The following is a 144,179-nucleotide window of genomic DNA, read 5'->3' as shown; positions in this document are numbered from 1 at the left end:
TAAACTGGCTTTGCCCAGGCTTTGGCTTTGACAAGTGCATACCTTAAAAGGGTGGTAAGAGAAGAAAGTTTGAGGGTGCTGGCAAGAGCACACTAACTGGGGTTTATGAAATAAAACTAGGAAAAGGCCCAAATCTCTGGGAAACATGGAGGAATCAGGAGCTCCTGTTGAAACCTTCGAGTAGGTGGTGGAGGTGAATCTCATGATGCCCCACCTGCAGGTCACCTGCTGCCTGCAGCATTCTTGCTTTGAACTCTGGGCTCCCTATAGATGCAAACAGATACAGACTCTTTCAAGGCAGAGCTTCTCCAATGCAATTCAGAGAAAACTGCCCTTCTGCTCTGGCCCCGGACTTCTAGAAAAGTCACTGATGATCTGTTGCTTCCTCTAGTAAAAGTAAATAACACCATTCTGCATTCTGCAGAAATCATGTCCAAAACATGGTATCTCGTTATGTCAAAAGAATAAAAATTACCTCACTGGCAAAGCAGGTTATTCATTAAAATATCCCGCTGCTCTGGGTGCAAATTTTTGCCACCCCCTCGACCCCCAGCCCTTTCAACTATTGCTCATGTTCTGTGACCTTGTCTCACTGCTGGGTTCTTGGTTTTCTTTTCTCGGTGGCTGTGGGATGTTCTTATTGTTGATAGCATGGCGTTATTTGCAAATCATCACACTCACCTTGTCAGGATGAATTAACTAACTTTTAAGGCAGCACAGATGTCCCCCCACTGTTATCATCATTACAGTTCCAGAACTGGGTCCAGTGAACCCAAACACTGAGAATGCTTGTTTTACTGAAGAATCCAACTACACAAAATTAGCAAGATCAGCGCTTGGAGAGTCGGCCCCGCCAAATAAGCATTCAGGACACTGTCTGTGTATATATTATTACATTGCGCATGAGGGTGGTGTGTGCCTAGAAAATGACTTCCCTGGACGACAGCATCTTTATCTCGCAGCCCATGACAGCTTGTTTGAACCAACGAGCACATTTTGATTTTTCTTCCCCATTTGTCACAGTGTGTTCAGTGCACGCACGGAGTGTAAGGGGACTGATGGTCGTACGCATGTCAGCCTCGTAATTCCCTTCATTGTCTAAGTTGCTTCTGTGTGTCTCATTTGACTTGGCAGCCAATCAAACCCTCCCTGTTTGAGATCTTGCACATACACCAAATTAAGGGCCTTTCTACCTTTATGTGACCTGATTAAGTCATGCAATGTAGTCTAGGTAAATTAATGACTCAGAGAAGGACAGGAAGTAGACACATTTTATGGCCAAAAGAGAAAGGGTTGAAGGCAACTGGAAATTTTGTGGGTACCTGTTAAGTGTCAGGTCCTGGGATAGGTGCTTCCCCACGAACTCTCATTTAATTCTCTAAACAGCAGTACATTGTAGGTGTGATTAGACCATATTTCAAATCTAGAAACCGAGACTTGGAGACCAGTGCAAGACTTACCAAGGTCATGTTACTATGAAAGTGGTAGAGTCTGGAGTCAAATTCGTATTCATGCCCCATCTCAAAGCCCCTGCTCTTCCAAGAACACCTCTCTGGAAAGGATGGAGGGGGAGACCCAAAGAGAAAGGTGAGAAAAGGCCCATATCCCGAGGAAAGTAAAAAGCAGAAGAACTGGCAGAAATAAGGGACTGTCTAGACAAGGAATTCATGGTGGCAGAAGGAAAAGGTCTCATCTGGAAAAAAAAAACCCTAAAAAGTGACAGAAAAAAAAAGTATGAACAGAAGCCTATAAACACTTGAACACAAGGAGTAAGATTTCCCAAGAGATGTTGCAGAAAGAAATCGAAGTAAAAGATGAGCGCTAGAGGGCTGTGTGGGGGGAAATATTAGATGTAGAGAATTCGTTTTCTGTTATTTCACAGAAAGTTCCTTGTAGATTATTTGAGTGGAGAATCGAGAAAAGACCCTTTGAGAAAATCACGAGTCAGCTCTGACATTGATGTTATCTAATCTTTGGGGAAGTGGATTTAAAATTTATTTAAAACTTTGACACTCTCTCGTCTCTCAGCGTGATTCCTAAAATCCAAAGGTGAGCCTGGGGAGGGAAAACATTTACTTAGGAGCAAGAGATGTCCTTCCTGTGAGGTAAACTACATCTTCCCGGACACTGAGTGCTATCAATCGTCGTCCCAGCAAATCATTGCCACTGACTGCTCTGAACCCCAACTGGAAGTCAGTGGCTTAAAGAGGCTGTGGATCATGATATCCCAGAACTGCAGACCCCTGTAGGGTAGAAATCGTGTCCTGGGGCTCCTGGCTGGCTCCGCCCATCCATCTGGGACCACCCCGAGGAGGGATTCTTGAGGCTTTAAGTGATTTCTCACTGCAGTGAAAGGAAACAAACTGAACAGCCGAAACCCTCTCCTACTGGGATTACTCCTGTGGCTTCAGCTGTGCAAGTGTGCATGTGTGTGTGTGTGTGTGTACCTGCACGTATGCAAGTGTGTACCTGCATGCATCCATGTGTGCGTCTGTGTGATGTGCGTCCGTGTGATGTTATGTCCCGTGCATGTGTGGGTGAATGCAGACGTGGGCGTGTACGTGTGCCCACATGTGCATAACTCCCCTCCTCCCCACACACAAAGAGCAACAAAGTGTAGACGTGGCTCTAGAGAGGCAACCTTGAGTAGGAAAAGCACTGAACTTGGAGTCAGAAAACCTCACCTAGAGCGCATTTGGAGTAAATTCTTCCTCTTACCCACTTTGCTACCATGTACAAGTTATGAAACATTTCCTAACCTCAGTTTGCTCCTCTACAAAATGGGGGTAACAATTCCTGCCTCATCGTTGTGAAGCTCTAAGGAGAAAACATGTGGGAGGACACTTTGTAAGCCCAAACACGTCGCAAAAACCCATGCGTTCTCCCTTGTTTAGGGGAAAATGGAAGGTAGTAGGTGAGGATAAATTACTCAGGTTTCACCTTCGGTCTATTTTTCAACTTGTTTGTCTCCTTGACATCGAAGGGCTGGCAGATTCGGGACAGTTTCCCAATATCCTGGTGCTTCTTCCTTCCTGGCAGGAGTGAGGGGTCCTCCACTGGCCTTGGGGGAAGCCCACCAGAAAGCTGGGGTACAAACCTCTGCACCCTCCCGGGCCCACTGGGTCTCACGGACGTAATTTGATGCAAAGGGAGAAGCTAGAAAAAGGCAGCAGAGCAAGGCTCTCAAGATACTCAGGTTCCCTGCTTCCCGGGTCCTGGTGTCTCCACTGTGGTGGCACAGGTCATCCTCTCGCCAACTCTTCCTCGGAGCCGAGGGCGCACCAAATCCTCCATCTTCTGCCATCTCCACGGCCCCCAGCTCAAGGGAGACGCCAGGTTAACCTTCCTGACACTACAGCAATGTTAAGAGCCTGCCTTGCCCGTCATAATGCCAATCCAGACACCAGTCATTCACCGTCTGTTAGAAACACAGAGACTATATGTCAAAACTCAGCCACACATGCCGAATCGGAAAAGAATCGTTATTACTGCAAACTCCATAGCCATTATTTATCAAATGAACTCTCTGCAGTAGGAATACAATTCATTTCTACTCTCCCTCTTGTTCTTTCATTTCAATAGGAGATGAAAGAAACCATTTATAGAATCTTTCTGGGCATTACTCATGCAGCAGTATCCCTGGCTAGGGTTTAAAGTCAAGGCTGTCTATCGCCTGAAGGGAATGGGCTGCTTCGAAGGGGAGAGAAACAGCCCCTGTCTGCCAGGTTTGCTCAGTCTCCCCTCTCCACGGCCCCACCTCCTGGATCTGGATATGGCTTCAGCTCTCCAGGCGCACTTGAAAGAGTGGGGACCTTGGCTCAGCGTAAGGCAAGTACCTTTTAAATGCATTTTCTTTGTAACATCAGCTTTAACAAATTATCATAAAGTGGGAAAGATGTTCCCAATAGATCATTTGGGGTCAAGACCAGCACCCAGTTGGCCGCCCATTAAAGAACAGAAAAAGTAAAGCGCTTCCTCAGTTTAAACCAGTGTAGCCCTTAAAAGGAAGTGCACTCATTTTCATAATCATCTTGGCTGAAAGTTAGGAGTTTTGCCTGATAGGGGTGGTAATGGTAGTGGTGGTGGTAGTTATAGTGGAGGTAATGGGAGTAATAATGGTGGTGATATTAGTCGTGATAGTAGAGGTGATAACGGTGGTTGTGGTGATGCTGCAGGTGATAAAAAATGGTGTTGATGATGGTGGTGGGTGGTGACGGGAGGATATGGTAGTGCTGTTAATGTGGTGGTGATGGAGGTGATGGAGGTAATGATGGTGGTGATGGTGGTGATGGTGGTGGTGATGGTGGTGATGGAGGTAATGATGGTGATGATGGAGGTGATGGTGGTGGTGATGGTGGTGATGGAGGCAATGATGGTGGTGATGGTGGTGATGGAGGTAATGATGGTGGTGATGGAGGTAATGATGATGGTGATGGTGGTGATGGAGGTGATGGTGGTGGTGATGGTGGTGATGGAGGGGATGGTGGTGGTGATGGTGGTGATGGAGGTAATGATGGTGGTGATGGTGGTGATGGAGGTAATGATGGTGGTGATGGAGGTGATGATGGCGGTAATGGAGGTGATGGTGGTGGTGATGGTGGTGATGGAGGTGATGGTGGTGGTGATGGTGGTGATGGAGGTAATGATGGTGGTGATGGAGGTAATGATGGTGGTGATGGAGGTAATGATGGTGGTGATGGTGGTGATGGAGGTAATGATGGTGGTGATGGAGGTGATGATGGCGGTAATGGAGGTGATGGTGGTGGTGATGGTGGTGATGGAGGTGATGGTGGTGGTGATGGTGGTGATGGAGGTAATGATGGTGGTGATGGAGGTAATGATGGTGGTGATGGAGGTGATGGATATGATGACAGTGCTGATGGTGGTGGTGATGCTGGTCATGGAAGTGATGTTGGTATTGGTGGAAATGATGACGGTGGTAGAGATGATGATAATAGCGGGGCACAGTGGAGGTGGTGAAGATCTTGATAATGGGGATGCTCCGTGTACTATGGTAGAGCGTGACAATATAATCTTTGCATTCAAAGCAATTTCCATTAAGGAATGGAATACTTCTTTTGAAAGAAGGCACTTTGTTCCTCTTTCAGATCAGACCTTCATAAAACCCCTTATCTGAATCCCATCCAATTTTGTGTATCTCAGAGTAGAGATTGCAGAATCAAAGTTCCATTTCTGAGAGACTGATTGCCTGCTGGTGCCCAAAATACTACCTTGACTTTGGGACTAGATGTCCTGACCACCTGATTGCTTTAGGGCCCAGCTCAAGCTCAGCTCCATACCTCTGGCCCATGCGGCTCCCTTCCTTATTTGGCCATTTATTAGCTTTCATTATTTTATCTCATGTGTAAGCTTGTCCATCTCAACCAGATTGCAAGCTTCTTGAAGACAAGGTCACATTTCTTGTCTTTCTTAAATCTCATACCCTTTAAATAAACATATATTGAACACATGAGTGAAAGGACTGATGAATGAATCTACAGTATTATCATTTTCTCCCAAAACTACATAGCACAGTGGTGCATACAATAGTCAAGAAATTAATTTGAGCATAAAGATCTTCTCTGTCATTGTAAGAAAGAGGGAATTTGATTAATAATACTACAGTAATCCCTGACATTTATTGAACTCTGTGCCAGGCTCAGTGCTAAGCACTTCACACACATTATCTCCTTTAATATTCCCAATAAGTTTACGAAGTGGTTACTGTTTCCTGATTTTACAGAGGGAAAACTGAAGATCAGAGAGTTTCAATAATTTGCGTTAAAGCCTCATGGGTTAAAAGTACTATCTTAGGATTCAGATGAACTTGGTTTCAAATGACAGCTCTGTCATTTACCAGTTGCATGGCTTTGATTAAGTCAATTGTTATCCCTGAATCTTGGTTTCCTCATCTGAAAAAAGGGGGAATAATACTTTATTGTACTAGGGAGAATTGATTGAGATGACTTATATATTTATAAATATATAAATAGTTAATATATTATTACAGATTTTACACATACCCACATATGCATACATACTCCTTTGCTCAGTGCCCAAGACAAAGTAATTGTTCAATAAATAGTTGCTCTTGTTTTTCCTTCTCTATTTTCTGCTTAAGGTCTTATAGCCTTTGAATGATGAAACTAGGGCTTCAACTATGTATCTAGTTGTAAAGGCTGTGCTGTCACACACTATATGTTCAGCCTCCAAAATGAACTACTTCTGTGGGCAGCGAGGGTGAGTCACAGGGCGTCTCCAGGAGTGATGGTGCCACACCACCCAATCAATGAAAACCCAGACGGGCCGGTTTGTGTGGCCATCCCTATGGTCTAACACCAGTCTACAAAGTCAATGCCTTGCTTAGTAATCCACCTGCATACGGCCGTCAACCTTAGCCTGGGACCCGGCCAACATCAATTATACTGCCAGCCAGCGCTGCCTATGCAAATATAGCTCCACCTCCATATCCAAATGGTGCTGGGGGGCAGCTTGTACAGGGATTGGGCCGGTGTGGCAACTCCGGGGGCACATTTCTCTTCTGCTGCTTTACCCAAGTGTTAAAAATTAATTTAACTCTGATCGTACTGACGGGAAAAGTTAATAGAAGTTTTATTTTTAATATATGAGGGACCTTAACAGGATTTAAACTAAATGCCTCAGAAATGGGAAGGACTGCTGACAATTTATCTACCAGAATCTGCAGACTTTAGTGGGGAGCTAAAGAAATGGAAGAAGTATTATTTCAGCAGCTGGAGGCAGGATTGAAATACCCCCCACAGCCACTGGGAGAAATCCCAATAGTCTGCCAACCCAAGGAAATTGACTCATAAATTGCCCAAATCCTCAGTTTCCCCTTATTACCCTGACCTCCAGTTTTCTTTACTGTCCAGAAAAAATATATATCACTTCGGTTTTTTTAAAGACATAACAGAGCTAGCTTTTCACTTAGAATCTTAGAATTTTAGAGCTGATTTCTTCCAGCTATAATAATTTATGGTACTAAGAGATGTGGAGGGAAAGTTTATAACAGAAAATTGTGCTGAACATGGGCCATCCATTTTGTCGTAGACATGGCTCTTGGCTATTTTCAAAAGCTACAAACTTAAAAAAAATCTGTCATGCAAAACATTCTTCAGTACCCTTACACTGACCTGCCCCAGACTGTTCATTGTTAGACTGTATTTCACCGAGGAGACCAGTCGACTACTTTGGCTTAGGATTTCTTTCACTGGGTATTTATCGTGTGCCTACTAAGTGTCAGGTGCTGTTCTGGACAGTTAGGGGTGCGGCAGCTCATGCAACAGCCCAACTTCCCTGCCTTTCTGGAATTCACATTCTAGCAAGGGAAGACAACAATAGGGACAAAATAAAGAGTAAGCTATATAGTCCATTAGAAAGTGATGAGTAAATAAAGACGTGAAAAAGACAAGGCTTTTGAGAGAGTCCATTTTAAGCAGGGTAGGCAGGAAGGGACTTCCAAAGAAATGACATTTGAGCAAAGACTTGAAGAAAGTGAGGGCATGAGCCGTGTCACTATCCAGGGGAAGGACATCCCAGGCAGAGGCCAGAAGGTGCAGTGAGGCTGAGGCAGGAACTTACATCGTATGATCAGGAGTCATCAGGAAAACTAGCGTGGCTGGCCTGGGGTGGGCAAGGTAGATGTTGAGAAGCAGGAGGGTTGGCCAAGGGCCTTCAAGGTGGCCTGTAGGGATCGACCTTAGAAAGCCTAGAGGTGTGCTGACCAGACATCCCAACTGCCTAGAGCAATCTTGAATTACATCGTCGTCCTGGCAGAATTATTAATAGTGGCCCTGTTCATTGTCAAAGTGCCCAGTTTGGATGAGGCGTTACTGCGGGAGGAGGTCACTGAGAGATGTGGCTGCTGGTTGACCATGGAGCTAGACCGGGTCACTCGGAGGCTCCCTTCCCTGTCCTTGGAATGTACATTCTGCCCTCTGTTCCCATAGCTAGAGTCGTGTCAAGGTCAACAACACCTTGAGAGTAAGGTGTTGTTGAGACCACCTATACTGAGTACATGACTGAACCCCATGGAGGGCTCTGTAAAAACTCTAAGCTTCTGGCAGGTGGGCACAGAGATCTATCTGCTCACCTAGCAGCTGCCCTAAACAAGCCTCGTACGTAAGTCCCCTTCTTGTCACACATGCCACCTACTGATCTGGGGTGACCTGCTTCTTTCTTCGGTCTCTCCTGCCCTCTGTACAGTGGGCCCGTTTAGAATTTCACCCAGGGAACTCCCGAGGGTGCAAACCAACAATTATATGAGCTACTGTTCTGTCCTCATGGGCTACCATTAGGACTTTGGCTTTTACTCTGAGCCAAATAGGAGCTGATGGATTAGAACAGAGAGACTGGCCCTGACTTATATCATCAAGGACTCACTCCGGCTGCTCTGTTTAGAAGGGCCTGAGAGGCCGAGATGGGAGTAGGAAAGTGACCTCAGAGGCCTTTGCCAAACTCACGCTGTTGCCTGTCTCCCTAGAGAGGGCCATCTCCCACTTTGTCTGGTCGGTGGCCAAACAACCTTGCTAGTCTTTCGGGCCTGATTTACATGTCTCCTTTCTCTAAAGTTTTCCCTGACACAGACCCACAGCCCCCAATCCCTACATATACATAATATTTCGTAGTTCCTTGATTGATTCTTTTTTTTTTTTTTTTTTTGCCCTTTGTCTTCATATCTATTACAAGGCTTACACATCGTACTTAGTAATTAGTTTCCATACGCACTTCTATTGCTAGACAGGGAGGAGCTTCCTTTTGAAAGGGGAAATTCCTATTTATTGGGGCCCTAATGCTATGATCGAAATGTTTGTGTCCCCCCACTAAGTTCATATGTTGAATCCTAACCCCCAAAGGTGATGCTATTAGGAGGTGTGGTCTTTGGGAGAGGATTGGGTCATGAGCTTGGCGCCCTCAGAAATGGGCCCTTTGTGCTCTTATATGAGCCCTTCGTGCTCTTTATAATGGGCCCTTTGTGCTCTTATAAAAGAGTCCCCACCGGGCTCCCTAGCCCCTTCCACCACGGGAAGACACAGTGAGAAGTCTGCTCCCCAGAAGAGGGCCCTCACCTCACCATGCTGCCACTGTGATCTAAGGCTTCCAGCCATCAGAGCTGTGAGAACTACAAAGCCGATGGCTTCCATAGTAACACGCCCAAGCTCATCTTTCTTTCCCTGTAAGGATGCTGTCCGCCTGAGAGCAGGGGGACAGAGTCCGTCTCTGAGAAACCAACCCTGCCCACCGCCCTCAGTAACAGCCTGACCTATTCGTAAAGGTGAAATGTGGCTAAAATGAAAGCAGCTTCACCCTTGATCAAAGACCGCACACCAGAGACCCGAGCTCACATCCTGGCCCAGCCATGCATTGGCTGCGTGTCCCGGAAGAGCTCACCTCACCTCCGGGCCTCAGCTGTGTTAGCTGGAATTTCGTGGTCTGCAGCCTGATCGCTGCCCTTCCACCTCTAACGTTCTGTAGTGCCAGGGAATAAACTACCAATGTCTCTCCTTCCCTCAGCACTCACGCCTAAAATATGCATACGTAATATACAATTTACCATTTTAACCATTTTTAAGTGTGCAATGCAGTAACATTAAGTACATTCACACTGTTGGGCAACCACCATCTCCAGCACGTTTTCATCATTTTAGGCTGAAACTCTGTCCCCATTGGACACTAACTCCCCACGCTCCCCTCCCCCAGCCCCTGGCAGCCACCATTCTGCTGTCTGTCTCCATGGATTGGGAGCTCTCTGGGGACAGAGGTACCTCTCTCCAGGTACCTCATATAAGTGGAACCATACAATATTTGTCTGGCTGATTTCTTCTGACTGGCTTATTTCCCTCAGCACAGTGTCATCTAGGTTTTTATCCACGTTGTAGCATGTGTCAGGATGTCCTTCTGTTTAACACTAATAGTCTGTTGTACAGAAATACCGCACTTGGCTTCTCTATTCACCAGTTCATGGACATTTGGGTTGTTTCCGCTTTTGGCTATTGAATAATAGCGGCTGTGAGCATTGATGTACTGAGTCATCTTTTTAAAAATACAAGTCAGTTCCTGTCACTCTCCACTCCTGTAAAGTGCTCCAAAGCTTCATGCTAACAATCAAATCCAAATGCCTTTCCTTGTCCCCTAGCCCTCCAGGTCCCCTCTCTCTGTCTTTTCTCTCACCTGAACTTACCCGGCTCCAGTCACATCAGCCTTCTCTCTGTTTCTGAGACACACCCACCACTTCCTCATGAGGGCCTTTGCACATGCTGTTCCCCCTGCCCGAAATGTTTTCCCCAGACCTGAGCATGGTCTGCTCTGCCTCTTGACTCAGATCTGGGCTCAAATAACCCCTCCTTGGAGAGGCCTTTCCCGTGCAGGAGCCCAGGCACCCATCCAGGCACAGGGCCTGTTCCCAGGTTTCTTTGCACCCCTGACGTGACATAACATCCCTGTCAGGTGCCGTCAGACTCTCCCACCAGACTGAAGAGCAGGCTGCCTTGTTCACTGCTGAGTCTCAGAGCCCAGACAACGCCTGGCACCCAGGGGCACTCTGTGTGTGCAGAATGAATGAAGGCTGAATATCTGAATTGACAGCCCACAGAGGGAGTGCAGCAGAATAAAGGAGTCACAGGACCCCAAGACGAGCTGACAGAAGGGAGTGCAGGGCACACAGTGCGGACCCCCATTACCGTCTCGCTGTGACCTCTTCCTTTAGGCGTCTGGGGCAGACAGACGTATGACATGTCAGGGTACAGGTGGTACAGTCCTACCCAAGGCACGTGTCCACGCACACGGTGCCAGGCTTTGTGTCCAGAGAGCTCAGGGATGGCCGGGGAGACCTGGCTGGGCCCGGCCAGAGCCATTCTTCATAGACAAGCCCTTAAGTCACTGTACGACATAATATATGTCAGGAGAGAACGCATTAGTCTGTGTCCCTCCAACGTTCAAAATGCTAAGTCATTTTTCAGGCTTGGCTTGATTTCTCTTTCATCAATAAGAGCTACAATGCTGCCAAGCTGGGGACAGACCGCTCTGACTGCCCCTGAGATGGCTGGTGGCTCCATAAAAGGTGGAGGGAGTGCCAGTTGCATCCTGTGCTCAGTGGGGGGTTCCACTGTCTGTTCTTTGGGGGGCTGTTAGGGGGTGGGGAGCACAGCAGGATGGCCTATCTTGGTGCCACAGTGATAGTATCCCCCAATGGCGAGCACAACCGAGATTTCCGCGGTGGGAAACAATGTGGCACGGTGGACGCAGCAGCAGCTCGAAGGCCTGGAGGCCTGGCTCCCAGATTTACTAACCCTTTACTAACTAGATGGCATCGAGAAGTCTTCTAACCTCTTTGGACCTCAGTTTCCTCAAGTGAAAAGGCAAGGAATTGGGCCAGAGGGTCCATCAGACCTCTTGGAACTCAAAAATTCTAACCCTTTAGTGCAGTGAAAGGGTACAGAGAGACATGTGGGGGAGACGGAAGACACAAACGCTGCTTTAATCCCCTTTCTGCTCTGCCTGCCTTGCGCCAGCTGTGGTCAGAGGGGCACTTTAGGACTCTAAGCCAAGGGTCAATTTATCTGGGTGGGAAAAAAGAAATTACTCTTCCTCCCCGCGAAATGAGTAATTGAAAATCTGCGGATGCCAGCTGATGAAGCAGCTTTCTCATTGTTATAAGGATGCAACTGGCTGTGCTTCCAGGCCACTGTGCTGCAGATGGCTTCTCAGGACCCCTTAGATTTGCCTGGGTCCCTTCAGGGACAGCCCCTGGCCCTGACTACTCTGTCCCATACAGTCTACCTGGTCAGGGTTCACGTTTCCATGAAGGATAGGCTTCATTCATTCATTCATTCATTCATCAAACAAAAATATGCTGAGCAGTTACTTTGTGACAGACACTCTAAATAGAGATAAAGGATATCGGCCTTGTTCTCTAGGAACTCCCAATCCAGAAAACCCAGTACACAGAGTGAACAAGCCACAGCAGTCTGCTCAGAAGTCGGGACTCAACAGACACGTAATCCTCTTAGATTGGGGCCAGCCCCAAGGAAAGGGCTCAAGTGTGCCCAAGCGGCTTCAACATTCCCTGGACACCCCCACGCTCCTCATGTGGGGCCCAGTGACAGACCTAGGCTGCTGTCAGCATGGAGGGACACAGGGCAGCTCAAAGCCACAACCTGCTCCCTCGCCAGGCTGCCCTGCCTGCCACAGGGGCAGGGACAGCTCCCAGCTCAGTCCTGGACTTCTATATGTCGCCAAAATGCGCGTCAGGAGCCTTGAACCAGGAAGCACCTGCTTCCCACCCAGGAGGGCATGTGTCTGGTCAGCTTCCCCCCACAGCTTCTGGTGGCCTCTGCTGAGCCCACACAGCCAGGCCTCTTCACGTCCCAGGTGACCACCCACCTTGGCCTGGTCAGAGGTGGACAAGGGGAGCACAGTGGGCCGTGCCCACCAGACTGAGAAGCTAGCCAAGCCCCCGACCACTCCTGAGAGCAGAATGTGGGAAGTAGAGCTAGAGCGTTGGTGCCCAGGCTCAGTTGCCCAACTGGGGTGGGGCGGCCAGTGATGGGAGAATGGCACCCAAGCAAGTCACTGGGGCTCTGATGTGGCTTCAAACTACCTGTGTGCACTCCCAGTGAAGGCACATCCAGGCGTCTGTTGTCTTCTCCCTGTGGAAAGTAACAAGCAGCACGAGAGTAATAGTCATAAGAGGTAATGCTATTGAGCCTTTACGCAATAGTCAGCATGTAAATGGTTCTCATGGATTAGCTCATTAAATCGTCATAACAGCCTGAAGAGACAGGTACATAATTGGTCTCATCTTACATGAGTTAGAATAAAATTTGATGTTAGTAACTGAGAAATTTTTTCCATGCCAAGCACCACACACCTCCCTCCCCATGTGGAGCCAAAGCCTTCATTGCCTCAGAAGTCACTCCTTGCCCTCGAGTGGGGCGGATACAAGATCAAGAACACAAAACAACCAATAACGAAAAACAGAAAACACGGACATTGACTGCGTCTCCAAACAGACATTGTAAAGTCACCGCAGAGACTACCGTTTGGAAGGAAGTACAACGCCTTCTTGCAAGATGCTCTGGGTTGGAAACCCTCCTCTCAGGATCAGGGGAGAAGGAGAGGCAGACATGGGTTCGAAAGTGACAGCCACAGCTCTGCAGACCTGGGCAAGCATGAAGCCCCCATCCAGCCAGAGTCTTAGCGATAAGTATGAAGAGATTTAAACAGCCGGACACACAGGAACCGCATGTTTCCCAGAATGATTCAGATGAAATTATATTGTCCAGCACATTTTAAACGCGAGGAGCTTATTTCAAACAGGGCCACACAGAGGCTACAATATACACTGTGACAGCTCAGTAAAGGAGGGCATCTATGAAAACAGGTCATGCATGAATTATTAACCTCGAGGAGTTTTCTGTCAGTTCTGGGAACGGTGGATTGCATCTCAGGTATACAATTTGGGAGATAGTCGTTCTCCATTTCATAATAAAGAGCTTGAAGCAGGAAATGTAGTTATTTCTTCTTTAAATATGTACTGTAATTATCAGTCGGCAATGACTAAATGTTATTACCCATCTGTTGGCTCTTCAGGGACCTGTAATAAATAACCCTTAGCAGGTTCATACTGCTTTCTGCAGCATAGTGGCTGGGGCATGTACACACCTGTAATGTATTAAGAATTTGTTTGGGGAAATTTTTATAGAGACCAAGAAATGAAAAAAAAAAAGAAAAGAAAGAAAGAAAGAAAATCCTTGAACAATTTAAAACTTCTGTTCAAAATCTTTTGATAAACTTTCATTACAGTCAGAATAGAATCTAAGCTCCTTTGTTTGGCTTATAAGGCCTTATATGATCTGATCCATGTCGCTCCTCAACTCTGCATCTTGCCTCTTGTCTCTTTACTATGTGTCAGCCACCCTGGTCTTTAAGAGTTTTCAAAGGGGTCAGTTCTTTCCCAACTCAGGGCTTTTGCACATGCTTTTACCTCTCCCTGAGCCATTCCTCTCTACTGCACGCTCTCTGCCTGACTCTCTCTTTCTCACTTTTCAGGTCCCAATTTAAATATCACCAATGTCTGAACACCTTTCCTTTTTCTTTTTAAGTAAAAAAAAAAAAAAAATGTTTTTCAATTATAATTGACATACACTATTTATGTTAGTTTTGGGTGTACAGCATAGAGACTAGACGTTTATATAACTTACAAAGTGATCACCCCAATAAGTCTAGTACACACCTGGCACCATATATACTTATTGCAATATTAGTGACTATATTCCCTATGCTGTACATCTCTGTAACAGTTTTTATATCTGGCAATTTGTACTTCTTAATCCCCTCCCGTTTTTCACCCATTCCCCAAATCCCATCCCATCTGGCAAACATCAATCTGTTTTCTGTATCTATAAGTTTGTTTCCATTCTGGTTGTTTAATTTATTTTGTTTTTTAGATTCCACGTATAAGTATTTGTCTTTCGCTGTCTGACTTATTTCACTTAGCGTAATACCCTCTAGGTTGCAAATGGCAAGATTTCATTCTTTTTATTGCTGAGAAATATTCAGTTGTATAAATGTACTACATCCTCTTTATCCATTCCTCTATCAATGGACACTTAGGTTGCTTCCATATCTTGGCTATTATTCATAATACTGCAATGAATATAAGGTGCATATGTCTGTTTGAATTAGTGTTTTTGTCTTCTGTGGATAGATACCTAGAAGTGGAATTGCTGGGTCATAAGGTAGTTCTATTTTTATTTTTCTAAGGAATCTCCACACTGTTTTCCATAGTGGCTGTACCAATTTGCAATCCCACCAACAGCACATGAGGGTTCCCTTTTCTCCACATTCACTCCAACACTTTTTGTTTGTTGATTCATTGATGATGGCCATTCTGACAGGTATAAGATGATATCTCATTGTGATTTTAATTTGCATTTCTCTGATGATTAGTGACATTGAACATCTTTTCATAAGTCTGTTGGCCATCTGTATGTCCTCTTTGGAGAAATGTCTATTCAGGTCCTCTGCCCATTTTTTAATTGGATTGTTTGTATTTTTGGTGTTAAGTTGTATGAGTTCTTCCTAAATTTTGGAAATTAACCCCTATCAGATGTAACATTGGCAAATATCTTCTCCCATTCAGTAGGTTGTGTTTTAATTTTGTTACTGGTTTCCCTTACTGTGCAAAAACTTTTTAGTTTGATGTAGCCTCATTTGTTTATTTTTTCTTTTGTTTCCCTTGCCAGAGGAGATATATCAAAAAAATGTCTTACTAAGAATATATCAGAGAGTTTACTGTTTATGTTTTTTTCTAGTTTATGGTTTCAGATCTTATATTTAAGTCTTTAATCCATTTTGAGTTAATTTTTGTATATGGTATAAGAAGGTGGTCTAGTTTCATTTTTTTGTGTGTGTGCATGTATCTGTCCAGTTCTCCCAATTGAATAGACTGTCTTTATCCCATTGTATATTCTGTTTCCTTTGTCGTAGATTACTTGACCATATAGGCATGGGTTTATTCCTGGGCTCTCTATTCTGTTCCATTGATCGATGTGTGTTTTTATGCTAGTACCTGCTGTTTTGATTACTTATAGCCGTGTAGTATAGTTTGATATCAGGTAGCGTGATGCCTCCAACTTTGTTCTTTTTTTCTCAGGATTGCTGTGGCTATTTGGGGTCTTTTGTGCTTCCATATAAATTTTAGAATTATTTGTTCTAGTCCTGTGAAAAATGCCATTGGCATTTTGACAGGAATGCATTGAATCTGTAGATTGCTATGGACATTGTAACAATGTTAATTCTTCCTATCCATGAGCACAGTATATGCTTCCATTTACTTGAATCTTCTTCAATTTCTTTCTTCAATGTCTTATAATTTTCTGAGAACAGGTCTTTTCCCTCCTCAGTTAAATTTATTCCTACATATTTTTTTGACGCAATTATAAATGAGATTGTTTTAATTTCTCTTTTTGATAGTTTTTTTATTGGTGTATTCCAAAAAATTCAAGAGGAGGGAAGGCTCCCAAGCTCATTTTACGAGGCCACCATTACCCTGATTCCAAAAACAGACAAAGATGTTACAAAAACAGAAAATTATAGGCTAATATCCCTGATGAACATAGATGCAAAAGTCCTCAGCAAAATATTAGCAAACCAAATTCAGCAATAGATTAAATAGATCATACACCATGATCAAAGTGGGATTTATTCCTGCGATGCAAGGTTGGTTCAATATCCGCAAGTCAATTAACATGAGACACCACATAAGGAAAATGAAGGATAAAAATTATATGATCATATCAATAAGTGCAGAAAAAGCATATGACAAAATCCAGCATTCATTTATGATAAAAACTCCTTACAAAGTGTGAATGGAAGGAACATACTTCAACATAATAAAGGCCATGTATGACAAACCCACAGCTGACATCATTCAGTATAGTATTGGATGCCTATCCACAGCAACCAGACAAGAAAAAGAAATAAAAGGTATCCAGATTGGAAAGGAAGAAGTAAAACTGTCATTTGCAGATAACATCATACTATATAGAGAAAGCACTAAGGATCCTACCAAAAACTATGAGAACTGATAAATGAATTCAGTAAAGTAGCAGGATACAAAAATTAATATTCTGAACTCCTCTTCTTAAATAGCTTCTGCCTGCCGAGCATTATTCTCCCTCTCAGCATCCTGTTGGTTTCCTCCAGGTCACTGATTGCAATTTAGGGTTATTCAGTTGTGGGTTCACAATGTTAGTCGTCTGTGTCTCCCAAGGGACGGAATGGCAGAGACTGTGTCTGTATTATTTACCACTGTAATTCTAGCAATAGAAAAGCTCCTGCTAGTTATTGAATGGATAAATGGATGAACCACGCCATTTGTTATTTCTCGTATGTGGTGTGTGAGGGACAGATCTGAGTCCGGACCTATTAACACGTTCATGTGGATCAGGGCCCAGGAAGCTCTGCCCATAGACCAGTGGGGAAGGCACCCCATGGTGTGCCAGCTGCACTTCACATCCCCCGTATTGCATCTCTGTGTGCCTCTCTTTTGGCATGCACCCAAGTTCCCCTTGGCTGACCCAAATCCCTGAACCTCCTAAGGACTCTGTTAAGTCTCACTTCCTCCTTTGAAAAGGTCTTAGATAGCTTGGTCAGAAAATGAAGAGACTCCTTAAAACCCTCATCTTGCAGGGCTCCTTTCTCTCCCTCTGACCCACCACAGTCCTAACTCTCAATTCACCACTTAATTATATGCCGTCTCGATCACCCACCTTGGCAATGTATGCTAGTTTTGATTTTTCTGTCAGACTGCAAGTATTTTGATTCGAGTCTCTGATTCTGGTGCCTCCCTATCCCAAGAGACCTAGATTTAATGGATGGAGACCCCCAAGTCCATGGCCAGATGAAGCTAAAGCTCTCCTAGGGGCTATGGTTTCACGAACCCCTCTGCCTCATGTCCGTGTCAACTAGAAATTCAGTCCTCTATTAGATTTCTCTGAAGAGACTCTTCCCCTATCCCCCCAAAAAAATCAACACCCAAACCGAACATTTGTAGGGGCAGTGAAATTTCCTGAAGATTTTGGAAGGTGCAAAGAAGGAAATTACATGTCAAATTATGAAGCAACCAATCTCAGAGTCGACCTTGTTGCGTTCCTTTCATCTCAAATCCTTCCCAACGACTCCATCCAGACTCTACCATTCTTTCTCACAATCCTCCCTCCTTTTTTGTTTCCATATCTCCTTTCCCCCTCTTCCTCACAGCCAAAGCAGTGTTCCTTGGCTCTGGCAGAGAAATGTAATGATCAGCGATGGAAGCTGAAACATGCATGCACTGGAGGGTCTTAGGCTCCATCCCTGACTCAACTTGGCAAAGCTTTTTTTAAAATTTCTTACCGCAGAGTATGATCTTGCTTCATTATTTCCCCTCTGTCCCTGTTGCAGTGCCAGGCACATAGTAAGTGATCAGGAAACACTTGCTAAGCGTTGGCTAGATGACCTGGGTGTGTGGCTTAAATATCATGAGCACTTGGTAGCGATAGTACATTCTAGATGGACTTCATGGCCCCAGTCCTGTTGTGTGGAATTAGAGTTCCCTTCTCCAAACCTATAAGGAAACTCTGCCATCCCAAGAAAGGAAATCCATAGCTCAATTTAAAATAAGATGGCAATAAAGTGACATGCAAATATCTAGTTGTAAACGCTGAAGGGACTTAACTTAATCAAGCAAAAGGGCACAGCTTTTTCTATTACAGCATTATGTAAAGGCATTTTATTACTCTGGCAATTGGCAAAAAAGTCAAATGACTTTATGGGGCTCTTTCTAAATGACCTTTATTAATGCACGTAATATTGTTGAAAAATTATACTACAGAGTAAATGTTCCACTGAGCTACAAGTTGCCTGCAGGAATGTGTTGTAAATATACTGGGTGACTATGTCGCTATCTTTGCAACTCATTTTGCACTTAATTATAGCCTTCCGAAATGCAAGTCGCACTGAGTACTTGGAAAACTGTGGGTATGTTACAATAGCATGGGTAATATACAGACGCATGGGTAAACTTGTGGAGCCTGGAAATACACTAGTAGTTTTAGAGTGTGGTAACCTATTTGGGAGTTGTTTTAAGCCATCTTTTTTCCAGATCCCTCGCATCTTTCTGCTTTGTTGACATTTACTTTTAGAAACCTTTTCTGGCTGATTTGAATAACTACGGTCTTGGCACTTGACAGGACTTCTCATATTTATTGTACTTTAATGCTTGGAAACAGAAGAGCTAATGGCTGAGAAGGATGCCAGGAAGGATGAGGGTAAAAGCTTTCGCCTCTTCCCTCCGGTCATTCTGTATGCATCTATCTTGATAGACGATGCATCTAGTTATGGTCCAGGGATTCCAAACACAATCTCTCTTTGACTGTCTAGTCAGCTCTGAGACTCCCCTCTCCCTCTCAATGTTCTAATAATCCAGCCAATATCATTTCAGAGCCCTAGGATTCAACACCAATGTTTCAATCCATCCCTCTCCCATCTCACAGCCTCTCCTCAGGCGTGACCCCAGGGCCACTCTATCTTTATTCGCTCTCATCTTGTTTCTGCTTAAGTCTCCTACCACTTTCAAAGCTCTAAGTCAAACTGAAGAGAGTCGTCTTGTCCTAAATCGTGAGGCTCATTTACGTGTCCTGCTGTCTGCTCTTCACAGTAAATTCCACACACTAGTTGAAGAAAGAGAATGGCGGGGGGGGGGGGGGGGGGATCCAAGAGAAAAATAAGGTGTAAAAAAAGATAGGTGAGTGAGGCAATTGACCGCACTGCTTACTTCATAGATTCCTCCAGAGGTCCCATTTTGGAGAAACGTGCCACCCCTTCTGCAGACTGAAGCCACAGCGGTCCCCGAGGACCCAACATCATCCCACAGATGTCAGGCTTTGCCCCCTCTGTTTCCACTGCAGATAGTTCCAGCTGAGAAGACTTACGAATCCAAAATATGTCACACTGAGACATAACTTTTAAATTCTGTTTTGTAGTAATCCACATTCCCTTTCTTTGCCTATCTAACCCCCATCTTGTTGGTCTTTTATTTTTTTGGAAAAGCCCGTCTTTATGTTTTTCTCTCAGCAATATGATAGAGTATTAGAAGTGTTTGAACCAAGTCACTGAGAAGTAGGTGCTTAGAATCATCAGCTGGGAAGGGAGAACAGGACACAATCCTACCCATTCCAGAGTTAGGAGAGTGTGGATGAGATATAGCAATGTCCCTAACGTATCTCCAGGGGCTACTAGAAGCCCCCCTTTCCCACCACAGGTCCTCCTCTGCCTCCCATCGGCCTGACTTACCACAGTCATTTCTACAGTTGCTGTATTTCTACAGTTGGATATTTCTACAGTTGCTAGAATGTCATCCATGTCTATAACAGCAAAGAACAATGACTTCAGATGGTTTATCTAATACATAGTATTATAATTGTTACCATCTATGTAAATTGCTTTAATCTTTCTAAGTATGTATATGTAACATATACTCATATGTGTGTGTGTGTGCATATATATACTTATGCATTTATATGCATGCACCTTTTTAATCGAAAAGCATTTTATTTCTACTGTGGGATCCCATCTTGTTGTACAAGTCCAGCAAATGTTCTGAACACATAAACAGCGCAAAACTAGAGTGATGACACATTTCCCAGGCAACCAGAAAATGCCAAGTCATTGGGTAGAGTTTCAATACATCCACCAGGCATCAGTGACAGTCATGTGGCAGGTGCCATGTTAATTGCTGGGGACACAGAGATGAATGAGAGATGGGCCCTCGCCTTCATTTTCAGCTAACAGCCTGGCTTCTTACTTCTCTGAGACATGGAAGCAACCAGAAGAGCAATCCCATCCACTTCTCCTTTCCCGTCTACCAACCCACTTGCCTTCCCTCCAGTGACCAGGCTCTTATCTAAAACCAATTCTCCCCATTTGCATAATGGATGCCATTCCCTCTTGCCTGCTCAAGGACATCGGTCCACCAAGTGTCCTATTCTGCATCAGCGATTTTCCTCTGCTCTGAAGTCACTTATGACCCCCACATGGCCAAATCCATGGTCACTGGTCAGTTCTCCTCTTACTGGATTGACCGATAGCTCCTAACACAACTGAATTCTGCCTCCTCCCTGAAACACTGTCCTCATTTGGTTTTGATGAATCCACTTTCTCTTGGTTCTCCTTGTACCTCAGTAGGTGCTCCTTCTCATTCATCTATGCTGATTCCTCACCACCAGTTGAATCTCTGAATGCTGGCGCGCCGTGGGTCTCAGTCCTGGGGACCCTCCTGTTCTCCCCCTACACTCACTCCATCCGTTTCTGTGAATTTTCACTGACCACTTTCAAGTTTATATCTCTAGCTCAACTTCTTCCTTGAATTTCAGACTCCCATATCCAACTCCCTCCTGAGTATGACCTCTTAGAGTTCTAATAATTACCTCAAACTTTATATATCCCCATTCGAGCCTCTGATGGCTCTGTGCTTTAACCCTGATTCTCCTGGTCTTTCCCATTCTAGTTAATGGCAATGCCATTATTCTATCTGCACATTTAGATGCCATCCTTCATCCCTTTCTTTCCCTCATCTATCATATTCAATCTATCAGCAAACCCCTTAATTCATCCCCCAAAATGTCACATAAGTCACATCATGTCACTCCTCTGCTCATAACTCTCCAGTAGTTTCCCATCCTACTCAGAGAAAAACCCACAGTCTTTCCATGGCTTCCAAGGCCCCACGGAACCAGCACCACTCTCAGAAGCTCTCTGACTTTATCTCATGCCTTTCTTCCTCTTACTTACTTGCCTTCTTACTATTCTTGGAATGTCTCAAACCTTACCTACCTCTGGGCATTCGCACGTGCTGGTCTCTCTGACTAGACGGCTTCTCCTCCAGATATCTGCCTGGCTTGTTCCCTCCCTTCCTTAAAGTCACTACTTAGATATTTTCTCATCAGAGGTGTCCTAAGACTTCCCAGTCTATTCCTTTTTACTCCATTGGAACTTTTTAAACAACACTTGTCATTACTTGATTTATTATATTTATGTGTCTCTTTTCTCTCCTCCACCATTAGAGTGTAAGTTCTTTGGGAGCTCACTTGCTCATGGCAGTGTCCCCAGTGCCTAAAACACACAAGATACTCAATAAAAATGTATTGTGGGTGGCATTAAAAGCTCAGTCCTTGCCCTTCAGGAGTTCACAATCTAGCAGAGAAGTCAGAAATAGAAAAGTACATTCACAAGGCGATATAGAAAGTGCAATGACAGAAAGCTGTGGGGGTGAAAAGGGGGCACAATTATTACCCCAACCCGGGCAGCTTCCTGGAAGAGGTGAGAATCAGTCTTAAAATTACGGAGGAGTTAGCTAGGTAAGGTTAGCATCGGTGGGGAGAGAAAGGTAGGGAAGTAGGGACTAGGGAATAATTGTCAAGAGCGTTGTAGGCAGAGGGACAGCAGGAGCAAATTTAGAGGATTCAGAAAGTCCACGCTGCATGCTGGAACACAGTAGGAACCAGCATAGGTAGAAACATGCCTGTAAGCACAAACCAAGAGTCCCAGAGTGGTAAGAGGTGGAGCCCTGACGAGTCATATCATGCAGCACCTTCAATGCTGTAGGTGTCGGGGAGACATTTCAAGGTTATAAGCAGAGATAGGATGGTGTTACTCAGAAACTCCATAAATTTCTTTTGAATTAATAGGCAAAGTGCCAACCATAGGGCACTGAGGTCACAGTGTCACAGTCCAGCAGGAGACGTCTGTGAGCAGCTACAAGGCAGGAAAGGATGGAGAATGGCCTGGGCCAGGTCACCTCCCTGGTTGTGGGGAGAATGGCCAGGAGGGAGGCACACAGGAGGCAGTGACAGATCAGATGGCTGACTCTCTTTCCAATTCAGGCAAGAGATGATAAACGATCAGACCCAAGGAACGAACGTGTTCCCAGAGCCAGTCTACACCCCATATGTTGTCATCATAAAAGGGAGAGCATTTCTGGAGTCTTCACTCCTTTTCCAGCGTTTCATCGCACACCTGCTCTCTGGAAATGGAGAGGCCTTACCTCCCAGGCTGCCAGAACCTTCCTGGGAAACCAGCATGTGGATGAAGCTTGAAAATTCAAACTGGCTCCATCCTGCGAGCTTCACATGCTGGTTCTCTGGGACCACACACTGAGACACTTTGCAAGAAAATTTAACAGAAAACAGATGGCAAATGTTGGGGGGCCTCGCACAACTGAGAAAGCAAAAGAGTAAACCAAAAAAACAAAGTGCTAGGACCAGAGTTCTGAGAGCAGAGTCCCGAACGTGGTCCCCTCCCCTCTGCCCCTTGACTGGGAGGTGGGAAGGTGACTGACCTCCCGCGGGAGCCACTCTGCTCTCTATGACCCGAAGGACGGTGGACAGGCATGGTGCTTAGCGTGACGGGTGGGTTGTCTCACATCTCATTCTGTTCCTTCACTCCGAATATTCTTTGAGCTTATTACAACAGCTCGGAATGAACCCTCTAAATTTAGACTCAAAGTATTTCATGTTTCCAAGGGAACTGTAAATTGCTTTGTAAATGTACATACAACGCAGCCAGGAAACTCTGCTTGATGAAACCCTCTCTTACACTTGGTGTCTGAAGGCACCACATAAATTGTTGCTTCGTTCAGGCTCCAGAACAGCTGACAGCCTCAGACAGATAGCCTTTGCTTCCCCATATGACACTTCTGTCGGTGACTCTGCTGTGGGTACAAGGGACTCAAACCTTCAGCTGCTGCAGCTCCAAACCCCCAAAGTCCCACATGTGCCTCTGAAGGGTTTGTTGGATGGAGAACAGAGTCAAGGAAATCCCATGAGTATTATGAGCCACCTAACATGAGAGTGCCCAGGCTGTCCCTCCAAGCGTCAGCGTCCTACCTGATGGTGCAGACAGAAGAGTCAATGACTCGGGAAGGAATAGTGGAGCATGGGAAACAGTTATTGATGAGGGTAGTGGATCACTTGGGACTGAGGCCAGTTGTAGTAAGAGAGACTAGCAATAACAATGGCTTCCACAACCCAGAAATGCATTTCTCTCTTCATGAATAAGAAGCCCAGAGACATCCGGTCAAGAGCTAGTTACAGCACCATCACCAACCTAGACACCTTCCATCCTCTCTCTATTCTCATTGTGTAGTTTTCATCCTCAAGGTCACTGCATGGGCCAAGATGGCTTCTGCTGCTCCAGCTATCGTGTCTGTGCTCCCATCAGCAGTAAGGAGGAAGGTGGGAGAGCAAAAAGGCTGCAGTTTTCAGCTGTCAGCTTCCTGTACGCAACTTTCCCAGAGTCCCTCTTACACTTCCCTGGCCCAAGCTTGATTACCTGGTCACTCCTAACAAGAAAAACTGGGAAACATAGTCTTTTATTTGGATGCAATATGGCCCCAGATGATATTAGGTGTTTGCCACCAAGAGAGAAGAGGAGAACAATTGTAGAGGGGACTCTAGCAGTCTGGGCTACAGTTAGGTTGTAATCGTATGAGGAGCGGAGACCCCTAAGCCCTTCACATAACACCATGGAATGTAAAATAGCAGCAAGGATTCATCAAGAGGAATGAGTCGTAAAATAATGGAAGGGCTGAGAGAAGGAGAGAACGGAAAGAACGACTGAGAAGGGAAAGAAAGGGACACGAAAGGAGAGAGGGACGAAAGGAGAGTAGAAAAAAGAGCAGGGACTAAGAAAAAGATATCAAGGGAAGGCTAAAGAAAGGCGGGAAAGGAAAACTGTAACACAGGTGTTTCAGGGAGCCTTCATTTTCCATCGTCAGGGGTAACTTCTGCTACCTGGGGAAGTTGTGGCTTCCTCTTTCTCAAGCCCAGGGTCTTCTATGCCTCCCTGTTTCCGCTTATAACCGCAGATATTCTAACCCCTTCTCCTTCAGTGCCTAGAAAATGGTACCAGCCAGGTCCCTATATCTCTGGGCTGCCCTTGACCATGAGCTGTCACCAGACTACACGTTCTGTGTCGCAGTGTACACCCTCAGAGTTCTCTGCTCAGTTAGACAACCCCTTCCAGTCTGTTCTCTACAGCATGGGGTCCTTAGAATTGCCTCTTACAGCCTGGGACATACATCCCCTGCATCAATACTCCCAGGCAGGCGCCCTACCCCCTCTCCCGCCCTCTCTAGAAGAGGAGGCTGGCCCACGTGTCTCCTGGCATCTTGCCGGTTAGAGCAGCAATGCCTGTCCTCACTTCCATCAGTAGCCTGCAGAGAGAGCATTTACGGTCCATAAACAGGAGGAATGTGGATCCCCAGTGAGGGTGAGGCTGGTGTCCTTCCTAGGTAGCCTATGAGGGAATCACCTTTCAGAGAGGCAAGCTTTCGTTTTCCTCAGCTTTTGACCCTGCTCTTCAGGAACCGGAAGACCCCCCACTATGGCCTTCACCTCCTGCTCTATGATTGTGCTAAGAGGCATTAGTTCTTTCCTGCCCTGCGGCCTGACCCCCATACAGGAGGAAAAGTCACTGTCAGCAGAAGCCCTCCTGGCCACCTGGGAGAAAAAGTGCCCACACTGATTAAATTATTTTTATTCTGGAACCTCCTGGGACCCGAAGCATTGGGTGGATGTAAGTTCATTCTTCCACGGAAGGAAGGAAAGAGGGGAAGGGGGGATGTTGCCTGTGGTCATCACCTCAGTTAGGATTTTAGCTTCCGTGGAGCGGAGCCTGTGAGCTCCCTCCATACCAAACACGGTGCTCTCCACACGTGGTAGATACTTGATAATACTCGTTAAATAAACAGAGCAGACAATATCTATTGTTTTCCAGCTCCACAAAGCTGAGACACAAACCTTAAACTTTTTTTTTTTAATAGCGAATGAATGTGAAACACTTCCGAGGAAAAGATTCAAGTTCTGATTTTTCTCCCAGTTGATTCGTTCCTTCCTAAGTGTCCATTTGGTACAGTCCCCAAATGAAAAGGCAGTTTTGAGAATGTCATGCCCATGATTGTGCAAAATACAGGCTGGTCCCCGGGCCCTGTGGGGGGCTGTGAACGATTCAGTTACATGAATAGGTACTCTTACGAGAAAAAGCAGGTTACGAGGACAGTACCCCCCCAGTCCATATATATATATATATATGCACAAAACAGGGGTGCCCAAACTGGGCCCCAGAGAGACTCCAAAATACTTGAAATGGCGCTAAAACAACATTTTCCTTCTCCTCATAGAAAATGGCATTTTCCCTCCAAAATATGAAAGAACCCGTTATTGCAGGAATAATTTCCTTTTAAGTAATGATGTTTCACTGGACCCTCTTCTCTACACAATAGATAAAAATAACTTTTATCTAAGTAAAGGGAAGTAGAGAAGAAATTTGAAGGATTACAACAAAAAAACATGGTAGTCTGTGGGTGTAAAGGGAAATTATGAGGCAGTATCGAGAAGGAAGATTGTAAAGTGGAAAGAGCCTGGAGCCAGGGGTCAGGAGACACACATTCTAATCTCAGGTCTACCACTAGGAAGTAGCATCAGCTCTTCCTCACCTGTAAAGTGGAAAGGTCTAAGGTGAGCTCTAAATTCTGCTGATTCCATCATTTGGAGCGTGTACCCATTGGAAGTCCAGAGATGGGAGTGGAGGGTACAGGAAACGAATTCTTGGACATGACAGGATCTCAGCTACTAGAATGATCCTTCTATCCTGAGATATGAAATAACAAATGTTCTCACTAAGACTTTTATCTGATTTTTGCTTCAGGAACCCTGTTAATTCCTTCAGAAGTTAATTCCTAAAGGTTGTCTGTGTGGCCATTCAGCCACCACCCCCACCAATTTCTTTATCATTTTTACTATTACTATGACTACCACAACTTTTGTTGCTATTTTTCTTCCTCAGGCTGTAAACAGAGCCAACTCTAAACAAAGCTGGCTGAAAATTTGGTGACTTGGTAGGATGAGTTGTCCAACCCACACATTGGGGTTTCAGCAAACCACCTGTGGTGAAGTACTGCGCTCTCTTCACCACCAAATGATGACTGACTCAGGGCTACAAAGTAGGTTCCGATGCAGATTCCATCCTTCTTGGAGAGATGCATGAAGTGCTATGTTGAGAGGATGGCAAGAGACAGTGTCATGGTCCATTAGCAATGTCCGTCATGAGGGAAGAAGGTAGAAGTAATGGCATGCGTGCCACTTACTTGCTGTCCCTGGGCCCCAGGCTCTTGGGCTAGCAACCTGTGCCTTCTTGGAGATGAAACTACAATGGTGAGGACCAAATGCCTTAGTGACAATACCTTTCCTTAGCAAGTGACATCATACAAATACAACACTCTCCTCCAATCTTCCAGAAAATGCCTCCCCAATCCTACCCAGTTTCTCCACCTTTTCCAAACCACGCTCTAAGTCCATGAGAAGCATTTTGTAAAGAGTATTCCATGGAAAATGAACCCCATAAGGTGTTATAAAAAGAAGAGTCTTTGGTCATACATTTGGGAAATGCTACATGCTAAATATAGTCAACATTTTCATCGAATAATTATTGAACATCTGTTATGTCACAGGTTCTGTTCTAAGTGTTTTTGCATGTATTAGTTAATTCTCACCACAACTCTATTAGATAATGTCCATTGTACAGATGAGGAAACTGAGGCAAGAGGTCACACAACTAGCAGCTATTGGAACCAGGGTTCAATCTAGCAATCCAAATTGAGAATCTATTATTTTAACCACAATGTAATGCTGCTTCCCATTTCTATGTCTATCTATCTGTCTTTATGTCATTGTAATTGGTATTGTTACCTACATATCTAATCTAAATCTATATTTACAACTACATCTATAACTATCTTAATGATTCACAAATCACATTAAAGGCTCTGAAAATTTCTTTTGTAAAGAAATCAATTTAACTCTGTCTAAATAGGTGATTGATTTCTAAATTTATTTGACACAAGATGTCCCCTACAGACCCTTTTCTTTCCTCTCTTTGCTTAGCTTCTACTAACCACTCATGTCTAGAATGTTCTAGAGCGCCATGAAAATATGCTTTTGAGGATTTTCTGAAGGATGAGAATCTTGAATCCCAGATTTAGCTTTCTGCTTTATTTAGACCATTATTAATATAACCAGATGACTTGAAATCCGCGTGAGATTTATCCAATTTTTGTGGTCCTAAATGAGTTTAAGGGAGTAGGTAAATGTGAAAAACAGAATGGACTCTGTCCTGAATATTAAGCTGTTTAACTGAAGACAGATGAGTTAAGTCAAGCCAAGAATAAACTAATAGTAGATTCTGAGTATTTGCACTTACATAAAATGGGAATAGTACAGTACGGCATAAAAAACACGAAATTTGAACTAAAGAGATTTTCATTTGAGACCAAATTCAACAAGTATCTGGAGCTTTATTCTTTGTTATATGTTCAACGTATAATATAATATCTGATAGGTGCTTAAAAACATATATGTTAATTTGAACGAATGCTTGATCTTAAACAATTCACTTAACTTCCCTGGGTCATTAGTTTCTTGGTATATAACGTGGAAGAGAATTTCAACTTTCAGGATTGCTGAGAAAATTAAATCAGATGCTGCATTTGTAAGCAAGTCTTAATTTCAAAGCCTGATGTAAATGTCAGCTGCAAGAGCTGACATCATCAATAATAATAAACTTAGTTGAATTTGAAACCCAGTATCCCAGTTCACACCAGTTCCCTCAGCCATTCTTCACCCAGAGCTACACCCTGGGTAGGGGGTGCTGGTGTGCAGCAGGTATGCAGGGAGAAAGAAGCAAGCCCCTAGGATGGAAAGAGCTTTTAAAAGGCCACAAGGGACAAAGGGGGGACAATCTCTAAGCAAATTAGCTTCTGTCCTCGCGCCCAACACCCTTAGGTGTTGCGACCTTGGTGTACTGTTGATACAGAGTAAACTCTCAGTAATTGTTTATTGAATTCAGCTAACTTACAGGTCTTAAGGTTTACTGAGGAGGTAGAAAGGTATTTCCCTAACCTTCCCCTCAACTGTTCCTCAAAGCTACAAAAAAGATAGGATTTCTAATAATAAATCCAGACACCAGTGTCAACTCCATTCTGCTATAATGTATTTATTTCTTGGTGCTAGAGTAGAGGCGTCTGGGAAATGCAGTTTCAAAAAAGAAAAAAAGTGTTGCCTGTAGCTCACCCATCTGTAAAGACTGATAAACACTTGATTTTTCTTCCCTGATGGGTCCTCTAAAGCTACCCAGGCCAATAGGGGCGTCACCAGCCCCATATGACGACTGAGGAATTGAAATGTGGCTAGTCCACATTGAGATGTGCTGTCAGCATAAAACACATACTGAATTTCAAAAACTTAGCATTAAAAAAGTAAAATAGCTCATTAATAATTGTTAATATTAATGACATGTGGAAATAATATGTTAGCTATGTAAAACATATTATTAAGATTAATTCCATGTGTTTATTTTTACCTGTTTACTGTAGCTACTGGAAAATTACAAGTTATATATGGGGCTCGCATGGTGACTTGCATTGTATTTTTATTGGACAGTAGTACTCTAAAGCAGTGGTTTTCAAATGTGGCTTGGGACATATTAGGGATATCAACCAGTTTCGTGGGTTATAACCTATATTTTTTCTTAATGAAGGAGAATAGAATAAACAAACTATAATAGACTGGATTAGAATATATTTAAAACAGTATTGTTTTGTGAAATTTGGTTTCAATTTTACATATATATATATACACATATATATGTGTGTGTATATATATATATATATATATATATATATATGATTTATGCATTACATATTGAGTTACAAAGTAAAAAATATTTCTACTACCCATAGAGCAAAGAATGTTTGAACACACCTTTCCTCAGTGATCCATATGAGACAGAACTTCCTTGAGTCTCAAAGTTCCAGGATAAACACCAAGGCTGTAGGAATTGTATCTGACTAGGGAGATTCAGAGACCAGTCAGGTCAGTGCTGTAACGTTGAGTGTTACCCAGGGAAGCCTTGCAGTCTCTCCTGGTATTGTACTCAAGTGGGAGAGAACGGCGCCCCAACTGCCTGTTAACCTGCAACCCCCCAGCGGCTCCTGGACCCCGGTAGACAAGGGTGGGGGGCAAACAGCCTCGGGGTGCCCCGAGTACCCCAGGAGCAGGGAGCATCCCCCTCAAAGGCACGTTAGACCTGGTGTTACTCATTTTATCCAGAGAGGTCTGCTTCCTCCTTCAGCACATCTCTGCGTGCCCGGGAACGTTTCTTCTCCAGACAGCTCAGGGAATTCCCAAATCCAAAGACTTCTTCCCTCCAGATAATTACATTAGAAAATACTCCCACTGTACTTTCTGGAAGCTGAGCATCAGTGATCTCAGCAGCCTCCTGAGGCAGCTCTCTCTGCGATCAGAGGCAGCTCCGTGTTGATTTAAGACCCCACAACAGCATGGTGGGGAGCCATCGTTTGAAAAACCCTGGCCCTATAGGTGGCAGAGGGTGAGCCCCACACAGAGGTGGTCCTGACCTGACCCAGTGATCAAGGCCATCACAGCTGTGGAAGCTGCAGCTGCCTCCATTGCAACAGCTGCTTGAGCCCACGCTGCACCGGGGGTCCCAGCACTGGGAAGAAGGGCTCTGTGTTCCCCGGGGAGGTTGGAAAAAGGCTAGTCTGCCAAGTCAAGTGCAGAGGCAGTGGGCAATGTGTAGGAAGAAAGAGTGCAAACTCATGCCATTGCTGCCAGCTGCCATGTACTCTGTTGGGTCATTGTCACCAAAGGGCCTTTTCATAGCTGATCAGGACCGTGGTTCAGGAATGGATGTCACAGGCTTGGAGAACAACCAGTTCTATTCCATGGTCCTGAATTACTTCGGGTACTTAGATCAAAACGCCGCCGTGTCCCACCGACGACCTCGGGAAACATTGCTAGTCGGGCTAACACACTTTGCGAGCACTTACTTTGTGCTAGGCCCTGCATTATGTGCTTCAAACAGCCCCGGGAGATCCATACATTATTACCTCTATTTCACAGACGAAGAAATAGAGGCTCAGAGAAAATGTGTCCCTTGCCCACAGTCCCAGCAGGCTCAGCTCCAGACCTGTGTGAGTCCCTAGCTCCACACCTATGGCGCCGTCTCATCTCCCACTTACAGTAGACTTAATTCAAGATCTTAGACAACGGCTGGATGAGCCCACAATAACACCCACAAGTCTGAGCTCCAAGGTCATTGTAGTGCTTGGGGCAAGAGTCCGTCCCCTCCACACCCACAGGGATGCTAGTAGTTACAACACTCCAGGTTTGAGTCGCCCTCCAGGGTCTTTGAATTGATATGGCCTTCAAACACCCAGAGCTTTCTTAGCACACCCTGCATCTTTGCCATCTTTGCCAGCAGCATGTCTTCCATCCAAACTTGGCCACTGGCCTTTCCTAACACCCTCTGATGGAGCCTAGCCAGACAGGCTGGCACGTGGGAACCTGGGCCTTCCACTTCCATCCATCATGCCTGCTCTGGCTCCTGCTCCAGTCGCTCCCACTGTGCTGAAACTTTGTCCATCCTCCTAGGTCCCCTGCTGTTCAGATTGGTCAGAAATCCCAGCATCAGGAGGGGAGCAGAACTTTCTCTGCCATAGGGCCTCTCTCTAACAGACTCGATTCATTAATCTGATCAGGACTGAAACCGAATGGCCCACAACAGCTACATGTTCAGCTCAATTCTACACACCTGTTAATGAGGAGAACTGTACAGAGGAAGCTAGTCACCCTGTCAACGCTTGCCCAGGCTCCCAACTGACAGAGAGGTGTGCTTGGTGGCAGGGGTGGACGGGGAAACACAGAAGCTGCTCCCTTGTTGGCATCTGCCCAGCTCCCCCCACTGCCTGGCCAGGCCTGCCACCTGCCTTTCCTGTGGGACCCTGCAGCCTGGCAGCTGGTGTGGACCTGTGTGGGCCTTAGACCCGCCTTCTGGGCCTGCTGGAGTGGGACAGTACCACCGGGCGGTGCTCCCTCAAAGACAGCAAACCCAAGAAATGTGTGGGTTTAAAGTATCCGTTCCAAATACTGTGCACTCTCAATTACGTAAATGAACAGAGAAAAAAATTGGGGGGAAAAACCACGCCAAAATCACTAGTGATTTTTGCTGTGTCAGGGTATTAAAAACATAACCTTTCTGTATGTTCTAGTTGGTTTATAATGAATATTGTTTTTCTGATCAGAAAAAAAAAAAACCTTTAAAAAATATATGGACATATTGGGTCAGCTTTAGGCCATGGGTGCAGGCATTCTAACTCCCAAGGCTTATAATGTTTGGCACAGCCCTCCCTTTTCCCTTGGGACATGTGGGGTTTGCATCCTGGTTCTCTTTACGTGTCTCCTCTGCTTTTAGTTCTGACCCTAGTGGCTTTAATCCAGCTCTGTGACTTTCAGACCCTGGCTGCACCCGGCATATGCCACATTACACACCTCAGTCTTACCCAGCTCAGGACAGTCCACCTTGGCGTTGGACCTGAAGATGGCCTCCTTGGTCCCATGTCCAGCTGCTATAGCCAGGTGAATAGCTTCAACCCCTGGTACCCCTCTGGTTTTCGGGAGTCCAGTTTCAGGGAGCAAACACAGCCCAGGAAGAACCAACGGATAATTTAGGAATCGATGTGGTTCTCTTTACATTGTAATCACCCCGCTCTGGAAAGCAGACCATTCCCTGGACGTTGTTGACCATCTGCGTGAAATTACGGCCCTCAATACTATGGGGCAAGAAAACGCACAATGTCCTGCTCAATTCAACAGTTACCAACTCACCATCCTGATTGTGCCTCTCTAAACACTGGGGCTGAGAAAAGACTGGAGAGGAAAGCTGTCCCATGAAGAACCTCTGAGCCACGCACAGATGGAGACCACCTGTGGCATCATTCTTCACGTTAGCAATGCTGACACCTTTCCACTGGTTACGTGCCGCATCAGAGTTTATACAGTATTTTCACATAGACTTGATTCTTACTCTGTCATTCCCACTCTTCAGATAGGGACACTGAGACTCAGAACAGTCACCTGACTTGTTCAAGCTCATCAGACCAGGAAAGGGAAGGGACAGGAGACCCAGAGAGATGTTGTGCCTTCAAGGCAGGTGCCCAGCCCACCAGGAAATGACCCCTCTCCCCAATCTCTCTGAGGGGCTCCCTGGAGGGGACGAGCTATGGCCAGCGCACAGCCAACAATCTCCATCAAATCCAAGGGCAAGAAGGCCACAAATCACTCCTTCATTTCTGAGAAGAATCAAGTAAATCCATCAGAGACTGACAGGGCCTGAGTAATCAGAGAATCCAGCTTTTCAGTGAAGATGGACGCGTGGCAGATAAAGACAATTGGGGGGTGTGAACGGTCTGACAGGTACCAAGGTCAATAATGAGAAACAATGTGACAGCGGCAGTAATCAAAAGAAAAGTGAGGGGGGAGACCTATGATCCTGAAACTCTCAGAGAGAGAGAGAGAGGGCAGACAGATCATTATTACCCTAACAATAAAAGGAGCTGATGGCTAGCAGAACAGCGTGTCCCCAGTCCCCTCAGAGTACCACACCCGCTCCTGGCAGCAGTTCTTCTGACAACACTTCTGGGAGGAAAATGTCAGAAACTGTGGAAGCAGGAAAAACCAATCTGTGTGACTATGCAGCCACCCGAGGAGAGAAGCCTGGCTGGGACCACGTCACATATACACATGACTGTATGCGTGTATTTAGAGAGACTGAGAACCGACTAAACTTCAGGATCTGTGCTCCATGCTGGGACAAAGGTTAACTGGATCACAGACCTGCCCTCTAGGGACCCTCCCTCAGGGGGACATGTTGGGGGGTGGGGGTGGGAACAACTCTGTGGATAACTACTGTGATAAGTGTGACAACCAGTTCTGCTTGAGCTCAGGGAGGGAGATAAGTGTCACAAATTCCTTCTCAGATGAAGGCTTCCCAACCCACTGGACACATCCCTTGACATCCCAAAAGACTTTGGAGCCAGGCTGCTGAAGTTTGAATCTTAGCGTCATCACTTAACGGCTTTGTGATTTGAGACGAGTCACCTAACTATCTCTCTGTGCCTCAATTTCCTCATCTGTAAAATGGGGGTGAGCATAGTAGCCTGTGTGATTGCTGTAAGATTAAATGAGTTAATATATAAAGACCTTAGCAGGGTGCCTGGCATGTGCCTAGATGACGTATGTGTCTGTCAAAGACAGACTTTCCTTTCTTCATGGTGCAACCCTGCCTGCTTATGGCGATAAGCGGACCTCACCAGGCTGTGCGGTTGTGTCTGACCAGCTTCACTGAAGGTGGTGGGGGTTTTCTTTCCAGTCAAATGCAGCAGATTTGCACAAACCCAGCCAGCAGTCCCACATTTTCAGTCCTCTAGGAAAAGCCCAGAGATCTTGTGATTTGAGAGAAAGGTGATAAGTATTCATAGTTGATTTCATACTGCGGACCCCACTTGTAGATCAAAAATTTGAATCGTTCTAGATACATGTGTGGGTCTAGACTCATGAAGGTATAATATTCCAGAACAGTAGTAGAAGGCATGTTACTGCCTACCTCACAATTATCTTCCAACACAGCCCCTGAGAGAGAAGGCATGAAAACGTCTCAGAAGCAGTTTGGGAAATAGGCCCCCGCGTGGGGCTTCCCATTCAAGTGACTCAGGCTGGTGTCTGGCTCAGCAGGGGGAAGAACACTTTTATGAGTTCCCTGCGGGAATCCTGTGTGAGAACAAACTAGGATCAAAGGAATAGGTTTTTCTCTTACAAACTCCAAAGAAGGGACTCAGTTTTGAGTGGTTGCTAGGGGAACCTGAGCCCCTCAAGGTGTCTTCCCCCAACTCTTCTAGGAGGCTTGTGAGATAAACCCACAGAGAGAAACAGAGGAAGGGACCCTCTGCTGACCAGCTTGGGCTGCTCCACTCTCTCTCCTCTGACCTTGGCTGCCAGACCCCACCCCACTTCCAGCCCTGAAGCTGAGACTCAAGGGTGGTGAACCCCTTTATTCTCACTCCAGCCAGCTTCTCATTAGAGCAGCTATAGATGGCCAAAGAGTGGAGCAGGGAGAAGGCTGAATTTTTATGGCTTGTTTTTTGCACCAATGAGCCTCAGTTTACTCATCTGTAAAGAGGGCCAATATACCCACCTTACAAACTTTAAAAAACGTGTAGGAGGATCACGTGAGACGATGTCTATGAAAGCATCTTGAATGCTACAATGAGCTCTGCACGTGCCAGGAGTGCTGTTACTCCGGCTCATGTTAGTGTTTTTCAAAAGGGGAAAGGTAGAAAGATCAATGTGAGAGAGAAAAAATGCTGAATCTTTTCACAGGCAATGAATCTTATTCTCTGCTATGGCATGAAACCACACTGAACCATGTCCACTGTTAGGTTAGTTGAAGGCTGTTGTTAAAATGAAAATGTCACTGTTATTTATGGTGCAAGGCCTACCTGTTCCCAAATAGGTTTCCGGAAGGCGTTAATTTATTGCCAATACTGGATCTTGTATTACTTTAGCATTTGACTGCTGAGGGAATGAGGCACAGAGGACAGGTGGGGACAGGAGAAATGTCTGCGTAAACAGCCCTTTCCAGGAAGCCAGGCCCCTGGTGGTTCCTGCAGGGATGAGCACGGGAAAGCTGCTGTCCATCAGTGAGCACTCCGGACCCGGACCGCCAGGGCGAGTAGCAGCTGAGCTGTTACCATCCTTATACCCCAAAGGAAACTTGGCAGAGAGGTTACCAGAACCGAGAAAGAGCGTCAGTCATGCACAGAAGGTCACCTTGAGAGAAGCAGTGCCCTCCCCCTGAGGGACACAGCCAGACCCGTGGCCCTCCCAGAGAGGAAGCCCCGACCCTCGTCTCCTGCGAGCTGGAGCTGCAGTCTCCTGCTGGAAAGCTCAAGAGAGATCAGGAAGGAGAAGTGTAGACAGAGGGTCTGGGGGTGGGGGCAGATGGGAGAGCTGCAAAAGTGTGTGTGCAGAGAGAGGGAGCCAGGCCCGGAGCAGCACACAGGAAGCCTGGGGGAGGAAGGAGAAGGTCCATCGGGGAGACCAGGACACCACACACAGGTTATTTCGGGGACAATCCCAGCCCATCAGAGACATTTTGCATCCTTTCATGGGCTTCTTTGTACCCTATGCAAATCGCACGTGGACTTCGGGAATCCTCCAAATATGCTTGGCTCACCAGTGCCTCAGCAAGCGGCTATACTCAGAGCCCCCTCCCTTTCGCCTGCATTCTTCATTCGTCAGAAAGGCAGCTGCTTGTAGCGAAATGGTCAATTTTTGTCTTTGTTCAGACTGAAAACATTTAAGTCCGATATTTTACAATACATCTTCCGAATTTAGCAGTCACTTAAACAACATTTGGATTTCACTGGAGCCCCCTTTTAACAATCAGGAACAGAGATGAGACTGTGTCACTTAATGGGGAGCGAAATGCCTTTTGTCGGGACAGAGCGGGAGAGAGAGGCAATTTTAGAAATTATGTTCCCTGAAAACTGTCACTCTCTAAAGTCATGGAGAAGGCTGAGCTGGGCCTCACCGACTAAATCACTGCAAACTAACATCAACAACAAGCAAAACAAATGTTTGAGTTTTTCGCATCGGAATTCATCTTTGGGACCAATTGCAACCACAGGTGTGAAAGGGTTTCTTAATCGTGTCCTGCCCCATCGGAGAAACACCGATGGCTCTGCAAGCCCACAGGACCCAGAGCACATTCATGAAGACGCCAGTCAAGACTCGCTGACATTGTCTTCGAACCTTTCATGCCTGAACACACACAGTCACCCCTAGGTCACCACCCCAGGGACCGTGCCCTCCCTCACGCATGGTGTCACTCTGAGTGAGGAGTCCCTCACTCACTTCCGCTGCCTTTTCCCCTCCTTTCAAACTCTTTCTAATTCATCAAGACCCATCGCAAAGGCCACCTTTTCCATAAAGGCTTCTCTAGAGCATCTTGCAGAGCACATGCTTCCTTCTGCTGGGCTTCCAGAAGAATTTCCCTAGACCGCTGATAGGATGCTCACCACGGTCGGCTGTTTACTCTCCACTGCCTTCCTCCTGGTTGCCTGGAGGGTTAGCTGAGGTTTCTCTAGCACACCCCTGACATCTCAATGAAGCCGAGCCCAGCTCCTGGCCTGCGATCGGTGTGTAACTGAACTGAATTAAGCAAGTTGTGCTCTACCCACCAGTAGTCTCAGCGCTTCCTCACATTTCAGTTAGAAAGTAATTACGTTATTTCATGCACTAGAAAATATAATTCACCTGTGTAGAGTCTTTGGGTCGGGGGGGTGCTATTTTTTGCTCTAAGAGACAATTTACACAATGAAGAAAAAAACTCCTTTACACCTTTAGAGTTGAATTTTCATAAGCTGTCACCTCCAACATACAAGTCATCTGAAGAAATTAATGCATATCCAATAGAAAAGCAATTATTCTGCTCCTCCTGGAAGGATCAACTCCAATATAGTTATGTCATAATTGAAAACAGCATGAATTTGATATTTGAATCTGTCATTAGGTATTTTTAGAGCAGATGAAGTATCTGGTATTCTGCCTGTGGGTGGGTATAATTTTTAAAGGTGACTATTCCTAAGATTTGTTAGTTTCTAAAGGCCCTAGAAATCAAACAAACAATTTCTACATTTACAATGATAACTAATTAGATGTTCTGAGGCCACGTTTATAAATTGTCATGGTCCCACGTTGGCGTCCTGGACCCACTGGCTCATGGACATCAAGCCCTAGAAGCATTGCTCATACATGATCAGCTCCTTTTCTCATAGGCCCACACAGGGCGTGTAAGTTATATTCATAATCTAGTTTTAATGGAGTTTTAAACTTTTGCAAAGACTGAAGATGGTCCTTTCAGAGGCAGAGAACTTCCCCGCATTTGACCTTGGGGCTCCAGTGAACTCTGCTTATGCTTTGCCCTTTGACCCCTCTTCCCACTGCTCCCCATAACTCTATCCACCTTTCTGGCAACACCCCTCCATCTGGACTGGGTCCCTACCTCTTTAGGAGGCCTCCTTCCATTACTTCTCCCACACCTACCTCTGTTCACTGTTAGGAGTTCCTATTAAACTTAAAATGAGTGATTTTCAGCGTAATAATAAAAATGGACCGCCTTGCTTTCTCTTTCCATTTTATGTGTAGGAGTTTAGTCTTCTCAACTAGATTATAAGGCCCATGAGGGCAAAGACCGCTTTTTCTATTCTGAACCAATTTCTCCATCTGTTCTAAAGAGCATCTCAGGCAGGTGATAGAAATCGTTGGTCTGGGCTACAGTATTACTGGCAATCTTTCTTACAAGGAATTTGCTTTGCAGTTTTATTAAATGTAAAGAAGATAAAGATGAAAAATAAGACGATGACTCTTCAAGAAGAATAATTGAACAGCAAAGGGTGACACGCTGTTCTCCCAGCTCAAGGAGCACAGACGAAAAACAAATATTAATGGTAGCAAAAGGTCAGACTGTTGGAAGAATTTTTGGCCAAAATAGTTGACACTAATTAGGAATTAATTATTTATATCCTGCCTACCTCCAAAGGATAGAAACCACTGATGGAGGGAGGCTGTGGCATCTGTAACTGAACTGAGAGTCTGGAAATAGGATTCAGGATTTAGCTTAGCTCAATTGGGCAATTCATTCCCATACTTTAAGCATCATCTATAAACTAGGAATAGTCCCATCAACTGTTGTAAGTGTTAAACAGGGCTATATTTAATGTATATACTTATATGTATGTCTTCAAATGCTCTCCAGATGTTAAGAATTCTCTGGGGTCTATAAAAATTGGATCAATTCTCACCTAAATGGGCTCTCTATTAACCAAAAGTCACGGAGGAAACCTGGAAGGCAGACTGTCAGCTGCCCAAAAGGAAATAGGTTCCTCCCAGGGGTAAAATTTCCCCAGCCTTCCCAGTTGTGTTGTAAAATGGGAATACACACTTGGGTGACCTCACACTCACTTCCAATCGCGAGACTTCATTCCTCCCTTGGTATTAGTCCCTTGCTTGAGCTCCGACACCCTAATTTTCAGATGAAGAAGGAATTGCTCTGAGAGGTCAAGTCCATTAGTGTTTTCACAGACCGTACAAGACAGAGCCAGAGGACAAGACCAGAAGCCGGATCCCACATCCCAGCCACTGTGACTTCTCTAGTCCACATTGACACAAAGCCACGAACAAACTGGGCTGACCACTGGTACCGAAACATAATTGGGCTCCTTCCGGTTCTGTACCAAACACCCATCCTGAAGATTCCCAACGGGGGCTCATCAGCGTGCACGCAGCTCAGGAGCCTTGGGCAGCCAGACCTGGTGCGAGGCGACGCCCAAGCCTGGCTTCGCATACCCTCCCACACTGCTCTGTTCCACGGCCTTCTGACAGCTCTGGGCCAGCCATGCAGCCCTGTCTGCAGGGAGTTTTCTGCCCTCAGGTTCTTCTCAGAAATCTGACAGGCCCAATAAAGTCTCCGCTGATGGAGAGAGCGGGCTCCGCGTCGTCCCAGCACTCCTGGCGCTGCCTCCGCTGACACAATGGGGCCGGCTGTAATCACATTACACCTCGTCTTTCATAATTACTCTCTTTCTCCCAGTGACAGAGTATCCCAACGGCAGGGAAGGGAACTATTTTTAAACTATTTCTAACTAAAAAAAAGAAAAAAAAGCCAGAATCATTTTTTCACAGATATAGTTCTGGTTTATAAATCATCCCTAGGGACAGAGTGGGGACTAAAGTTGGCAGAAGCTAGAAATCCGAATAGAGCGCTGGATGCCCATATTCCCCCTATAAGAGATCGCCTCTCCCAACCAGCCCCACAACCTACACATTCATTTGTTTCTCTCCCTTTTTGTCCCTGAGGTCTCTCTGCCCATGTTCATCTCTTCTATCCCCTCTCTGACTCTAAGAGAAAAACAAAAGTACAAAGGCACAGCTTCCGTGTGAGTGACTTCTGGCCTTTTCTCTTCCTCTCCGTCCCCTCCCAGACCTCCCTCCCACCCCACACCCCATCTTCTTGCGGCTGGTTCTCCCCTCCCTTCTCCTCCAGTCTGTGTAAAGGTGAGGGCCTGCCGAATATTTTTCTATAACAGTAACAAAGCTCTTCAATGTGAGGAAATAAAGTCAGGCGAGGGCATGGGGCAGGGGCAGGGGAGGTCGGTAAGGGAAAGGAAAGCCATTTTAAGAACAAGCTTAGCAGGGGGCAAGAGCTTTAGCCAAGCTCCAGACCTCCCGGGACAGGAGGGGACAGGACACTGTACTTCAGTAACTTGGTACCAACTTGGCTGGAAGACCATCCTGCCATCCTCGTATCTCTTACAAATTACCCGGAGACACCTCTGGTGCCGGCCACGGTAATTATACTGATAAGGAAGCAGGAAAGGAGGCAATGAATCAGCGGCAGCTCATGGATTTCCTGAGTATCAATCTATCGAATTACTGCAACTCTCCGGCACTGTCATGTGTGGGGTCAATAACGATCTGTCTTGTTCACCACGGTCAGTGTATCATTGCATCGGGAGTCTATTATCTGTCCCTCAGGTTTATATTGTCTCACTCTACCTATAGAACTCTTGTCTGATCCCCTGGCCAGCCGGGCACACTGCCACGTTTTTTCCCCCTCCATTTGCTCTGCTTTTCCCTCCCTTCTCCCACCTCCACTTCATGTCTGGCCCATTTTGCTTCTAGTCCTGAGTCTTACTAGCTCTAATCAGAGGACGCATCTGAGAGATAGGAAGGTAGTGAAGGGAGAAGAAAAGGCTCTGCTGGTCCCCTCCAGCTTCCTAAGTTGCTTTTGGTGACAGATTTTGTATCTAGCTCAGCGATGCAGCCACCACCTCACACCAAAGCCAGACCATGGGTCTCAGAGCATGTAGGACCCACCTAAAGGAGACAGAGGTATCAAATACAGCACCTGGGTATGCCAAGGATTAGACCAGCCCTTCCTCGGAGGAAGTTGTGAAACTCTGCCCACCAGCATGGCTGAAAAGTGCCACAGAAAGAGACCTGGAGAACAGTCAGCATTCCTAGAGATATAGAGGAATGGGACACAGAGAAAGAAGCAAGAAAGGAAAGCTTTCAGAGACACAAGGAAGAAAGGCCACTTTGAAATAATTATTACGTGACACGAGCTTAGCAAAACTAAAGGCACAGTTATTAAGCAAGCATTAAATAAATGTTAGTTTTATTGCCCCTTCTGCAGGCTTCAGATGAAGAGAGAAAAATGAAGCCCCTCATGCCATCCATCCCACCCTCTCTCCCCACCTGCCCCTGGAAGCAGACACACAAGAGAAAAGCAGAGAGGTCTGTGGTGTGGTTAACAATGGCTGTGACTGAATGTGGTGGGGACTCACCAGAGGGAACTCAGAGCAGTAAATGATGTCACAGGAACTGGGGCCCCCGTGGCTTTCTAGAACCGCTGTCTCAGTGGGGAATTGTCCTGCCAAAGGGCAAATTTAAAAAATGCCTCCCGGCTCCTCTAGGAACAAAGTTTCCTGGTTTAGAATTGCTCTTGATTCTTTGGGACGCAGTGGAGACTGGGCACCATAGACAAGCCCTCCCTCCAGGAGAGACGGAAGTGATTTCTGGGGTAGTAGCCTGGATGGGTGGGAAAACACCAAGCTGAAAGTCATCGCTGTCAGGAAGTCCTAAATCTGATCCTACGAGAAAAAAGTGTTCGTTTGTAAGTCTTTTCATGAGCATGGTCTGTGGCCCCTAATTAAAGCTGGCTGAGACATAGCCGTGAAGGGTAGACTATGGTCAGCGCGATCTGGGTTCAGTCTTGGCTGCTCTGCTCATTAGCTGTGCAGCGCTGGTCAAATTCCTTGGCCTTTCCTGAAGCTCATTTTCCTCATCTCAAATAATAGAAAACAAAAGAGGACCTACCATCATAGCGAAATCACCACAGAGCCCTGTTGGTTGTTTACAGCCAATCTGATTCATCGATGCCTCTTCTGATTGGTCGTTGCCTGAGCCAGACCAGTTACTAAATATCACTCCCCCCTCTCCTACAGGGTTGTTGTCAGGAACGAACGAAATAATATAAGGAAAATGCTTGGCTTGGTGCCTGGTAAATGCCCAGTTAGCTGTTGGTATTTGTTATGGATCGAATCGTGTCCCACGGAGAAGATAATGTTGACGTTCTTACCCCCAGTACCTCAGAATGTGACCTTATTGGGAAATAAGGTCATTACAGATGTAATTAGTTACGATGCGGTCATCCTGAGTGATGGGCCCCTGATCTAAAATGACTGATGTCCTTGAAAGAAGATGGCCATGTGAAGACACAGAGACACAGGGAGAAGGTCCTGTGATACAGAGACGAAAATTGGAGTGAGGCATCTACAAGCCAAGGAATGCCAAGTGTTGCCGGCTGTCACCAGACGCTAGGCAAGAGGCATGGAATAGATTTTTCCCTCAGAGCACTCAGAAGGATCTAACATTGCTGACGTCTTGATTTGGGCCTTCTTGTATAGTTTTAAGCTACCCAGTTCATGGTGGTTTGGTATGGCAACCCCAGGAGACGAACACAGTCTATAGTGGGTAGATTCCTCAAAGGCCATGAACTCCTAAAGTAACAGGAAAGAAAAGTCTTTAACATTCATTTTAGTCCAGTCTCTTACGTGATGCTTGAAAGCCCATCTTCAGCATTCTTATTAAGTAGTCTTTCAGCTTGTGCCTGAACCCCTCCAGTGACCATGAACTCACAACCTATCATGACAACACAATAGCTCTGACTGTTACAAAAGCTATTCCTTACATGGAGCCCAAACTCTGTTTCCCCATAGATTCCTCCACTGGGTAGAAACTACCTCCCTTGCCATATACAAGTCCAATCCCTTAGCATTTAACATCCCTTCAAATACTTGCATTTCACTGAACATGCCATGTGCTTGCACATATCAGAGTTTTAGCAAATGCAATTTCTTTTGTGTATAATGAACTTCTGTCTTCTCAACCTAAAGAGTGATCTATTAAAATCCAGTTCTGTATGACATATCTCCTCACAGACTAATTTATGCTGTGGGCAAAAACAGTACCAACATCTGTGCTTTGGGAAACCCAAGGGTCATATCTCTCTCGTGTACTACACATCTGCTATGAATCCTCAGGGGCTCTCTGTTTGTCATAGTCAGGGACCCAGACTGAGAAAGCAGCCACCAGCCTGAACATGGCCAGTCACTCTGGCAGTCACTCTGGAGGGTCTCCCCTCAGGGATTAATGCCCCAGCCCAGAATGGACACATACCACTTTTTCTCACAACTTATTAGCCAGTCCTAGTGGCACGGCCTCACCTAACCAACAGGAGGCCCAAAAATATAGTCATGGACAAGATAGTCCTACCACGTGTCTGGAAGCCAGGCCAGAAACCTTTGGCCAGGGGCACTGATGACCACCCCACCCCCTCTGAGTAGTTTTCCCCACTGTCCCAGGCACAGCTGCTTGGTTCACCTGTAGCCCTCCAGAGCATTTTGTGTCCTTGTTAGTCCCAGTAATGATCACGTTACAATGTCATTATATACATGGTTGCCTCTCCTCCATGAGACTGAGCGTTTCTCGAGGACAGGACTAGATCATAATAAATACTTGTGATGTGGATGTATTTAAGAACAGTGACCATACTTCCAGTCAAAGCCAAAGTCCTATCAGTGGTTACAAGGCCATCTCTGATCTGGATAAGGAAAGAACCAGAACCATCATTCTGGTCCAGAAACCATATTTATTTTAGTGAATGCCAGGTACTAGTTAAGTGGTGTACAGATAATAACTCAATCATCACTACAATTCTGTAAGGTAGGTACTATTATTATACCCACCTTATAGATGGAGAAACTGAGGCCCAGATGATCTACTCACAGCTAGAAAACAACACAAAGGAGCTGGGTTGGAACCAAGGCAGTCTGACTCCACAGTCTGGATCTTATGTTTGTACTGAAATCGTAACCTCTCCAGGCAGAATTTGCTCCACTGTGAGATGGGAATAATCATAACGCTCCATCATAGGGTTTTCTGAGGGTCGAGTAAGGTCGCATGTGAGCCGCACAGAGCAGTCTCTACACAGCACACGTTAGCTTCATTTGTTGCCTTCTCCTCAGACTCATTGTTACTCACACCCCATCCCTTCGTCCTTCATCTTCTTAGTAGCTCTAACGCTGCCTTAGACGTAAAGTTTGTTAAGCCTCTTTTCTGTTTTACATAGGGAATAAAAAAGAAACACAATTTCTGTAAAACTGGTTTGCATTACAGTAAATGGATTGTTCTCTGGGGTTCTTGGTGAGTCGGTAACCAGCAGAGGAGCTAATTTATTATTTTAGCAATTTAAACAGGACCTCGGCAGAAAGGGCCCCGGTGATCACTAAGCACTGGGACGGTACTAATGAGAAGATTAGAAGAAAGTTCAGCACAAACAGTCCCAGATCATCACAAATGGACCCAAGGATTATTAACAACCACAATTACCTGGAACTGTATTATCTGCCTGGTTGGTTACTCTAAAGTCAACTTGTATTGAAGAGATGAGCTTAGCGGGGTTGATAAGTTACTTTGAAGTGGCTGGCAGGGCTCCTTCATAATAAATATCTGGGGAAAGACGAGGGTGTGGCTAAGCTTCCACAATGCCCTTCATCCTAATTCTCACCCAAAAGGGAGAGGAAGCTCTGAGCTCTGGGAGGAATAGCCTCTCCACTGGGCTCCCGGGGGCCCATCCTTGCAGGCCTTCTTTGCTGGAACCACTTGCCCACCCAGGGGGCCAGACTCATGAGTTCTAGGTAAGTCTTCTGGAAATCAAAACGTCCTTCTGCAGAAGCGGCGTCCATTTCAGGGATCCATCCCTCTAGGGGACAAAGCCCCGGGCTTTTAGGATGCTGGTAGTCACCGTCCCTTCCCGACCTCCCCTTTGAAAAGCTCCAGCTGCCTGCTCTGTGGCTTTTCAGGACTGTGTGCAGCGTGAGATTCCCAGTGCGGGTCTCAGAGGGCGTCTTGCTCCTGCTTTCTCTTGCAGATCCCTCCACGCTGCGCTGCGTGCTGCAGGCTCATCTGGACCCCAGAGCTGTGCTGAGAGGATGGGGGCTGACGGGGAAACAGTGGTCCTGAGGAACATGCTCCTTGGCGCCCACCTGCTCCTCCTGGGCTCCATGCTCCAGCCCTCGGAGTGTCAGCTGGAGGTGCCCACGGAAAGCGTGGAGAGACAGGCAGTGGAGGAGGAGGGAGGCGTCCCCAGCATCGCCAACTACAACACGTCCGACAAAGAGCCGCCCGTGGTCTTCAGCCACGTGTACAACATCAACGTGCCCCTGGACAGCCTCTGCTCCTCGGGGCTGGAGGCCTCGGCTGAGCAGGAGGTGAGTGCAGGAGACGAGGCACCGGCAGAGTACCTGGGCCAGACTTCCGACCCGGAGACCCAGGTCACCTTCACCCACAGGATCAACCTGCCCAAGAAGGCCTGCCCGTGCGCTGGCTCAGCCCAGGTGCTGCAGGAGCTGAGGACCCGGGTGGAGATGCTGGAGAGAGAGGTGTCAGTGCTGCGGGACCAGTGCAATGGCAACTGCTGCCAGGAAGGTGCGGCCACAGGTAGGGCCGGGGAGCAGGAACTTGCCGTGGGTCTCCCGAGGGGCAGGGGAGGGCTGAGCGGAGAGGGAGAGCCCGCAGCCGCTCCCTCTGGACACCCCCGCCCTCTTCAAGCAGAAGGAAACCAGAGCCCCAGGCTGCAGCTCTCTGTTAACACATCCCTAAGATCTAAATGCCATCCTTGGCGTGGGGGGCAGGCGGGACTCAGCACCGCTTGCTTAGCCAGTTTGAAATACATTAACCTGATTTTGGGGGGATGAGTCAGGTACATCCGTTCAGTACAGCGACTTCTGTGGTGAGCAGGGAATTCGATGTCTGTCTTCATTCACCTTTGGTTTTCACAGGCTGTTGAATGGATATCTATCCGTGTTACCCTGAGGGACTAGAGAATGCAGGCGCTGCGTTCACTCAGGCACAGCCTTTCTCTCATCTGAATACATGATAGTCATCAAGATCCCCGAGTACCTGTCCCTGTCTTCTCCATGAAGCCGGAAGTTGTGGCCCCTGCCGCCTCCACCAGCACACGCACACGTACACACACATTCACAGAGCTTATTCCACCCCCCAAAAGGCTGAGTGTCCAAGACAAGTATCTCTAGCCTCACCCACCCCTGACTATTAACACTTATGGGTCACTGTCTGTGACGCTCTGAGAGAAGTCATTACGTCTCCAGAGCCAGACTGCCCGAGTTCAAATCCTGGCTCTGCTACTTACTAGCTTATGACTTAAGCGAGTTCCACACCTGTGCCTTCCTTTCCCCATTGACAAATGGTAACAGACTGTAATTGCAAGGAGTTGCTAAATGTCAAAGCATCTCTTCACATGAAACCCTGGCTTCTAGTAAGCCCCACATAAGCAATAGCTGTGACCAGCAGACCGTCAATGAGCAGAAATTGTGTCTGTCCCCTTATGGGCCCATCTCCTCTCACCCAAGAGGTACCTTAGATTCATGCCAACTCATTCCCTAATGAGAAGAGGAATTTGTCTTACTATCTTGGGTTCAAGCTTTCGCTTCTATGGGGTTCAATATCCCCAGGCTTTCACAGGAATGACAGCAGAAGGTGGCAGGCATGGCATTTTCACAGGGCCCAGAGGACTCGCATGTCCAGAGGGACATCACACATGTTCACCCAGAGACACAGTGAGATTTGGGGCAGTCGTTGAGTAGCGAGATATTTCATGGGTCTTCTCACCTCTTTCTCCACCTCACAACCAAAACTATAAATAAACAACCTGAAGAAGAGAAGAAAGTCCAGTTTTTCAGACCCCCATTCCTCAGTGACATCTGTCAGGTCAGTTCGCTTTTTCCATGGAGCCAGGAATAGAGGGAAGCCATAGCTGTCTGTGGACATGGGCTCTTTGCTGCCCAGGACACTAGGCAGCTTTTATGGGTGGCTTTTTATCTGTTTCCTACCTGGCTCCCTGACAGACGTGGAAAATTATACAAGTGAGAGCTATGTTAAACAATGTCAGTGTAGTATCCTTTCAGAACCCCAGGGGCTGCGTGAAGTGGCAGAATTAAACAGGATATAACTTACTGGACTTCATGTCCCCAGGGCCAAGTGCAGAGAAGGATGCCAAACAGGGACTGGATTGGCGTTTGCTCAATACGTTTGTGTGATTCATGTTGGCCAGATAAATTCACCACTGTAGTTATAGAGCGGTAAGCGCTAGGACAGAGGTATGCGTCGAATCCTGAAACGATCGCAGCAAACAGTCTCTCAATGAGACTGAGTTTCCAGGAAGCCTTTGCGGTGACCCTGGTGCTGAGTTGTGATGAATGAGCAGAGCTCCACGGCAGGCAGCAGAGGGAGTAGGATGGGTCTATACGACCTTGCCCTGAATAGCAGGCTCAGCGCTCAGCCTACATCCCCTCGGGGCCCCTTCTGTCCCCACAGCACCTGCGTGTCTTTGTCAGGGGCTGTCCTTGGGCTGTGGGGACCTCCTTGGCTTGCCTGGAGAGAGAATGGAAGAGCCTGGGCACTTATACACCCAGGGACAGCTTTTAGCCCAGGGTCACGTGTCACCTGCTCTGTGACCAGAGCATCCTGCAGGATGGAACCCACGTTACCACCACCCCCCCCAGGACGTGGTGTGATAATGCAGCCTGGTTTGGGCTTCTTCCCTCCCCCAATCTTCCCCTGTCCCCAACCAGTTTCTCCTGCGAGCACTTTCTAATAAGTCCCTTTCACCTGACTCCTCATATAAAGGCTCCTCCTCGGGAACCAAAGCTGAGACACACTGAGGGGGGGCTCTTGACGACAAGCGACCCGCTCCCATCCATCCTCGCCCACAGCACTGTGCGAGGCACAGACAACACGTCAGGTGAAATAGTTATGAAACTGATTACACAGGCTGAGCTTAACTCTCAGCAACATAAATCTGATCAGAGAGGTCTCTCCCCACCCCTCCCCATGCACCATCTACAGGAGGTGCCACTGCTGCCCTCTGACCTTCTCCTTGGCCTTTCCAGGACAGCTGGACTATATCCCTCACTGCAGTGGCCACGGCAACTTTAGCTTCAAGTCCTGTGGCTGCATCTGCCACGAAGGCTGGTTTGGCAAGAACTGCTCAGAGCCCTACTGTCCCCTGGGCTGCTCCAGCCGGGGCGTGTGTGTGGATGGCCAGTGCGTCTGCGACAGTGAATACAGTGGTGAGGACTGCTCTGAACTCCGGTGCCCGACCGACTGCAGCTCCCGGGGGCTCTGCGTGGACGGGGAGTGTGTCTGTGAAGAGCCCTACGCGGGCGAGGACTGCAGCGAGCTGAGGTGCCCCGGGGACTGCTCGGGGAAAGGGAGATGCGCCAATGGTACCTGCTTATGCCAGGAGGGCTACGTTGGTGAGGACTGCAGCCAGCAGCGGTGTCTGAACGCATGCAGTGGGCGAGGACGCTGCCAGGAGGGGCTCTGCTTCTGCGAAGAGGGCTTCCGGGGCCCTGACTGCTCGGCAGGTAGGAAGGGAAGCTCTGAGGGGCATCTGGCCAGCGTGGTCCAGCAAACTGACTGGAAGGGGAAAGTGAGATGGAGGGAAGGTGAAGTTTAGGGAAAATGATTCCCAATTGGGTTGTGTTCATTTGCTTCCCAAGAGCGCTGATTTCTTGAGTCCGTCCCAATTGATGAGGCCAATTTGACCGGGGGGGGGGGGGGGGGCAGAAACCAGAAAAGGTCGAGTTCAGGATGAAAGATGGCGCTTACCCTTGGACTGGAGCAAAGGCAATGGTAATGGTGACAGCATTGCACTGTCCTTGAGGTAGAGGAAAGCCGTGAGGCCACTTTAGGCCAGGCCACTCTAACTCAGAGGGCATCCAAGAGCTCGGCCGGTTCCAAAACGCCCCCTTTGCTTGGCATCATGTCTCGGACATGTCTTCTCACAATGCCGCCGTGTGAGAAAGCACTTAGTCTGTGCTTACCCGACTAACCAGCCCCTCTGGTTATTTTGGAGCTTACATATTGCAAAGTGGTGTTCATTTATGAAATGGTCTAGCGTCTGCGTGGAAAAAAAGCATTTGTAGGCAAGGAATTAAGCGTAAATGGGAATAAAGCACTAAAGGCAACGCACAACAACTCACATTTGTACCAATTAGTACAGAATATGGAAGGCTGTGAGTCACTTTGCCCAGACGAGATATAGTAAAATGGAACCAACCCCATATACATGAGTAGTCTACACCATGGAAACCAAAACAAAGGTAATGTTCTAAAATGAAGATCTAAATCCAGCAGTGGGAAAAATACCACCTTCTCCTTGGAGATGACTTCTTTTTGCCTCAAGTCAGATGATTTTCATCACCTCACTATTGCCACTCTCCTCTTCTGATGAAATGAGTGACTCTTGCTGTTACATCGGTGTGTGTTTTCAACAGTACAGATTAAGCAACTGATTATGACCCTTTCCATTGATAGTTCAGTCTGTACCCGTGGGCTCAGGGTGCCCCTGGGGGAAGATTTAAAATTTAAAAATAACAACAAACAAATATTTTTAAACCTCCTGACGAGTTGATTCTAGGAATTTTTCTGACCAGCCTCTGACGTCGGTTTACGGGAGAAAGCCTAGGAGGTCTCTTTAACATCGTCCGTGGTTCACACCTGGATAATAGACCAGTTAGACAAGGTTCCTGCACCTGTGGCTTCATCTTAAATCCTTTCCAAAGATCAATGGCAATAGCAACAACAAAAAAGAAAACCTCACAAACATACAATCATGTACTGCTTAGGGGAAAAGAGTCTCATGTTCCTTCATTTTATTTCAGAGTCAGTTATTTCATTGAGCCTCCTAATTTTGTTCACTGAATTGAACAATCTTTCTAAAAATATGCTGAGGCATTCTATCAATTTTTCTGCAGGAAAATTCAAGCAGAAGTTAAGCCTCGATGTTTCTGAATGTAAAGTCACTAGGCAGTTGCTGGGGAAGGGGAAGCTGGAGTGTGGCCCTAGTTCCCGCCCACAGGACAGGCTCCATGAGGCCCCATCAGAGGATGCTAAGACTCCACGGGGACCACTGCTACCTATGGCGGTTCGATAGTCCACATGCTTCGGAACAGAATTGATCTCTTTGGGGCTGGACATACCTGTAATGTTGTTGACCCTGCTTTTCTACAGGGACAGGTCCCTTTGCAGACAGAATTTTAACCTGATCCAGGGTCCAGCCTGAACTGGAGAGAAACCATCCTGGTCACTCAAGGAAGACTCAGCAGCTGTGAGCACAACTACAACTGGGCTGAGTCCAAACCATGAACACAGGTTCCCTCCAACACATTCCCTCTGTGCTGTTCGAGGAAGACTTCTAGAGGCCCAGATAAATTACTTTCCAGGTTCCCAAAGCATGTGAGGAAGGACAGTTACATAATCTCCATCTGTTTCTATAGCAACCCTGGAGCCACCACTCATCGCAGGAGGTACTGCTCTCAATGCCTGCCTTTTAAACCAAATGCCACGGGTCGCTTCCAGAGAAGTATCTAGGTCATTATCTAAAGTGCTACTTTGCTTGCTCTTTGTGAAAAGGCTGTAGGCGAGGGGGCTATTTGTCCACTGTTGGACATTTCTGGCCAGGTGCATACACGACAGTGTTACTGCTGCTCTCGCCAACGGGAGTGAGGAGAGAAGAGAGAAGAGTGAGGAAGGCAAAAACATGGAGAGCCACAAAATGTACTGCCTTGTAGTTCATTCTTTCCTCTCTGGAAAGGGCATGGAAAATAGCTGCCCATTGTGTGGATTTCATTCTGAGGCCCCCTGGGCAGCTGGAGCCTGAATATAATTGAATCGTGCTGACGAGGTTACCGTGTTTGACTCCTGGCCTTGATCTTTGTTCATCGTGTGTCTTGGGATGAAATCTCAACCTTTCTGCCTCTGTTCTCTGGCTGTATGAAGATAATAGGACCAAAAAAAAAAGAAAACTCATGAATATGGGCACTTAAAACAGACCGTAGAAAGAAGCTACTCTGGGCTTCTCATTTCACAAATTTAAAGAACAGCAGCCCAGAGACCAGAAAGATGTTTCCAGAGCCAGACAGCTAATTAATGGTGGAGCAAGAATGAGAACCCTGGTCTCCTACCAACTTCTAGCACTCTTTAATCCTCTCCGGGATGCTAAGTAAAATTAAAAAATGTAAAAGCCACATACACAAAGAAATAGTCTTTTGATATGAACGTTAAGCCCTGTCAAATGATTTAAAAATAAAATTAGATGTTGGAGGTGGGAAGAGAAGCACATTAAACCATTTGTCCACTCCTACCCCCAGTGAGGGAGGTCAGTGCGGATGCTGGCCAGTGAGCTGGCCGAAACTCATTCCAATGAGTCAACGGGATAAAAGAACCACCAGAGCAGGGACTTGAAACAATCCAGAAAGCTGTTCCCTGGACTTCAGTCAGACCTGTGGGGAGTCATGAACGTCAGCCTCTGCCTCTGCCAGCACTGCGTCCAGCCCAACCTTTGGCACCTGAAATCACTCGCTCCTTGGAGCAAAACACTTCATGGAACTAATTCTAACTGTTCTCACCACAAATGTGCCAAAGTGATGCAAGCCTACAAAGTAAACAGCATGGTTCCCTTGCAGATAAGCAACTTCAACCGTTCCTGAAGTCACAGTGGCTCCCTTTTGAACTGCCCGCTCTTCCCCAAGTTTCAAAGTGGGAACCCCAGAAAGGAAGGCTAGGTTTACTTTGCACCCACCCTAAGTTCCCTGGATGGAGGCATAGGACTCTTTTATAGTCCGCTTTGTACTCCAGCATCACTTTGTTGTGTAAGAATGACTGACACCCAGTGTACACAGCTGCTGCTCGATTACAGAGCAAGTGGTGATGGTTTCCTCCGTTGAGCTGTCACTCTCCAGAGGACTTCTGCCAGGAATGACACTTCCTGCTTTCTCATCAGAAGTGAAGGCAGTGGCACCACCAGCCTCAGGTCTCAAGGTAGAACTTTGCCAAGTTAAGTGCTCGAGAAAAAATCCTTCCACGCCTCTTTTTTACTTTAAATTCCTAAAATGCTCAGCTTGGAGCATTTCCTATTGTCATTATTAGTTTGATTTCCTGGAAGAAGGAACCCAAAAGGAATACTGGCTTGTCCCAAATACCCCCTGGGTTGTTGGTCACTTGAAATTTGGAATGGCCATTTCTGTCACTCTGACAGGAGAAGTCCTACACAGGAAGCCTGGAAGCAGTGTGCTGAGTCACAGGAGGCAAGCACCAGAGAACCTTTTTGAAAAGAAGTTTTTACCTCTAGGAGAAGCACCAGTCTGGAAGTCACCTCCTAAAAGAGTCTGAATTATTCTCTAATCCAGTTTCCCTTTGAGGGCTGTGTGTATGTGAAAAAAGGCATGTGGCACAATCTGTCATCCATTTGACAAACTACAGGGGAAAGAACACAAAGTGTAGAAGATCTGGGTTTGAGAATCAGTTCTGTTATGACCCAATTCCCTGACGTTTAGTGAGGGTCTCAGTTTCTCCATCTGCGAACTTGGGATCATGAGATCTACCCCATGGATGTCATAGGGCTTCCATTAAAGGATTTAAAATAAAAATTATAGTTGGATGGTATGTCTGAACATGTTTTATAGATTGGCAAATGCTATGCAAATGTAAAGTGGTGTTGTTTACTGGATAAGAGGTTCTAGACTCGTTCTGCCTGGTTCAAACCCTAGCATGTGTGTTGCTGCCTGTGCAAACCAGTTTCCTGACCTATAGAATAGGAGTAGGAATAATACCTATCTCACAGCATCGGTGAAAGGATGGAATGAGATAAGGCGTGGAAGACTGTCTGGCACTGTGCCTGATGAATAATAAATACTCACGATAATCATACTGATAGGTTCTATTTTGTGTGCATTTTTCAGGCTATCCCAAAATTCTTAGTGCGTTCAGAGCTTTAATAATGTCAGAATTCGAAACTATATAAGCTTATAAATTATCTTTTGAAAGTTTATGTGAATTTCATTTACAGTTATTTAGTTTCATACATTTAAAAATTATATTTCACATTTTTTCTTTCGGTCACCACTTGCCATCTTCCATCAGAGGAAGCACGGCTATCTAGGCTGTTGTATACGATGAGCAGTTCTGGGCAAAAGCAGTCGAAGCAATTGCCTACCGTTGCAAATATATGTCCCTAAATGCCATCCCCTGAGTCTGAGCTCCTCATTTCTGCTGCTGACAGAGAACAGGCATCCTCCACTCCCAGGTCCCGGGCACAGCAGCTGGCTCTGCCCTACGCTCTTGTAAAGCTGGAAGAGTGCAAATTCTCAGAGGAGAAATTCTAAACCAAAGACAACACTTAAACTAACCATGCCTCCTCTACATATAAATTGATCAACTAATTATGCCGATTTAAAGAGTGGCCCGATCTTTGATTCAATCTATATGCAGCATCAATTACAGGCACCCTGGAGTTTGCCTCCTAATTGGTCTTCAAGGTTCAATTATTAAACACCACACTGCAGGTGAATCTTCCCTTCCCAAGAGAACCATGCATGAAAGGCGGTATCAGTGAGGTTTCATCTTTGGCAATTCTTTGAATAGCGTTTGAAAAGTAGAACACGGGAGAAGAGCAAAGCCCTCAAGAATGTTTCTTGACCATCATCCCCAAGATCAAGGCTAATAAAAATTAGTTCAACACAAGTTTCATGTCTTTCAAAATTTAAACAGTCTCCTTTTAACAGAGAAAATGACACAACAAAGTGTTATTGAATCTCTTCAGCGGTCCATGATATCCCGGACTCACTGTTTTGGCTTCTTCTATTTTCCACGATAATTAGGAATAAGCCGTTATTTCCACTTGCAAAATCAAATATTGGCCCCCAGGGTCATCTGGTGACAATTACTTATTAAACTACCAAAAATGTTGGCCAGTGGTATGCTGTTAAATATCTAACTAGCTCCCTGTGGGGAAAAGAGAACAAGCCCTGCTTTGTAGCTTTTGCCAATTTCCATGGTGTAAACACTCCCTTTGTGACCAATTCCAAGTACCAACACGATGCCACTAAAGATGGAGTTGGCAACAGCTATTCAGCCAAACACAATCCTATAGTATCTCCACCAGAGAGACACAGCCCACATAAATTACCTTAAGGGTGCAGATAAAGAGCGGAGTTTTGAGTATTTATTAGCTTTGTTTTTAATTAATGTACCCACTTGTGAGTTTATGAAGTTTTATCTTTCATAATGGCTGTATTTAACAAGTGTCTTGCAAAATTCCTGAACATTTGACAGCCAACTTTCACGAGCCAGTGGGAGAGGGCTCCAGCACGCCGCTAACTCAGGGCACTGTGGAGATGGGAGACCTGAGCACAGAAGGAGGAGAACCTGCCCGCGAAGGGAGTTATAACCTCCCACAGCCACTGAGCTGAGCAGCACATACAGACAGGGCACGTGGGCGAGATGTGAGGCAGAAGTTGAGTTGAGGATGGGGAAGGCGGTCCTCTGAGCTCATGCTGTCTGTGTGTTGCCTCCCGGTAGCTGCCCCTCCAGAGGACTTGCGAGTGGCTGGTATCAGCGACAGGTCCATTGAGCTGGAATGGGACGGGCCGATGGCAGTGACGGAATATGTGATCTCTTACCAGCCGATGGCCCCGGGGGGCCTCCAGCTCCAGCAGCGGGTGCCTGGAGATTGGCGTGGTGTCACCGTCACGGAGCTGGAGCCAGGTCTCACCTACAACATCAGCGTCTATGCTGTCATTAGCAACATCCTCAGCCTCCCCATCACTGCCAAGGTGGCCACCCGTACGTACCATGTCCCCACCCTGCTGCATCGTTCTTTTCTCCCACATGAGATCATGGGCATTCATCATAATACACAGTGTCTTCTCTTCATTCTCTGGGGACGCCTGCAGTCATCACTGCTCTCGAGGGGCAGGGCTTCCGACGTGGCCCACTTAGGAGAGGGGACAGCCTTAAACAGGCACTTCCGATGAAGAGAGTTTCCAGATTCAGTCAGCTCCCATCAGTGATAGAATCAAAGGACAAAAAGTACTTTAATGACTGAGCTCTGACTTGTTATAAGCTAGAATCTGAGTGGAAGTCAAGGAAAGTATGAGGATTACGCAGACTTTGAATCGAGTTCGAGTTTCAAAACCAGGAGATGTGAAATAGGAGGTATCAGACGAAAGGGCTAAATACTAGGTTACAGATGGTAAGTAATAGCAGAGTGGGACAAATCTTATGTAAAACCATAGCTGAAAACACCCACTTCTCATAGAGAGGGGGCATCATTTCTTGCCGGTCTTTGGTTTTGCAAAATATCTTGATAGTTCACTTTGGTTATAAAAGTCGAGGCTTTAGAATACGGATTAGAAAAATTCAATGGGGAGAAAAAGAAAGCGAGACTGAGGCAGAAACAGAGAGCAAGCTAAACTGCTCACCATGAGAAATGGACTTTTTTATGTCAGACAGGGAAATACTCCCACAGGTGTGTATCCATATAGTGTATGTTTATTGAAGCATAGAGAAATTTTAAACGGTTGCATGCCAACTATTAAAATTGACTACATTAAGGAGTAAACTAGGAAGGCACTGTTCTTTTCTTTTTCTCTTCAACCATCTTTTCCGACACCCCTTACTTCAACTCTCGGACGCCAGCTGGGCAGCCAGCACTTCAAGTCAATTCTGACACTATTTACCTGGAGTGCGTGTCAGATCCCACAAAGTTAGGCCGCAGTCTCACAGGACTGCCCCCACTTCAGGTACCAGTCACAAGTCCCAGGTTGTCACCAGTACTTCTGACCCACTGGCTATAAATTCAAAGGGTTCCCGTAATCCCTTTAGATTGGATGATTCATTAGAACAACTCACAGAACTCAGGGAAGTGCTTGACTTGACTATTCCTGGCTTATTATAAAGGATACAAAGCGGGAACTGCCAGGTGGACGAGATACACAAGGCAAGGTGCGGGGGGAGGGGCGAGGCGCTTCCATGCCCTCTCTGAGCACAACCCCTAGCCATGGCTTGGTTTTTCTGGAGACGATCGAGGGGCCCCAGCCAACAGGTATCTCGTAATCATACAAAAGACACTCATTACTCCAGAGATTCCAAGGGCTTTAGGCGCTGTGTGCCAGGATCCGGGGACGAAGACCAAATATTTATTTTAATTATATCACAGAAATTATATCACACAGAGATTTTTAGCAGCAGCAGGGAGCTAGGACAAGAAGTGACCATGAGACATAAGTCCCGGGTCAGCCAATGAGACTTATCACCAAATATGGGATAAGAGACTGGAGCCCATATTATGCAGATCTCAAATGACAAGATGACATTCGCATGACAAATGCCATGAAAGTTCAAAAAAGGAGGAGGTCAAAGTAAGAAGACGTGGCTTGGAGGTTTCACAGAGACCCAGGGGCTTGACCTGAGCTTTGAAGGATGCAAGGATAGGGACAGGCAGAGGGGACAGGATTTGAGAAGTCGTCTTGTCCCCTTGCTTTTCAGATGACAAACACCTTGTTAGCATATTGGACTATTCCTATGAATGCTGACTCTGTTAATACGCCTATAATTATCTCTGTTTATATTTGACTTCTTTTTTTTTTCAATTCCTCTGGTGCCTGAGAACTAGTTTTAAATATCTGCAGTGATTGTGGAATGCAGGTCACCATCTGCCGCTTTCCCCACCTTGCTCCGAGATGAGTCACCACAGCAAGCACCAGGCCTGGCTCCCAAGCGTCTTCTCTTTGATCCATGGGCACATGCAATGATGAGGTTTCCATCTCCTGTGTCATTTCTGATGCCAATTCAGGGCATCCCCTCAGGCAGGCTCCCAGGTGACAAGGACAATTCATGTAAACTCACCTGACATGCCTTCATGTGGGCTCAGAATCAGCCCCGCCTTCCCACCAGGAAGCGTGAGGAAGCTTCCACACAACAAGAATAAGATGCTGTCTGTTTTTCAATGGGAATATCCCAAGGGAAGCAAAGCTAAGATGGGAGCAGGCTCCCCCCAGAACTGAGAAAAGTCATACTGGCGTATTTCAGGGCCAGTATTTCCACCTAGATCTGTGAGAGAGAGAGAGAGAGAGAGAGAGAGAGAGAGAGAGAGAGAGAGAGAGAGAGAGAGAGAGAGAGAGAGAGACAGAGAGAGAGAGAGAGAGAGAGAGAGAGAGAGAGAGAGAGAGAGACACAGAGAGAGAGAGAGAGAGAGAGAGAGAGAGAGAGAGAGAGAGAGAGAATTTAAAGAGGAAGAAAATAACAAAATAAGGGAGGCAAAGGTGAGTGAGGGAGAGAAGAGAGAAATAATAAAGGGACAACTGGAGAAAAAGAGAGAGTGAAATGAGAACAAAAACCCTGCTGTTGTCCTTTGTATGTGCCTTTGCTTTGCTCATGGACATGAAATGGAAATTTCAGACCATCCAAGACTTCATGGTTTGAGCTAAAGAAAATACTCTTACTGCCCATCAGAGGATCCGAGTTTCTATTCTGAAATGGGCTTGTTCCACATCTTTAGCCAACTCTCTGTGCTTCCCTTTTCCTGGGTATGAAATGGGAATGCTGATGTTAGCCATTGTATTGCTTCTCAGGAATCCATAAGGCCTCCAAAGACAGCATTCGATTTCTCCAAAAAAAAGGGGCATTACGTTAAGTTCTAAGATTTACCACACTAGTAAGGAAAGTGTGACTTATGTATTTTCATATTAACCTATTAGGTAATTGAAAGCATTAAAAGTATTGATTAGTTGTTAGTTATGTTTACTGAACACTTTGCACAGGGTCACCATAGAGTGGGCCAACCCTGCGTCTGGGACCCACCATGTATGTAGTAAAACAGGGCTCATCCACCACATCCATGGCATGGCGGGGGCGCCCCGGGCCAAAGCCCAGGTGGTGCTGTCCCTGCCAAGGAAGCCATGACACGGTCTCCCGCCATGCTGTGTTCCAGATCTTTCTACTCCTCAAGGCCTACGGTTCAAGACCATCACAGAGACCACCGTGGAGGTGCAGTGGGAGCCCTTCTCTTTCTCTTTCGATGGATGGGAGATCAGCTTCATTCCAAAGGTAAGGCCCACTGCCAGACTGCTAAACAGCCTCGTTTGGAGTCTTTCTACCCTCAGCGTGAAATTGGACAGCAAAGAAGGCACTGCCCAATCTCTCTCTCTCTCTCTCTCTCTCTCTCTCTCTCTCTCTCTCTCTCTCTCTCTCTCTGCACCGCTCAGGACACAAAGGGGCATTGTGTGGGTGTCTGGGCTAGAGAATATTCCTTTCACAACGTGTGGTGAGAACCCCGCGATGCACATACTGGCCTTAGATGACAAGATGTGGGAAGCAGCAGACACCATCCCCAGCTCTCTGCTCAGGAAGCTCTAGCGTTTAGCAAGCTGTGATTTTTAGCCAGTCTGATAACCAGACCTTCAAAAAGCTGGGGCTTCTCTTTAGGACCTAAGGGAAGCCACACTGAACCCATCACGTGATCCGCTCTCAACTTCATTCTGTGCAGACAGATGCACCAAAAGTCAGCTTACGTGGCTTCAGTCTCTAAAGGTTAGAAGATTAATGCAAAAACACCTTTTATAACCTGTTCATTGAGAAAATTTTTTCTTCAACCGATTCACATTCTTGGCCTTTGAGTTAAAAGTATCCTAAGATTCCTTTCTATTCTTTAAAGTAGCATTAATCTAAAACTAATGTTTCCAAGTTGCCGGAGGTACCTGACTAGTTCTAGTTTTCCAGGATCTGTTGACCCTACTGATGTTTTCCCTCACTCTGTCACTCATGGGGGTATAATGTCGTCTCATACTCCTTCCCTCTGTTTTCGTCTTTCAATATCAAAGAGCATTTCTTCAGTCGTTCATCAGACTTAACGACACATGACACATTTTTGGCCAATAAGATTGTGACGACACCCTTCTTAGAGGCATGGACGGTTGGAGCTACGGAAGACCTTCAAGTTTACGGAGTACAACCCTTCATTTTCCATCCAGTTTGTGTAGTCTACAGAGACTAAGACTCTGCAAACTTAAATGACATCAGGCAGCTAGTAGATGGCAGGTTTCAAACAACCACCTGGGAGTCCACTTCCGATTCCAGGCCTCTGTCCACTAAACCAGGATGCCCCCTCACCCCCGCTTATGTGGATACAGTCATGTCATCACATGCTACATACATCTAAACAGACATTCTATACAAATACTTTATCATATGTCTTATTGGTACTAACATGATCAGTAAAGTATGGCAGGCAAGTGGGTTTATAACAGTTCGGAGAAAATGATGTCACCGTACTGCTCAGGCAGAAAAAAGCAATGCAGGTTTGTCTGCTATATGTCTAACGTGAAAAATAAGAGGGGTTGGCTAGGGCATGCCAAGGTCAAATACATGGCCACATAGAATACCGGTGCGATCTGTAGGTTGAGGCCACTGGGGGGCATTTGTCACACTGATTTATAAGCATATGGCTCCGAATTACATATAGGGCATTCCAAAGGACAGGAGAGAAGGGCAGTGCCACAGAGTTCTCTTTGTCTCCTCCATTTCCAAGGACACACATAGAAAATGTATAATAATAGACAGACAGCTAGGTAGGTGGGTAGGTTGGTAGGTAATACGACATCATCACGTTGATCTTTCTCATTTCTCTTCCACCGATTGGTCTCTTTCCTTTCTCTTTTGTATTATTCTTTGTTCCATGCTTCCTTTTTCTCGTCTCTGTCCTTCATAGTTGGTTGTGTCACTGACTCCTAACTCATCTGGGTGAAAGGGAAATAAGACATTGACAAATTTCTACCCAGTGTAACACCATGAGAAACTCCAGACATAGCAAAATAATAGCCCTGGCTCATTAAAAAATGGGAATGCCTTAGTTTGGAAAATGCTGTGTTTGTACATGGAGATGTCTCCACACACACACACACACACACACACACACACCCCTCTACTCTTCTGAATAGCCAGGGCCATGCTCATCATGATAAATGCCCAAAAATCTGATGGATATTAACTGTAACCATCAAACATTTTATTTATGGCAAGAGCCAATTTACATCACCTGATGACTAATTTTTATTGGAAAACTTGATAGACTCAAAAGGCCAATGAAATGTTCTTGAAAATTGGTTTTCTCCATTTGCCAAATCCTCGTAGAGTGGTGGCCTTCTTACTGAGCCTGCTGGGAGTTGTCCTGGCCCCAGACGCCCAGCTCCCAGCATGGGGGGGAAAGGAGTAGTTCCCCATTTCTAATTCACAATGTGCAGACAATGGAACCCCTTTCTCTGCCAGTGATTGTCTCTTTTGCTTTCTCTGCTTCTCCCTTCCCCACCCCACCCTCCAGAACAATGAAGGAGGGGTAATCGCCCAGCTCCCCAGTGATGTTACCTCCTTCAACCAGACAGGACTGAAGCCTGGGGAGGAGTACACTGTCAACGTGGTCGCATTGAAAGAACAAGCCCGGAGCCCTCCCACCTCGGCCAGCATCTCTACCGGTGAGTGCCTCCAACCTCCCCCGCTCTGGTACCCACCCCGTCACCCAGGGGAGAGAGCTGCAGACTCACCTGAGAAATAGACAGACAGTGGGGTGCTAGGACTTCTCCCGGAGCTGAGAACCATGTTGGTACCTGAAGATGGAGCTACTCTACCAGATACTAAGGTGAACATTGTCCGTATTGCTTCTCCTGGCAAGTACAGAAATCTGGGAGAGAATTCTCTGGGGAAAATTCTTGGCGAAGATTTCCAGTGTATTTCTTGTGATCTGACTCGTCAGGAGGTCTCCTTTGTCAGCCCCTGGTATCTTGAGCTTTGGAACCAGCAAGGGCTGACTCACTCTTACCTACTGTGAGACTGGAAGAAAGTCATCCAACACTTCCCAAACCTTCATTCACTTTAAGACGATGAACCATAATACTTCCTTTCTGGAGTTGACAGGAGGATAAGATAAGGCACTGGAAGTGACTAGCACTGTGTGGCCAAGAGTCCGTGCTCAGTACCTGGTACACACACACAGACTCAGAGAACACACTTGGAAGTGAACGCGTAGAGAACAAGTCGTTTAAAACCAGTAGTGTCGGCTGGGTCTCTGTTCAAGGTGATGACTTCAGTTGATTACTCTTTCATCCCCACAGTTCGTCTCATGTAAGATCATATTTCTAGGTTTGATTCATTAACTGTGTTGTGTTTTGCCATATCGTTTTCTTGGTTGACAAAGGCTGTTCAACTTGAATGCTGTACATGAGCCATTGGGGTGCGCGTGTGGAGGCCCTCACCACACATTTTTCACAGGTTATAAATAGCATCTGGTATCATTCTCAGTTCTCATTTTATGGATGGGAGAGCTGAGAATCGAAGGTTAAGCAACTTTCCGTGTTAGTCACGGAGATATGTGAATATTGGTACAGCTTTATTTTTCATAAACAGAAATTGACACCTAAGAAAGCCAGTCATGGGTCGAGGACAAAGGCCGAGTTGGCCAAAAAAGGGAAGCACAGCACTGGGTAATGAGACGTGTTTGGATAAATGAGTCATACTTTGCTCATTGGATCCAAACTAAACAGCATCAGGTGCTGAGGCTTATGGTCAGTCTAGAAAACATTGATTTAAAACTCTTGTGGTATTAGATTATATTTCATTAAAGCACTGGGGTTCCATGGCTGTGCCCTGAGACAAAGACAAAGTGGACCTCCAGGCCTCTAATTACTCTCACTTCCATGCCCATCATACCCTTCAACTAAAGCAGCTCCATTTTTATCTGTTTTACACACTCATTTAAGATTTTCTTCTTAAAAAAAAAAAGAATATTATCATCCCAAGGAAGGCTTTAAAACCAGTGTTCTAATCCAAATATGTTTTAGAAGCAACCTCATAGCCATAAAACCTAAAAGTTCTCTGTAGGACTCTCTGCAGATGCTAGGGGCTTTGCTCCCCAAGGTTATCTGGAACCCTACGAGCTGATATCTCATAACATGTATATTCTCTCCTCCTTTGATATGAAATGTTTCAAGGTCCCCAAGTTCTTCTGGGAATTTAATATTCAGAAAGCATTACTAGAAATCCAAAGGCCAGAAGAAAGAGAGGGTTTGTAAGAGGGCAGAGAAGAACACTGCAGTTGTAGAATGTTTTTCTTCCAAAGTACCAACAGCTCTTAGAGAAGACAGCCCAACCCGACCTTAGTCATCTACTCAAACCACATTTTTTATGAATTTTGCAGTATTATTTGGTTTGGAAGTTTCTTAAGATGAAAATTCAAAAGTCCAGATCTAGAAATTTGTGGTAAAGCTAGGGAGAATTATTTTTCCAATTAAGAAAAAATGTCCCAGTTAATATACTGGCATTGTATACCGAGACATGAAGAAATGGAAAGAAGAATATTTATTCCATCTTACTTTTTGAGTAGGACTTGTGTTTGTTTAGAAATTAGGGCCTAAGTTGAAAGCAAGCTGATACCTCCTTGACTGGAATGGAACATCGCAACTAAGTGGCCAACTCAAGGGCAGAATCCAAGAGTGGCCACAGAAAAGATGGTTGGCTCCCAACCCTGTCTGCTGTTTTTAGAAAACAATTGTTTAATTCTTTCCTTCTGCTGAGGTCTGACCTACACCAACCGCCTCCTGTGAAGCTCTGAGTCCTCACCAGGCTCTCAGACTGGCTTCTTCCAGGCAGGTCATTTGGGGAATACAAATTACAAGACTTCCTGCAGCTGGAACTATCTTTTACACCATCATGTTCTAATATGGGCAATCCATTAAGACTAGGGTTGGGGAGATAAAAAGAATTGGAGGACAAAACTCTTACATGGTCATTTGAGTTTCTGTGACATTTTTTTTTTTTTTAAGTAAGTTCTAGTTCATTCAAATGCTTTCCCTTCTTTCTCATGGATACAAAGGATCATCCATTCATTTCATATACGTAACACCAATCTACGAGTGTCTACTATGTTTCAGACATTATGCTTATAGAGCAGCTAGGAGACCATTTCCCCCATTTCACTGTTAAATGAAATTTAAAAGGCCCAAGTTATCTAAAACCACTACATACAGCATGCTGAAAACATCTGGATGTGTTCTGTTAAATCACATTATTACCCTAAATATGAAAAACAGAACTTTATTTTAACTTCAAACCAGGTGGCACCAAAATTGTCTGGTGATTTTCATTTTGGCTTGTGTTAGACCAAAAATCCTAAGCTGCTTAATAGAGAACAGGACAGGGCTAGACCCAGAAAGAGGATTGAGAGCCCAGGGAAAGGCTCAGGGTCAGACTGAGACAGTCCCAACTTAGACACTCCATTCTGGAGACAGAGGAGGTGGTGGTCCAGCGTGGATTGATTACAAAACCAGTCTTCGTCAAGATTTTCTGGTAACAAGGAAGCAAAACTTTCTTAACTAGCTAAAGCAAAAAAAGAAAAATTTACTGGAAGGACACAGAGTGTCTCATGGAACCCCAGGGCCAGAAATGCATCTGGGTCTCATGAGAGTCTTGAACCAGAAAATGGAAGTCGGGAATCGAGTTACTGTCTATATCTAGAAGCTCCACATAGTCACTCATTTCTGCTTCTCTCTGTATATTTGCTCCTAAAAATCTGCACCCAAATCCAGTAGGGGAGAGCACGGAGGTTCCCCACACCAAGCAATTCTCTGAGACACCAGCTGGGTGTCCCACCATTCAGCTCGGTTCTGACGCTGTCTACCAAAAGAGAGCATTCAGATTCCACAGTTGAGGGCTCAGTCCCACGAGACTACCCTCCGTTTCAGATGCCAGTCACAAGTCCAGGTTGTCACCTGTGCTTCTGACCTACCGGCTACAGACTGGAGGTTCCCATGATGCCCTCTTTACGTTCAATTAATTTGTTAGAGCAGCTCACAGAATTCAGGAAACCCGTTTGCTCACTAGATGACTGGTTTATTACAAAGGATATTAAAGGATACAAATCAACAGTTAGATGAAGAGATACATAGGTCCCAAACAAAGGAACCTCTGTCCTCGTGGAGTTTGGATAGGATGTGGTAGCACATGGAAGCCTTCTGTTTCTCCAACCTGGAAGCTCTCTAAACCCAATCCTTTGGGGGGTTTTATGGAGGCTTCACTACATAGGTATAATTGATCAATTGACTAGAAATCAGGTAGGACTGAAAGTTCCAACCTTCTGATCACACGGTTGGGTCCCCTGGCAATCAGCCCCCGCCCCCTTCCCTCTCTCCCCTCCTTTTGTTTCTCTCTCTCTCTCCAGCTCACATGTTTTCTGTTTAAGTGTGACTAGGATAGAGAATGGCCACACCAGCTTTCATGATTCAAATCTAGGTAGCCAGAGAATCAGAGTCTCTGGTTCCAATTCTAAATCCTTGAAGAATATTAATATGAATATGAATCAGCTCCAGCCAGAGGGGTGTAGTCACATAATAAATGCAAACATGGAAGCTGGGCCTACTCTTTAGAAGGTCATGAGTAATTCACAGAAGAGCATGCTGGCCATGCAGACATACCATGAGAAGTGGAGGTCAGTTTCTGTTTTCCCCACTAAGTCCTTTCTCTTTCTATTTCCCTTCCACATTCTTTCACCTTCCCTCACCCCCACCACCACCTAATTCCATATGAACAGGACCCTATGTGGGTGCTAGAACCATGGATGGTGGGCCCCCTAGGAAACCATCCAGCTTTTCTAGGGTGATGCCATCCCATCATGGTGTCCCCTCAGCTGCTTAGCGTCTGAGGCAGGACGCATGAGGGACATATGCTGAGTAATCTTCAGGGACTATGTGTGACTGCAGTGTCCTTCTGGCTCAGGAATATGCAAGAAAGGTGGGGGAAACATAGCCCACAAGAGACTTCCAAAACTGAAGTTTTTTTGTAAAAGAGAGTTTCACCAGAAGGTATGTTTCATGTCACAAATGCAAATGTCTGTTGGGTGTTGGTAGTCTCTTAGCAGCTGGCTTGACTGAGTTGTTCCTATGGCTGAACAGGGACATTTTTGGGTACTCATGATTCCCTGTTTAGCAACCAAGTTGGAAGTCTCAGATGTTTAGATACGGCTGATAATTTTATAGATCTTTCCTCGGGGATCAAAGAAGGTGAGAGCTGGGCAGCAGGGCGTACCCCAAAAGTTCAGTTTTCAGTTCTCTGTCCCACTGTCTGCAGATGGAAGCTGTGTTGTCCCTCTCAAGCCAGCAAGTGCTCTTCCCCTGCTCAAACTGGGACAAGCCAGCACTGAAAATCCAGAGCCAATGAGAGCAAGGTTCGGGCGAACTGAGTCCCAGAGCCTGTTCCCTCATTGCGAAACTATGTGTCCACAGGAAAGAGATTTCTTCCACTGTGTCTCATTTTCCTCATCTGTAAAACAGGACACCAGCATCCATCCTCTCCCTGACTGACCAGGCTGATGTATGAAGGAAGGGAGAGAGCGAATGTCAACTTTCACATGCTCTTTTCTCAAACTGCCTTTTCTGTTCGATCCTTCTCATTCAGTCATCGATGGGCCCACACAGATCCTGGTGCGAGATGTCTCCGACACGGTGGCCTTCGTGGAGTGGACCCCGCCTCGAGCCAAAGTTGATTTCATCCTCTTGAAATATGGCTTGGTGGGTGGGGAAGGCGGGAAGACCACCTTCCGGCTGCAGCCTCCCCTAAGCCAATACTCAGTCCAGGCCCTGCGGCCCGGTTCCCGTTACGAGGTGTGGGCCAGCGCTGTCCGTGGGACCAACGAGAGCAAGGCCACGACCACTCAGTTCACAACAGGTGAGGCTGTGGTGGGGGTAGGGCACGAGGAAGGAGCGAGGGGGTGAGCCTGCTGGGGGTAGGGGTTACTGAGGGAGTGAGGTGACGCGTGCTGGAGGGTCCATGTTACCACAGATATGGCAAGAAGGAAGCGAGAGGTTTCGGGGCCTCTGCTCCCAGCCTGACCTGTAACCGGATACAAGTCTCTTCCCCGTGGTCTCAGGTTTCTCATCTGTAAAATGAGAGCTCTGTCCTGAAGACATTCACGTATCCACATAACTAGCCCAAGGGGCACTTTGGGGAGAGTTAAGGAAAGGCACAGCTGCCTCGAGACAATATTGCTATTAGCTGGATACTAATAATTCTATAAATCCATTATGCCTCCCCCGCCATGATGGCTCCCATTGGATGTGTGGGAAGCCCCACCTGCCTGACGGGAAGTAGACCTTCACTGGAGATTCTGTGCCTCACTCTGCCATGTGGAAATACTACTGAGAAGGCCAGTGGGGGGCCTGCCTCCCACAACCATCAGGCTGAAGTAAGCCCATGTCAGTGCTGCCTGCCATGCCCACCCACCTGCTTCCCAAGGCTGTCGGTCTGTTAAAGAGCTTCCCCGACAGTCAGGAAAGGCCAGACCTTACAGTGACCTGCTCCCTGCCTGTCATGGAGCCCATCAGGCTGGCCATCTAGTAGGCAGATAGGACAGGCACCATCCAAAGACAGACTTCCTGGCACCCTCACAGGGCCTGTGATCACGTAGTGTGACCCAGAATCTCAGTCTGGGCCCCTCTGCCCTTGGGAGGTCACATGTCAAGGAATGTCTCTGCTAACACTCAGTTGAACGATCAAAGGAAACTGCTCGTATCCGTAAGACCCAAGAAGCAGCGTCTTCCGACAGGGTGAAGTAGAAGGAGAATCATTAATTTAAACATCCCACCTGGGTTTGTGGCCGAGGGGCTTCAGGGAGGTTCAGTAAATAGCACCCCTCTCCTCTACCTGTGTTGAAAATCAATTGATAAGGAAGGCAAAGAGTAAGACAGATGGGCGCCAAATTAGCCCCTAGATGGAAGCAGGTAGCTTAGTGTTAGAGCCAGATGGGCTTGCAAACTGACAGCCCCTGTGGACCTGGCAAGTCCCCCATCGGGTAGAAGTAGTGGAGGGGGCAATCAAGTTCAGACTTACAGTACAGAGGAACCACCAGAGGCCTGACCCCTGGGGGCAGTGGATCCCACACAAGAGGGGAGCAGCAGGGCCGGGCCCAGGTCCCGCCACAAAGCTCACCATCGAGTCAGTCAGTCCTCCCCAATGTAGGAAAGACAGAGGCCAGGAGCCTTATCCTGGGGCTCCCTCCACACAGAAAAAAACATCGGGAGGAGAAAAAGCTTCCCTGTTAAAGGCAGCACCTGTGGACATTGACAAAATGCAGAAGACAGGGTCTGATTCTGAAAGAGACCCTCTTAGGGTTTCTCTCCAGCCCCCGGCTGGACGGCACCCCCCAGACGCACTGGTTAGATTTGTTACTGAACACATCTTGGCAGCCCAGTGACCGAGTGCACAGCTTTAAAATAAAGGCACTAAATGCTGCCCTTTTCTCTACGCTTCTTTTCCCTCATTTCACCAAAACTGCTCAGGGCCTGGCATGAGGAGTCACTCACACTGTGTCCCTTCACGGTGAACTCAAGGTCAGCCTTTCCTCCCCCAGCCCTCCAGTGCCCCCACAACACTGCCCGCCCAGACTGTGGGGGACTCCTGGGGGCCACAAGTCCTGCATTCTTTTAAAATTTAAAATAGCAATGGTTTGAAAAGTGGTTTCTTTGTGCTTTGCTCAGATAAGGAGTTTGAACAGGCAGAAGAGGGGATGAGGGGACGAGAGCTCTTGAGCAGCGGGATGAAAAGCCAATGCTTGATGTTTAGGTTGACAAGATGGAGGCAGGGTTGGCTGGTGGCCCAGGAAAATTCCAATCAAGACAATTACATTCTACCTCCTGGAAGCTCCCCCTGAGGTTCGGGTCATTGCTGCGTGATTCTGTATTTTGGGCGGCCTGGCAGATTGGCAGCTGTGAGGTGGCTGCCTTCTCCATGTGGCCTCCCCCGGCACCTCCAACCTGCTCCCTTCTGCTCTAGGGGTAAGCGGGTGTGGAGGTGGGGAGATGTGAACAGCTTTGCAGACAATCCGGCAAGGCCCCGGGGTCGGCAGGTGCCGGTTGAATGATGAGACTGCCTGGCCCCTCGCGGTAGGACCCTCCGTCATTTTAGTCATTTCAGAACTCCGCTTAAATTCAAATTAGCCAAAGTGCTTTTCCAGGTGATGGCTTCAACACCAGGAGTGCACTAATCGCACAGGCAATTAAAACAGAGATTAACTTCCTGCGTGGTGAGCAGGATGTCTGCCTGGGTCTTAGAGCTCTTTGGAAAGAGGAGAGCGCTGACAGAAGCGCACTGAGCGAGGCCAGCGGCCAGACAGAAGCCAGGCTCCAGACCCTCCCTGCCCCTCTTCGCTCTGGTTTCAGTTTCAGGAATGCCTGAGACTCTGTCCCCATTGGAGGCCTTCTCTCTGAGCACATCCTTCCAGCCACCAGGGTGTTCGGCCAACCAGAGGCTGCTGCTTTAACCTGAATGGCCCGGACCTCTCCTGAACGCCGTTATGGAGTTGAATTGTGTCCCCTAAAAAGACGTGGCAGTCCTACCTTCAGTCCCTGTGTGTATGTGACCTTATTTCAAAACAAGGTCTTTGCAGAAGCTCAGATTAAGCAGAGGTCATTAGGATGGGCCTCAATCCAACAGGACTGTGTCCTCATCAAAAGGGGAAATGTGGACCCAGAGATGGAGACACACACAGGAAGAACAGCATGTGAAAACGAGGGGAGGGATTGGGGAAATTCTTCTATGAGCCAAGGAATGCCAACGCTTGCCAGCAAACCACCTGAGAGAGGCAGGCATGGAACAGAAGCTCCCTCACAACCCCCCAAAAGAAGCGACCCTTCCAACACTTTGAGCTCAGACTGTATGACACAATACATTGCTTTGGTTTAAGCCACCCAGTCTCTGGTACCTTGTCGTGGCAGCCCTAGGAAACTAGGACAAAGGCCCAAGTCACAGCAGTTGGTGCCCTGTCCTGCCTGGCAGTGACTGGACTCTGGACTCTCACAAGTTCCACCCGGATGGCACCTGTCACCCCACCTGAGACCAGCTGCCCTCCGGCGAAATGATTCGTTTCCCTGAACCACTGGCCCCAAGCATCCTCAGCCCCCACAGCTGAAGTATTGAATAAGACTTTTCTAATGGCTTTAAGAAAGAAACTGACAATCGTTATTGAGTCACTTCACATGTCCTTACTGAATGCCTACGAGGTGCCAAGCGCTGTCCTAGGCACTGAGGCGACACAATAAACAAGATAGACAAGATCCCAGTTCATGGGAGTGCCATTCGGTGGAGGGAGCTGGGCAAGGAAGAAGCAAACCACACGGGGTCATGTCGATCAGGAGTGCTATGCCGAGAAGGGAAACGGATGATGTGGACGGAGCCGTTCAGAGATGCCTCTGTGAGGAGGGGAAGTTTTAACCGTGACCTAAGCCATGTGGGGATCCAAGAAGAGCATTCCAGGCAAAAGTAGCAGCCAGTGCAAAGGCCCTGAGGTGGGAATAAGCTTGATGTATTCTAGGAGTCGGGAACAAAAGGCAATGCAGCTGGGACACAGTGAGTAGAGGTAGAAGTGTCCCAGCATGACGTGTGAGACGCAGACGGGACTTACCTGATTGGACGTGCAGAGCCTGTGGCCACGGCAGGAGTTTGTAGCGGGAAGTAAGAGGCACATTTTCAGCAGGAGAATTACTGGCTCTACGTTATGGTTTAGAGACGAGATATGGCTATTTCCAGAGTCCACAGCCCCAGGCTGGACCAGCTGTCTGCTGTCTTTGCCTTGTCCCAGGCTTGCTGACATGTCACAGGGGTGCCCTTCAGCTGCCCCTCCCAGAAGTCAGGCTTCAAGGCCCAGGGGAACAAGGCATTTCATTCCACTCTAGTCCTAAAACCCTACCCTCCCAGGACTCATTCCCAGGATTGACCTCTTCTGGGGTCACTGACATTAGGAGTATCTGGTCCCTTCAGAAAATACACTGCCCGCTATTCACAGGACACAGGCCTTAAGACCAAAACAACCATAAAACAAAAACCATAGTTTCCAAGGTCTGGGATTGTTAGTTGTGAAGAGCAGTAAGTCGGTACAAGACTCAACCTGAACCCTCACCCTAATTTGTATTCACTCAAGTTCCGTTCAGGCCCCACACCCCAAGCCGGGTCCAGTCCCTTATCCCAGCCACTCTGCCTGCGTGAGATTTAGGGGTGTGCAGTCCAGGGCCGTCCTCCCACATGCCTCTCAAGCTCCCCTCTGCATCCAACTGCCAGAGAAATAGCACACGCAGCCTGCCAAGAATGCACAGTGTCTGGATGCTAAAGCCACACCGAGTAAGGAAACATTTCCCAGAAAAAGCAGCTGCAGAGACATCACTTTGCTAAAAGATTCACCCAATTTACATCACTGAACAGAGCCCTTCTCACGCAGAAGCAGCTACATGCAGACTGAGTCACATCATTCTCATCTTCCCCAAGCACAGTTGGTGGACACTTGCCCGGCGCTTGCAGATGAAAACTGTCTATTAGAGGGTTTCTCAGAACAAAGGGCTGGTCCCCTCCAAAGTTCAATCCAAGTCTCAAAGGCAAGACCTACTTAGAACTTTTTAAGTGGCCGTTTTTCATGATAGCACTTCGTTACCTGCAAGTTGTCTGTGTTGTTTGTACCAAAATAAGCCTGAGGAGATGACCAGTCTGGGGCGAGAGAACCAGCCCCCCAGGATTGTGGGAGAGAACGCAGTGGTGGTGGTCTCTTCAATGCGTTGGAATTACTGGAATCCCAGAGAGCCAGCATTGGGAGTGACATGTTTTTGGAACTCAGGAAGAGCTTCGGAGGCAACAGGAAGTCCGCCCAGGGCTGGGCACCTATTTTTACACAAGGCATCATGCCATGCACTTCGCATGGATTGTCCAACCTGTACAGCAAGCTGAAATGGCGGTGTGACTAGCCCATTTTACAGGTGTGGCCATCAAGGCCCAGTGAGGTGAAAAGACTTGCCCGTTGTCCCTTTACAAGAAGTGGCAGAACTGGGGCTCAAAACTGACACCTGACTCCAAAGTCCACGTTCTTCCCACTATATCACATCCTCTCTATATATAATTTTCTAACAGTGTCTACGCTGGTAAATCCAGGGGAAGACAGCTTATACTTCAAACTCTGGCCATCAACAGTCTTTTTGCTTGGTGGTCAAACCTGATATTACTCTATTCCATCTTAATCACTTGGACGCCATCTCTGACTTTCTCCTACTGAGCTTTTCCTTGCTGAGTTGCAAGCTTAGGATGCTAACTGGCTCATATTTAATTTCTAGAACACCCCTGGAACTTCTGAATGGACAAGGGACATACGTAAAGTGTGTTGATACCTAACTCCCAAGTCAAACTCTCCGAATGGCCCACGAGTCTGTCGTGGCCAACCTGGCAGACCAAAAGCTGAGGGGCAGCCCTGGGGTCATTCACACGTGAGGCAGAGGGTCAGGAGGTGCAGGCTGTCGCCACAAAACCTGGCAGAGTTCAGGATGCATGACAAAGGCACGTTACCCTATGTGACACTGATGATGTCTGACTCTTTTCAGAGATTGACGCCCCCAAGAACCTGCGGGTGGGCTCCCGCACAGCATCCAGCCTTGACCTCGAGTGGGACAACAGTGAAGCAGAAGTCCAGGACTACAGGGTCGTGTACAGCACCCTGGCGGGCGAGCAGTACCACGAGCTGCTGGTCCCCAAGAGTTTCGGTCCTACCACCAGAGCCACGCTCAGCGGTGAGTCAGCCCTGGCTCCCGAGGCCACGCCCTTGCCGCTCTCCCCGCAGCCCCACCCACCCCACATCCAACCAGAGCCAAATGCTATTGATTTAATCGCTCAGGTGCCATCACGTCCATCTGTGTCTCCTGCTCTGTACCATTGCCTGGTCTAAGCTACCTCTGGTCTTGGGTTTCTGATTATGCCATCCCATTGTGCCCACATTTCAGAGCTGCCGTTGCTCTTGGGAGAAATCCCAACCCTCAGCACAGCCCACATGGCCCTGCCTGGGGTCCCTGAAATCTTCCGCTGTATCCCCTCCGTCCCACGTCCCCTGGGGCTCCCTGTCTCTTTCAGTTCCTCAGACAGCCTGCCCTCCTGCCACAGGGCTGGCATATCTTATTCCCGCCACCTGAAGGCTCTCCCGCCACCCTCTTCGTCTAGTTGTGTCTGCTTCCCTCTCTGCTCTTGGTTGACATGTCACTACTCGGGGAGCCTGCCTGGTTCCCAGGGGCGGTCAGATCATTTGTCCTGCAGCCTTAGCTCCCTGGTTCCCACTCACCTCCCAGCACTCCTCCAGTTACCACGGCACGCTTGTGGTGTGATGATTCAGTGGTCCATCCCCACCCCCAGCCTGGAGCTCTGTGAAAGCTGGACCATAGTTGGTGTTGCTCATCATCGCCCCCCCGCCCCCCGCAGTGCCTAGCACTTAGTAGGTTCTAGATAAAGCAATGAGTGGACAGATGAATGATGGATGAATGCCTGCAAGCATTCACTATGACTGGGGCAGAGACAAGAGGTCAGTGATACGCTGAGAGCCTGCTCAGGCCTTATCCGGTAAAGAGTGGGCGTGGGAATCAGTGAGAGACTTTAAATAAGGTGATGTAATGACTACATTTGTGCAGCGCTGCTGTGAAGGGATGGGAGGAGGGCAAGGCCAGAGGCACAGATCGGTCAGGAGGCTGCGCTGGGGTCACAGGGAGAGACGATGCCACAGGTCCCCGTGACGCTTGGCTGGGGAGCATTCCCTGTCCCCAGCCAGCGCTCTGCCTGGGCCGCAGACACACCCATCCAGGGAGACCTGCCTGCGGGACTTCTCTGAAAGGTAGATGACTGGTCGGTTTTCCGATGAAGGAGCCTGGCAGAGCAGCCATGCACCCGGGGCTGCCGAGGGGCTCGCAGACTCTGTATAGCTGTGTCTTGGCTTCCTACAAAAGCATCTGCCATCTTCGCAGACAAGGGAAATATAGCAAAGGCTGTGTACAGTAAACAAGGGCAGTAAAATCAAAGCTGTTTTCCTCCTGAACTGAAATCCCAGGCCGCCTTGCCAAATGAGGCCAGTTAAAGTAAATATAATAAATGCTTTTTCCAGACAGATGCACTCCTGAAAACACAGCAAGGAGATGGAAAGATATGCTGACCAAGCAGGTTAATGGGGGTGAATTAGACATAGCAGGAACAGACCAGCTGGCAGAAGGGCCTTTACGGAGAGCTGGAGACATTCACAAAAATTAAGCTAAACAAAAAAAAACTGAAATGATGCAGGAGGGAACTGATTCTGAGTGCAGCCCATCCCTGCCTGGAGCCTCAGGCTGATTTGGCAATTAGCAACTTACAAGGATGCTGGCTAGCTGTTCAGGTGGTGGATGCACCATAAAATCATGAGAGAGACAGGGAAGAACCCAGTCACATCCCACTCATTGTCACCTACAAGGGGGCAAAAGATTCCACCCTCAGTGATCATCTGTGTAATTCCAGGCATCTCCACATAGTTACAGCCTATTTCATCTTCATAACAACCTCGTGAGGGATGTCAGCATCCCCATTTTATGGATGAGGAAACTGAGGCTCAGGGAGCTTGGAAACTTGCCCAAGTTCACAAAGCTAGCGAAGGGCATGGCTGTGACTAGGATGCAGTTCTGAGTCCTAGTCAAAAGCTTCCCAGGCTGTGGCCGCTCCTAGTATAGGAATACAATGAAAGGGACCGTCAGAAGTTAAATGCTGCAGGCTTGTAAGGAAAGGAAAAATTATGACTGAGCAGTGAGCTCAGATAGGTCGATTTTTGTGGCTAGAGTTGAGCTGATGAAATTAAACTATAAATATCTATTACTCATAATTATCCCAGGGAGCTCACTGCTGGGGAAACCTATAAAGGCAAATACCTTTATGTGATTTAAGCAGGGATTATAGGCGTGTAAGGAAATCAAGTATGTCTGGACTTGCTGACATGCAAATTACAAGGACTGTTGGCTCTCTTGCTGTGGCGTCTGGGGAAGAGAAGGAAGGACTGTGAAGACAGAAAGGCAAAAATGACGGAGAAGTTTGGCCCCAGCTCTAAACAGTTGTGTTTTCTCCCTCACTCCCCACCTTGGATGCTGAAGGGGAGAGATTGTCAGTCTCCAAGGCCTTTTTTTTTTTTGGTCTGGTTCCAAACAAGTTGTTTTTTTGCATTTAGAACCCAAGACCCTGGGAAGGGGACTCCAGACTCCCCTGCAGCCATTCTTTCCTGGCCAGAAAGAGTGGGTAGGACCAGGAACTGCAGTTCTCCCCAGCCCCACCCCCATCCCCTAGTAAGAAATCATTGGGGCTCCTAGCAGGAGGTCCCCTCTCTCACCCCAGTTTTATTTGAATGCTTTGCTCTGAGGAACAGATTAAGAGCCAGGACTTTAGACTCTGTATCCAGGCCCGGCCACGTCCAGTGTGATTTGTACCAATGGACTTTACCTTTCTAAGCCTCTGCTTCCTCATCTGTGAAATGGGAATGATATCACTTACCTCATAGTATCATGACGAGGTCTGAATGAGACCTGAGAGTGTATATTTACTGAGTTTAAGACAGCACTTCTAACAGCAAACTACTCCATGTGTACCTAATGATGGTGATGAAGGAGGCGGACGAGGTCAGTGAGCTGATGGATGGTTTAGGACGACGTCCTGTAATTGGTGTGGTTCAGTGCAAAACCTTGCTTCTCAAAGTGGGGTATGGGGACCAGCAGCAGGGTATCAGCCCGAAAGAAGTTAGAGCCCTCTCCCCCCAGACCTACCAAATCAGACCCCTTGTTTTAGAAGACCCCAGTCGTCTGCGTGTATATTAGCGGGCGAGAAGTCCTCCTTAGAGCCTGGCTTCCAAAGTTACCCACTAGGGTTTGAGACCAGCGTCATAGACGTGTGTCCCTGTGCAAATTCCTTCAACTTCCTGGTCTAAGGGACATCATGTCTACCTCATAGGGTTGTTGTGAGGATCAAATGAGATCGCATCATCAATCTATCTATCTCTCTAAGCACTTAGGATGGAGACTGGTACATAGTGACATGCAGTAGCCATTTGACCTTTGATTGTTTTTAACCCCCACAAAGCTCAGACCTGGATCTGTGGCAACCTGGCCTTTCCCTGGTATAAGTTCACACCCCTTCATTCTCACCACTGACTTCAAACCCTTAAAGTCCTCTGGCATCTGCATTTGTTCTTCCCTGCAGAAGCCCTTGTCTCTGCTGCCCACATTTACCCTCTTGCTGTGGACCCCAGGCCTCCCTGACTCTCCAGGTCCCTGAGTCAGGCAGAGGGTTGCAGCATGCACCCCCTCCCGGCCTCCCCTTCACAGACCTCACCCTTTGTATCACCGAGGCCAGGCTGGAGCACAACATACAAAACATTTCTTTTTCATTTTTCTCTCTAGCAAACTCCCTCTGGAGCATGAGTTTGTTTCTGAACAACAAACTCAGTGTCTGCAATGGTGTGTTTTTTCTCTGCACTGGTCGCTCCTGGGCCCTTAATGATACGTCTTTCTTTAGGCTCAGCCTCTCCGCCCAGATGATATCTGGTCTGTGTGCTGTACCTGGCATCCCAAAGGGGTCTCCAAATATTATATACTTCGCAGGCTCATCAAGGGGCCTCCAGGTTAAAACTGGCAGCACTCCCCAGGATCTCATGCCACCACTGTTTTCTGGGTAGCAATACAAAGCGATAAACCACACAGAAAACTCCTAAGGAGGGAGGGAGAGAGAGAGAAGAAAGGAAGGGAGGGAGGAAGGAAGGAAGGAGATTCTCATTCTTTGACTGGAATTTGGTCAAAAAGCCCTGCCCGGGACAAGTGTAAACTCACAACCCTGCTCTGGCCTCTGCCTGAGGCGACTCCTCTCATCCGGCGTTGAAAGGCCTGTGGCTGCAGTGTTTTGCCGGAGTCTATATACTCTTGTCTGGTCCTCCCTCATGAACAGGAGCCCACCTGGACGACCCCGTGACCAGGAAGAAGGCAAAAGGAGCTGGTCCATTTGTCCTGTGAGCACGGGGCTCTAACCCAGCCCTCCAGGGCCCGTCCGTCATATCCGTCTCCCACCCCACGGGCACCTACCTGCATCCCTCCTGACGGCACTGCCCAGCCAGCTGCCTCTGCATGGTGACTACCTGGTCAATGGGATGCTAATCAGAAAAAACATCCACGGGGCTCGAAGACTCCCCACGATATCAGAGTATAACGTAGGAGGCAAGAAAACAAAGACCTACAGCCACCACACCCCTCCCCGCCCCACGCTGACCCAAGGCTGCCGTCTACAAGCATCCCCAGTCGGGTGTGCGAGTCGCCACCTTCGAGGCCTCTGGTTGCTGGGGACATGTTCTCCTGAGGGCTCACATGGGGATCTAGTGGTGAGAAGGTGGTCTCCTTGAGGTGCAAAGGTGGGAGATGTGCTTGTCCACAGGAGGCTTTTCCATGAAGAAATCCGAGCCTCCTGGAGGAATCCAGCTGGCAAATCAGCGCTGACCAATGCACTCGATGTTGACTTCACCCTGTCTGCACCCTCTGACGGGCCAGGGCGCGAACACCAAACCAAGTGCCAGACCTTCGCAGGCCCTTCTGGGGTGAAGGAGTCGGGCAGCGGGCCGGGGGCCAGGCCAGACTGTGCTCAGCCTCCTCTGGGCGAAGTCACAGTGACCCCCAGTGGTCACTTTGGGAAGGCACCGTCTGAACAAGGCGCCACCGGAGGGTGGAGTGGGGGCGGCAGAGACCCAAGCAGAAGAGAGAAAGGGCAGAGGCCCCCACGCTCCTCCTTCTCCAGAGCTCGCACCTAAGGGTGTCTGTCCCCTTCTGTCTGTTAAAGGGCTGGGCCAAGGGAACCCGGAGAAGAGCCAGGTGGGAATTTCCAGAGACAGACATTCCTGTAGAACAGGGGTTGAAAAGCCATGTTTCTCATTAACATCCCTGGCAACAATGGAGTTGCATCTAAGAGTTCCTTCGTATTATTATGTCTTTTAAAAGATAGACGTGTGGGGCCAGTCCCTTCCTTCATGTCCACATAGAATTGGCTGCTTCTCTTGATGCTTGAACCTCATCTACACTCAAAAGGCCAGGAGATGACCTCCAAAGCCTGGAGAAGCATCTGTCATTATCCCAGGAGATGAGGATGGGGACCCTAGGAGCTTAGCACTCCATAATATTAAAAAGTGGATTGTTGCCCATCTGGTGTGATTTCAGGGGCTTCCAGAAGATTCCCTGTCTCCAAATAGCTCCCCATCTATGAAACCTCTGGTATCTAAATTCCACTGCTGGAAATTTCCCCATGAGGGGTCCTACGTTAGGTTCCTGGTTTTCATAAATTATTTGACCAGACCTGTCTCTGCATGTGTTATTCCCTCTGCCTGCCATGCCCTGTTCACACCCAAATGTGCCCTGATCCTTCCAAACAGTTCTTCCCAACACTCCCCACCACCGCCACCCTGGTCAAGCTGCTTTTCGGCATCATTTCTGTTTTCACTATGTGACTTACTGAATTAAAATATAAAATAAAATCAAACCCCTTCACCCAAAGACCTAAAAGTCTAGTGAGGACACCAACATGAAAACTAACAATAACAATATAATAACATAATTGTTCTAAAAACTGAGAGATTGACTGCAAACTCTTTGGGAACAGGGTCCTCGGTGGGCCCCTCCCTTTGAAAGCAGATGTCCTTCAGAGGCATTAGAGCCCACCAAATCCCTCACCCTAGTTTGGTAAACTTGAGCTTCACAGAACTTGACAGATGAGCCCAGGGCTTTAGCGATGAAAAGGGTCCATATTTCTACATGTTCACCTGAACCCAACCAAGCCTGCAGGGCCCAGGTGGCTTACTCCGGTTTTTGCTGGCAAGAGACAGCAATCTCCATTTCTGGGGTGCCCTCCTCCCCACTACTTCCCAGCCAGCAGCAGGAAACGTGAAGGCTAGGTCTCCTAAACGGGGAACGTGAGTCCTTCTGCCTTGATCGGCCATGTTCGTTGCAGCGCAGCTGAGAATGTACTAGTTCCTATTGCCTCCAGCCCTAATTCATCTCTTCCTGCTCACCACGCCCCATCCTGACCACCAGAGAATTCCACAGTTCCTTCCCTCTACCTTTCCTAATTTAGGCTAGCTTCCAAGGTTCAACTCAAGTCCCTTTTCTAGAAAGCCTTCTGTAGCTACTTCAGTTCATGCTGGTCTCACAAATCCCCCCACCAAAATGATTTTCTTAGCAGCCCTTGGTGTAGCACTGAATCAGTCTCCAGTTCCAATTTGCTTACTCCACTCCCCTCATCTAGCCTGGAAGACTCTTAGAGACACCGGCCATGACGGGATGTGTCAGAAAGAACAAAGGACTTGGGCTCCAAACCATTTTATCGTATATGAGCTTCATGACCTTGGTCATGGAATGGACCTATGTGTGCCTCTGTTTTCTCGTCAGGGTGCCCTCCCAACAGAGCTGCATAGGAACTCAACAGCAGGACACATAGACTCTCTAAGAAACTGTAGTTAATAATATTACTCTTGGCCATCAGACCCTCACAAATTTCCTTTGATTTTTATCCCTCCTTCCTTCCCTGCCTTTCTTCTTCATTACTTTCCACATTACCTATTGCATGCATGTTGATGCTGGGCATAGTATAGATGCTCAATAAATAATTAATTTCCTTCTTGAGTTCAGATTTTTTTTTATCACACGGAGGGCAAGGTCGATGTCCATTCAGCTCACCCTGGTGTCCCCAGGACACAGCCTTGTGCCTGGCGCAAAGGAGCCTGTCAGTCACGTCTGCTGAGTGAGTGCGCTGTGGGCTTCGGGCGCTCAGAAGAGAATGGGTGTGCAGTGAAGGAGATGAGCACAGCGTCACCCCGCCAGCGGAACAAAGGGGGGTCTGTAAGGGATGGAGACCGGTGGTTTCCAATGGGATGCCTTTTCTGAGCCATTGCTAAGAAAGGGAGCAGAGCCGTTTCTATGCTCCCACTTGCAGGAGTTGGATGGAAAGATAAAGGGAGAGAGAGGGAGAGCAATGGGAACTCTAAACGTGGGAAATCCCGTGGAGTCCTACGAGTGCTGATAGGTCAGTGCCCTGGATATGCTTCAGACACACATTTTCTTCTCCAGCAGAACTGTATTTTACCTGCTGGCAAAGAGCAACAGTTCACGTGTAGCACAGGAAGAAAGCTACACGTGAATCAAAGGGAAGCAGCAGGCAGGAGCCCTCCCCCACTCCCCCACTCCCCCGACAGAAGGCCTGGGAAGGGGGCTCTTTAAATTCTGCACTGGTTCTTCTGGAAGGAGATGCCTCCATTGTCAATTACTGAACATATCATTTAAGCTTCATCAATAAGAAACTCGGAGAAAACACTACATGTTAGATCCGCTTGGCAACATATAATTTCTGTCTTACTCCCTTGATCTGTCCCCCTTCATCTGCGTCGGAGAATTTCTACTTCATTATAGGCAATTGAAGGTCTCAATCAGCTGCCTGGGAAAAGTAGTTTATGTCCCAAAGGTAATCTAATTTCTCCAACCAAGGATGTACCTGGAACTCGCCAAACATACTGACAAAGATAAATGTGTATTTTGAACAGATCTGGGGCCATTGCAATCACCCCATCAATCTAGTGACGGGTACGCGGCCCAGCCAGGGGCCAGCTCCTGACTGACAGCTGGACTCCCTGAATCACTGGTTTTATTGGAGCCAACAGGCTAAGCCTCGCAAAGTGACAACAGGTGTGCCGAGGCCCAGCCTGTATCTGCCTGAGGGAACACACTACACAGGACTCAAAATCCTGGCATAGTTCTCTAGCGAGGTTATAATGATATTGGCTCCTATCTCAATGAGCCAGGCGCTGTACTTCACACACATTGGTTCATTGAATCCTCACAATGACGCTCTGAGATAGATACAATTATTCTTCCCCTGCTGCAGAAATGGACGCTCAAGGAAGTTAAGAAATCAGTTAAACGGGTAAAACGTGGCAGAGGCTGAATATTCATAGAAGTATGGCAGGTCTCAAAGCCTGTCAGCCTTCAGAGTTGACCTCCACTGGTGTTGGCACTTTGAAGGAAGAAAGAACTAAGGGTTAGGAAATGGGTGGAGCTGATTTGAGAAAGAAAAAAACAGGGCTGATTCTAATACATTCCTGCAAGGGAGCCTGGTCAGTAAGGCCTGCTAGGTCCTGCCATCCTCATGCCTGGGGGGATTTATTGCATAGGCTGCGTGTAAGCCATACTGGGAAGGGGGTGTAGAACGCTTGGGCTTACCCTGCAGCACTCTGTTAAACCAAGGCGTTTGTGAAGCAAAGGTTGCTCCGTGCATTTTCTCTCACGATTATTCCTGATACCTTGGGGATCTTGTGGATAAGAAGATCCACATACGAAGACGTATGAGGATTATAAAATATGAATTTTGGGGGGACACATTTAGTCCATAACATCACACGTCAGGAGATGGGACCTTTGGGAAGCGATTAGGTCACGAGGATGGAGCCCTCACGAATGGAAGGAGTGTCCTTACAAAAGAAGCGCCACAAAGCTCCCTCGTTCTTTCTGCCACGTGAGAACACAGTGGGAAGACTGCTCTCTATGAACCAGGAAGTGGGGTCTCACCTGATGTCTGCTCTGCTGGCGCACTGATCTTGGACTCCCCCATCTCCAGAACTGTGAGAAATAAATGCTTGTTGTTTCAGTGCCCCAGTCTACGGTAGTTGTTAGAGCAGCCAGAGCTGACAAAGACACCCTGGGACAACAGAGGCAGAGAACAGGTGACGCAGCCACAAGCCAAGGCACGCCAAGAACTGCCGGGAGCCACCACAGCTAGGAAGAGGCTGGGAAGGACTCTCCCCTTAGAGACTTTGGAAAGAGCGTGGCCCTGCCAACACCTTCATTTGGGCTCTCTAGGCCCCAGAACTGAGAGAGAACACATTTCTGTTGTTTGACGCCACCCAGTTTGTGGTCATTTGTCACGGCAGCCCCAGGAAACCAATGCGGATGAGAAAAGACTCCTCGTCCTCACAAGGTTGTGGTGAGGGTCAAACACGCAGCTGTTTTGAAAACAACAAATGTCCTGTCAGCACAGAAGAGTGTGACCACCAGCTATGGCTGTGGCGGCCCACACAGGGCCTCACAGAGAGCCTGCTGGAAAGACTCAGACTGGATCTCAGGGTCCCCGTGGGTGATGGTTTGCTCTTGCTGCATTTCGCTACAATCCCAGTCCTAATCAAGGAGGGTGAGTGTGATACTAGTTTGACGCCACCATAATGGCTCCCAAAGAGCCCACATTCTATCTGCCTTGGCTCCTGTGACTATGTCATCTTACGTGACGAAAAGGAATGTGTGGATGTGATTAAGTTAAGCCTCTTGAGATGAGGAGAGTAGCTTGGACTATCCAGGTGGGCCCAGTGTCATCACAAGGTTCCCGACAAGAGGGGTGCAGGGAGATCAGACTCAGAGGAGAAGATGTGATGATGGAAGCAGAGGTCGGAGGGAAAAACAGATTTGAAAACGCTATGCTGCTGGCTCAGAAGATGGATTACGGGGCCACAGCCAAGGGATGTACATGCCTCTAGAACCTGGAAAAGGCAAAGAAATGGCTTCTTCCCTGAGCCTCCAGAAGGAAGGCAGACCTATGCAACCATCTTAGCCTTCAGACCTCCTAAACTGTAAAAGTCTGAGCTACTTGCTTGTGGTGATTTCTTACAGTAGCAATGGGAAATTAATACACCAGTCAAACCAGTTAGTCTGTAAATGAAGGTGGGAGAGTATGGAGATGCCCCCAGATAATTCAGGATGTTTGTTTTAAACCTGCAAAGGATTTCCCCAGAAAGGATTATACCCTTTAACTGGACAGTTTTTGCATATTTCTCCATATTCCCAGAGTTCCCCAGCGGTCATCCTAAAATTGGAGACATATCTGTAGCCTGAATTGCCAACATTGGTAGGAAGCTCACCGCAACAGGGCTTCTGTGTGTCCCTTCATGAAAGGCCTGACAGCCCTGTGCCCAGAGAGAAAGCCTACCCACTGTCACTCTCTACAAGGGACCCAGGAGTCCCACATGGCCTCTGTCACTATCTACAAAAGGTGCAGCTTGGTCTCCACGTACAACATCCAAGATGCTTTAAAGGCCTACGTCCACATGGTCTCTCTAGATTATACTCTACTCTCCCTAGTTCACAAATGAAGCAAAAAAATCCCTTCACCAGTTATAGCCAGCCTGAGACCCTAAGTACCACGGGGAGACCTTCCACAGGACAGCATAGTTCTGAAGGTCGTGGACAAGGGCAGCCTCACTGCCTTCCCAAGGAGACCAACAGGAAAAAGGCAGCTCTGCCCTGACCAGCTCATCCTACTGACTTGGCGTGGATTTCCTAAGTGGTGAAATTGGGATTTCCTACTAGGTAAAACTAGGGGAGATGCAGGAAGGAGTAAACACAAGACCTGAACAGGAATCTAAGATCATTTGCTTCCCTTCTGTCAGTCTGCCCACCCACACACAGAATAATGTTTGTTTCTGCATCTATCGATAGATCTGGTACCTGGTACTGAGTATGGAGTTGGAATATCCGCCGTCATGAACTCACAGCAAAGCGTGCCAGCCACCATGAATGCCAGGACTGGTGAGTAGAGGACTGGTGCGGAAAAAGACCAGGATCCCCTATAAGCCCGAGGAGCCATGGAGGCTGGCCTGGCAAGGACTGGTCAGAAGGCAGTGCCCCCCAGTGAGCAGGTCCCTGGGCATCAGCTATCAGCCTAGAAGCAACAGGCACCTGCAGTTTTTTGGTTCCCTGTGCCAAACCCCTGGCACCTGACTTGCAGGATGGAGTCCTACCCTGTTCCTCGTACATCTGTGCAGGGGCCCCTGTGGTCTGAGGGGCTGTCCAGAGCTGTGTGGAGCAGAGGTAGAAAAATCCCAAATAAGTTGCCATCATAGTGGGTCATGTTTCTTGCCCACCCCACAGCAGGCAGGATGTGGCAATCCTCACTAGGTACCACAGAAGCCTGCAGAAAGGCATGAGGTGAAGGTCTAGACTTGGAAACAACCCACGAAATCTAAGAGCAATGGAGTTTGAGGCCCTTACTGCTCTAGATCCAGCAGTTTTACTTCCAAGCCCCAGATAAATTTCAAAATTGGTACAAGCCCGAGGTTGGGCTGGAGATTTTGGACCAACCCCTTCTCCAAAGCCCAGCCAAGCCTAGAGAGCCTCTCTAAAGAACCACATGGACATGGGTCCCCAGGAGTCTTCAGATCTAGTTGCCTGCCTACCCATGGCCAGATCAGTGAAAATGGCCTCAGGAACAGGCGTAGCTACTGTTGCCAAGAATGGCATAGCCCTAATTGATGGTGGCTCCTGTTTGCCCTGGTTGGCTTCCTGAGAAAGGCTGGGAGACAATGAATTTGCAGAGCTTGAAAATCAGCAGCAGCTTTGTCCCAGAGGTGGATGTATTCCAGTGGCCTTGGAGCTAATCACGCCTCTCTGCAGATTGTCCATCTGTTTGCCAAGCCCCTGGCCATCTTTCAGAGGGAAGGTGCTTCACACAAAGTGAGCTAAGTGTCAGCAATGACAAGCTAATCCTCATGTCAGCGGGCCTGCTGTATAGCTTAGAAATCCACAGGGGGTCCAAGTCCCACAAATACTGGCCCTCCTGTGGAACCTGTGTCAGACTGACTGCTTATGTTGATCCCCAGAACTTGACAGTCCCCGAGACCTCATGGTGACAGCCTCCTCAGAGACCTCCATCTCCCTCATCTGGACGAAGGCCAGCGGCCCCATCGACCACTACCGAATTACCTTTACCCCTTCCTCCGGGATCGCCTCGGAAGTCACCGTGCCCAAGGACAGGACCTCGTACACCCTGACAGACCTGGAGCCCGGAGCAGAGTACATCATTTCAATCACCGCTGAGAGGGGCCGGCAGCAGAGCTTGGAGTCCACTGTAGATGCCTTCACAGGTAGCAGGGCAGCAGTCCCGCTGGGTTCAGGGATCACCGGATCTTAGTGTGAGGAGGTCATCCAGGCAACCCACTCTTCCAATGTCTCATTTCATTTAGAGAAAGGAGGAATGTGGGCAGAGAAAGAAGAGATAAAGGAGAAACTAATAAATCGTCAAGAGGGGATGGTTGGGAATAAAGGGGAGAGGTGAGCAAGGCTACCTACATGCCTGCAAATGTGTGTCTGGTTTGGTGTAGCCCAAGGCTGCTCCCATCCATCTTTCTCTGCCTGCGCTCAATCAGTGGGCCCTGAGAGGATCCATGGGGTCATGTTAAATTCCTTCCAGAATAGAGCTTTGAAATCCTGGATGAGTCTTACAAATAACTCACAGAGGTAATGCTGGTTTTACCCTCCCAAGGGTATTCATTTTTCAGTCTCTGGCTTGGAGAAAGGAGAGTGGCCAGGACTGGAGAGTGAGCAGGTAGAACCTCTGGGTCAGAGGGTGGAAGTGTGGTCCTCATTAGCAAGGAAAGCTGATCCCTTCAGCCAGATGGCTCTGCGAGCCCAGCGGCCCCACCACCTCACGTGTGTTTCAGAACCATCCATCTCCTCTGCTTTGCAGGCTTCCGCCCCATCTCGCATTTGCACTTTTCTCACGTGACCTCCTCCAGTGTGAACATCACCTGGAGTGACCCGTCCCCTCCGGCGGACAGACTCATCCTAAACTACAGCCCCCGGGACGAAGAGGAAGAGATGATGGAGGTTTCCCTGGATGCCACCAAGAGGCATGCTGTCCTGATGGGCCTGCAGCCAGCCACCGAGTATATCGTGAATTTGGTGGCAGTTCATGGCACAGTGACCTCTGAGCCTATCGTGGGCTCCATCACCACAGGTGAGGCTGGAGGACTGGACAGCAGGTGGTGAAGGGGGATCCCACCGTAGCCTTTGACAAATCAGTGAATTTACAAAGCAAAACACCCAAGGACTTGGAGACGGCCTCATTTGGCTCACGGGCGGTCTACGAGCTGTTCTGAAAAAGCCACCTCTTCCAGGACTGCGTATGATAGGACACTCCCATTTAGAAGGGAGGGTAGACCCGATGTCTTGAGGAGGCCAAGCCTTAAATGCATTGGTCCAGAGATACTTCTACTACCAGCCTAGGAGAAAACCCTGGGAGGAGCTAGTATCTAAGAAAAAACCCTTGTACAGTAGGAGATATCCGTTCCTATTCTGGAGAGCCACTTCTTGACTACCCAACAAGGTCACTAATGCAAATGATGCTTCCTCAAAATCAGATGGGGCTGGCATTCAACTGAGTAGGTCCCCTGTGCTCAGAGGATGAGGTTGATTTGCATGTTGTTTGGAAAACACAGGCACTCAGAGATGGATCGGCTCATTCTCGTCTCATCATCCCCAAATACAATCCCAAACATGAGTGCGCGTGTGGGCAAGGGTATCTTTTGGGTAGTTTGCTACATACTGTCAAGAACTCACATATTTGACAGGTGGATTAAACACTCACCTGTTTTGGATCCTGTGATACTCCAGCAGTCAAAAAACTAAAGTACATAGTAAAAATGAAATACAGTTTGGGAAAGTGAATTTGCTCTGGACTTGTGCTGTGAAATCCCTCTATTGTCAACAGGCAGTTTCTCCAAATTAAACCAAAGGTGGATGCTAAAATATAAGAGACAGAGACAGAGGTTGGTTTGTCCGGGAGAAGTTGGGTTTGCCCAGGGTAAAATGGCCACGTTACTCCCAGTTCAAACAAAACATACAAACTTAAAGGAAAGTTCCCAGCTGAGCTTCAGTGATAGTTGCTTCACAGGCACCGACCTTGCCAGCTTGACTTCGTGTTGTTCACTATTCTCCGTGAACATGGCTGGGACCACATCTATGAGGCTGCAGGTGAGACTTCAGCCTGACCACGGTTTTAAGGATGCCCTAGTCCTAGTTCCCAGGAAGGTCTTAGCTGCCTCTGGGACACCATTAACTCTTAGTCCACATAAAACCAGGGACAGGAATTCCTTTGTCACACTGTGCTTTCTGTCTTTTCCCCACAACCACTTGGGTCTTTGTAGGAATTGATCCCCCGAAAGACATCACAATTAGCAACGTCACCAAGGACTCGCTTGTGGTCTCCTGGAGCCCCCCTGTTGCATCGTTTGATTACTACCGAGTGTCATATCGGCCAACACAAGGTAATTAAGTAACTCGATTTCTCACAGATGAATGGGACTTGGAGCTGAGGGAAGGTTGTTATGGGAGAACTAGCATATCCCAGAGGCTATCACGCCCGGCTTGCATTTTTCCTCCTCTCTGTGGCAAGTTCCATCAGAATGACAGGGGGTAGATGAGGAGCGGCCAAGGGACCCCGACCAACTCCTCTCGCAAAAGACTGGATTCTATTCACCCAGAAAGCAGGCCTCTCCCCAGCAGAGCTCACTGGTCACTGTTACCCAGGCAGTGCAGTGAGGAACAAAGAGCCCTAAAAGAATCTACCAAGAGCCAGGGTCATGTGCACGCCCCTGAGAGAGTGAAGTCTAGACTAGGACCCAGGGGCATGCCAAAAGACCAGCGGGGCCAGATGCAGGCTTGGAGGGAACCACAGTGATGGTGGTCCTATTTCTGCCACGCCCGCCGGGTTATGAGTCGGAGGAAGTTGTCCTGGACCTCACCTGCATCCTGGCAGTTCTTACTGGTGCATGTGGCACTGCTAACAAAGTGGGGGGCACACTCACTTCCAGGGAGGCAGTGGGGATAGTTTTGCAGGCTCCTGTGTCTCTGGCCTGTGTGAACCACTCTTTGCAGTCAATGCCCTCTGTACTGCCTTAGAAAAAAACCAGCTTGTTAGAGAACCACCTCATAAGTAGTTCTTTTTACTTTGCTCCAAGGAGCCTGTGAAATGAGGGGGTGGAAGCAGCATACAAGGCCCCTTCAAGCGCCAACATTCCCCATCCATGAAGCTTCTCTTCCCTCCCCACTGAGCGCTCGGAGCCTTGAGCCCATGACCAAGTGCTGCCGGAAGCCCCTCTGTAGACAGTACCATGAGCTGCTTTGATGAGAGCTTCACTGACCCTTAACCGTGGCTTCTGCTCCTCCTTAGTGGGACGGCTGGACAGCTCAGTGGTGCCCAACACTGTGACAGAATTCACCATCACCAAGCTGTACCCAGCTACCGAATATGAAATCAGCCTCAACAGCGTGCGGGGCAGGGAGGAGAGCGAGCGTATTTGCACTCTGGTGCACACAGGTAGGCGAGTCTCCCTGTCGTGGGCCAGGTCAGGACCCGGGCTGAGGACCGGCCACACACAGAAGAGGCAAAGAGTGAAGGTGTCCCGCTCAAGACAGAGGACGCTGGTTCTGGGCTGACGGGCTCCGTTCCTGGGCGCTCCTCGGACTCACTGCGCCAGGCAAAGTATTGGCACCTTCTCTGCCCGCTGATAGTCCTCTCTACTCCTAGGAGTGTAGTCACCCTCTAAGAGTCTCCCTGGGTGAGGTCAGGAATTTTCATGGCACTTCCAATATGAGAAGAAAGCTTTCAAAGATCCACGATGGAAGGGAATTTCAGAACAGATGTCTGAATCATCCCATATAATGTTTTTTAAAGACTCAGAGAAGGGAATGTCACCTCAGGGAAGGAAAGGTTGGCTATTCCAGTAACAACCTTTGGGGTCATAGAACCTCTCATCAAATATGTCCACAAACCACCGAGTAGCTGCTTTTGCTCTTGCTTTATGCTGCAGGGAGGAAGAAGGGGGTGGCCTTCCTCTGGAAAATGGGCCCCTTGGATGGGCCTGAGGACAGCTCCTGCAGCAGCTCCGCTGCTCCTCCCTCTCTGGCCCCTCTGCCAGCCCGCCACACAGCACTAGGTCAGATTCACTGTAGAAGTCACCAGAGTAGACAGCCAAAGTTTTCTGTCCCCAACCCCCAGACCTAACTTCCCACTTACACTATCGTTCCCATGGTAGGTGGGAAAACATCCAGCTTGCCTCATTAGCAGAACACCTGGGTTTCCTGAGATCACTTACTTTCCTCAGAGAACGGTATTTCCTAAAGGAGCGAATGGTATTACCTGCACCTTAGAATTCCTCACCGCTTTGTAGATACTCTCACAGAAACAGCACCTCCAAGGCCACGGCCAAAGAAACATTCCTTCAGAAACTCAAAAACTTATTCTTCTAAAGATACCACAGGATAGTCTAATCTTCCCTAGTTTTCTTCCAGGCCTGTGACTACAGATAACCCGGCCATGTTTTGGGTTCAGTCTCACCCCTTTCATCAAATTATTTGTAACCATTAAAGTATGAAGAAATATTGACCCAAAGTGATGGCCAATGAGTCAAAAGAAGCCCCCCTCACACCTTCCTGAAAGGAAGAGGAGGGGCGAAGAGCACATATGGAGTTAATGAATTAATTAAAAGGGAGATGGGAGGGTCAGGTACTTGAGAGGAAGACAGGGAGAACAGGAAGGGCTGATGGAACCAGAAGGGGAGAAAGCAAAGCCATCTCCACGCCACTGTTTTGCACTACACAGCAGCCAACATTCATCATGGGTGAAACTATGGGAGACACGTTGGATGGAACTATAGGAGATCATTCACGGACGTCCACCCTGCAGCTGCTCCTACATTACCTGACATTCTCCGATTCCATTTCAGCCATGGACAACCCTGTGGATCTGATTGCAACCAACATCACCCCAACAGAAGCCCTGCTGCAGTGGAAGGCGCCTGTGGGTGAAGTGGAGAATTATGTCATTGTTCTCACGCACTTCGCAGGTGGGTGTCTGCAGGCCTATCCATCAGGCAGGTGGGCATGGTGGGGATTGCGGCTGGAGATAGTATGAAAGTAAAAAACAACAACCAAACAAAACACTTTGTCAATCTGAGGGACAAATCAGGAATTTTCCTGTGCTTAAGATGTCCCCAAACTCTATCAACGTTGGGAATTGAGAAAGCAGGATCTGAAAAGTTCAAGAAGGACATGTGACCAAGGGCAAATACACAATCAGAAAAATCACACTGGGAAGACAAACTCAGAATTGAGCTAAGACTTGCCCCAAAATGCTACAAGCAAGAAAGCAAGCTTCTCTAGAAATTTACAGAGCAAGAAAAACACTAAAATTACAGGACCATGCTTGGAGCAGATAATGCATAATAAGTGACAAAGGACCCAGAACTAGTAACCTCTTCTTAGCCTTGCTCTTTTCTCCCCGTATCTACCCCAAAAGTTTGAGCCCGCGTAAATCTTGAGTTCCAGTGTCTTCTTCACTTTGCTTGTTCACCTTACACTATTTGGAATCAAACAGAGAAGCCCAATGCAAAACAGTGCTGAGTGGTCCAAGTCTCTAGGCCTACGAAAAGGATTTCCCCTCCTAAATTATGATCACAGAATTATTGTGGGTTATACTCGGGAATCCAGAGAACAAAGATACCAGAAGACAGAAGGCAGGCAGATGTCTTAATTTTCAAAATTAAGAGAAAGCCAATTCTGTAAGCTGCAAAAAAAATAAATTGATTGTCAACACTTGGGAAAATGAAAACCAAAACAGACTATTAAACAAATTGGAAAAAGAATTAGTGATTGCCACATACCAACAGAGGTTCCCTAAGAATAACTTTTACCAAAATTACTTTATGTCCTTGTTGTTTTTTGGCAAATCTGCCAGCACATTTGTATTTCAGCCAAGTATTAGAAACACCCACTTATCACTTAGATGGTAACATACATGATGGGTCATATTTGGAGTTCCACAGAACCATAGCTGATTCAAGGACCCTCCACAGAGAGTGTATATCATTCCTCTGCGTGTGTCCTAACCCCTCTGTGTGTGTGCACTGTCCATTTCAACTCCTACCATCCCTCCTTGCCTATTATAACCTGCATTTCTTACTTCTCACTGTGCCTTCTGTAGCCACCATGCATTTGCACGTGCCGTTTCCTCCACCAGGCAATTCTCTCCCCAATTGTCTGCTTAGAAAACCCATCCTTCAAGTCTGAGTTTCAACACTACCTCCTGTGTCAAAGCTTCCATTAGTGCCCCAAGTCAGTCAGATGTACTTGGTTACAGGTGTACAAACGTACACAGCTCCATCCTAGCAATTAACGGTCATTCATTCAACAAATCCTTCTGATGCCCTCCCAGGTGCCATATACCCTATTGGGCTCTAAGGATTCAGAGACAGAACACACAGAGTCACAGAACTCACGCCTAGTGGTGACACAGACAAGTAAATAGGTATAACTTGATGTGAGCAGTCATGGTATAAGCAAGCACAAAATATGATGGTCCACAGTGACTGAGATAGGACTGGTGAGGGGGAGAGGGGAGACAGAGACAGGAGAGAGAGAGAGAGAGAGAGAGAGAGAGAGAGAGAGAGAGAGAGAGGCCAAGAAAAAGAGCAGTCTGTGTGCTTTTGCAGCAATATGAAAGAGCTTGGGGGGGGTGAAGAGCTGCCATAGTTTGGTATGGCTGCATCACTGACGATGGCAGGATGTTGCAAAGGAGGATATTAAAAAGCTGGAGGTATTGTGTGCACTCATATGGAGAATTAGTTTAGATTTTGACCTGTTAGCAGGCCTTTCTATGCCTTTAGACCACAAGAAACTTGACACCTCAGGTCTTACGTTGTTTGAAGAAGTGCCTGGTGACTTTTGTTAAATGCTGAATGACTCAGGAGTATTCTAAAGGCACAAGACAAGGCTTGGCCCTTATCTAATGAACAGTTTTATCAACAGCTTGAATGAATACAGAGAAGACGTGGTTACCAAATTTGTATATAAAACAAAACTGTCATTGGTAGAATCCAAATTCCAATATATTCTAATGAACTGAAAGAGTGGTCTAACACCCTATCAACAAAGCAAGATGCAATAGAAATAAATGCAAAGCTTTGCCCAGGGGTGCAGAAAGTCAACTGCACAAGGTTGGGTTGGAGGTGGTTACAAACAAGGTCTTTGATGAGTAACAATCTGCTTGTGACAACAATATCACATGACTGTCTCAGAACCTAATGAGTGAACATAATTGGCACAAATCAAAGCAGAGGTTGATCCGGTTTGTCTCATTGGTCAGTACATCTCAATTATTGTTCTCAATTCTCTCCTGAGATTTACATTTCATCAGGGACACTGATTAACAATTACCTGTCTAGAGAAAGGAAGCCAGGATGGGGGGAGTTTTAGAACTGTCTCATACATGTAACGGGGGTTGGGGTCTGAATGTTCTCAGTCTACAAGAAGAGAAGGGGGTTGGGGAGGGAGGAAGGATTCCTGCAGACAAAGGGTTCGGCTTACTCTGCAATGCCAAAGGCCTGAGTAGAAGTTACAGAAAAGACAATTCGGCCTCCAAACAAGGTATCTTTTTCTCAGTTAAGATGCAAAACAAGACAAGAGGGGATCCTTGCGTGGAATCAAATGCTCAGCTAAATAATCACTAAATTATTTTTTCCAAAATTCTCACATACTGAGTCCTTGTGAAATGCCTTTGGATTTGGTCTTTCCTAAGTTGAATAACCTTATCCAATCCATATCCATCTGGCTGTAGTTGCTGGAGAGACCATCCTGGTTGATGGAAGCAGTGAGGAATTCCAGCTGATTGACCTGCTTCCTCGTACCCACTATATTGTCACCATGTATGCCACCAGTGGACCTCTCACCAGTGGCACCATCAGCACCAACTTCTCTACCCGTGAGTACATGGCCAGCTTCACATCCGACCCCTGGAGGCTTCTGTGGAACATGAAAATGGTCAGGTTCATGTGGTCGACTAGGTGCTAGTCTCCAGGTTGGGACAGCGTGGCTGTGAGTTTACTGAAGCCCCAATACCAGTGAAAGTGAGCTGTAGCTCTCGGCTAGCAGACACACATCTATTTTCTGCTGTCATTCTGGGTCTGGTGACAGTAGTAGACCCAGGCCAAGAGAAGCCAGTACTGGTGATGCATCTGGCCCAGAAAGCCTGATGGATATTAAAGGGCTTGAGTTGGGGGAGCCAGTTGCTGGACATGGTCATGGCCGGGAGAACGGTAGACAAAGTTATAGATGTGAGAATGTTTTAAGTTCAAGAGTGAGTTCACAGACGTGCAGGTGTAACAAGGTCATAATTTCAGACAGAGGGTCAGATTGAAAGATGTCACCCCTAGGCCCAGAGGCCCTGGCGAGGGAAGGGGGGAACAGCTGTGAATGATTATGACACTAAAGGATTCTCTTTGGAGCCAGGGGGCTCCCTGTCGTCCACGCTAGAACCGGGGCAGCACGTGAGCCGCCCAGAGACCACATAGGCAGGCAAATAGATAAACCTGCCTGGAATCAAATAGGGAGGAGCCGGAGGGGCAGATGCTCCTGAGGTTTTCTCCTCTTTGCAGTCCTGGACCCTCCTGCAAACCTGACAGCCAGTGACATCACTCGACAAAGCGCCCTGATCTCCTGGCAGCCTCCCAGAGCAGAGGTGGAGAACTACATTTTGACCTACAAATCCACCGATGGCAGCCGCAAGGTGAGATTTGTCTGCAAATGGGGAAGACCATTTCTATCAAACAATCCCCAGGGAACAAACACGGTTTCCTGCGATGGATACACACAGCGTGCTGTTGACGAGGAGCCCCAGTCTGCAGCCAGAGATTGGGGTACTTGTCCTGGCTGTCCCGTGTCTCTCCATACAGGCTGAGGCAGAACACTAAACCTCCTAGATAATGGGGTGTCTATCCTGCAAAGTCACTCAGGTGTGAGGGTGCTTCCAGGATGATGGTGCAAAGCACGCCGGAGACCTCCAGCCTATGTGCATGGTGCCGGAGGGCTTTTCACTGGCGGGGCTGAGCAAACATGAGCAGGATACCAAATTCAACAGCCTTTTATGCCCCTTGATAGGCGTTCTAAAGGCTACATCTGTATAGCCCACAGTAAAGAGGTGACAAATCCCTGTTTTATGTGACAGTTGAAACAGGCCTTCTAGAGCATGGCTTGTCAAACTTCGATTAGCAGTGAAATGCTTTTTTAAAGTGAAATCACACTGAGAAGCTGAAAATACAGAACAGATATGAGCAGAGCTAGTCTGTTGCATATGGAGTAGGGAGGCCTAGGAGTCCACTTACTCTGTTCTCGGGAAGCCAAATTCAATCTGAAAAGCGCCCGATTCAATCATCCAGGTGCCTACGTTTACCCAGTGTGGGCACCTGGGAGCTAGGAGGTGTCCTCTCTGCTATTGGCTCACTTTTCTCCTTGTCATGGGGAGAGAGGGAGACAGTGGCCACTGCAGTAGTGGCCCTGCTGGCCATGGGATGTTGCCCTCTCGTCCCCACTCCCCGCACCCCTGCCTCCCAGCTCCCTTCCTCTGGGAATGAGCTTCCTCATTCCACAGGAGCTGCTGGTGAACGCAGATGACACGTGGATCCGGCTGGAGGGCCTGTCTGAGAGCACAGACTACACCGTCCTCCTGCAGGCGGCCCAGGACACCGAGAGGAGCAGCGTCACCTCCACCAGCTTCACCACAGGTGAGAGCCCACCGGCACGTGATGCCTTCTCCCCTGCGTGAGTCTGGCTCCCGGGCTCTGCCGAGACCTGGCCAGGGAGGAGCCTGGCAAAGAAACGCACCTGCTTCTTCCTGCAAAGGTGTCTCAGAACTTCCGCCACTCCTGCCTTTCCCCCTTGAAAGGCCCTGCCAGGGAACCTCTTCTCACCAAAGCAACCACAGGCAGCAGCAGGATAAATCCCTGGTCCCACCTGACCAACGAAATGCGCCGTCTAAAAGCATCACGTTCCTGCTCAGATTCCTGCCGGTGTTTTTCCAGCAGTTTGTCCCTCTCTCCTTCCTCTGCTGTCTGTAATCAGAGGTTCACCTAGAAAAAGTAGCAGTCACGAACCCTTAGTATTAACTCTATGGTTCTCCTCCACACACAAAGCACTCTTGCATTCCTGGGGTCTCCACTCAGTCCTTATACCTGGTAAGGGAGGCCTTATTATCCCATTTCACAGATGGTGAAATGGGTACATGGAAATCCAGTGACTCCCATGGCTAGTGAGTAGCTGGGTCAGAACTTGAACCAAGGTCTTCTCCTGCCTTCCCTCATTCAAGCATCAGCAAAGGATACTTGAAAATGTCCTTAAGGGATAAGAGTGTCCTAATGGCTATAACAGCAAATAAACTAATATCTAACCTTTGAGGGCTCTTTGGCACTGTTTTAAGTGCCTCACATGTATGATCTAATTTATCCTCCTGACAGCTTATGAGGCATGTTTTATTATCCCTACTGACAGATGAGGAGATTGGGCCACGGAGCGGTGAGGTCACTCACCCGGGATTCCACTACTTTAAGTGGGAGAGCGGGGATTCAACCGCAGTAGTTATAGCCGTGGGTTCTGTGCTGTTAATAGCCCTTCCTTCTACTTCCCATGTGCCTTTCTACCATCTGTGATGCGGGACTGCCCCATCCAGTCTGTGCTCCACATTTGGGGGGCGGGGAGGCTGTGCATGTGTGGGGCAAGTGTGAGCCTGTCCCTTATCCCTAGACAATCTCAGAGCACCAAGGTGATGGATTCCTGACTATGCCCCAGAGCCCATCCCCCATCCCCAGAGAGTGATGGAAAGCCGCCCCCTCGCCCCCATGCCTACCCAGGTGCCTTTCCCACTAGACTTGTTCTAAATGACAAAGCAGGACATCGGATCAAATACACCAAATGTCCCCAGTGGTCCATTAAGACTGTGACATTGTGAACAGGTCCCCTTTTTTCCTGCTTTTTTATACTTTTCAATATCTTACAAAGTGTCTACAATGAGCACATTAATCAGAAAACAACTTTTTAATTAAAACAATAAACCTTGGTCTCACAACCAAGACATGAATCCAAGACGTGCCCTTACCGAGTAGAACTTGGAGGACACCCCCTCTCTCTCATGGGGCTAAAGTCATTTATGCCCACTCTCCATGCCCTTTCGAGGGGCTCTTATCTCAGAACCAAGGTGCTGCCCTCTTCTCGTTCAAGGCCTTGCCTCCATACTGACAGGCTCATTAAAGTGTCCTCCATGCTCCTCTCTGCCAGCCTACCACTCAAAGACCCCTGGGTTGAGCTTTTCATTGAATTAAGAATTTCTTTCCCATAAAAGGGACACAGGCGACATAAACGTAAACAGGGATCCCATTTTGCAGGTCTAAGCTAATCATTTCATCCCCAAATGCATGGGTTTCAGAGCTTGCTCAATGTAGTATGAGCTTTTAATTCCCGTCCTGGTGATGACATAGCTGTGGTTGGGAGCAGTGTGACAATGTGCCCCAGGTTTCTGTGGCATCTTGCAGCTGTGCCTTGTTCCCAATCCACCTGGGCTGTAAATATCTACCAGCTTCTGTGCCCACCACTGACCTCTCTTAGCTGAAGCCACCCCAGGGGCTGTGCCGTAGTTTGGGTCTGGGATCCCAAGTCCAGCCGGGGGTTCAGCAAGATCCAATAAGCAGAAGGTTAACAATTCACGGAAATTTGCCGAGAAGGCCAGGGTACTGCCTGTGTTTGATGGACAGTGTGTGTGGGTGGGGGCGGGGGCATCAGGATGAATTTAGGTGTGTGTTTGTTTTTACAAACCTCCCGTGGACACTGGGCTCCTGGGGCACGACCAGGACCAACTTGGAAAGGAGAACAGTGAAGAGCCCACATTCCTGCACAACCCATGCAGTTACTGACCGAGTCACTCATGCAGCGTTTGGGGTCCCAGAGAAGGACTCGCCACCACTACAGTGGTACGTGGCATAGGGGTGTCCATGTTAGGAAGCTTTGGCAGAGGTTTCCTGGAAAGCTCAAATCTGACTTTCAGTCACTGATGCTCCCAAACCCTGCGGGCTTTGTCGTGGAGATTTATCAGAACCAATGGAATGACCGTTTGTAAAGTGGACAGCGCGTGGACAGAAGTAACACACATGGGAGGACCTTGCACAGAGCCTGGCACATAGCGGACCTAATAAACGGTGGTTGAACTGAATAGGTAAGTCCCAGCTGCTGTGCACAGAAGAGGGTTCTAGAAACAAGGCTCTAGAGGAGAGGATTCTTCGTGTCCCTCGCAGGGACAAGGCAAATGGGTACAGCCTGCAGAGCTTGATGCCCCAAGTCCCTCTAATGTCAGGCTCTCTCGCTGTCACCCCGAATGTAACATTCCCTGGATAAATCACACTCAGCCTGCATAGTCGTCTGAATATCAGTATTCATGGGTTCTCATTGCCTCACTATGCCCCTCCATCAGGACCCTCACTGACTCCACACACACACACACACACACACACACACACACACACACACACACACTAGAAGCCACACAGCATGCCCTGCGGGCTCCTGGTTGGAAGAAGGAGAAGAAGGAACAAAAACAGAGAGCAGAGCATACCGCTTACTGGAAAGACTGGGGTGCTGCCAGTCTGAACCCCAGGAATTACTGCTACTGAGCAAGAGGTCCGAGGGACATCAGAGCCGCCTCTCAAGGGTAAACCTGGGCTGATGGGTTTAGAGGCTAATTTTATCCTAGTAACCGGCATCCTTTGCGACTTCACTGACAGAACCTAAGCATCCTATTCTAGGACAGGCTGGTCTCGGCCAATCACTCAAAGCATTTCGTGTGCCTTGTCTTACGAAATAAAGGGGCTTAAACTTGGGCCACTTAGGCCCCTTTCCACTGACAAACCCTCATCTTGTCCTGGGTGGGCCAAGAAAGATGCCTACTTAATAGACTGGAAAAGAGTTGAGGTGTTAAATATAAAAATAAAAGAGAGAGGAAAGAGGCGGACCAGCTCCCACAAAACCCCCTTTGATCACGACGTCTCCCCTTGCTGCATTCCTGCCTTAGAACGTAAGCCCATGTCATTCTTTCCACCATGTTAATAGCTTCCTAGCCTCTTGTCTCTGGTGTTTGCACAAGACTCTGAGGGGGGACTTAATAGAAGTACAAGGGGAGAGAAAAAAGGTGGATACATTATTTATAATTTGCTGTCGTCTGAAATTTCATCCAAGGTCTACTTGTCTTTTGGAGACGTGAATATAAATGAGGAAACAAATACTCCCCGCAGAGCAACGTGGACCGGTGAGAGGATATTCGGAGAGGCAGATTTCATTGTCTGTTTTAATACTATAAGAAGCAAACAAGGCGCTCGGTAAAGCTTGTCCTCAGAGACAGTGAACACTCTAAAAGAGGCTGTCTTGACCTTGAGGTTAAGTGAAGACAGCCACTCGCGGAGGTTCCCAGAGATGGGTAATGAGACGTTTACTCTTTCGCTTTTGCTCCTGTCCAGGCTGTCCCACCGCCAGGCTGAGCTGCAGCCTGAGGCTTTACAGAAAGACTCCAAGAGTCTAACACAAGCTTCCGTTTTGGAGGTGGTGAAAATTAATGAAGGTTGGCAAACCCTGGGCTCTGGGGCCATCGATGGTGGATCGGGCCACTCCACGTAGTTCTCCGTTAATAGCGTACTATTCAGGTTACGCGTTTCATCTCGGGCGACTTTGTCATAGAGAAGGATTTTCAAGGACTTGGTCCATTTCATCCAAGATGTTGAATGTATTTAGATAGAGCTGTTTGTACTATTCAGTAGGACAGGGATATGGGATCCCTCTAGAGGGAGAGCAGTGGATTTTGTCAGACAGTAATACCATCTGCCACAGGTCGTAAGATGACATCGTACATGTTGTAGAAGACCTTGTATGTCACCACAGACAGAATTTGATCTGGCCCAATTTCAGTCGTGTTGCCGCAGATGTTTACAGAAAATCTCATTTTCATTTCCTTTTTCATAATCTCAGGCGGGAACATGGTGCTTACCTGGTGTCATACATTTCACAAATACTGATTGAGCATCTACTGTGGGTTAAACCCTGTCCTGAGTGCTGAGATGGAGTGAAGGGCGAGATAAGTCAAACGTCTACCCTCATGAAACTTCCATTCAAGGGGTGAAGCAGTGGGGAGCAGACAAAAGAAGGGCATAGCGTCATGTCAAGTAGTGATTGTACTATTGAAAAATAAACAGAGTAATGAAATAGGGACAGATGTGAATAGCTAACTTCTAGGACAGCTCCTATAGTAGCAGGCTTTCCTGATTGTCACTTGCCACTCCCTTCCCCTTACCCCAGAACCCGGTCTCAAGTCGGGTGGTCAGGAAAGGTCTCTCTGAGCTGAGATATTTGTGCCAGAAACATAAATGATGAGCGTAAATCAGACAAAGAAGAGCAATCTGGGCCTAGGGAAGAGAGGGAGGAGTACATTTGGCACGTTCAATGGATTCAAAGAAAGCCAGTGAGAGAGGGGGAGGCGTGCAAGGCAGAGCCAGGGCACGCAGGGCGATGTAGGTCATGATAAGGGTCTGGGGTTTTATTCTAATTGCAAGAAGCTGTTTCAGTTGGAGCCGCTGTATTGGAGAAGCCACTGGAGGGGTGTTGGCAAGTGAGCAATAGGATGAGAAGGGATCGCACGTATATTATAAAAGATCACTGTGTTACAATATGGAGAATGGGAACAAGTGGGGCCAGGATGGCAAGAAGAGACCAGGTAGGAGGCATTACCATCCACTACCCCTCTCCTTGCCATATTGAATCAAGAGACACAGTGAGGGACCAGGCTGGCAGCTGCCAGTCTCTGATCAACCAACCTGCCATGGAATTGGGTTTACTGATGTACGTGAATCCGAGGAATAGGGAGACTAATTATGTGGGAACGTTTGTCTGCTCTTAGGGTGCCTTTAGCTGGTCTTTAAAGGGAGACTTGGAAACCTGATGGGTAGGAGGCAGGTGGTCTGCAAAGCTTGGGACCTCCTTCAGCCGCTCTGCTTAAAATGAAGACGGCCAAGCTGCCTGTTACTCTGTTGATTCTCTGTTTCCATCATCCCCTAAAGGCTGGTGCCACCTGTCCTCTGGAGTCCCACTCCTACCTCATGAACGGGTCTTACCTCCTGTCTCACCCCCATCTGATTCATTCTCCACACCACAATGAGAACAATCTTTCTAGAAACGGGAGCTTCAAGTCTCACTGGGCTCTTCAGCCGTTTGCCTTCAGGAGAAGGTCCAACTCCTTAAGTGGCATAATCCAGTCCCTACTCCACTCCCCAAGGCTCGCTCTCACCCACCCAACCAGCTCTTGCTCTGTTTCCTGGCTTAACCAACAGTTTCCCAAACTGGCCATGTTTTCTCACTGGCCTGAGACACCCTTCTCCCACCAGTTGGTGGCTCACCTCCACATCAGTTCCTAAAATAAGAAGCCCTTTATGATGAGCACTTGCCAACCCCTACCCCATCCCAGGCCCGACTGCTCACCCTCCCCTCACCGGCCCCAGGCTTCATTGCATGCTCACTTCCATATTTTGTTAGGCCCCTATGTTTATCTCTTTTCCAAAGCACATAGAATTTGGGATTATATTTGTCTATTTCTCCCACCAGACTGGGAGCAACCTGAAAGCTGGGACCATATTGTTTTCTCCTGTATATTTCCATCTCTTAGCCCAGTATCTGGAACCCGACAGACCCTTCCTATAAGTTTGTTGGATGAATGCATAAACGAATGAACAGGTAAATGAATTAGAAATTGCTGTGAAGGAGGCTAAGGTGGTAGGTTTGAGAGCCCTTGTGGACTGACCAGGTAACCTTGCCCTCTCCGTGGCCTCAGGCTGCCCTCCACAAATCTGCCCTCCACAAACCCACTTCTGGGAGAAACAAATCTAAGTTCTGGTGGCCAGAGGTGGTCACCTGTGCCTCTCTGGAGCATGCCGCACACTGCTCTGTAATTCGAGAGAGACCTGCTGAGTCTGTTCTCAGAGCGGGGTGCCGCCATTGGCTTTGGTTCTGATGCTGAAGCCGTAAGGGCGGGGCGGGGGCGGGGCAGTGGACAGTAACTCTGACCCGTTTAAAGACAATCCAAGAAGGCAACACAAGTAAGGCACAGGGCAGGGACCGAGAAGCTCTCTTCCTTTACTCCCAGCCTGCGGGGAGCTGGCTGATTGCACTGTGTCGCACAGCTCACTTCACACAGCATTCAACCTTCAGAAGCCCAACACAAACCAATTTCTGAGCAATTCTTCCGGTAAATGCCCCGCTCCTCTTGAGCTCACAATTATATCTAGAAACACTTAACCATGAGACAGTCAGTGTCCCGATCCCTTGGTATTGCTTTCCTCTTAACTTGGTAATCACCACAGTCTGTGCTAAAAATAAAAAAATAAAAATAAAAAACAAGGCCTCTTTGTCAGGCCAGGCCCCAGTTATTGCACCAAAGGGAAGAAAAGCCTTCCAGTTTTGCTCTCAGTCCAAACATTTCTGCCTTGGGAAAAATTACTGGAATGATCTGTTAGGGTGAAAGGTGAGTTTCTGATGATATTAGATGTTTTGACATCCAGAGAGCTCGGGATGCCTGAAATCTGCCCCGACAATCCCCTGAAACTGTCTGAACCACAGTACACACCCCGGGAACACAGCCTAACAGGAATCAGTGTCGTCCTCATTGTTAGCTAAGCCAAATTCCAATAACCCCCAAGGCAGAACTTAATGGTACAAACTAGAACCCAAGGCTTAAGTTCAAGGGTAAATAGAGTTTCTTATCCCCTTTCTCCCATCCCATCCAAACTAATTCTTGGGACCCGCCCACTCAAGACACACCGACCAGGAAAGAGAGAGGGAAGGAAAGGGAGAAAGGGAAAGAGGAGAGGGAGGGAGGGAAGGAGAGAGAGAGAGAGAAAGAGAGACTCGCAGACTATTTATCCACTCAGCCATATAAATCTAGACCCTTAGGGACACAGTCTAGCTCACCATTTATGCCTCTTGGCCTCTCTGAGAAAAGGAGACATAGAGTGGAGTTCCAATCCGGTTGGTCTTCAGATTCATTGGAGGAGTTTTGGTAAAACACTGATTCCCTGGGACCCAGCCCCTGCCATTCTAGTTTGGTAGATCTGCCATGGAGCCCAGGAATCTGAATTTAATCAAGTCCCTGGCTTGGGAACAATTAGTGAGCCTCTGACTCCTCTCATCCGGTGACAAGGAATAATCGTTTCATAAAAGACTGGTGAGTGAGGCAAAACTTGTGGTAACATTGAGGGAGAGAGGACGGAGTAGAGTGGTTTCATGGTGAAGTGTGTCCTCTAAGCTCCCAGGATGTGAAAATCTCAGGTCGCTGCTCTTGATATTCTTTGGGGTTTTTTAAAAGATTTTATTGAGGAAGGAGAACAGGACTTTATTGGGGGAACAGTGTGTACTTCCAGGACTTTTTTTTTTTTTCCAAGTGAAGTTGTCCTTTCAATCTTAGTTGTGGAGGGCGCAGCTCAGCTCAGGTCCAGTTGCCGTTGCTAGTTGCAGGGGGCGCAGCCCACCGTCCCTTGTGGGAGTCGAAACCGGCAACCTTGTGGTTGAGAGGACGCGCTCCAACCAACTGAGCCATTCGGGAGCTCAGCGGCAGCTTAGCTCAAGGTGCCGTGTTCAATCTTAGTTGCAGGGGGCGGAGCCCACCATCCCTTGCGGGACTCGAGGAGTTGAACCGGCAACCTTGTGGTCGAGAGCCCACTGGCCCATGTGGGAATCGAACTAGCAGCCTTCGGAGTTAGGAGCATGGAGCTCCAACCGCCTGAGCCACCGGGCCGGCCCTCCTGTTCTTGATATTCTGTGCAATTAAAATGCTTGTTGATTGTCTTTCCATCAGTGCCACAGACTACATTACAGTAAATCGAATCTGTAAGCAACCAGGTGGCCTTGCAAATTCTCAAAGGTGAAATAAGCGCACCCAGCAACTATGCATCAGCCCCTCCCACATTTGGGGAGTGCCTCCGCCAACCACCCCAATGTGGGGGCCCTTCCTATCTCCGGGTGAAGTCTGGTGTCTTCATCCTATCTAGACTTTTAACACCCCTTAATCACACTTTATTCCTAAATTGATTACATTCCCATTTTCTGAGTTTAAAAAAATGAATTCTTCTTTTACATGACAGCGCTTCAGATATTTAAAAACTTCTCCAGGGCAAGTCATCCCAGTTTCCTAAATTAGGTTTTGGTAGATCTACCTTTAAAGCAACTAATACGTTTGAACCTTTTAAAAGGATCTCTAACATAGCTTTTACCTAAGTCGTGATCAATGTGCAGAAGCCAGCACAAGGTCATTTGTCATTTATTTACTTATTCTGAAGTTTGGTTTAGTTGTATGTGTGTATTTGTATGAAGTTGTCGTTTGGAGGTTTGGGAAAAGATGCTCTGTTGGAGACACATTGGGTGTTGGGAAGAACTTTGGGGTTCTGGCTCCTTTCAAAAGCTGACTTGATTCAGGAGAAAAGGGCTATTCATGCATAAGGTAGGAATGCGCGGAGAACATCACATCAAGAACATTATGTGTTGATCTTCTAAAAGGAGGAACTCAGGCAGTGAGAGAAGAGGGCACAAAGGAAAGCAGACGGGCCGGTTGCCCCAGAGACCAGGTAGGGAATGGTCTGGAAGCCGGGAAATAATCACGGTGTTCCCAAAGCAACAGAGAGAGGGAAAGGAGCTCACGGGCATCTGTCCCCTGAAATATAATGGTGACCTCTAGGAATCGGTGGCGTGTCAAACGCTAACGAGCTGTAGCACGTGCTGGAGATAAAAGTTAACAGCTTCTCTGCAGCTACTAAGGAAATCAGTTTTCGGTTTTGGGGGATAAAGATATTTAATGTGAACATAGCACTATTTGAGGTCATTTTAACTTTTGGGGCTTGATGTGCTTACAAGATAAATGGAGACATTAACGAATCCTTGGCTACATGGATAGATGTCCAGTGAAGTATATGCTGTTCTCGTGCCTCTGTGAGCCGAGTGCAAAGAGCACTTGACTTGAGGTCGGAAACTGAAGTTCCAGGGACCGGAGGAAGCCATGTGATTTTTTGAGTGCAGTTTCCATCTCTGTAAAATAAGTTTTTGATTTATAACAACCTGCCTCCCTCTCACCTTTCCTGCAAGAATTAAGCGAAAAATAAAAACACAAGTTCTACAGAAACATACTGTTATTCCCTGGTGTAACCATGCCCAAAGTCGGTGGTGCCTTGGTTCTAAACTGCCTTAAATGGGCGCCACTCTCCACCGAGGTGTGGCGGCTGCCAAGGGACAGTCCTGTGCTAGAGGAGTTAACACCTCCAGAAGGGCCTTCCATAAAGTCTGTGGAACCCCAACAACCTCTTCCTAACACAGGATGCTTCACTGATGATCCATGACAAGTGTCTTAGATGACCCAGGACTCCCGCGAGGTTATGTCACCTTCCTCTTGCTCTGACGCACCGCAGGCTTTCCAATTGGCCTTTCCAATGGGTCACACCTGCAGTGCATGAGTACTGCCACTAGGGGACACTGTAGTGCCTGACACGTGAGGTCAGTACCCACCAGCCGCTTCAGGACTCTGCTACCGTCAATCACAGCATCATATTTACAGAACGCCCAGTTCTGCCTTTCACTTGCTCCATCAGCTCCGGTAGTCAGAAGAGCTCCCCTGCTGGGATGCCCGCTTCTCGGCTGTTCTGCTAAGCATTAAAATGTGCCCTGAAGCTGAGCTCTTCAAGAAACCATTTAAGCTTCTCTTTCAGCTAATTAGATATTGTTCTACAAATTGGGCTGTTCTCCCTGAAAGATGAGCAGCAATTTATTTCCCCTGCCCTCTCCTTAAACTTAAACTAAATTGTGAAGCATGGCCGTTGGATTGTTTCGTCTAATCGGGAGATTGTTTTGCAGGAGGAATAGATATCCATCTCCTCGCTAAGGCTGAGCTGGTCTGGGCATTCCTTAGTGGCTCCTGTGACAATGGAGGCAGGCTTGGCTTAGATGCCTTGGGGACAGAGTCCCAGAGAGCAGTTTCCAGGCTCACAGCCTCACATGGAAAGGTGCTGGCTCAGGTAGTAGACGGCCATCAGCTGTGACTAGTTGGCCGTCAGCTATAACCAGTTAGCCATCACCCACCAGTGTAACTGCCGTGGCTATGGTAGGGGGTTGGTTGGTTAGCAGAGAAGCAGATGCCAGATTGCGGATCGTGTGGCTCCTGCTTCCTGTATCTCCAACCCAGCCGCCAGCGAGAATATAGTGGTATGGACCCCCTATCCATGGCTCCGTTGGTGTTCCTTTTTGGCCTCACCTTATCCTGTGTTCTTGTGCGGGGAGCGGGACCAGAGACTCTGCATGACAATGCTTCTCATTCCTTTGAAAGGTGGGCCCTACAGTGATGTGCTGTGGCCCATACATCTGTAACCATCATCTGAGTCACCCGTCACCAGCTGCATTAACACACTCTTGAGAGGAGGACGTTTTTATTATCCCCATTTTACTAATAAGCAAACTGATGCTCAGGAAAATCAGGCCATTTGCTAAGCTAAACCAACAGGTACACGGAGGGTCCAGACCGGAAACCAGCTCTTTCCTCCCATCCCATGAGAATGTATATTGTCTTACAAATCCACCATCAGCTGGAGAGGGGGGATGCAGGCTGAGGCAGGGTTCCCACACGCCCTGTGTGAGATGCAGACAGGATGTCGTACAGCTCTGGATGGAGTACCAAGAAGCCCTCAAAGACCTTCTCCCATGCAAGGGGCTCTCATGCAGAATGGGAGACAGGACCCTTTCTGGAAATCATCTCTCTTCCTGCGCAGGGGGCCGGGTGTTCCCTCACCCTCAAGACTGTGCCCAGCATTTGATGAACGGAGACACTCTAAGTGGGGTCTACACCATCTTCCTCCACGGAGAGCTCAGCCAGAAGCTACAGGTGTACTGCGACATGACCACGGATGGGGGTGGCTGGATTGTAAGTACACACAGCTGCTCTCCGTGCATGCAAACACCCTTCTGTTCTAGGCCTCCTGGCTCAGCGCCTGTGGGTCCAAACTTCACCACCCTCTGCCCCTCCCTTCATTTACCGCCCCCCATCATGTCCCTCGTGGGGGTCCCTCCTTGTCCTCAGGGCCATTACTCTGCAGCCCAGTCATAGGTTTGCCGAGCAGAGAGCAGAATAGCATGTCCAGGCTGCAGTGGCCTGGCCCAGGGGAGGGGCACCCTCTGAGGACAGGTCATGCAGCGGGGGGGCCAGGAGAGGGAATATTGGCTCAGCCAGGCCCGGGGTCTTGCCTGCCGGGGACTGTGGCTGAAATAAAGGAAGAGGAACTGAGCCTCTATGGGGAGGATCCCTCTACTGGACGACGGCATATGGGGGAGCACAGGAGAGGGACAACACGGATAGTCACCTCTAGTTACAAAGGCCACCCCACTGCCATCTGTCCTTGGCTTCCCTGGTTCTTCCCCAGAGCTGTCACAGCCTTCAGGGAGCACCTTTGGTCAGGAAAAGAAAGACACTATTTTCTGCCACCACCCTCCTCCCACGTTTGAGAGGGCAGGCGGGGAGAAGATAAAGGGCGGCCTCACACATGGCCCCCTCATCAGTGCGGCCCACTGTGGGGACGGGAGGGTTCCCGCAGCCTGGCCCCGAAGCAGCCAGCATCCGCTGGGGTGGGGGCTGATGGGAACCAGCTTTTGAATGGAGTGAAACGGTGGCTGTGCTCACATTAGCTACTCTTGGGAGACATTTTCTTTTATGTTTCTGACATAGTTGTGCCTCCTTCTTAAAGAATAATTGGAAATTGGATCCAGGGCTGATGTCTGGGAGGTTAGATGAAATTAGCACTTAAACAGCTCAGAAAGTGAATGATACACAATAGCTTTGCCTGTGATAGGATGATGGCAGTTACTAGCTGATTTGAAGTTGGTCCTGTTCTCTTGGGGACAAATGTTTCTGCTGCACTCCATGGCGCAGAAAGATGAATTTGAGAGCCACGCCAATTTCCCCCGACTATGTCGGGGCTCGAGGCGTCCCTGAATCCTTCCTGCATCACAGGGATGGAAATCGGTGTCCACATCACCACACAGCCTATCCATCCGGGGCTTCGAGAGAAGGGCTCTGAGCATCTCCCCCAGAAACGCTATGCAGATAGATACCCAGCTCCGTACTGCAGTGTCCCTTATCTGAGCCTCTTCAGCATCGCAGATGTAAAACTCAGCTCCAGCAGTCTTACTCACGAGAGTCTTTTTTCCTTGGCATCCCAGAATTTTCCCCCCCTTTCTCTTCACAGGTGTTCCAGAGGCGGCAGAATGGCCAAACTGACTTTTTCCGGAAATGGGCTGAGTACCGAGTTGGCTTCGGGAATCTGGAGGATGAGTTTTGGCTGGGTAACGCCTCCTTTTTGCTTTCCCTGGGCGGGCTGCTCTGGCTTTTTGTCCCCCTCTCTCCTTTCTGTGTCTGCCTGGGATTATCAGCTCCCCCCGTGTCTGCTGAGAAGTTGACAGCTCGTGAATTGCTTTCGGTACCTCTGGCTCTGTTTGGCTGCACTATTGATCTGTTTTCATCTTATGGTGGTGTTTTCCTCTTTGCTCTGTCTCTTCTCATCCTCATTAATAGTCTCTTATGCTCATGGGTTTTGATGTGAGGCGACTACAAAGAGTGAGCGGCCTGGTGGGGGCGGGGGCCGGGGACCGCCCGGCTGGTCATCTCTCTCGCAAGCCGGGCACCAGCCAGGCAGCCCACTGGTCAGCACAGGACTGAGGTAGTCACTGTATGCTAATTCCTTGGAGGAATGTTATCACCTGACTTGGCAAGGGGGAGAGAAAAACGAAAATGGCAGTAGAGGCAACTGGCAATTTCCTAGAGGTCTGACCGAAGAAGGAGGTCCAGATTGAAACCTGAACTGGTGTGAGAAGGTAAATACACAGCTGACGCAGGCAGATGGCAGTGATGGCAGTGATGCCAGTTCCGGAAAGCAGTACATTTGTTGTGACCTGCATCTCCCTCTTGGTTAGACTTTCAGAGTGATTTGTACAGGGAGGCAGGGGGAAAGGAGAACAATTGTGTTCCATATTTGAGGCCTCCTCTCTGTCTTCCTGTCACTGTCCCACCCAGCCATCAGCATCTTTCTCCTGGACGCTCACCTAACAACCCCCTAACAGGCCCCCCAGCCTCCCCTCATTCCCACATGACCACTACAATGCTCTTCACACCCCCACTCTAAGCAGTGGCTAACCCCATTTCTAAAACTTCTCAGTAACTCCCCATCACGACCAGGTGAAAGCCAAACACCTTAGCTCAGGTACCAGGCCTCTCTAATCTACCTCGGAGCCTGCTCCCCACCATTAAGGACCTGTCCTCCCCCACCCCCCACCCCCAGCCCAACATTCACAATCACTAATGTTTCCTTTGCAAGGAAGTCTCGCTCAGCCACCTTTCCGCTTTCCTATATACCTTGATGTCCATCTACATTATAATCAAAGACCTGGAGAAGCCCTCCTACGCGTTTGCATTTTTCTCACCCTTTGCCTGTGGGAGAATTGGTCACCCCCTCTTCTAGGGGCCCAAAAGTGTCCATTTTCCTTTCTTTCTTCGGCATATTATGTGAACTTCTTTTAGGGCTGGGACCACATCATATACATCTTTTAACCCCACCGCCTATCACCGTGCCTGGGTGATAACAGACACCTAAAGCGTAGCTATCAATCAATCAATCAATCGTCAGTCAATCAATGATAAGGATTTATTGAGTACCTGTTAGGTGCCCAGATCTGTGTTTACTGATGTAGGTAATGAAAATACAAGGTAAAAAATATAGAGAAAAATATTGAGAAAGAAGTCAATGAATAGGAAAATAGCCTTAGTTTCTAAGAGTTTGCAGACAGTTTGGGAGACAAACACTGTGCCCACACCAGACGGGGTTGTGTTCCCCAAACCTCGGCCACTGTGCACGGCTATCGCAACTTTTGTCATATCTGTGAAATAGCTGAGTTATCATGCACTTCCGTTTTCTACATATCCCTTGTTTTGTTTAATTAAATCTATTGCTTTGTGAATGAAACTTCATAGCATCGCCCAACACGGAAAGCAGGGTATCACGTACAGTGCTGAAAGGCAGGCTCAAAACTAAATGCAGCGCAAAGACACCAGCATTAATATTACAAAATTGACAGTGAAATGTGGGGGCTCCAAGCCTGTTGCTGGTGGTAACAGTGGAGATTAGAAAGTGTTGGGTGTTAAACCACAAAGTACTAGAACCGAGCTGAGTCTGCGAAAAGGAAACGAGGTCAAGGGGGTTGATTGAAGGCACGTGGTGGTGTCTGAAGTCGGGAAGAGAAGTCTTGACTCAGTGTCATAGGTAATAGAGAACCAGTGAGAGGCATGGCCTAGTGACGTGTTGTTTGGCAACAGTCCTCAGGTTGGGGTAACACTGTGACCAAAGGTTTATGTCCTACGTGGGGTTCCCTAGGAGCAGAGGCCAAGACAGAGATTTTTGTCCAAGCAATTTATCTGGGGGCGCTCTCAGGAGAAGGGAAGGGAGGATGCAAGATAAAGCAGGAAAAGTGCAAACTTGTGGGCTGTGGGGGAGACTCGCTTCCCCTGGCACATTAATTGCTCCCCAGAGTTGGGACAAAGGACCAGGCTTCTGTACGCCCCACATCAGGCATTGATGGAGGTCTGCCCCAAGGTAGGCAAATGGAGAGGGTAGCCTCCAGGCAGAAGTGACTCCCGTTTGGTCAAGAGCAGTGCTCCAAGAAGGAGGCAGCTGTGCGTTGTTAGCAGCTGGAGGCTGAGAGAAAGAGGGTGGTGTAATGAAAGGTGCACAGAACCCCTTTGCAGGCTAGAGGAGATGGCCGGATGTGGGATATCCTGGGCCCCAAGGCCCGCCCTGAACTCCTCTGATCAGGGCTCTACATTTTATTTCCTTTCCCTCAAACCAAAGGAGTCACGCCCATGTGACGCCTCCTGTCACTTTCACTCAATGCCATAGTTTAGAGTGGGATGTGGCGTGGACAGGGCCAGGAATCCTGAGGCTCAGGGCTTGTAGTCACTAGGTCAAGAGTAGGTGTCAGGACCCTTGAGCCGACCTGTGGTGGGAACTGCTCAGCAGACCTGGCCACATGCAGGTAGAAACTAGAGTCTGGAAGGGTCTGTCTGGTAACAGCTTGGGAAGGGCTGATGTCCAAAACTCTCCAGATTCCCCCTCTCCCCCATCACATTTGTTTTGAGACCACTTCCCCTCCCACTTCCAAAGCCGCTGGGGCCAGGCTCCCTGCATTCTCTGTTCTTCTCTGCAGGGCTGGACAATATACACAGGCTCACATCCCAGGGCCGCTACGAGCTGCGAGTGGACATGCGGGACGGCCCGGAGGCCGTGTTTGCCCACTACGACAAGTTCTCCGTGGAGGACAGCAGGAACCTGTATAAACTCCGCATAGGAGCCTACAATGGCACTGCAGGTACCTTGGCCCCGAGCAGCCCCCCAGAACCCCCATATTCCAGGCCCAAGTGGCCCAGGCAGTGGCAGCTCCCGCTCAGCTCATGAATTCCCAGCTCGCCCATGGGGAGGGCAGAGGTCTGCAAATTGCTGGCTCTGGGCCAGGCTGTCCCTGACCACGCAGGTGACCTGAAATCAATTTCCCAGGACTTCACTCTCCTCATCTGGAAAACCGTAATAATGATGGCTTCCCCACTTCACAGAACAGTCAGAAAAAAAATGTGATAAGTGCAGTGCACGTGCTTTTAAAGTTTAAAAAAAAAAAAAGTGCAGTGGGAGGGCAAAGGATTATTTTTCTTGTCTCGATTAATCAATAGGGGCTCTTATCCAGAGAGAGCGTAATCATCTACTGTCTGGGGAGAAATCTCCCCTGTAATGAATGACACCGAGGAAAGCCGTCTTTGAACTAATGAAAATAAACCAGACCCTTCCTGATTCTGAGATCCCCCCGCCCCGCTTTTATAGCGGTCATCATAACACCCCATCAAGGAGCAAACAGCGGCACTTAAATGTCCCTCACTGGCCACATTTCTTCCCCTTCCTCTACGAGAACCACGTACATGGTCACGTTTTCTCTATAGATTTTTGTGACATTTCTACTAAGCAGAACAACCATGTCTGGAAGCCCTGTCGCATTAATAGATTTGTCGGAACATAACATTGAGTCTGCTTCTGAGGCTTTGCCCATCTGTTTCCTGGGTTGTATTACGGCACGTTTCATAAAACCTGTTTTGCCAAATATTCCACTGTTTGGTACATGGAGTTCTTGGTCCTTTCATTAACTCCAGTTTTAGGGCCGAATGCTAAAGTATAATTTTAGCAACATTTTTATGCCTCTTGGAATTAAGACGACCATCAAGGTGTTGACCTTCCCGTTTCTGCATCTGTCCAGTTATTGCTCTTTTCAGCCAGGTCTATAATGCTTTCCTTTGTCATTCTTCATATTTCCGAGCATTCCCAGCGGCACTGAGACCTGCCTGTAGTGCCCAATAAAAGGTGCAATTTACCACACTTTAGGCATAAAATAGTCATTGGAATGGAGTATATTTAACAAAATATTGGACTAACTCATTTCAAAAACAACCAGGCTGCATGGGGGTGACCCAGATTGTCTCCCGACACCATAATTCATCATGGTGTCCTCTGGTGACAAAAGGAAACACGAATGTGTGTGTCCCAGTGCTGGCCTGGAGGAAACAGATGGGGGGGCAAGGGGGTGGAGCTGAGTGGACAGAGTTCTGAGCAGAGGTCGGGGGATGAGGAAATGAGTGGGAGAGAGCAGCATGGAGGTCTCTGACCCCCGAGGTGAGGCGGAGTAAGAGTTCAGTACAGCCAGGCTGAGGAACCAGGTGGAAATGGGAGAGGTAAGTGGCAGGTCCCTTACGTGGAGGTCAGATTTGTTGAGGGTCAAATGTTCAGAAAGTCCTGACAGAAGAGTAACAAATTGGACAGCCTGACAAATGTGTCTTTATCCAGGGGACTCCCTCAGCTATCACCAGGGGCGCCCTTTCTCCACCGAGGACAGAGACAATGACATTGCAGTTACCAACTGTGCCATGTCCTACAAGGGCGCCTGGTGGTACAAGAACTGCCACCGGACCAACCTCAACGGGAAGTACGGCGAGTCCAGGCACAGTCAGGTAGGTGACGCTCTGCCGTCGTTTGAAATGTTTGAGGGCTGTGGAACCCACGGCCCCTGAGCTTTCTGTTTGGAAAGATCAGGGATGTGGAACCAACGGCCCCTTAACGTTCTGTTTGGAATGATCGAGGGCTGTGGAAACCACGACCCCTTGTTTTTCTGTTTGGAATGGTCAGAGCTGTGAAACCCATGGCCCCTTCGCATTCTGCTTGGAAAGATTAGGGCTGTGGAACCCATTCCCCCTTAGTTTCAGGTTTGGAAGAATCAGGGTTGTGGAACTTACGGCCCCTTAGCTTTCAGTTTGAAATGATCGAGGGCTCTGGAATCCACAGCCCCTTAGCTTTCTGTTTTAAATGCACATGTGGGTCTTACATTCCCTTTTAAAAAGAAATACTCAGAGTCTCAGGAAAGGACTATCATGAAAAATGACGCAGATACTGGGATATTGGCAGGACAGAGTAGAAAGCAGAGGAAGAAGGGGAAGCTTTTAGACTCAGGAGCTAGAACGCACCCAGGGAAGCCCTTGACCACCAGTCAAGTGCCATTTCCTTTCCTCGTCTGGGAGATTCCATCGCAAGCGCATCAGTTCCAGGGACAGCTTCACAGGCTTAGCTTCATCCTAAGAAGTGTACCAGGAAGGGAGTGATTAGAAATATCAGGGTAAACTGGACTGTCTGTCCCCAGTAGAGACCACATGGCCATAGGCTGGGCTGGGTGACAGGGTGACAGCTGGATCAACTGGGACCTTCCTAGTGTTAGCACTGAAAGTCCAGCAGCCAGAGAATGCCCCTTAGTCCTGCACAAACCAAGATGGTTGGTCACCATGCGTGGAAACCCCTGACTCTCCCACCAGGAAGGAGCCGCCAAACACAATTATTCTCTTCAAAATGCGTCTATGCTGTCAGGATTTTGAAATTCAACTCCAGTTACTGGTACATGCAAATCCTAAAGGCCAAAAACAAAGGTGGTGAAACGGAGTGACCTGGAACACGTTCCAGATAAAGACCCAAGCCCCAGGAATGTTTAAAAAGAGAAGCTGGAAAGAGACTGCTCCTTGTACCTTCTTTGACAAAGCTTGGTGTTCATGGAAAATGGTGAAACCACATCGTGGGTGATCTGACGTGCTTCTCTTTCTCCCTCCCAGGGGATCAACTGGTACCACTGGAAGGGCCACGAGTTCTCCATCCCCTTTGTGGAAATGAAGATGCGTCCCTACAACCACCGGGTCATGGCAGGGAGGAAACGGCGGTCCTTGCACTTCTGAGCAGTGGGCAGCCGCGAGCCAACTGACCTTTCCTGTCATTCGTTTGTATTTTAGAATCTGAAACGAGGGGTGGGGGGTAATAGTAACGTGCTTTGCAACATATTCTGAGTGTCTGAAGGAAGCAGGAAGTAGCAGGGATCAGCTGAGAACCAGCGGTTCCTCCTGCCCCCCAGGGCCTGACCCTCAGCCATCTTTCCTCCTACCCAGCCATCCTTAACCTTCCTCTCTTCTCCCACCAAGGAGGAAAAGTGAGAAGTTTTCGTAAAAGACCAAGTCAAAGGCAAGTCCTGGAGTCAGGTCGTGATGGTGACAGGCACGTGCCTTCTTTCCTTCTGAGCTGCGCTTCACTTCCGGGTATCTGTGCTCTGGTCACTGCCTTCGATGGCCAGGTTCTCAAACCAGCCCATGGAAGAAACCTCTGCAAGAGAGCTTTGCGAACACCTCCCCTTAAGAGGAAACATTAACCTCACCCCATCCCAGCAACCCAAGTCCTCTTTCATGGGCCAAAGATTCTCACCTCACAACACCTTTACTCTACCAGCCCAGTGGCCTCTGTTACCTTTCAAGAGTCGTAGGTTCCCTTCATGCCCCAGTGAGTCCATCCTACCCTCAGAGTCCCACGATCCCACAAATCCAACCAGCATTTGGATAATAGTTCCCCATGACTTGCGTTCGTTGCCCGTGACTTCCCCTGTGGGTCATAAGTCACTGCCCCCACGCTCAGGTCAGACATAGAACAACCTTCTTTGGGGGGTGGGAGGGGGAGATGGTTGTAGCTTTTAGTGCTTCGGGGGTCAGGCACTGAGGAAGGACAGAAGTGGAATTCAGGGTACCTACCATCAAGATTCCAGATCCCACGGGGAACACAGGTCTTGGGTAGCTCCATTTTTCTCTATTTCTTGTCCTGTTGGTCATGGATTGTTTTCTGAATTGCAAACGGAAGGCCTCCTCCTCCCTCCAGCCAGGCTGTCCTTTGAGTAGGGGGCTTAGTAAGAGTCAGAAGGAGTTGCATGACCAGCCAGCCATTCCCGATAGTCCCTGGGAAAAGGTGGAATTTGGGGGTTTCTGTTTTTTCCTCTTTTTTGGTCCTGTGGGAAACAGGAATGACCTCCTTAATGGGGAGCGATCACGAGAAGCCTTTCTCCATCTTCTTTTATTATTCTGCCTTTGAGAGGGAAAATGAAAAGCGCCAGAGGAAATGAAATCTAGGAATCCAAAGGTGAATAGGGGAGGGCCGGGGGCCTACCTCCCGTTTTCTGAGATGTGCTCTCTTCACTAGCTTGATTTGATTTTTAAGTCTAAGACAGCTGGAGGCTGTAGAAGCCGTGACCCTTCAGCTTCTCCAAAGCAAATGCCAGCTGCAACCATCCCGATAGCATCTGCCGAAATCCATGTCCAGTTTCCCCAGCTGCCATCTCCCCTTCCTCAAGGCCCCAGTTCCACTTTCTCTAATACCCAGGTTTACTCAAACTGGGGCATCTTGGTACCTTGCCCAACCATTTAGAGGATGCGCCCGAGAGTTAGCAATTTTCTAACGGAAACATCCACCATCTAACCAAGCCCAGATAACCAGGAAAGGACAGTCCCTCAGGCTGATGGTCACACCTGTAGTGTTGGGAGATGACACCAGCCACCACTCTCTGTAGACGCTCTCCCGTTAGCCGGCCTCCAAGGTCTTGCTCACGGCTGTGGTGTGGATGTGACTGACATAACTGGTGCTGGGAAACAGGTGACATTTTCATTTCTCAGTTCACCGTGGGCATCAGAACAACTAGGAGAAGGCGGAAGAAACAGAAACAATCCTTTCAAGAAACCTGTGAATTAAATAAGATTGAACTAGAGTGAAACACCGATGAACAGTGGGAAGCACACTGAATGAGGAACCTGGGAGCTAAGGTACAGGCCTGCCACTGCCATTTTGCTCGCTCTAGGAGATGAGGGAGGTGGCTTCACCTCTCTGGGCCTCAGTTTGCTCACCTGTTGCATGGAAGATTATACTAGAATGGCTTCTAACTTTCCTTTCCAGTTTGGCAGTCAGTACTGCTGGTCTCTGAGTAGAAACTGTCATTGGTGCGAGAATACAAGTAATGAAAATTCATTAAAGCCCCACTTTATTTAGGGAGGAGAAGAGAGGAGAGGAGAATTGAAGGGGAAGGAAGGAAGGAAGGAAGGAAGGAAGGAAGGAAGGAAGGAAGGAAGGAAGGAAGGAAGGAAGGAAGACTGACTCAGAAGTCATAAGTAAAACACACACACACACATACACACACACGAGAAAACACTATAGACAAGATTATGCCAAGAGGCTGAACTCATTTTGTCCATGAAAGCAGAGCCAATACAGCCCACCTCATGAAGGAAACTGAACTGGAAAGGGATGATAGGTCTTCATTCAAGGAGAAGCCAAGAAGCATCAAGGGAAACCCAAACCTGCCTCTCGCTGGCACCATCTTACCTGGTAGAACACGGCTATAAATAGTCTCAGCAGCATTGCCTGGATTCATTTTAAAGCAACTTCAATGATTAGCTCACCTAGTCCTCTAGAAAAGGATTTATAGATTCCTTTTATTAAGTAGAGTGTTCTCAGGAGTTTTCACCACGTGTACGAGACACGGTACCCATTCTCTCCCCAAGGCCCGTGGTCAATTTGACTCAAAGCTTTTCCCCTTTACTCACTGACTCCTGCTTAACCTGCTCCTCCAAGCACCTGTGGTCTTCCCACGGGAGGACCCATTAGGCAATACTCAGCCTAAGCACCCTCACAGGACACGAAAGGATTAGACGTGGACCCTGCCCAGGGGCAGCTTAACTGCAAACACCTCAGGATATGTACTTACAAAAACAAACCAAAACATACCCACGACTGCACAGACTCACTGCCTAGACCCAAGATCCAGTTTTCCCTTTTTGCATTTCCCCATCAGAGAAAGGTAGTTTTTAACACAGCAAACTCACGTTCTCCACGGTTATTTCTGGAAGGTAAAGGAGATTCGTACAAAAGGGGGTCGGGAGGCAGGGGGATGCGAAAGACTAATCTGTGGAAAACTCCAGCTGGCCTTTAGACCAGATTTAACTGGAGAGAGGGAGACGTGCTAAGTGTCACCACAAGGTGGCGGTCACAACCCTCAGCCCCTTCCTGTAACCCTGGGCAACTTATCTTGGGGGTGAGGACAGTAAGTCCCTCCACGTTTCCAGGAGAACTCACACCAAATCAGGACCCAGGAACACTGGCCAACACATTTGCACAGCAGATTGATTTATAAAAGAACAGCAATAAGAAAAGTGGCAGCCAGGCAACGCAGAGCAAAGTTCCACAAATAGTTAAATCCGCCCTACCCTTCACCTACCCACACCCCACTCCACTCCTCATAAAGTGGCAAGACACCTCACACCTGCTCCCTGCCACCTGGGAACTAAACAGCACCCCGCACACTGAAAACTGTTCTTTCAAAGACAGACCTGAAGAACCAAGGCTGCCAGAGAGCTCAATGCCAAACCAAACACTCCTCACCACATGTAGACTTTCACATCCAGTCCCAGAACAGAGCTGTAGATTAAGGGACAAAAGGTCATTATGGAACCTTTTCAAAGAGCTCTTTTAAAAGCAGCAGTGGAGAAAAAGTTTATGAGCTCCTCTTTGTCCTCTCCTCTGGAAAAAAATAAAACAGAACCCGTGAGACCAGTGGATGCACCAAACCAAGGGGGTTGAAATAGACTAGCGAGTGGCCCAGATTTGCAAATTCTCCTGGGCCTTGAAAGCATTTTTTTCTTTTTCTTTTCACCTGCACCCAGAATTTCAGAAAAGGTTGAGTCACTGACTCAGGATATGTGTTTTTCTTTCTCATCGGCAGACTCCTGTTCGATCTAATTCCTTGCTTGCATTTCTTTCCCTCCAAAGGGGAACTCTTCTTGCATCTCGCTGTCCACTCTTAAAATTTTGAAAAGGAACCTATGAAAGATTCTAACTTGAGTTCAGCTTCCATAATCCCACAGCAGCGGGGAAAGTCTGTCTGCACGCGCCTCAGATTTGTAAAGGCGGCAAGAAGGGCCTTGGTCCTCTGAAGCCTGGGGCCCTAATCTGGGCCCAGAAGTCTGCGTGATGCACAAAGCTCCAGGTACCAGACTCTGCCTGGCCTCCCTGGGTGGTCGTTTTCCTCTAGGTAACAGTGACAGAGCCATGCTGGGCTCTGAGCGAAGGTGAGTCACAGGCAGGGCTGGATTCTGGGCTGTGCCTGCAGCCTGTCTCTGGCTGCACCTCAGGGGCCCCTGGCCACGTTCCAAAAGATCTTTGACTAACTGCTTCCTTAAACTTTTGTTTCTTCCGTAACCCAACCCCACACAGATGTGATAAAGTTTTCCTCAACAAGTGTGGCACCACCAGGCCTCATGGGAAATGACCAACCAAACAAAAACCTCAAAAAAGCAAGTAGGGGAAGAACTCCAGTCTACCTGAAGAGGGTGTGCTGGTGTAGCCTCGGGTCCAATTTAAAAGCAGTGGCTCTGGTACATCCTAATTGTAGACACACTAGATTTGCTTCTGTCCATTCTGTGCTGTTCAAGCCTTGAGAACGAGCTGAGAAGAAGGAAACATAAAATATAAAATACCAAGGAACATAAAAAAATATGCTGATGGAGCATTAGAGACTAGAGCAAGCTTTCCACAGGAGGCCCCCAGTAACAGTGCAGAGCTCAGGTGTGAGGGGTCCTGGTAAAGACCTGGACCTCCGGCCCCTGCCCTCCCACCAGAGGCCTGTCGGTTCACCCACTGCCTCTGAAGAGAAAGGAAGGCCCCAGAGGCCTGCCCCCTGCACAGACCCAGAAACAGAAGGACTTTCCTGGTTTGCTTAACCAACCCTGCCTCGACCTCCATTTTCCTTCCCAGTCCCAAGCCTGGTTTGTTACCTCCAGCATTTCTGATTAATTTTTCAAGGTCACCCCTCGCCTAAAGCATGACTTCATTGTCCAAACGTCCTTGGCAAACCTCACAGCCTTTGGACAGTGTTGCGTTTCCTCCAAACCAGAAATCCTCGCTCGCTCCCCAAGCTTAATAAGGCTATTACAGAATATCCAAATAACACAGCTCTTGTTCCTCAGAAAAACTTGGCCCCTCTCTTAATAAAACAGCTCCTAGTTGTTGTCAGCTGTGAGGCTGGGCTGATGCGAAATTTCCAGTTGAGAGATATTTAACCCTTTCAGTCTCCCTGGGGTCGCTCTCCCAGGTACTGGCTCATTAGTCCCACGGGTTCGTTGGAGGCAGTGCAGACATCCCAGGAGGCCGGGGACACCTAAGCCACAGAGCAGGTTTGGGCTCAGACGCAGGGCCAGGGGGCAAATGCATGGATGAGCACTGTTTCCTTTCTGTCACTCTTTAGCATCCCCCAGGGAGACTCTGTGTTGCTTTTTAACATCCTGTCTTTGAACGCTAATATGCTCATCGCTGTCTCCAAACGAAGGTGGAAACACACCTTCAGAGCTGGAGGGAACTACAGAGAGAACATCGGACCCAACACACAATTTCAAACTTGAGAAAACCGAGGCCCAGAAAGGTTAGGCAACTTGCCCAGGTTAGCACAGCTAATTAGTAACAGAACTGAGATCAGATCTGGCACAGGCTTTTTAATTTTTCTCTCCCCAGACGAAGACGAAGAGAAATGGTATTTATGGCACACCTACTGTTTTCCAGATACGGGGCTAGGAGATCAACATATATATTACTTTGTTAAATCCTCACCAGAACCCTGACTCAAGTTTAACCATTTTACAAATGAGACAGTGGAGGCACAGAAAGGTTAAGAAACATGCCTAAAGTCACACAGGATTAAGTAGAGCTACAATAGGAAGCTCTTTGTCTAACTCTAAAACCCTTGCTTTGCTACTTCATGAGACTAGAGCCTTTTATATTTATTTAGCCAAGTGGCCACCATCTTGGATTTGTTGATGTTTTCACAAAGGGGCTTCTGATACCACTTCCTCTCTCCTCTTCATCTTTTCAGAAAAGGGAGTCAGTCTTTGCGCTGTTTTTGCCATATATCCCAGAGGATCTTGAACCTCACTTGGCAGCTCTTTTACTTTCCTTTTTGTTTCGTTTTCTGTTTTGTTGTTTTGTTTTGTGGGAGGTGAGGAAGGGGGTCACAACAGGTTGGGAGGGGAAGGTAAAGAACACAACACAAACACTATTTCCCTGACCCCACTCCTTCAGGAATATGCAGCCTCTTTCTCACCCTACATTAGAAGAGAGGGAAATTGCAGAGTCATTCCTCCCAAACTGGGGCAGACAATGTACCCAGGATTGGGGAAGGGGAAGCCACAGAATAAACGTGGTGGCACGTGTTCCTAGAGTATCAATTTTATGCCTGGATTTGAGAGGAAAGTGGTTACATTATTAATATAATCAAACCAATGCAGATGGTATCAAATGCAGAAATCCTGTGAGTTTTTAGGCTAAAACCTGTATGTTACAGACTCATTGGGGTGCCCTCCTTCCAGACTCTCAGAGGTACAAAGGTGTCTTTCTTCGTGGTCCCCTGAAGGAGCACATCAGTGGAATATTTTGAGGAATGAGGCTAGAAGAAGACAGGAGAAAAATTAATTCATTCCTTAGTTTCTTTTTCCCTCTCCCTACCTGCTCCCACCTCCCCCAGTGGGCTGGGGGCTCAGAGGACCGTGGGCTACAAGCTCAGCTCTCTTTGTCACTTGGGGGAGTTGAGAAGGAAATCAGTTCTTGGTAACTTGTATTTTAAGCTGCCAGGCCAAAACTCCAGAAATGAACCCCTTTCTCTTCATCGAATGACATTTCTACACACAGGAATAGATAGATCTCCCCAAGAAAGAACTCTGCATTTTAGGGTCCTCTTCCACGTGGGGGCTGTTTGGGCAGCAGTGATGCTTGCTGTTAGCAGTGACACCTATATGTTAGATGCACCAGACACCATGGTTTCTGCAAACACATCAGCCAAGAAAATGCTCTCCCACCATCCCCCTGCCTCTGCCCAGCCCTCTCGGAGGCCTAGACTCACGCCAGGGTCCCACAGGCTCAAGGTTCAGAATCTATGAGACCCTCCCTCCTATCACCCACCCGCCCAGTTATTCCAAACTCAAATATGCTCCAGGCCCAGAGGAACTCCAGGCGCCCTAAGCAAGTCACTGTGGCTTGGAGGGAGCTGATCCCTGGGGCCAGGCCGCTGAAACCCACCCTGTGGTCTCTAGATGGTTGTCCCGAGAAATCCCCAACACCAAGCCCTCCACTCGCTCCGAGCTTGTGTTTGCCATTTTAACCTTTAACAGCCTTTTCAGGTAAAAATAACAAAGACCAATTTACTGACTTTATAGCTACAACGTGCTTGGGAAAGCATTTCCTCAAAAGGAAGGCTGGGAGGAAGAAGAAAAACACGACAGTGGAGTAGACACTCCCTGGGCGATGTACACGGAAAAGAACTAAACTAAAAATGAAAGCCTACGGAGGAAGGGAGCGGACAAACCAACATGCCCACCCTTTCACGGCACTGGAGCTCAAAGACTGGAAACTCCGCTCGTTAACCATTGTTAACCAGTGTTGTTAGTCCTGATTACTTTTAGCCTCTGTATAGTTCCTTTTTTAAACACATTTTCTATACGTTAATAAAAGATCCTGAAGGACTGAGGTGCATCTTCTGGGCCCTGTGGGGAATGAAGGGGACACGCCTTTCTGCACCAGTGGCCTGCCTCCCCCTTTGCTCCGTGTTCACCTGTCACTATGGCCAGACGTCGTCTCTGCACCCCCCGTTCGGGTAGGCTGTTCTCATACCTGGCATCCTGTTCCCCCATCCGGGTCCCTTGCCTTCCCTGTTCCTCTTCTCGCGTTCTATCCTCACGACCTCTTTTACCTACTCCTTCTCCTCTTTCCACCGCACCCTTTCTTCCTTGCCTGTCTCCCACCCAGTTTGAATCCTTCATCTTCCCCTTTGCTTTTCACGTCAGAAAAGGTCACTGATGGGTGGCAGCCTCTGCTGGCTGTCCCAGCATCACCCGATTGGTCTTGACTGTCCCACTGCCCGGCTCCCTCAACCCCGGAGCGCCCGTGGTAGCCAGATCTCCAAGGCTCTAGTGCCATCTACGGGCGCTGGCGGAGAATGTGCAACAGGCCCAACTTGCTGAGCCTGCCTACCCTGGGCTCTGTCAGTCTGCAGCGCCTGTGACCACCTGCCGCTCAGACTTGGGCACCTGGGAAAACATTCTCCCTTTGTCTCCCTTGAAAATGGGCCCAGTGTACATTGGAAGGTCAACTCTAACCTCCAGGTAGCATTAGGCAGGTTACAGCCCCAAGAGGAGGGTCATGAGGGAGACTTACACCCAGTTCAGGGCCAGGAAAACAGAGATACCTGTAATGCAGGGCGGTGCTGAAGGTACCAGAAATGCAGACGAGCTTTCTCGGCTGGAGTGGCTAGGGGTGTGCAGGGAGACTACCTGGAGAGGTCCACCTGGCTGGGGCTCACGCCAATAGAAATAATTCAGCTTGGGGAGGGAACAGCGTGACTAAGAGTCGGAGGACAGAAACAGCACAACCTGAAGGGGCAGGGCCAGGAGAGGTGGAAGATGCCTGGCCCGGCCCCCACATTTGCCTGGCTTCCTGGTCCCTGAGGTGGTCAGGACAGACTGAACACTGTGACTCCCCAAGGCCAAGAGGGAGGGACCTTGCTCCATGTCCCCTTGTAAAAAGGGAAACAGAACGTATTTTTAAAAGGGATAGAATCTCAAACTTGGAATTAATTTTTTTTTTTAAAGGTTCATTCCTGCTAGTCTTTTCTAGGTAGAGCAAGCCCTTCTCAACCCTGGTGCCACGTGAGAAACAGGGACAGAATCCCAGCTCCCAGCCAGGTGACCGTCTCCCACTGAAGGTGCCCTACGGGAACAGGGGGCAGAGAGCTTCCTTAGCCCTTTCCCTGGGCCTCGTTTCCTCTTTCTTCGTCATTTCCTAAAAACAGATTTCTAGACAATAAAGGCCCTTTGCAAGCAGCCACATTTCCTGGTCCTGTTTCAAACAGGCCACTCTGGAAACCCATACCTTAAGATTATGTTACTGAAGCAGTGACTGTTGTTATATGCACATAAAACCTGTCACCCGCACAAATCCAAATCTTGACTCTCACCCTGCATGTTCTCTGGGGATGGGAAACTCACGGGAGGGAGGGGGACTTCAAGGAATTTCAGTAATTAGTGCTAATTCCTGAGGTGACTGAATGCTAACATTACGTTCTAACTTAAATGAGTATAATTCACCCATTGCTTAAGACCTCTGGGTGTATTTACAACCATCTGAACAGAGATTTAATTATTGCTGTGTTGTGGGAACTAAGGACTGCCAGGGGTAAAATTAAAAGTGGGTTATTAAGCAAGAGAAATGTTAGCAGCATTAGTAATCAGTGCAATTACCAAGAACCCGACTAAAACACAGTAGCCGCGTCTCTCCTGTAACGACCCAGTGTCCCTGGGGACATGTGCCTCAGCAGCAGTCAGCAGTGACGTCATCATGCAATAAGGGCCCTCGGAGCCTGTATTTCTCCTCTCGCATGATATGTGCAATATACCCCATTGCCCAGGCTTTCAGGGAATTACAAAAAGTGTGCACTCAATGCACAGACCCCACGCACCTGTGTCTCTATACGTCTTCTCTCATCTCACCATCCCCTTCAATGAGCACCTACTATGGACCAGACCCAATGCTGTCTGGATGTGCAGGAATGAAAGGCCTGGTCCCCCTTGAAAAGATGTCATCTCATTTGCCTCTTTTGCCTCTTTCGTTTCCAGCCACTTGTACCAAACTCCCCACTCCCTAATAAGCCCCTCACATGAAAGATTTTAAAACAGAATAGAGTACAATTTCCAAACTTATGTTTATGTGTTCATGAGGAACTGGAAAGAGATATGCAGTAAAAGAATTCAGCTAATTAGGATGAGGGTTGTCATTTGAATGTTGACAATATTTTTTTAAACTCAGACACATTTCAAACATGTCAAACACTAAGAAACGTGGCAATTAAGGAACTTCTGGAATCCAAAAAAGCTAAGAGAAACTTCTCAAAGGATTAATTACTATAGCATCTTCCTTGGGGGAGCTGAAGGGAAAGAGGGCATCGGAAAATGTTCTGGAAGTTTTAGATGTTTATGTTCCTTCATGCCTTAAATAACAATTGCTATGAGCAGAGATCACAGCTAAACGCTCATTCATAGCTTGTGTGGAAGCTTCGGGTCTGCTCTTTGTGACAAACAATAAGCCCTTTAGAGGTTTCTGGGAAATGAGGGTACATTACAAGAAATGCAGTAGCAATTATGAAAATCCAATATGCTAGCTGTGCAGGAAATTTAAAGATCCAAGAAAAACAGTGAGAGAACGCTGAGGGAATGTGTAAATTATGTCTGTGTGCAGGCAATACCCAGTGTGATTTGTGATCCCCACTCACTTTTATGACTTTCCTTCCATAAACAAAACCCACGGAGTAATAACCAAAACTTGTATTTACAGCCAAAGCTACCCTGAAACAATTGGCCACGATGACAAACTGGATCACTGTTGAGGCAACTCAGCTAACTTAGCTGGCCAAGAAGACTCAGTAACAACGGAGTCTGCAACATGGAAACACCTGCCCTCCCACCCTCCCTCCAACTCCATCATGTACCATTTAAATACTCTGAGAGACATTCGTGTACATCTGGTTTTCAACCCTCTTTTATTTTTTCCCAAGGAAATGACCTGAATTTTAACTCAGTTTGAAATGTCCGTGGTTGCTGTAGGGCAGGGTTTTCATATAGCAGTACTACTGACATTTGGGTCAGAGAAATCTTTGCTGCAGGAAAATATCCCACGTGTTGTAGAATAGTCAGCAGCATCCCTGGCTTCTACCCATCAAATTATAGTAGGACTAGCACCACCCTCCAAGTTGTAACAACCTAAACTATCCAGACACTCCCAAAGACAGTGTGCCCTCGGGGTGGGCAAATCACCCTCAATGGAGAATCAGAGAGAGATTTATCACCGAGAAAAAGATGACTTAGATTCAGACTTCATTAAAGCAACATTTTAAGAAGCATCAGTCAGGCCATTTCAGTCTAAAAGACAAAAGAGCCCCCCCGCAAATAGAACATTGCTATAGCTTTTCTATGGAATCTTTTTTTGTATAGGTTATAAATGTGTGAAAAGCCTATCTATGTTTTATTGTCGCTTCGTTCTGTTGGAATCACTCTGGGTATTTTTGTGGCATGAGATTAGATTCCAAGCAAAGGGAGTGGAATTTATAAGCTGGTGCTAACAGAAAATGAGTTTGGCTTACCATGGTTCGATTTATCATGGCTTTCCAGGAATCAATTAAATTCAAATCAAGGGTCACTTGTAAATTAGACCTTTAGCTCTGTGGCTTCCCCTGATGGACAATAATAAATGATATTGATTGTTTAGGAGCCCCAAATACCTCACAATCTCATATGTCCTGGAGGTTTCTTAAGAAAAAAGAAACCAAGGGTAAGTTAGGCACCAAAGATAGAAGAAAGGGAAGGCTTTGTCCCAAAATTCTGCCTACATTCCAATTCTAGTATCACTCACTGCCTGTGCTCAACAGGAGAATGTGGATATAAAGTCACACGCCTACGAGAGTGCTCCGTGACATTAGGGAAAGCACAGGGTGAACCAGACTCTCAGCCAAGGAAAACTTGAATTGTGTCACAAGAACAGAGATGGAGCAAAAGGGGAAAATAGATAGTCGTCCATGAAAGAAATCCACTGCACCCTCAGTACGTAACAGAGAAGCACACCTACCACCAAACCCCTTTACCTAGCTCACCCTCCAAAACAAGCTGTTCTGGGACACAGGAAGGGGCGTGAGGGGAGGACGCCATGCTTCCTTCCAGATTTTTTCAGAGAAAACACAATGTTGATGTTTCTGTCCCATGGTCCCAGCCATGCTTGTTGGGCCATGTGGCCTCATTTTGTGCTTGGGAAATGCAGCCACCATGGTAGATCTGTGTAATGTTATGTAGGTTGTGAAAGTCACCTGGGATCAGGAGAGGGTCAATATGCAAGTGTGATTGGCAGCAGTGGCCCTCACATTTGCTTCTCTCGGTCAGATGGGACAGGTCTGGGTCAGTCTCTCATGTAATCCGATGAGGTCCCTTCCTGCAGCGGTGTGTGTTGCCACAGAGCTCACAGCAAGTGAGGAAAATTTGGGGTTCCCATCTCGGTGCCAAAGAAGATGGTCTGCTTTCTATTGGGATCTTTTTCCCCACAGAGTCGTCTTCAGATGAAGAGCCACTGAGGCAATTCAGAAAGTGCCTCTACCATTAGGGTCGGCCTACAACTCATTATCAGACTTCTAGAACCATCTATTTCTCTTCCAAGATTAAGCTACTCTGAAAAGCTGAGCCAGCATCATCCTCTATCCACTAGGTACCAGTTGTGTTCACACACACACACACACACACACACACACACACACACACAGCTATGACAACCAAAAATGTCCCCTGAGGGCAAAATCATCTCGCCTTGAAAATCATTGACAGGACACAGAGGTTCAGGCCTGAACAAACCAGCACAGTCATATTCGGACCCACAGTTACTGGTTCAGGGGTGAACACAAGTCTCAATTCAATCCCCGAAGATTAGAGGAAACATGTTTAGGTGACTTCAAAGAATGAAACGCTCACTCCCTCCGAATCTGCAGTATGTGGATGAAACTCTTGGAACTGTGTATCCGTTTTCTCTTCATGAAAAAGGTTGGGTTCAGAATGAAGCTGACACTACATGGGGCTAAACACAGATACCTAAAGAAACCAGGTACTGATACATTAAGGGACTGAATCCGGTCTGACCTGGATTCATGAATACATCTCCCTTTTCTATTTAAGACAGTTGGGTTGTCTGTTATTTGATACTAAAAGAATCTTAACCTCTAAACTATGGTAAGTAGGCTCATGACATTTAGACCCCAGGAAATTTTTGATCCAGTCTAAAAACTAACCTACCGTTAATTTCTAATTTTGAACAAAAACATTTGAGAAAAGTTGAAATTGTCCCTTTCCATCTTTGACCTCAGCACATCCATCCCCAAAATCACGTGTGTTATGTACTCAAAAGAGTTCCACTGTATATCCCCCATCAAAATGTCCTTGATTACCCACTTGGTCAGATGGTCCTGAGACCCTATGACAGAACAGAAAGATAACTGAACACCGGGATTCTAGATATTTCTATCATTGCCTTGCTGTTGACATTGAGGAAATCACCCATCAAAGGTAGCAATTGTCAAGCTGTGGTCCATAGATCCTCAGGGGTCCATGAAACCTTTCCAGGGGATCCACAAAATCCAAACTATTTTAATAAGACAACTAAGATAATATTTACCTTTTTCACTGCATGGACATTTGCACTGATGGTGGTAAAACAGGTGCTTAGCACAGATCAAGGCAATGGCAACAAACTGTACTCATGGTCATATTTTTTACTCACAGTAAAAAAAAAAAAAAAATGCCCTGGGGCTGGCCGGGTGGCTCAGGTGGTTAGAGCTCCATGCTCCTAACTCCGAAGGCTGCCAGTTCGATTCCCACATGGGCCAGTGGGCTCTCAATCACAAGGTTGCTGGTTCAATTCCTCGAGTCCCGCAAGGGAAGGTGGGCTCCGCCCCCTGCAACTAAAATTGAACACGGCACCTTGAGCTGAGCTGCCTCCTGGATGGCTCAGTTGGTTGGAGCGCGGGCTCTCAACCACAAGGTTGCCAGTTCGACTCCCGCAAGAGATGGTGGGCTGCGCCCCCTGCAACTAGAAACAGCAACTGGACCTGGAGCTGAGCTGCGCCCTCCACAACTAAGACTGAAAGGACAACAACTTGAAGCTGAATGGCACCCTCCACAACTGAGATTGAAAGGACAACAACTTGACTTGGATAAAAGGTCTGGAAGTACACACTGTTCCCCAATAAAGTCCTGTTTCCCTTCCCCAATAAAATTTTTTTTTTAAATGCCAATTTCACTTACCAAAAAAGTAAAAATTATTAATATTATTGTATCTTGACCATGAATGCATATCTTTTCAATTCTGTGACTAAATGAGAAGAATTCTTAAAGCACTTCTGTAGCACACCTAAGTACAAAAATTGCTTCGAGGAAAAGAACTGGTGCCATTGTCTGAATGTCCAGCTAAACTAGTTGCTTTTATCATGGGCACCATTTTTACTTGAAAGAACAACTGACGGACAAACTATGGTTTTTCAGACTTGGGTATTTGGTAGACCTTTCTCGAAAATAAGCCAAGTGAGCCTGTCACTAGCTACAGTGTTTGTAGCTAGTGATAAAATTGGCGCTCTCAAAAAAAAAAAAATTAGAGTTTTGAAAAACTTGTACCCACCATGCTAAGCTTAACAGCTTCCCAATGCTAAAGAACTTCCCTGATGAGATCAACGGTAGTGTTAATAATATATATATACATAATTTTTTGATTCTGTATAATAAAATATGTCAAATTTGAAAGATCTGTATAACTCCTTGAATCATTATTCTACTAGTTTGCCTGTCATTTTCTTATTGATTTGGGGAATTATTTTTATGTATTCTAAATAGGAAGCATTTATCAGTTATGTGAGTTTCAAATATCTGTTGCTTGTCTTTCCACTCTTTATGGTATTTTTTATAAAGAGAGTTTCTGCTTTCGATGTAATCAAATTTATCAATCTTTCCTTAATGGTTAGTACTTGTTGGTCTTGTTTCCTGATTCTGAGACGTGAAAATGGTTCTGTGTTACCTATGGTTTTATCTTTTACATTTAGGTTTTTAATCTACCTGGAATTTTTTATTAGGTAGAATTTTATGAAATAGCCTATATTTGACTGTTTTTGACCTACAAAAGAGACAGTTCTATATGGTTCAACAAAATCTATGATGTGAGGCAGGGTCATATTTTTATTTTTCCGTATGAATAATAAATTTTCCCAGTAGTATTTATTTAAAAGTCTACCCTTACTCACTGATCTGCAATACTATCTTTCTAATATGTAGTCTTTTTGCCAATTCCAGCCCCAATCACACAATAGCTCAGTTATTATGGGGTTAAAGTAAAGCTTGGTAACTATAGGGCAAGACTTCTCACTTTGTGCTTATTCTTCAAGAGTGTTTGGCTATTCTTGACGCTGTACTTCCAAACAAATTTTAGACTCAGCTTGTCAAGTCCCACGCAGAAAAAAAATTGGAATTTTTATTGGAATGGGATTGACTCTAATAATTTAGAAGAATGGGCCTCTCACAAATCTTAAGTCAATGAACACAGAATATCTCTCAACTTATATGTTCTGTGATGTCTCTCAATAAAGGCTTATAATTTTCTTCTGAGAGGTTTTACACATCTTTATTAGATTTACTGCCAGGTGCTTTTTTCGTCTGAGATTCGATTTTACCTACTTACAAGCTAATAAGTTAGCCTATTATCGTTGCATGAATGCTGGTGGAAGACACAAGCTTGACATCTGTTGGACCACCCAGGTCACAGGAATTTGACTTATATGTCCACACAAAGGTCAGCTCAAGATTTTAATCATCAGGGAGAGGTTGCTTTATTATTATTATTATCATTATTATTTATTAACTCTGTTTTGTCTGGTGCTTAGGCAAGTTGCCTTGAAATCTACTGGGTATGGAAGGGGTGCAGTTGGGTTTAGTTCTGGATTACATTTATACTTAGCCTGGAACTCACTGCAGTTCCAGGATTTGGGGACAGACATTAGACTTTGCGCGCGCTCTCTCTCTCTCTCTCTCTTTCTCTCTCTCACACATGCACTTGTCCTAAAAAACTATGAAAACTGAAGCTCAAGTTCATCAGATTCAGTTACAGCCCTCAGGGTAAAAACTTTGCTTACTTCTCTTGATTCCCTCCCTCCCTGAAATGTTGAGCTGAGAAATCCTTGCTGCTGTATTTTAGCAGTTCTTCACTGTTTTTTAAAAGATTTAAATATATACATATATATATATATATATATACACACACACACACACACATATATATATATACACACATACATATATATATATATATATATATATATATATATATATATATATATTCTCATTTTTCCTTGTTATTAGCAGGAAGTTTGTTTTCAGGTACCTAGCCATTATGTTACCAGAAACAGAGCTAAACCTGCAAGTTTGCAGCAAGTTGACAATTCAGAGTGAATTCCTACCAAACAGGACAATGCAGAATGAAAAATAACACTTTTTCAAAGGGAACATAAAGAAATATGATGGTAATTGCTTTTCTACACACATTTATATACCAAACTAGAAGTTTTAGGCTGGCAGAGATTAGAGGTTCAACTTCTTTTTGTCAGTGAGGCCTAGGAAAACTAGTTCTTCTCGAAGGAGACAGAATTCATTAATTCTACAAGTATTTATAGTGCAACTATTCTGTATTCTGGGACTACAGCAGTGAAAAAAAAACCCAACACGTTCCCGTCCCCACTGAATATAAATTTGAATGGAGATTCACGACTGTGCCTTTCTCAGCACCACGTTCTAACCAGCAGAGTTACATCGCAGAGTTGGGAGATAGCTCTCAGCGAGTGTCGTATTTCCTCAGCAGGTGAAAAAAGATAATAAAGTGAAAAGGTTTTTCTTTTTTTTTTTCCTGTAACACCAGTGCCCCACAGATGATCCGTTATTTTTCTTTCCTCTAAGTCTCCTTAAAGCTCTGCTCTTTCCACACTGGGCACAATTGGGAGCCACACGGATACTGTACGCCCACTGCGTGCCAAGCCCTGCTGCAGTCGGTCTGTTGCCCTTCAGTTTCTCTCTTTGAGGAAAACCAAGTTTTCTCTCTTCCTTTATAGTCTGTGTCAAATCACCATGAATGGTCTCACCCTTAAGCTTGGGGAGTGGGTGAGAAGTTCGAGATGCTCTTTAGTGAGTTGGAAATGCCCAAATACATTAAATTAATTTCAGGATGAGGAGATCTCGGCCCTCGTATCAAGTCCTGACAACCGGCTTCTATCAGAATGTACATGATCAGAGACCAAGGGGCATGACGTGGTCTGCTAGCTCAGGGCAGCAGCTGCCCCTCGTCGCCTGCTGGGTGAGCCCACATTCTCGGAACGAGAGAAGCTTCCTTTTTCTCCAAAGCCTTGTCCTCGCAGTTCCTATGGCACAGAAGAGGAAAGCAGGGCCCAGACCACCCAGGCCTCCTCAGCGCCATGATGTACGTCTCTTGCATCTACAAAAAGAGTATAAGGCAGCATTTTGCCGCATGTGCGCCTCAAAATCTTTGAGGAGTTTCCAGGAAAACACATGTAATTGTTTATTTCTTTCTTGAATCTTCTCAACATGAGCTAACATACTAAAGGTTTTGAGAAGTTAAGTATTGAAACAAAGAAAACTGTGTAATGATGTAGAACATCTTTCAAATTTCCAAAATCATTTGATGATGGAGACTTTTTCTGTCCCCATGATACCTCGTCTCCTTGGAAATACTTTGGGAAAGTGTCTTGAGGAGATCAGAGGGGTCATTATTTTTGTGTTAAAGTGATAGGATTGTGGGCGCCTTTTCAAACATTTCATAACCTACATTGTTGGATGATTTCGCTTGTTGTTTATTTAGCTGTCGAAGTTCTCAGACGCAAGCTGGGTGACTGTGGCAGAAAGGGAATTACTAAAAGATACTGGGTTGCTCATGGAGGCCCCGAGGATCAGAATCAGGGTTCAACACCACCCGTCCAAGAAAAACAACCCAAATTCTCTCATAGAACTGATTCGATGAAGATATGATTGTTGCTTCTACTGGACCAGACGCAACTGCTCGTTCCACTGACAACACTGCTACTGGATGCCTGCCCCGGTGCTCGAACCGGTATCCCCATGGACTCTGGAAGCTGGGTCTAGCTACCACAGGCGCCGTTAGCCTCACCAAGATGGGGCTTGGGTAGCCCCAGCTCTTTCAGATTCTTAGCTTCCCAGTCAAAGTCCACTCTGGCTGAATCTGATTGTGAATCGGCAGTCATGTGACTGTGGTCTAGCTGTCAGGAAAGCTGAAATGCTATCGAGCTTCTACAGAGAAAAGAGAATACTGCTCACTGGCCAGATAAAGAAGGTCTCAGAGATAAAGAGGGTCCGGGGAGGAGTTGGGTAGGTGGCCGAAAGGAGTGACAAATGCCCTCTTCCCCCAAGTATTTTTCATCCCCTGCCCCAACTTTCTTTCTTTATATTCAATTATACTTTGTTCTGCCGTCACCCACACACATTCCATCTCCTCTGTCTAGTACAAATTGCAAGTTTCAGTAATCCTAAGAGCGGACACTCTCCCGCAAGCTCTAATAGCGTGTTACTGATGAGCCACATGCACTCAAACCAAGGGAGCTGCTACCGCTGGCAGTGACTCAGGTCTGAATGTTCCCACCCAAACTTCTGGTGTGTTTGTGTGTCCACTTCACCATTCCCGACCCCAAGTACGTAGCCATTCAGAGCTTCACTATACACACTTTCATGTTTGGAACAATTCTATTGAATTCCACAGCCCTGGAATAAAACCATACCCCTACCTACCCTCTCCCTGACCCACACACATAGCTGACTGGGTCATTTTTGCAAGGTTGGGCAATCCTTCCCCAAGAAGTTCTGGGGATTCCTTGAGCATGTTTAGAGAACTTCTTAACTGCCAGAAAATATTCAAGGACCCTAAAATTGCTCCCTAGTAACAGCCCTTGATATGCCTGGAGCCCAACAGCAAAACCAAATCATGACTGAACATGGTGGTGGAAGGGGTCCGAGATTTGGAGAAGCAAAGGTTCCGGAGAAGTATGGTGTGGAGCCTGACGTGACCCCAACCAACCCCCTGCTAGGTGAACTGTCCATTCTGGGACAGTGGGCTGTGGGGCAAGGAGAGACTCTGCCACCGAGGCCCAGCAGCACTGCTGTACCAAGCACCCCTGAAAGAGCTGGTCAGAGAGACTGGCATTTCCCAACTAACCCAGAGAAAGAAGAGTTCCAGAGGCCAACAGACCATCTGGACATATATAGAGCATCCCTGGTTGGCCGACGTCCGTGGCCAGCCAAGGACAGAGTTGTCACAGCTGCTGGCGCAAGCTATGAGAAACCACTGGCCCCAGGAGACCGAGAGATCATTTGAGATGCACAAACAAAATCTGTGAGGAAGGGCCCAAAAATATTCGGGGAGAGAAACTCCTGGAAACGAGAGAACTTTCTGCCTGCCAAAGATAGACAGGCTCTGAGCATTGATATTTTGGGTAGTACTGTAAACCTGATTTGATATCCCAGCCACAGATCTGGCTATGCCACTGAAAGATCTGGACCTTCCAGTTAGCAGGATTGTGGCTCTCCTCGTTTAAATTTTAATGCACCCCTTTAAACACTCCGCAGGTCAGAAGTACCATTTTACTCATGCACCCTGATTCATAGTCCCTTTACAGGGAGGAGACATTGCAATAAACTCCAAATACCAGCTTCAGATAGAACCTCCTCTTCACCCTCCCTTTGTATGTGGCCCAGCTACTCTGTCTGGAAATAGCCCTAAAGTCATGAGGTCACAACTCACACAGTCCTGGAAAGACTGAGGTCGCACTCAGGTTACTGAGGGGCAATGTCAAGATAGAACAATCAATCTAGTACTTCCTTGTAGCCAATCTAGACAGACGAGCTCCCGTAGAATAAGCTTCCTGAGCCCTTTTACCTTGGACTAGTGCTCTCTGGGCACACGAACCATCCCTTTTCTTCTATTAGAAGCTTCTTGAGAGCCCAGCCCATACCTGCTCTTGTTTTTCTCTCTGTAACTCCTATGACCGTGGTGGATATTTGAATGAATGAATGAATGAATGATAAATGATAGATATTTGGAGCAGCAATGCTGTACAACCTGACAGCCCAGTGACAAATCAATCAACGCCACCCATTCTTATCACAAGAAGGCTTTTCGTTTTCCAGGCAAGAAGTTCCCCATTCATGCTAAAAAATTACTTGAAGGACGCAGTCATTCAATGCCCTCTTCTCTGGTCGGTCTGAGCACTTCATCCCATTTAAGGTTTCACATTAACACACATAGACACACACACACACACACACACACACACACACACAGATTAAAATAACTAACCAAAGAATGCAATAATAGGATTGGCCAGGACCCATGAACCCCTACAAATGTTCTCACAAAGTCATTGTAGAAACCCAATGTTGTGTGTCTAAGTGGTCTCCTGAGTGAAAACACAGTCCCCTCCAGGAGATGTGACTTGGAACATGAATGGAGTTCTAGCTTGAGTTAGAGGGGTAGGCATTAAGAAATAATCAGCTTCAGCTCACTGATTCCTGGGCCCCCCAAGTCCGCTGTAATCTGGCTTCTAAATACCACTTACTCCAAAAAAACTCTACAATGAAGGTCACTGACAACTTCCTTATCAGTAAAATCCACAGCCCCCTTAACCTCCTTATGTCACATAATATTTCTGCAGCTACCAGAAGCTACAGGCTTTTGTCCCCTAGATAGAATAACCTGCTCTTCTCTCAGAGTGGAAATGGGAGGCCATCTTCCCATAAAGCTGGGGAAACGATTTGGGGGTCCAACTCTTTCTCTAAAATAATTTGAACCAATTCTCCTGGTTTTAGATCCTCTACTTCCAGAGTGCCCGTTACCTCTGATTCCTGAGACTTCGGGGGACAATCTCTGGTTCAAATTAACTTCCTATTGAGTTCTCCCCACTGCGTACTGAAGATGACAATTCCACTTTCTCCAGTCTGCTAAATCAATTGCCACTCTTCCATGTATTGCCTAGCTTCTAAAATGTCTTATCTGTGTTTCTCCTGTTCTGTTTGTCCTTACGGCTTACATATTTGTAAAAACCCATTATCATCCCTTTAATAGAGTTTTGGCAGGGAGAGGAAGAATGCCTGTGTTCACTTTATCTTCTTGAAGTAAAAGTCCCCTTGGCCTTTTGATTATATCTCTTAATACCCTTCCAGACACACTGTCCTGGTGGTTCTTCAAATGAATTCTCTCTCTCTCTCTCTCTCTCTCTCTCACACACACACACACACACACACACACAGAGAGAGAGAGAGAGAGAAAGAGAGAGAGAGAGAGAGAGAGAGAGAGAGAGAGAGAGAGAGAGAGAGGTTTATGTTACTCTCTCTCCTCAGATTGACTTTCTTACTTTCCCATTCCCCACATCTACCTGAAGAGGTCCCACTCATCCTGCATCAGGGCACTTTCCAGACCCCCGTGACCCCACAGCTCCCTGGATATCTCCCTCCTACAGCACTGTCTTCCAGATAATAACTGCTTATTTACTTTTCTTTCTTACCCACTGGACCTTAAAGACACCTGGGCGTCTCACAAGCCTCCTTCTCCCAGGGATGCCTCTGGCAAAGGGAAACTTTATTTTTTAATTGAATGGAAAACCAGAGAGTATATGAGATGTTCCCGGAAGGCAGTGTTCCAGACCAAGAGAAGGCCTTAGTCCAAACCGTTAAAATAAACTATTATTATTATTCTCTCCTAGATTAGTCCTCCAAATTAGACCAGAAATTGACTGCGCTAGAAATTATGTATAGTGCTTTCTCACTCAAACCACTTTCGCACTCAAACCACTTTCGCACTCATCAATTAATTATGATAATTTACCATCATTAGCTGGCAAATTAAATTTGCAACTGAACCTCCAGAGGAGAAAGAGCAATTTGGAAATACCTCTCCAAGCAGATGTCCACAGGCCCCGCTCCTTATTTCCTGACCTTCCACAGGAGAGTGGGCTCTGGGCTGGAACTGGGCCAAGCAACCATCCCAGGGGATCTCCCTCCCCATGATGCAGCCCAACGCCTCTCCTCTCCAGAGTTCCAACAACAAACAGCCCTAAGTGTGTCCTCCCAGGTGACACATCCATCCGAATCACAACATTCTTATTTGCAGTCAGAAGAAGAGGTTGTCTGTAACACAAATACACACAAAGTACAGAGCCCTTACTCGTGTAGCCAAAAGGGGGATACATGGCTAGAGCTGTAAACTGAGGAAGGCCTGCTGTGTTTGAGGGCGGCTTCAGGAGTGTCCTTGTTGGAGGGAGTGGAGAGGATGGAAACAATGCATTGCAAGGCAGCTCTTTACAAACTTATATTGGGGGAACTAGTATTCTAACACAGTACAGTCAGACTCCGATTGATTTCTCTTCCAACCTCAGGGACTAGTGCCATATGGTTAATACCTGTGGTGCTGGATACAAACACTGTAGAGAAAACCTCGCTGACTGGGCGTGAAGAGACCTGAGTTCTAATCCAGCACTAACTAGCTGGATGGTCTTAACCTGCCTAGTAGAGACTTTCACCTATTTTTACAGTAGATAACGATACCTGCCTCACAGAATTTTGCTTCATCTAAATGGCTTGCTAAAGCGTTATTGCCATTCAGGTGAAGCCACTTTTCCAGTGAATAAATGTAACGGTTTTGAAGGCCAGGTGAGTGCACTCCTGGTGTCTGGCCCTAAACCCAGGACAAGGATCCCTGTCGGCCAGCATGTGAGCTGCTTTTTAGAATTTACCATGAGGTACACATAGGAACCCACTGTCTGTCTTTGCACTTTAGAGAAGCTATGCGATGAGAGAGGTGTCAGGGATCTAAGTGACAGTATGTCCTCCAAGTGAAGCCACGGAGACTCCGAGAGAACTCAAGGTGGGCTTACAGTGCCCTGGCCCCTTTTGTTCTTTGCAATATGAGGGCTGCTTCATCAAGCACTTTCTTCTCTCACAAGATTCCTGGGTATCTTTCTGCATGGCTCTTCCCTCTTACTGGTCACCTCCTCTGGACTGAGATTTGTTCCCTGATTTTAACTGCCTCGCTGAGTCACTGAGTCAAACTTCACTGCTAGATCCATCCTCCTGATGTGTCCACACCACTTAATTTGTTCTATTTCCTACAGCAGTTCTGTCAGCTCTCTGCCTTCATCTCTCTAACTCTGATAGATTTTAGCTGATTGCCTGTAAAGAAGCATATGATCAAACCATGTTCAATTGAATGGGAAGAAACATAGAGATCATCTAGATTCCTGCCACTCAAAGCAGCCACACTAGCATCACCCACACGCTTATCAGAAATGCAGACTCTCAGGCCTGCCCCCGAATCCACATTTGAATAAAATCCTCAGGTGATTCACATGTATATTAAATTTTGAGAAGTGCTGAACTAAATCAATTATGTCATGTCACAAAGAAGTCAAGTGACTGCTCTAAGGTCTCACGGCAAACCAGTGACTGAGCTGAACTAGATCTCAGGTCGCCTGATAAATAACACTGTACCACACTGCCTCTGAAATGCCATCGATTGATTTTTATACTTAGCTAGTTTATCCAGCTTTCATTTCCATATAGAAAAGTAGGCACTGACACAAAGGCAGGCCAGCATTTGGCTTTCAAATCCCTTCTCTTACCCACTACTATCTATTATTTTGACAACGTAGTCCTAGTTTTCTGCAGCCTTCTTGTCTTTCATCTCTTGATATCATTAACTCACGAGGGCCTGCTCTGGTCCAAATATGATGTGAGGACAGCTTCTCTTTAATGTATTTCTACTCACCCCTTCCTTTCCCGTTTCCCTTTTAGAACTCCATCAGCTGGATTGTCAACGAGTCTACCTACCAATGTTTTATTTAGAATTCTTGTACCTCGATCTAAAATAAAAATACCCTAGATTTTCTTTTAATTTTAGTTTTTGGCAGAGACTTTGAGATTAAAATTATGATTGCTTTGTAATATGAATTGGGGAGTTTGAGAATTTTAAAACTTCTGGTTCTCCTCGCTGAAGGATTTGGCAGGTCATACTTTATGGCTCATCTGTATTTTGAACACTTTTATGAGATTATCTCATTTGAAGGATCCTGACTACCTAAAATCAAAAGCAGAATAATGTTTTTTTTAGGCAAAATATACCACCATGTTTGAGCCTTCGAGATTTCTGGTACTTCTTGGCAAGGAAGGAAGGATGACGAAGGGGAACTAGGTCCCTCAGACCTCCCACTCCATTCCCCACTGCCCCATCCTGAAGTATATAAAGTCATGTGTCTACAATGATCTTTATCTACCCCTTGCCTTCACCCATGACCCCTCCACTAGCATTTTCCAAATCTCATCTTGTACCAAGCAGCTTAGGAAACTAGTCCTAGATTCCAATGCAGTACATTCTTGGGATTTTTTCCACTGCAGTGCCCTAACAGTAGGGAGAGAGCATTTGGACAGCTCACAGTCACACGCAGGGCATCTGATGAGTAGCATGTGTCAGCATGCACGGGCACAGATATGGGTGACCCTGAGGCCCTCCCTGGTCTGGAAAGATCTGGTCATAATTCATGTTCTGCCACAAGTGACAAGAGAAAGAACAGAGTCTGCCACTTATTAGCAAGTGTCCGCACTGTCCTCGTCCTCACACACTGTTATTTCCTATTAAGTTGGTGCAAAAGTAACTGTGGCTTAAAAGGTTAAAAATAAAGGCAAAAACCGCAATCACTTTTGCACCAACCTACTAGGTTAGAACTGTCTCAGCCTGAGGGAGTAGGCATTTAGAAGTTCCTGCTAACAAGTCTATAATCTTATCACTACCACCCCGCCCCCTCAGTTTACTTTGAGACATCTCTATGATTGGAAGAAGTTGAGGAATATAAAGAAAATCTGAAGAATCTGAAAACTTACTGCTCAAAGACAACTGCTTCCCTCTCTTAATTAACAGGTCAAGTGGGCAATTGCATCTCTAAAGTGGCCTGAAGGCATTCAGCAACAAAAGGTCTGCCTACCTCCTGCATTTCCCCCCTCTCTGAAGTTCTGTCACTAGTCTGCTGATGGAAGAGCCCTCCTTCTGTCGTTGCAGGAGGGAGGAAACATGAGACACTGCATCTAAATCCAGGTGGTCCACAGTTTGCCCAGGACTACACTTGCTCTGAATTTTCCACACATGTTCAGGAGGGTAGAGAGGGTGCCAAGTGGGTATCAGGGACAACGGGGCCGGGGGATTGGAAGGGGAGAGTAGGAATCACAGAGAGAAAAACATTCCTAAACTGGAAAAGACTCCCAATCTAATTCTGTGCTCTGTAACATCCAGGGAAAAGCAAAGTCGGCAGTGCCCCTCATTCTCCTGCAGCTCTAAGAATTTCCTTCTCTGGGGAAGGATCTTTTCTCATCCAGCAACTCCGTGGGAGAACAGGATGTATAGAAAAAAAAAAAAAAAAAGTCAGCAAACACCATCTCTATGGTAGCCTGAGAATAAACATAATGGTTTATTTATGTACATGTTAATTATGTTAATTTTATGCAAATAATCCCAGAATCATAAATTGCTTTCACTATTTTTTGCATGTGGATCCATGGAGAAATCCTCTTAGCTTTCCAACACCAGAGGGGTGACAAAACAATTGGAGAATTACAATAGGATGTGAGATACGGGAACAGTGACAAGGTGGTCTGAGAGGTGTCTGCAGCAGTTGTTAGCTCACACTTCAGGTTCTGGATTGGAGCCTCAGAGGAGCTCCACCTACACACAGGTCCGGGAACTGAACTTCCTAGAGGATATGCGTGTACCTCCAGTCATTTGTTCGCCAAATGCTAAGGAATCTGTACTACGGGCCAGGAATCCCTGCTAGGGACTGCTCACTGGCAGCCCAGATGTTAATAAGACTGCTCTCGACCGTCACACAGCAGAAACCACAAAGTAGTGTGGTAAACTATAGAGGTAAAATGGCAGAGTTCTGTGGTAGAATTAAGAAATGGCATCCAACTTAGAGAATTAGCTTGGCAAAGTGGTGAGAGAGAGAGAGAGAGAGAGAGAGAGAGAGAGAGAGAGTTGAGAAATAGCATGGCATGCATAGGGAATGAAAGAAACCTTGTGTTGCTGGAGCAGAAATTGTGAGGCACATGCCCGGGGATAATCCTGGAGAAGCCAGCAGGGGTCGCTCATGAAGAACCTTGTATGTCCTGTGAATGAATGTGCACTTCACCCTGCAAATACAAACTGAGGAGCCATGGACGGAGTTCAATCGAGGGCATATCATAGTCAAACTTAATTATGAAGATGCAATCCTCTGTCAGCTGTGTGGAGGATGAGTTGGAAGACGTAGGGAGAGCACTTAGGAGGTCATTGTTGCCGTTAGGAGAGAGGAGGTGGGGGCCTGAACTGGGGGAGCGGCTCTGGGGATGAAGAGACAGGCTGAATAGGACTGAGCGCTATGGGGAGGCAACACGAACTACAGTTGGTGGCAGATTGAATAAGGAGTGGGAAGAAATCTAGTTAGAGAACACAGAAGGGAGGAAGTTTGGTAGGGAAGATGATGAATTCAGCATAGCTTTGTTAGGTTTGCGGGAAGCTAAGAGGCATCCTGGTATAGATTTCTAGCAAGTCATTCAACAGAAGGATCTGAAGGTCAGGCCAGAGGTCTGACAAAGGAAACGAAGTAGTTAAAGTTGGGTCAGACTAATTATGTTTCCTTCACTGGGGTTAGGCCAGAGCCCAGCCTCCCTAAAGAAAATGGCCACCAAATACCTAAACCAGGGTTCTGTTATCAAGAAAGAATGGGTGGGCATGGCTGTTGGGTAGGCAACCAAAGTGTCTGCCAGGTGGGGACAAATGTGGAAAAGTTTGTATTCAGGGGTAGAAATTATGTTGAATTTCCTTGATTTTCTTGTTTGTCTGCTGAGAGAGAAGGAACAGGGATTGGATAAGAAGCTTGAAGAAATAGATACGATTTCAAAGTCATTGAAGGAAATGAGAGAAAGAGTTGACTAAAGACAAAAGGTTGAGAGGCAATGCTACAAAATAAGCTGAGATGGCAGACCATGAACTTTTCAACATGCCAACCCATGTATGACTAGTTTTCTAGCATATTCCCCTATTCTGGTGCAACAGCAAAGGCGGTAAAAGTAATAGTAATAGTACCATTAGTTCTAGCTTGGGATTTTATGCGTGATAAGACAGAAGGATAAAGGATGGAAAGGAATCAAAGATGCTTGTGAAAGAATGGTTCAGCTTTCCGTAAAACCCATGGGATCAGGTTGTATAGAGAAAAAGAGTTATAAAGTTTCAGATAACTCTGAGAAAATGACGAAACCAAGGGACAGAAAGTGCATATGAGGTCAAAGTATCATGGGAAAGATATTGTGGGGACAGGACATTGTGACCAAAGAGTAGGGTGTTGGAGTGTTGTCCAACTAAGGTTGGTTGAAGAGGAAAAAAATGAAGGACATTGGACTTAATGATGTCCAGGAGTTTGGAGACTGGATTGTTGGGTGGGTTGTCTCATAAATGGTAAAGTATTCTAGGATTGTGTCTGCCTGGCCGCCATCTCGAAATCATCAGTGAAGGAAGGGAACTCACCAGGAAATAGGTAACATCAGTGACCAGGAGGAAAAGAACAGGATGTAACTGGACGGTATGACCTGCAAGAGAAAAGAGTCTCTACGTGAAGGTCGGTGAGCACCGGTCTGGCGGTGGAGGTGAGCATCTGGGAGCTGCCTGTTTCCTGCGAGGGTGCTGCATGGAATGTAGAAGAGTGAGCAGCCTCCCCTGGTGGGGACGGCAGAGGAAGGCGAGACTTGGAAGAGATTGAGGTCTCAGTTAAGAAAGGAGATTGAAGGTCTTCTGAAGCATCTTTGAGCATGTAGAGAGGAGTGTATGTTAACAATGGAAGGGGGCCAAATATTGCCAGCACCCCCAAGAGTTCTCAGGTCCTTGGATGGGGTAGATGACTGTCTGACTCCATTTCAGTGTATGTTTCAATAAGTCTATGAGTCCTTCATCTACTGAGGGAGGATTTCAATGTGACCATGACTTCTAGATCCCATAAAACATTAACAGTATCATCACTAATGCAAGGAAACCTTTTTATGTCAGAGTCAATAAAAAATAAAGGTGTGAGTTTAGATATGGGGCCATGTGGCTCTGAGCAGGAATTTATATGATTCTGCTAAGCTGGCACCTGCTCACTCACACTCTTTGTTATTCTTCATTTGCATTTTCTGGTTTCTTTTCTCATTACAGTCACTATTTACTTGACAGATGATAGAAGGCCAGCTGAGGGTGGAGTACGATTAGCATATAAACAAGATTTTGAAATAGCTGGAACAGAGAAGGACTTTGTATCCTGCTAAACCCTGGAGACTTGACCTCAAAATAATCCAGAGGAAAGTATTTGGGCAATCCTCAGCCAGTCCCAAGAATGCCCTGCCTGGCCTCTGGTAACCTAGGCTGAGTCACTATTTAACGTGGGGGCAACCTGCCCCTGGGTCTTTCATTCAGCTAATATTCTATAAAGACTTAGTAGCAAATACATAGTCCTTGAAGGCAATATGGAATAGTGTAAAAAGTGAAGGCTTTAGATTCACAGCAAACCTGGATCTGAATGTCAGTTGCCATGCCAAGCTTATTGCCCTTCACAAGTTACTTGACCTCTGACTAAGGGAAGTCACCATTTAAGGTAAGTCAGCTATAGGGCAAGTGCTTTGTGTTCGTCACCAGCTCCAACTGCACCAGCCTCCTGGGGTCAACCATCCCAGTGAAGTAGTGAGTCCCTACCTAACATACTACATTAGAGAAACTTACGCTCTTTTCCAGGATTCCCAAGGTGGGCACAAATGTTCTTTAAATTCCTACTGTCAGCTCATGTCTTCCCTCCTATGGCCATATCCCTCCTAAGCTGCTGTCCTCTGTCCTTTTCCAGTGAGAAGTGGATGCGGCCCTGCCTTAGGCTTCCACACAGCACCAGCACAAAGCTTCTCTGAGGGCTTGGTGATAATGGAAGCAATAATGGAAAGGAAGCAGACTGAAGTGGAATATCACCCCAGGCTAGCCAGCATCCCTTTCACCCCCCTGACCCTGGCTTCCATGAACCTGTGATCCTGATCTCCCACTGTGAGCTTTCTCTCTCCTCTTTCTTCTGAGCTCCAGGGCTGGGAAACAGATATTCTCTGCCACTTTGTTACGCAGGGCACCCCTAGTTCCCCTGGGTCTCACCTGGTCCCCATGCTGCTTCGCTTTCAACCACCACAAAGGGCCTTTTAATGTGGGTTTCTCCTCAGGGCTCCACCCCAAACAACACAAAGAATCATCAGAAACTTCGAAACAGCCACTTTTCTCACACCAGCCCCAGATCACACATCTGGTCAGAGATCCCTCTCCTGTAAGTAGCTCTTGTAAGTAGAAAGGAAAGAAATAGGAAAAGTTATTCTCCCCCGGCCTTGCCAACTTCTGGGTTCTGAGGGTCTGGGATTCTAGTCTCCTGTTAGATACAGATCACTTTAAACCCTCACAGCCACACTCAGAGACATGTATGATTAGACCCATTTCACAGATGAGGAATGTTAAGCTTAGAGAATTGAAATAACTTGCCCAGTGTCACAAAGTTCAAAAGGAATAGAGTCAAGACTATCCCTTTTGTCTCAGTGCTAGGACAGCTGCTGCCTTTTGGAAACCAGCTGCCACATACAAAATCCAACTGGCTCGACACCGCCATGCTGTGAGGAAGCCCCATTAGCCATGTGGAAAGAGAGAGAGAAAGCCTCAGAGGAGCATCAAAACAAAGTGTGAGCCGGGGACCAGGGCATGCGGGAGGTGGGTGTGGCAGGGAGCAGGCTCTATTTTCAAAGTCCTCTCTGAAAAAGTGACTTTTGAGCCAAGACTATGTGGGGAAATGAAGGAAGACTATTCCAGAAAGACAGGAAAGCACGTGTCAAGGCCCAGAGGAAGAAACAGGCTTGGGCTCCTCAAGGCAGAACAAGAGGGCAGTGTGACTGGAGTGGAGGGGGAAGGGGTGAGACTGGTTGGCCCATGGGGGTCCAGTGGTGGACGCCTCCATACTGCAGTGGGGCCTGTGGGTTTGATCCTAGCGTGTTGTGGGAAGGCACTGCAGGCTCTGAGTGGTTCGCTCTGACCTGCTGTGTGGAAAACAGACTCTGGAGGGGAAAGTGTGGAAGCAGAGAAGCTGGTTGGGGAGTTACTGCAATTGCCTAGAAGAACAGAGACAACAGCCTGAACCTGGGTGGTAAGAAGTGGTAAGACACAGGATGTCTTACCTCGGGTAGTCACACAGAATGAATATTTGGATCGAGTTCCTCAGCTCTGAGATTTGGAAGCATTTCTATTCTTCCAACTGATGACTGAGAGAGCTAGCTGGGTCCTTCATCCATGACCTGGAAGGCAGTGTTTGCCATTCCAAGCCTGCTGCCTGAGAGCAGAGAGGCCCAAGTCACCAGGGCAGCTCCAGGGCAAGGAGACAAGAGGATTTTATTTGATACCAAAGGATTGCTCCATGTACCCATATGCCAGAGCTGTCACTTGCTTCTCTGCCTTGGCAGACAGATCCGGTAACTTTCCAACCAGTCAGACAACTATCCATTGAGCTCGCCCTAGTTACCATCTTAGAGATCTTAGTTTTGTGACATGTTTCTTAGAGAAGAATGTAATTAAACTCTGTGTAGCCTGACCAATATTCCTTGAGATGCAGAACTCGTTTCTGGGAAAGAGGAGGAGCGATTTGTAGAAGGAACGCAGCGTCTTCCGGGAAGGAAGGACCCTACACTCCTACACCCAAGATTTAAAATTAGGGAAACAGAAGTAGCCCTGGCCATGTTTCGTTGGCAGGAGAAGACTCCAAAGGCCCCAAAGACAGGAAGGACAAAGGGTCAACGTGCTGGGAACCCAGGGTCATCGTTAGAGCCTGAGGTTTGTAGGGCAGGGCCAGTTCCAGGTAGCAGCTGGCTGAGGCACAAAGACCCTCACAGCGCAGCCACCAGGTCCATGGTCAGTCTTTGGGGGACAATGCTTGAGAGGAGAGTGAGAGCTTAGAGAGCTGTGACTCTGGAGCCCAACCATGGGGTTCCTAAAAGTAGTGGGGAGAGACTAGACCTGTGAAGATATCACAGTACGGGCAACTAGTTTTCAACAGTGGTGCCATATGGCAGCCACCAAAACAAGTGGCATGGGACCCGTCAGACCTGGTCTTGTCACCTTCTGTTTGAAAGCAGCTCTGGCTCCCTTTGGACTGAGTGAGCCCCTGGTGTTGGTGGACAATGCCAAGAGGGAAGGAAGGGCCTCAAGATGGGACCCTGGACTTCCTGCAAATACGCAGACGGGGACCCTAGTGACTAATCAAGGCAAGAAGGAACACTGTATAATTGATAGTGAATATATGGCATGGGACATATACGTACACATACACGTGTGGTAAGGACATACTGCCTGATAGTCATGGAGATTTGTCCCTGGCTATCTTTACTGGTAGGACAAAGTGTGCTTTTATCTTTTCATTTGTATTTGTTTTCCAAATAGCTACAACGAGCATGCATTATTCTTTTCAAACAAGAAAAAAAAATCAAATACAAAGTAGAGAACGTTTCGTCCACATCCCTCACCCTGCCATACAAGATCCCCTGTGGGTGACCCCAGAAACCTATAACCAATGATGACTTCCGGGTGTCTCTGTGGCTCCTATGCTGAACATGGAGAGTGTGATTCCTAGGCCAGTGAGTAGCTGGAACCTGCCATGACCCAGCACGAGTCCTAGCCAGCCTGTCTTCTGAGCTGACGTGAGTGGCCCAGCCCAGGACAGGACAGTGGCAGAACCTTCCCCCACCTGCTGTTACTAATCTGAGCTCCCTCAACAATTCAGCTGGCGATCACTCATGGGTGTCAGTGGGGGGGATTTCCCACACAGGTTCTCTGGCCCCTCACGTGGACTCTGCAGAGTTTCACTTCAGGTACCAGGATGGCACCCACAGAGCAACAAATAGACCCACCCTCATGCGATTTGCATGCTACGGCCTATCCTCCTGGGGTCACTTCGTTGTCACAAACATTTCCATAATATTGCCTCCACATAGTCAGGGGTCTGAGCAGAAGGCTGAGGGGGACACAAAGATGAAAACCTTGACTCTCTGCCTTCAACAAGCCTCCAGTTCAGAGGGGACAGGAGACATAGAAGGGCCTGTGACACAGGTAGAAAGCACTGCTAAAATGGAAAATGGAGACCAACAGGTACGCTCGTGATTGACGGCCAAGACTACTGTAGGGATCGGGTCCTGTCTTCACTTTAAGAGAGTCCCCAGGCATCCACTGCCTCTGAATGGTTCTGCCCTCTCCAGATCGCACCAAGACACACACCGGCCTCGGACCACCTTTCAACCTATTCCCCGTGCACTGCCAGAAGGATTTTTCAAAAATCCGTATTTCCTCCATCCTCACTTTAAAAAGTCAACAGCCCCGATTACCTTCTGAAGATTGTCTTTCCTGATCAAACTACCTCTTTTCCATTTTGCTTCCTGCCCTCCAGCTCCCAGCAAATCCCTACAGCCATCCTCCTCCCTCCACACACACCCAGAACGCTCTAAGCAGACCAGGCTTATCAACATTCCTCAAATACAGAACCGCCTAGAAGATCGGTTTCCTTAATCTCTGCTTGTCAAAATTCTATTCATTCTTCAAGGTGCAATTTCAGTGTGTTTTCCATAGAGGCTTCTTCAGACCTCAAGTCAGAATTAATCCTACCTCGGATCACAATACCGCTTTGCTTATACTTGTATCTTCTTAAATGCCCTCATCATATTATGCTCTGACATTCTCAATTTCACCTTGAGCTCCCAGAAAACAAACATCACATGCCTCCCACAACACAGGACCGAGCGTGCAGCCGATCCTTGGTTGCCACTTATTGAATCAAAAAGCAAGTCCTTCATATGAGGTTGGACAATTAAGTTCACGAAGTCATCCTAGAAAAAGTCCTACACACC

At 47.3% G+C, this 144,179-nt stretch overlaps 1 protein-coding gene and 1 long non-coding RNA gene across 6 annotated transcripts; one reads left to right on the top strand and one right to left on the bottom strand.

Annotated features, from left to right (window-relative positions):
- The first annotated feature begins 44,587 nt into the window (after positions 1-44,587).
- Positions 44,588-119,061, top strand: TNR (tenascin R). Of its 3 annotated transcripts, XM_074322509.2 has the most exons (22): positions 44,588-44,866; positions 44,966-45,095; positions 47,567-48,043; positions 54,039-54,302; positions 57,451-57,566; positions 59,836-59,986; positions 64,956-65,225; positions 70,910-71,095; positions 81,857-81,946; positions 83,017-83,280; positions 83,883-84,152; positions 85,342-85,461; positions 86,367-86,513; positions 87,922-88,041; positions 90,810-90,953; positions 91,627-91,757; positions 92,619-92,751; positions 103,849-104,000; positions 105,319-105,415; positions 108,326-108,487; positions 110,002-110,165; positions 111,309-119,061. In XM_074322509.2, the coding sequence occupies exons 1-22, from the start codon at positions 44,588-44,590 to the stop codon at positions 111,426-111,428; spliced, it is 3,987 nt and encodes a 1,328-aa protein (XP_074178610.2). In that variant the 3' UTR covers positions 111,429-119,061. The 3 variants fall into 3 exon arrangements, with proteins under 3 accessions (XP_074178610.2, XP_074178608.2, XP_074178611.2); XM_074322507.2 differs by having other exon boundaries at positions 44,588-45,095; XM_074322510.2 differs by lacking the exon at positions 54,039-54,302 and having other exon boundaries at positions 44,588-45,095.
- LOC141569389 (uncharacterized) lies at positions 110,203-116,455 on the bottom strand. 3 transcript variants are annotated; one of them, XR_016022716.1, is made up of 5 exons: positions 116,328-116,455; positions 115,875-115,998; positions 113,034-113,146; positions 111,225-112,516; positions 110,203-110,783 (listed from the first exon to the last, which is right to left on the bottom strand). It is a non-coding gene; the product is annotated as an uncharacterized LOC141569389 (long non-coding RNA). The 3 variants fall into 3 exon arrangements; XR_012493005.2 differs by lacking the exons at positions 115,875-115,998; positions 116,328-116,455 and having other exon boundaries at positions 110,204-110,783; positions 113,034-113,158; XR_016022715.1 differs by lacking the exons at positions 115,875-115,998; positions 116,328-116,455 and having other exon boundaries at positions 110,204-110,783; positions 111,225-112,466; positions 113,034-113,139.
- Positions 119,062-144,179: the final 25,118 nt, after the last annotated feature.

This window comes from Rhinolophus sinicus, chromosome 11 (genome assembly GCF_057876585.1).
Source record: "Rhinolophus sinicus isolate RSI-liver-muscle chromosome 11, RSI-T2T, whole genome shotgun sequence".
Taxonomy (NCBI): Eukaryota; Metazoa; Chordata; class Mammalia; order Chiroptera; family Rhinolophidae; genus Rhinolophus; species Rhinolophus sinicus.
This window is presented reverse-complemented; position numbering and strand designations above follow the sequence as displayed.

Excerpts from the sequence above, each read along its gene's own strand:
- TNR (XM_074322507.2), top strand. The coding sequence starts at position 44,588 with ATGGGGGCTGACGGGGAAACAGTGGTCCTGAGGAACATGCTCCTTGGC. Across the intron at positions 83,281-83,882 it reads CACTGTAGATGCCTTCACAG|GCTTCCGCCCCATCTCGCAT; the intron begins GTAGCAGGGCAG and ends TCTGCTTTGCAG. Across the intron at positions 84,153-85,341 it reads CGTGGGCTCCATCACCACAG|GAATTGATCCCCCGAAAGAC; the intron begins GTGAGGCTGGAG and ends GGGTCTTTGTAG.